Source organism: Hemitrygon akajei, chromosome 6 (assembly GCF_048418815.1).
Source record: "Hemitrygon akajei chromosome 6, sHemAka1.3, whole genome shotgun sequence".
In the NCBI taxonomy this organism is placed as follows: domain Eukaryota; kingdom Metazoa; phylum Chordata; class Chondrichthyes; order Myliobatiformes; family Dasyatidae; genus Hemitrygon; species Hemitrygon akajei.
Genome location: NC_133129.1, coordinates 121,755,749 through 121,884,597, shown reverse-complemented (window position 1 = coordinate 121,884,597; position 128,849 = coordinate 121,755,749). Strand labels below are relative to the sequence as shown.

General features: G+C 42.3%; 1 protein-coding gene across 1 annotated transcript; it reads right to left on the bottom strand.

The window, feature by feature from the left end:
* Positions 1-11,179: 11,179 nt before the first annotated feature.
* f2 (coagulation factor II (thrombin)) lies at positions 11,180-107,019 on the bottom strand. Its single transcript, XM_073049156.1, has 14 exons — positions 106,868-107,019; positions 92,092-92,252; positions 77,003-77,027; positions 76,300-76,359; positions 71,346-71,451; positions 65,894-66,030; positions 64,351-64,644; positions 62,733-62,864; positions 50,435-50,558; positions 35,039-35,206; positions 32,323-32,496; positions 26,689-26,867; positions 16,578-16,648; positions 11,180-11,491 (listed from the first exon to the last, which is right to left on the bottom strand). The coding sequence occupies exons 1-14, from the start codon at positions 106,941-106,943 to the stop codon at positions 11,342-11,344; spliced, it is 1,857 nt and encodes a 618-aa protein (XP_072905257.1). The 5' UTR covers positions 106,944-107,019; the 3' UTR covers positions 11,180-11,341.
* Between the last annotated feature and the right edge of the window lie 21,830 nt (positions 107,020-128,849).

Here is a 128,849-nt window from a genome sequence, read left to right as displayed (position 1 = left end):
GGGTTAGGTACCAGTGAAAACTCCCTTGTTCTTAAATATATTGAGTAACATTTAATATCAGACTTTGAAAAGTTAATGATTGTATGAAATTCATTGCATGATGAAATGCGGAGCTCCGTCTCTTGGGTCCCACAAATACTTCAAAAGCTGATTAAATGTCATTGTCAAAGATTCAGAAACTTAGTTAATATACTTGTTAAATTTAACACAAACTTGACAAGTTATTTGAAAACAGATTATTAAGGAAATGGCCATTTCCTTTCCATTGAAACAAATGAATTTATTAACTATGTACTAGCATTTGCTTAATGTTCAGAACTTCCATGTCTACTCATTTCGTGGCGGGTACCAATAGTTAGAGAGAAATGTTGGCAATTCCACATGGAAATACCTTATTTTGCTGGGGGGTGGAAATGACCTACTACTAACAATGGTAAACTGAAGTCAGGAAGTTGCGGTGCAATTCTCTAAAATGTTGACGAGGCCACACCTGGAATGTTGTGTACAGTTTTTGTCACACTTATTAAACTGGGAAGAGTCGAGAAATAATATACTGAGGTCTTGCCAGAATTTGGGGACGGAGTTAAAAGAACAGATTGCATAGACAGACTTCCTGTAATTTGGGAGTCTGAGACATAACCTGATGGTTATCTGAGATCAAGAGGGACATGAGGTAAAAGCTGTCTTTTTTTAATCCCCCGGGGAAGGGGTGCTTAAGAACAAAAGGGCTCTGTTTAAGGTCAGAGGTAAGATTTCAAATGGACATCAAGGGTAGTTTATTTGGACTGGGCTGCCAGAAGTGGTTGAAGTGGGCACAGTAGCAATGTATAAACACCATCTAGGTAAGTGCATAGTTAAGGCCTAGAGGGCAATGGACTAGCTTGCTGTGCAACAATCCTACCTGTCAATGCTGCATCCATTTTTAAAAAAAGAGTTCAAAAGGTAGTTAATTTTTAAATAAGTACCATGAAATTCAAAGGTAAAGAAGAAATTCTCATTTTGCTGCATTCAACTGTCACAAATGAGGCTACCTGGCCCTTTGCCATTGCACTTGTGTTAGAAACTGGTTGTCCTGTGAAGGTTTTGCCATGAAACTGTCAAGCAGATGTAATACTAATTGACCCTATGCATCTGCTGAAAGATGGCAGCACTGACCACACAATTTAGTACTGTCCTGGTATGTCTAGACATTTATGCTTGAATCTTGGAACTGAGCTCAAGATAGGCAAGATTGTATTCAACAACAGATTAAATTTCAAGTTTACATTTAAACTAAACAGATATATTCCACTACACAGCCACCAGTCTAGGTGCATATTCTAATGTGAAGGTAATTTAAATATGAGTAGTAAATAGGGAGTTGTAAGTACATTTTTTATCTGCAAAGAAAAATAGTGTCTCTGGAAGACTAAGATACAATGGACTGAAGTAATCCTTTTGTGGAAGTAGAGTAGAAAATAGCGAGTGTCGCTCCAATCTTTTTAAGAAGGAAGCGAGGCACAAGAAAGGAAATTATAGGCCAGTTAACCTGACTTCAGTGGTTGGGAAGAGACCGTTATTAAAGGGGGAGTTCAAAATTCAAAGTACATTTATTATCAAAGTACATGTGCCACATATACAACCCAAGATTCATTTTCTTGAAGGCATGCTTAAATAAATCCATTATAGAATTTAACCATAATGGAATTAATGAAAGATCACCTCTACCTGGGTTTTCAACCAGAGTGCAAGAGACAACAAACTGCAAATACAAAAAAAGTAATAATAATAAAGAATAGATATTGAGAACTTGTGATAAGGAGGCCTTGAAAGTGAGTCCATAAGTTGTGGAAATATTTCAATGATGGGGCAATGAAGTTTCCCCCTTTGGTTCAAGAGCCTGATGGTTGAGGCGTTCCTGAACCTGGTGGTGTGATTGCTGAGTCTCCTGTACCACCTTCCTGATAACAGCAGTGAGAAGAGAGCATATTCTGAATGATGATGCTGCTTTTCTGTGCCAATGCTTCGTGTGTGTGTATATACAATGGTAGGGAGGGCTTTACCTGTAATATACTGGGCTGTATCCACTACTTTTAGTAGGATTTTCCTTTCAAGGACATTGATGTTCATGGAAGAGGTGAAGGCACTTTAATAAAGTAGTAAAATTAATGGGATTTTAATCTCAATTCACTACAATCATTTATAGTCTACTTATTTTATTGCAATCTGTGATAATTTAATCATCTATTTCCTTAACATTGCTGTTGCCATACTAGGCTGTGATGCAGGCAATCAATATACTCTCTACTAAACATCTAGAGGTTTGTCAAACTTTTATGTCATACCAAATCTTCACAAACTTCTAAGAAAGCGGAGGTTCTTCGGAATTGCACTTGTGAAATATGAACACTGAGGAATTTACAGTTGCTGACCCTCTACATCTCTGAGGACTGGCTAATCAACTTCTGGTTTCTTCCCCGAAGTCAATAATCAGCTCCTTTGTCTTGCTGACCTTGAGTAAAAGGTTGTTAGATAGATAGATAGATAGATACTTTATTCATCCCCATGGGGAAATTCAACTTTTTTTTCCAATGTCCCATACACTTGTTGTAGCAAAACTAATTACATACAATACTTAACTCAGTAAAAAATATGATATGCATCTAGATCACTATCTCAAAAAGCATTAATAATAGCTTTTAAAAAGTTCTTAAGTCCTGGCGGTTGAATTGTAAAGCCTAATGGCATTGGGGAGTATTGACCTCTTCATCCTGTCTGAGGAGCATTGCATCGATAGTAACCTGTCGCTGAAACTGCTTCTCTGTCTCTGGATGGTGCTATGTAGAGGATGTTCAGAGTTTTCCATAATTGACCGTAGCCTACTCAGCGCCCTTCGCTCAGCTACCGATGTTAAACTCTCCAGCACTTTGCCCACGACAGAGTCCGCCTTCCTTACCAGCTTATTAAGACGTGAGGCGTCCCTCTTAATGCTTCCTCCCCAACACGCCACCACAAAGAAGAGGGTGCTCTCCACAACTGACCTATAGAACATCTTCAGCATCTCACTACAGACATTGAATGACGCCAACCTTCTAAGGAAGTACAGTCGACTCTGTGCCTTCCTGCACAAGGCATCTGTGTTGGCAGTCCAGTCTAGCTTCTCGTCTAACTGTACTCCCAGATACTTGTAGGTCTTAACCTGCTCCACACATTCTCCATTAATGATCACTGGCTCCATATGAGGCCTAGATCTCCTAAAGTCCACCACCATCTCCTTGGTCTTGGTGATATTGAGACGCAGGTAGTTTGAGTTGCACCATATCACAAAGTCCTGTATCAGTTTCCTATACTCCTCCTCCTGTCCATTCCTGACACTATGGCTGTGTCATCAGCGAACTTCTGCACATGGCAGGACTCCGAGTTATATTGGAAGTCTGATGTGTACAGGGTGAACAGGACCGGAGAGAGTACGGTTCCCTGCGGCGCTCCTGTGCTGCTGACCACCGTGTCAGACCTATGGCACTACTACTATGGCACTGCTCAGCCAGATTTTCAATCTCATTCCTATATGCTGATTAGTCACCACCTTTGATTTGGCCTACAACACTGATGTCTTGGAGTACGTGGAGGAATATGGTAAAGAAGGCCATAGTCAGCATAGCTTCCTTAAGTGCAACTCTGGCCTGAAGAGAACATCACAGCAACAGACCCTTTGCCCCATCTAGTCTGTGCCGAACCATTTAAACTGCCTACTACAATCAACTTGCACTGGTACCATTGTCCTCAATGCCCCTACATTTGTATACCTATCAAAACTTAAATGTTTAAGATAAGTCAAGCTGGCATGTGCCCCACACACATGATCCTGTAAGTGAAGAGGTTTCCCCTCATATTCACCTTAAGCTCTTCACCTTTCACCCTGAATACATGACTGCTAGTTGTAGTCTCACCCAACCTCAGTGGAAAAAGCCTGCTTGCATTTACCCTATCTATGCCCCTCATAATTTTTGTATATCTCTATCAAATATCTCAGTCTTCTATGTTCCAAGGAATAAAGTCCCAACCTATTCAATCTTATGAAACCCCCTGGTTTCCTTGGTTGTGTAAGCCTAGGGAAACCTCTGATCCTGTCACAGTCATGATACTGAAGCAGCTCTCCCACCCCAAACCCTGGTTTGTGTGGATGCGGTGTAATTTGCTACCCTGTTACAAATTAGTGCCATGAAACAAGACAGTGCACTGCATGTGATTAAAGGAATTATATTTATGAACCTTAACTAAAAAGTTAGTAAAGAAAAATAAAAAGAAAAGGACCCATTTTAATTAAACAGTCAAATGTGCACAGGTTGGAGCTCATCTTGAACTTCTCTGTCATTCACACGCTGGGCCCTTGGTCAGCGTAAAGGCACACACCACCTTCCAAATGTCGCTTGCGATCCATCTTGGACAAATGGGTCTCCCACCAGATCATACCCTGCAAGCGGTTCTCCCCAACATCTTCTCTCTTCATCTCTTGCCAAACCAAAAAATCACGTCAAGACCTACCTTGGTGTCCCTCACCAAGAAAACCTTCCCCTAACTGGATGGCACACATTCCACATCTTCAACAATAACCCAAACAGGCTGAAAGCAGAACAGACTGCTCTTACAGAACTGCTAAATGAAATGCCTAAAAATGTGAACTAGGGCATTACACTCCTAACTCAGATCCTTCAGTCTGAACAACAACATTGTAAAATTTCTCTGTACTCTTAACTTTATTTATATCTTTCCTGTAGGTACATGGCCAAAAGTGTGCACAATGCTCCAAATTAGGTCTCTCCAATGTCTTATACAATTCCAACATACTGTAACAGCTCATCTCCTCTACTCAATATTTTGATTTATAAAGGCCAATGTGCCAAAAGTTTTCTTTACAGCTGTCTGTGATATCTCTGCAAGCTCTGATCATCTTCCTCTCTGTCCGCTACACACTAATCTTGGTGTCATCTGCAAATTTGCTGATCCAGTTAACTACATTACCATGCAGATCACTGAAATTGATGACAAATGACAGCAGACCCAGCACTGATCTCTGCAGTACTCCACTAGTCTCAGGCTTCCAGTCAGAGAGGCAACCATCTACTGCCATTCTTTCCCCAAAAGCCAATGTCTAATTCAATTTACTACCTTTCCTTGAATGCCGAGTGACTGAACCTTCTTGCCTAACCTCCCATGTGGGACCTTGTCAAATGCCTTACCAAAATCCATGTAGACAACATCCACTGACGCCTTCAACTTTTCTGGTAACTTCCTCAAAGAATTCTATAAGATTGGTTAGACGTGACCTGCCATGCACGAAGCCATGTTGACTATCCCTAATCAGTCCATGCCTATCAAAATACTTATATGTCCAGTCCCCAAGAATACCTTACAATAATTTTCCCACTACTGATGTCCGGCTCACCAGCCAATAACTTCCTGCTTTATTTTTAGAGTCTTTTTTAAACAGCAAAACAACATTCACTATCCTCCAATCCTTTGGTACCTCACATATCACTAAGGATGATTTAAATATCTCTGCTAGGGCTACTACAATTTCTGAACTTACTGTCCACAGGGTCCGAGGGAACACATTGTCAGGCCCAGAGATTTATCTACCCTGATTTGCCTCAACACAGCAAACACCTCCTCCTCTGTAACCTGTATAGGGTCTATGAAGTCTCAATCCTTCTGAGGAAATTTAAGATGCAACCCATCTCTTCTGGCTCCACACATAGATTACCATTCTGATCATCCAGAGGACCAGTTTTTCCCCTTGCAATCCTTTTGCCCTTAACATATCTAGAATCCCTTAGAATTCTCCTTCACCTTGTCTGCTAGGGCAAACTCATGCCTTCTTTTAGCCCTCCTGCTTTCTTAGGTGTTCTCTTGCAAAATCACCTATTGTAGCAACCTTGCAACAGTCTGCGATCTCTCTACAAGTTTGTTCTTCTAAATCTGCCTGTAATATAGCTCCTTTAACATGTTTGCACCTTTCTCATTCCTCAGTTCCACCCATAACGAGTTCTCAAATCTGTCCTGTCTGAGCACTGTTGTGATATTTTCCCTGATTAGTAATGCCACCCCTCCTTTAATCCCTCCCTGTCTATTGTGTCTAAAACAACGGAACCATGGAATCTTGAGCTGCCAGTCCTGCTCCTCCTGCAACCTAGTCTCACTATATGGCTACAATATCATAATTCTATGTGTTGATCCATGCCCTGAGCTCATCTGCCTTTCCTACGATAATTGTATTGAGACGTATGCAGCTCAGGATATTAATCCTACCACGGTGTACCTTTTGATTCCTGACTTTGTCTGAGGTCTCAACAACATGTGTCTACAATATCTGTTTCCACAACCTTTCCACTATCTGTTCTGAGACTCTGGTTCCCATCTCCCTGCGACTCTAGTTTAAACCCCCTCGCCCCCGCTAGGATATTAGTCCTCCTCCAGTTTAGGTGCAAACTGTCTCATCGGTACAGGTCTCAGCTTCCCTGGAAGAGAGCCAAAAGGTCCAAAAGTCTAGAATATAGAAGAGTACAGTTTAGGAACAGGCCCTTCAGCCCACAGTGTTGTGCCGAACCAGCTAAAAAGTAAATAACCCCCAAAAATGAATCCCTCCAACCTACACTATGTCCATATCACTCCATCTTCCTGACATTCATCTACCTATCTAAATATCTCTTAAGAGCCTCTAACGTACTTGCCTCTACCACCATATGAGGCAACACATTCCAGGCTCTACCACTGAGTAAAAAACAACTTTCCCCCTCCAATCCCCTTTGAACCTTCAATGGATGCCCTTTGGTATTAATCATTTCTACTTGAAAAAAGATACTCACTGTCTACTCTATTCATGCCTCTTATAATCTTATAAGTCTCTATCAGATCTCCCCTCAGCCTCCACCACTCCAGAGAAAACAACCCAAGTTTGTCCAGCCTTTCATGATAGCCGATGCCCTCCGAACCAGGCAGCATCCTGGGAAACCTCTTCTGCACCCTCTCCAAAGCCTCAACATCCTTCCTATACTGGGGTGACCAGAACTGTACACAATACACCAGAGTTTTATAAAGTTGCAACATATTTCTTGGCATTTGAACTCAGTACATCCACTAATAAAAGCAAGCATCCCATAAAACTTTTTAAGCACCCTATCAACCCCTGTAGTCACTTCAATGGAGCTATAACTTTGGACCCCACAATCTCTCTGGTCAGCAACACTGTTAAGAATCTTGCCCTTAACAGTGATCTGTCTCCTTCCATTTGCCCTACCAAGATGCAACACCTCACAGTTGCCTGGTTTAAACTTCATCTGTCATTTATCTGCCCATATCTGCAACTGATCTATTTCACGCTGTGCAACACACACAAAATGCTGGTGGAACGCAGCAGGCCAGGCAGCATCTATAGGAAGAAGTACCATTGACGTTTTGGGCCGAGACCCTTTGTCAGGACTAACTGAAAGAAAAGATAGTAAGAGATTTGAAAGTGGGAAGGGGAAGGGAAAATCTGAAATGATAGGAGAAGGCACGAGGGGGAGGAGCTGGAAAGTTTATTGGCAAAAGGGATACACAGCTAGAGAAGGGAAAGGGTCATGGGACGGGAGTCCCAGGGAGAAAGAAAGGGGGAGGGGAGCACCAGAGGGAGATGGAGAACGGGCAGAGTGATTGTCAGAGGAGCAGAGAGAGAGGAAAAAAGGGAGGGGGGGAGGAGTGAGAATAATAAATTAATAAATAAAAGATGGGGTAAGAAGGTCAGGAGGGACATTAATGGAATTTAGAGAAATCAGTGCTCATGCTATCAGGTTGGAGGCTACCCAGACGGAATATCAGGTGTTGTTCCTCCAACCTGAGTGTGGCTTCATCTTGACAGTAGAGGAGGCCATGGATAGACATATCAGAATGGGAATGGGACGTGGAATTAAAATGTGTGGCCACTGGGAGATCCTGCTTTCTCTGGCAAACCGAGCGTAGGTGTTCAGCGAAATGGTCTCCCAGTCTGCGTCGGGTCTCACCAATATATAAAAGGCCACACTGGAAGCACCAGACACAGTATACCACACCAGCCGACTCACAGGTGAAGTGTCGCCTCACCTGGAAGGACTGTCTGGGGCCCTGAATGGTGGTGAGGGAGGAAGTGTAAGGGCAGGTGTAGCACTTGTTCCGCTTACAAGGATAAGTGCCAGGAGAGAGATCAGTGGGAAGGGATTGGGGGGGGGGGGGGCAAATGGACAAGGGAGTTGTGTAGGGAGCGATCCCTGTGGAAAGCAGAAGGGGGGGGGATGACTGGAAGCATTGGATCAGCCCATGATTGGATGGCAGAGCAGACTCGGTGTGCCGATTGGCCTGCTTCTGCTCCTATACCTAATGGTCTTATGGCATTGGTCAGAGCACATTTGAAGTATTATGAGCAGTTTTGTGCCCCTTATATAAGAAAGGATGTGCTGACATTGGAAAGGGTCCAGAGGAGGTTCATGAAAAATTTTTTGGGAACGAAAGGATCAGCATATGAGGACTGTAAGATGACTCTTGTCTTATACTTGCTGGAGTTTAGAAAAATAGGAGGGGTAAAGGAGGGGGAGAATCTCATTGAAACCTATTGAATATTGAAAAGTCTAGATAGAGTGGATGTGGGGAGGATACTTCCTATGGTGGGTGAGGCTAGAACCAGAGGGGACAGTCTTAGAATAGAGGGACACCATTTAGAACAGATGAGGAGGAATTGCTTTAGTCAGAGAGTGGTGAAAATGGGGTTCATTGCCACAGCTAACTAGAAGGCCAAGACATTGAGTATATTTAAGGCAAAGGTTGAAGGGTTCTTGATCAGTCAGAACATCAAAGGTTGTGGGGAGGAAGCAGGAGAATGGAGTTGAGAGGAATAATAAATCAGCCATGATGGAATGTCATTACAGAGTCAAGAGACTGAATGGTCTAATGCTGCTCCTATGTCTTGTGGTCTTGTATGTTTGGAAGGCAAAAAGGGATGCTGCTTTGGAGTGGCAACAGATAGTCTACTGAAATTTAAGCTAAAAATGTGAAGAATCCTATTATAGTTCAAAGCAGAAGAGAAGGATTGAGAGTCACTAGAAGTAATGGATATGATCAATGGCCTTGTCAACTGATGCAGGTGAATCCCTAATGGTGAGAAAGGAAGATGATAGGAAGTTTGTATCATTGAAGCATTGATAAACTGCGAGGATGAGGCACTGTCCTTGGTAGGAACAAAGGAATCTGAAGATGGCTATAAAACTATGTGGACATAATGTTCCATGCACAGTTATAAGAATACAGTCAAATCTAAGAATTTGAAAGGAACCCAAAATAAGGATAAGGTTTGCTATGGAAGCCGATACTTTGCAGGTCTTTAGGAATAGGAGCTGCGTTGATTTGAGTCTTTTATAAATACAAGCAATGGACGGGAGATTAAAATATGGTGTCACTGCAGGAATCCAATTATTCCTGGCTACGTCTGGTTAATTGAGATTCTAATAACCTTATTTAGTCAGGCATAGCCAGGACCTATTTGGGTTCCAGCAGCAACCCATTATTTAAAGGAATGAACGAGTTGGGGAAAGTTCTTTAATATAAGAACACAATCAGCCAATGAAAGAGGTGTGGGGTCCCGGTGGAAAATAGAGGTGGGATTGGATGTTCATGGTAAAATGCTAACAGCTAAGAACAGGAAGCAGTCACTTTTGTAAAAGATGAGCATTGAGGGAGTTATGGGTGTAGGAGAATGGAAACTGGAATACAAAATGCAAAAGAGTTGGTTTAGGAAGCAAAAGAGTGGGAAAGAAAGAACAGCCTGAAAAAAAAATTACTACTGTGGTAGAAATTAAACGTTTGTCTTAGAAATGAGGCAGACAGATGTTTAGGGATTGTGCGATTGGGGGTTGGGAGGGAAGGCCATCCTGAAAGGAGGAAATCTGTCTATTGGAATGTTCGGAATTCTCCACTAAATTGCTTCAATGTTACGGATGCTCATATGTTGAGTACCTTTACTGCTTAGACCACTGGACTTAAGGTGACAAGGTGGACAAGTAAACAGTTCAGCCGTATTCTTATTTTTTACATTGAGGAAATACTGAACTATTTCCCGCTATAAAACAGCAATGTTTTGGGAACATTACTTGTATCGTAATTCTGTCGCATGTCAAGTTGGAATTTTGGCCTCTTTCCTGTAATTCAATTTGTGTTATTTTGCTTGGCAAATACAGTGGATTCCAGTTAACTGGGACAGATCAGAATCACGACATTTTGGCCCAATTAAGTGGTTGCCACAATTAACTGAAGTTTCATGGAAATAGTTAAAAGGTATAAAAAAGACAAACTACTGTTTCACTGAGTAACAATTTTTGTATTTAAGTGAAATACAGACCAAATTAGAATACTACCAATAACTCTACAGTACTATAAAACTGTATTAGTTCCTAATAGTTAGGACTGACTGTAAATGAACAAAATCAGTGCTGACACCTGGTGCAGATAATGGACTGCCTTCATATAAACCTTTAGATGATTGTACCCTCTAAATCTTCATTTTCATTGTAACATTCAAGATAATTAACTTGAAGAAGTGAAATCATTTCATTTTCACTCCAGGGTGTTTCTGGCAAGCCTGAATGCTTGAGACCACGATGAGCAAACACAGTTCTGAATTGTCTCACTGCTTATTTCTCACCAACCATCAGTGAGACAAATCGTTACTTTTGAACACAAACACAGGCAACTGACACTATTAAAAAACAGTCGTTCTAAATGCAAAATAGTGTCTAGTGGCCGTGCAAGTGTATGTCACTGACACTAGTTAGAAACTGTTTGCCAGCGGTCTCCTGCCCCAATTTAGTGGCAGAGCGTCCCAACAAGTGAAGGGAATCCCGGCTATTTTCTCAATTTAGTTTTTGTTCTGTGAGTAGTACCAAATAAGTGGTTGCCCTGATTTACTGATGGCCCAATGAACTGGAATCCACTGTGTGAGAAAGGACAACAAGCCTGAAAAATGTGCAGAAGCTTCACCTTTGTGCCTATGTATTTGTTTAACTTTTATGACCCGCCATATCTATACTGAAAAAGATATCCTTGTTGAATGAGTTAATCATTAACTAAGTGAAGAAGCAGAAAATTGCATTACAAACAGACAAGGAAAAATAAATAAGAACTGTGACAGGAAGAAAACTTGATCTATTATGTTTATGGTTTTATTTCATACACATTGAAAACTAATTCAAGCTTGGCAATGTTTGATTCATTAGTTTAAAAACATCACACTTTGTTCCTAATTTTCTCAGTGAACATCAGAAAATAACCATAACCTCTTTACAGCAGAACACAATAACCTTTAACCGCTAGTCATGAAATTCCTTATACTCTTCCTCAACCATTTCTTTAACTTAAATACATGAGTATAAAATCCGTATTTTCCATCTCTGTCGCAGCCTTCTCCCCAAGAAACGATCCCAATCAGGTACCACCGGTTATCGTCAGGATTCTGTGTGACAGTCAAAAACAATTATCTTTAATACACATCAACTATGGGAACTACTCCTGCGTAAGTTAAAATACGTAAGATCCCTAATTCTGTCTTGGGGATTTATTTGGTGTTTTTAATTATCAGAACTATATAGTTCTATAAATTTGCTCGAACTTTATAGTCTTTGAAACAACTCTTGGGTGTTACAATGTAGAAAACACAGGAACTTGGTGGTGTGGTGGACCGACGAGAGCCAACATTTTCCACACAGAAGGTATTGGGTGTATGAAAGGAACTGCCAGAAGATGTGATAGAGGAGATTGCATTTTCATTGGAATGTTTTTGAGGATGTGACTAAACATGTTGATGAAGGTAGAGCCGTAGATGTAGTGTATATGGATTTCAGCAAGGCATTTGATAAGGTACCCCATGCAAGGCTTATTGAGAAAGTAAGGAGGCATGGGATCCAAGGGGACATTGGTTTGTGGATCCAGAACTGGCTTGCCCACAGAAAGCAAAGAGTGGTTGTAGACAGGTCATATTCTGCATGGAGGTCGGTCACCAGTGGTGTGCCTCAGGGATCTGTTCTGGGACCCCTTCTCTTTGTGATTTTTATAAATGACCTGGATGAGGAAGTGGGGGGATTGATTAGTAAACTTGCCAATAACACAAAGGTTGTGGGTGTTGTGGATCGTGTGGAGGGCTGTCAGAGGTTACAGTGGGTCATCAACAGGATGCAAATCTGGGCTGAGAAGTGGCAGATGGAGTTCAATCCAGTTAAGTGAGAGGTGGTTCATTTTGGTAGGTCAAATATGATGATTAATGGTAGGACTCTTGGCAGTATGGAGGATCAGAGGGATCTTGGGGTCCGAGTCCATAGGACATTCAAAGCTACTGCCCAAGTTAACTGCGTGGTTAAGAAGGCATATGGTGCATTGGCCTTCATCAACTGTGGGATTGATTTTAAGAGCTGAGAGGTAATGTCACAGCTATATAGGACCCTGGTCAGACCCCACTTGGAGTACTGTGCTCAGTTCTGGTTACCTCACTACAGGAAGGATGTGGAAACTATTGAAAGGTTGCAGAGGAGATTTACAAGGATGTTGCCTGGACTGGGGAGCATGCCTTATGAGGATAGGTTGAGAGAACTTGGCCTTTTCTCCTTGGAGAGGTGGAGGATGAGAGGTGACCTAATATATGCGTGTAAGATGATGAGAGGCATTTGACAGTGTAGATAGTCAAAGGCTTTTTCCCAGGGCTGAAATGGCTAAAATGAGAGTGCACAGTTTTAAGGTGCTTGGAAGAAGTTACAGGGGAGATCTCAGGGGTAAGTTTTTTACGCAGTGAGTGGTGAGTGCGTGGAATAGGTTTCTGGTGACAGTGGTGGAGGCAGATACAGTAGGGTCTTATAAGAGACTTCTGGACAGGTACATGGAGCTTAGAAAAACAGAGGGCTATGGGTAACCCTAGGTTATTTCTAAAGTAAGTACATGTTCAGCACAGCATGGTGGGCTGAAGGGCATGTATTGTACTGTAGGTTTTCTATGTTAATCAGCCACTGTAGTTAGCCCCTGGCAGTAGGATTTAGGTGAACTGTTGGGAATAAAATGGGCAAGTATGTGAATGAGAAAGGTTTTGAGGGATATGGAAGAAATGTAGGGTTATACAGGGACTAGCATGGACACGTTGGGCCAAAGGATTTGTTTCCAAGGTGTATAATTGCAGCACTATGACAATAGTTTTTCATTGCTTAGTAAACTCATAAAAAACAATCATTTAAGAATTCAGATAATCTGCTTTTCAGAGAAAATCTTGTCATTCTCTTGGTCATTTTAGAACTGTTTCATGAAACTCTACATTCATCTGCGTAGGCATATCATGTTCTGGTTGAACGTTGAAGAACTAAATATCTGATTATGCGGTATACCCCGAAATGTGGACCTGGATTTTATGCTGCACTCTTCAAAGTGGGGCTTAAACTCTCATTTTCCTTAAACTTCCATTTCTGAGTGCTATCAGGTAATGGCAAAGTGGTACAGCTTGTTGGGCTACTGCCTCACCGCTCCAGTGACTAGGTTCAATCCTCATCTCTAGTGCTAGAATGAGAGGAAGGTTAGCTTTATTTGTCACATGTACATTGTGTCGCTTGTGTCAAATTAGATTGGCGAGGATTGTGCAGGGCAGCCCACAAGTGTTGTTCCCCCTCCCCACCAATCATCTGGTACCACTGCTGTGGCCAGCAAGGACACAAAGATCATCGCCAAACGCACAGCAGTTTCTTCCCTCACTCCTCATAGTAACTTGGGTGTATCCCATCTGCCCCAGGGGCTTATCTATCTTAATGTTTTTCATGTAGGAGTCCTCTTGCAGGATTCCCTGAAGGTTAGTTTGCAGGTAGAGTTGGTGGTGAGGAAGGCAAATGCAATGTTAGCATTCATTTTCAGAGGACTAGAATCTAAAAGCAAGGATGTAATCCTGAGGCTTTATAAAGCACTGGCGAGGCCTCACTTGGAGTATTGTGAACCGTTTTGGGTCCCTTATTTTAAAAAGGATGTGCTAACGATGGAGAGGGTTCAGAGGAAGTTTATGAGAATGATTCCGGGCATGAAAGCCTTATCAAATGAGGAGTGTTTGATGACTCTTGGCCTTTACTCCCTGGAATTTAGAAAAATGAGGGTGATCTCATTGAAAGCTATTGAATTTTGAAAGGCCATGATAGAGTGAACATGACAAGGTTGTTTCCTATGGTGAGGGAGTTCAGCAACAGAGGGCACAGCCTCAGAATAGAGGGGAGTCCATTTAGAATGGAGATGAGGAGTAATTTCTTTAGCCAGAGGGTGGTGAATCTGTTGTCAAGTCATTGGGTGTATTTAAGGCGGAGGTTGATAAGTTCTTGATTAGTCAGGGCATGAAAGGTTATGGAGAGAAGGCAAGAGAATAGGGTTGAGAGGGAAATGGATTAGCCATGATGAAATAGCAGAGCAGACTCTATGGACCAAATGACCTAATTCTGTTCTTACGTCTTATTGTCTTATGGTATTAAGTGGAGGGTAAATTATTGAAGAAGGTTCTTAGAGACAGGATTTTCAAGGATTTGGAGAAGCATAGTCTAATTAGGGAAAGTCAGCATGGGGCTTCTCACAAGCCTGATTGAATTGTCTGAGGTTGTGACAAAGTACATTAAAAGAGGTACAGCAGTGGATGCGGTGTATGTGGCCTTTAATAAGATGTTTGATAAGGTTCCCCATGGTAGGCTCATTCATAAAGTCAGGACACATGGGATCCAGGGAATCCTATTGAATTTTGGCTGTGTGAATACTGAATAAGCTTGCCTATAGAAGGCAGAGAGAGGTTGTAAATGGAGCATATTCTACTTGGAAGTCGGTGGCCAGTGCTGTTCTGCAGGGATCTGCTCTAGAACCCTTGCTCTCTGTGATTTTCATAAGTTACTTGTATCAGGAACAGGAAGGGCAGGCTAGTAATTTTGCACATGACATGAAGATTGGTAGAGTTTTGGATAGTGTAGGAAATTATCATAGATTACAATGAGACATTGACAGGATGCAGAGCAGGGCTAAGAAGTGGCAGGTGGAGTTCCAGCCAGAAAAGAGTGAAGTAATTCTCTTTGGAAGGTCGAATTTGAAGGCAGAATATAGGGTTAATGGCAGGATTCTTAGCAGTGTGGAGGAACAGAGGCTTCTTAGGGTCAACATCCACAGATCCTTCTAAGTTGCAGCGCAAGTTGATCGGGTGTTTGGGAAAACATATAATGTGTAGGCCTCCATTAGTTGGGTGAATGAGTTCAAGGGCCATGAGCTAATGTCGCAAGTTTATTTAATTCTGGTTAGGCCAGACTAAGAGTATTGTATTCAGTTCTGTTCACTTCATTATAGGAAGGATGTGGAAGCTTTAGAGAGTGTGCAGAGGAGATTTACTGGGACGCTGCCTAGACTAGGGATCATACCTTATGAGGAAAGACTGAGTGAGTTAGGGCTTTTTTCTTTGAAGTGGAGGAGAATGAGAGGTGACTTGATAGGGGTGAACAAGATGATAAGAGGCATAGAGAGAGTGGATAGCCGGAAGTTTTTTTTCCCCCAGAGCGGAAATGGCTACTAGGAGGGAGCAAAACGTTAAAGTGTTTTGAGGAGAGTGTAGGAAGAATGTTATCAGTGGAAGTTTTTTCAGAGAAAATAGTCGGTGAGTGGAATGTGCTGTCAGAGGTGGTAGAAGCAGTTACATTGGTGATATTTAAGAAACTCTTAGATAAGCATGTGGATGATGGAAAAATGGAGAGCTATGTAGTAGAGAAGGGTTAGGTGGAGCTTCATGTATGTTTCAAGGTCGGCACAATATTGTGGGTCGAAGATCCTGTACTGAGATGTAATGTTCTATCAGTTCTGGAGAGGGAAGGGGACGGGTATTCTAAAGACCATGAAGTCAGGGCAGGGCAATGGTAACCTAGAAGTGTGATGATAAAGGGTAATATCAATCTTAGAAGGTAACACCAAATCAGAGTGAAGGGAAAGAATAACATCAACTAGGGGAGTGAGGAAAGGGGTAAATCCATGTCGGAAATTAAAAGGAAAAAGTAATGTTAAACGTTGACTGAAGGGAAAGACGTAATTTTACCACTGGAGAGTGAAGCTGGAGGGGTGATAGCTACTCGCGGCTGTGAAGGGAAAGAGAAATAACACACATATTTCAGGTGTTGCCTCAGCCAAGTCCCGTATAAATTTTGTAAAATGTCTTCACTCTTGTACTCTTGCAATAAAATTAATTGTATTGTTTTACAGTGAGGGTAACATTCAGCAATATTTTACAGGAACATTCAGGTCCCCCCGAACATCAAACACATTTTAATCTACTTTTCAAAAAAAACCTCTCACTGCTTCTACTAAATTGAATGACCTCAACATGTTTCCACGTAATCTCCATCTTCTGTTTCTTTGCCCATTCACTTAGCCTTAACACTTTTCTCACCTCCCACATTGGCAAGGATGTTCAACTAAAAGGCGTGAAACTAAGGAAACAAATAGCTGCGCTATTTTCAATAGCACCTTTATAAAACAGGAAAGGATGATCTTAAAAGATGTAAAACAGTAACCTTCATTACGAATGGGCCTCCGCTGTCACCTTCACAGGCATCTCCACGCCGATTAGATTCTGGACTGAAGCCTACAGAAGGCAATAAACAGAGTGTTTTATATTAAAAAAGATAATATTGTAGTGATTGTTGAGCTGTGCTTGCACGTGAAGCACCTCATTTCTATAGTATCCTGTTCATCACGCCATTTGTGGCGGCTCAGAGTTTCTGGCTCACTACACCCGTCTCAACCATTATGCTTATCGATTTCCATACTATTATTAATACAGGAAGCGTTGATTCCAATCTGTCATACTGCCTCCAAAAACAACTTCTAATGTCTTCTTCCCTCTCTCTTCTTTTGACACCCAGTTTTTTTGCTTCATTCAGTCTTCCATTCTTAAACCCCACCCCCTTTTCTTCATGATTAGAATGTACTTTTCTTCATGCTCCTTTACTGCTCCCATTAATTTCTTCCGTTCTCTCTACACCTTCCTTTCTATCTCCATCTCCCTTATTTTAATTCTCCCATCATCCTGCTCCAATCTTCGCTCTACCTCTCATCTATTTCCATCTTCATTCTTGACCAATTCTGCACCCTCCATCCATCCATTCTTCACTCTCCATCATTACTCCTTATCCACTCCTCTCTTTACTATCCTCCTAGTTCCATGTTCCTTCTGGGGATGCATTCACAAGCACTAATTCTTATGGCAGGAATGGGTGTATTTTTAGAACTACCTGAATAGTCACCTGCTTTAAGTGGAATTCCGATGAACTGATGACAGGTATGAAAATTTGTGTTAGGTTTTTAACATTTAAAAAGGTTAGTTTGTTTAACAGACACAATGTTGAAACCCTGCATTGGACTGAGAGTGGAGAGGCAAGATGGAGGGGAGATGGACAGGGAGGGACGAGGCAGGAGTCCGAGGTGATTGGGCGATTGAGGAAAGCTGCAAGATGTTAGGCAGGTTGTGCCAGGTGGGACGGGGGGAATAGGGTTGAGTTGGGAGACAGAGGCAAGTTAACGATAGAGGGAGAAAGACACAAAACTGGGAGGTAGCCAGAGCGGGGGGAGGTGACTGTGATCTTTGGAAAGTGCTCTACTCTAATAAGGAAACAAGGTAAGAACGGGAACCACTGAGGGAGAGGTGAATGTAAATGCAGCTTTCTCTGCAATAGCCGCATCTAGAGAAAAATCAAAACCAATTTCCTCTGCTCTGCAGGGGTTCAGAATCAGACTTATTTTACACAGGTAGATTGAAACATTCAGTGAAATGGATGGTTTGTGTTAACAATAAGCTCAACCTAAGGATGTGCTGGGGGCAGCCTGCGAGTATCACAAGGGAATTCATTCCTTGATAATAATCCTTGTTAGGCTCAAACACTGCCATCAGAGCTAACAATGGGTTCAGTTCAGATTTACGTCTTTAGAATATTCACTCAGGTAAGATTACATACAGACTGCACATAGGTAAACTGGGGGTCTATATGCATCCATGGTGGACAATGACAGTATACATAGGTAGAAAGTACATTACATAATCCTTTTTTAAAAAAATTCCAGACTTAATTCTTACTTAAATATCAATTTCCTAGAGCTATTAGTGGAACTTGGCCTTGTGTTTCTGGATCTCTGCCCCAGAACTCTGACTGCTTTCCAGTAAGTTTACATTTCCGTACCTTAAACACAAGTGATGCTGCAGATGGTGGAGATCTTCAGTAATACACACAAAATTCTGGGGGAGCTCAGTGAGTCAGGCAGCATCTACGGAAGGGAATAAACGGTCGCTGTTCTGGACTGAGACCCTTCATTGGGACTCTACTCATTGGAGTTCCAAAGAATGAGAGGTGATCTTATTGAAACATATAAGATTGTGAAGGGGCTTGATCAGGTGGATGCGGGGAGAATGTTCCCAATGATGGGTGAAGCTAGGACTAGGGGGCATAATCTTAAAATAAGGGGATGCTGTTCAAGGACTGAGATGCGGAGAAATTTCTTCACTCAGAGGGTAGTGGGGCTGTGGAATTTACTGCCCCAGAGAGCTGTGGAAGCTACTACACTCAATAAATTCAAAACAGAGATAGACATTTTCCTGGATAAAAATGGCATTAGGGGATACGGTGAGCGAGCAGGTAAGTGGACATGAGGCTAGGTTTAGATCAGCCATGTGATCTCCTGGACCAGTTTTCGATAGCCTGGATGGGTTGGAGAGGAATTTTCCAGATTTTTTCTCCTCAATTGGCAACTCGGTTTTTTTTCCCTGGGTGATCACATGGGTTTGGGCGGGATGAATAATAAAATAAAATGGGCGGCATGGTGCCCTGTTGGTTGGCACTGTTGCCTTGTGGGATTCGGTGAAAACTAGAGTTAAGATTGGATCAGCCATGATCTTGTTGAATGGCGGAGCAGGCTTGAGGGGCCGATTGGCCTACTCCTGCTCCTATCTCTTATGTTCTTATGTTCTTATTAAGACTGGAAAGAGAGGGGGCAGAATCCAGAATAAAAAAGTGGGGAGGGGAAGGAGTACAAGTTGGCAGGTGAGAGGTGAGACCAGGTGAGGCGAAGGTGGGTAGGTAGGGGGGCATGCAGTAAGAAGCTGGGTGGGGATAGTTGGATGAGGTAAAGGGCTGAAGAAGAAAGGACAGTGGACCATGGAAGAAAGGGAGGAAGCACATCTTTCACTTGCCGCCCCCCCGAACCTGCTTTCTATAAGACCATAAAATATAGGAGCAGCATTAGGCCATTTGGCCCATCAGGTCTGTTCTGCTGTTTCATCATGGCTGACCCATTTTCCCTCTCAGTCCCAGTCTCCTCTCCTCTCCCTTATCACTTAGTGCCCTGAATAATCAAGAATCTATCAACCTCTGCCTTAAATATACCCAATGACTTGGCCTCCACAGCCGCCTGTGGCAACAAATTCCCCAGATTCACCACCCACTGGCTAAAGAAACTCCTCCTCAACTCCATTCTAAAAGCATATCCCTCTATTCTGAGGCTGGCTCCTCTGGTCTTAAACTCTCCCACCATAGGAAACATCCTCTTCACATTCACTCTATTGAGGCCTTTCAACATTCGATAGGTTTCAATGAGGTCACCCCTCATTCTTCTGAATTCCACTGAGTAGAGGTTCAGAGCCAACAAATGCTCCTCATATGACAAGCCTTTCAATCCCGGAATCATTTTCATGAACCTTCTTTGAATCCTCTCCAGTGTTTGTCCATCCTTAATTAGATAAGGGGCCCAAAACTGTTGATAATACTCCAAGTCAGGATTCACCTGTGCCTTATAAAGCCTCAACATTACATCCTTGCTTTTATATTCTAGTCCTCTCGAAATGAATGCTAACATTGCATTTGCCTTTCTTACCACCGACTCAACCTGCAAATTAATCCTGCACAAGGATTAATTGCACAAATTAATTGCACACCTGCACAAATCCCTTTGCACCTCAGAGTTTTGTATTTTCTCTCCATTTAGAAAAGTGTTTACATTTTTATTTCTTCTACTGGAGAGCATGACCATACACTTCCCAATGCTATATTCCATCTGCCACTTCTTTACCCATTCTCCTAATTTGTCTAAGTCCTTCTGTAGCCTTTTTACTTTCTCAAAACCACCTGTCCCTCCACCTATCTTCATATCATCCACAAACTTTGCAACAAAGCCATCAATTCCATCATCCAAGTCATTGACATAACAGAAAAAGAATTGGTCCCAACACAGACCCTGAGCAACACCGCTAATTACTGGCAGCCAAACAGAAAAGGCTCCCTTTATTCCAACTCTTGATTCCTGCCAATCAGCCAATGCTCTATCCATGCTAGTATCCTTCCTATAATCCCATGAGCTCTTAACTTGCTAAGCAGCCTCATGTGTGGCACCTTGTCAAAGGCCTTCTGAACATCCAACTACACAACATCAACTAATTCTCCCTTGTCTATCAACTTGTTATTTCTTCAAAGAATTCCAACAGGTTTGTCAGGCAAGATTTCCCCTTAGGGAAACCATGCTGACTACAGCTTAATTCATCTTGTGTGTCCAAGTACTGTACCCCGAAACCACATCCTTAGCAATTGACTCCAACATCTTCCCAACCACTGAAGTCAGACCAACTGGCCTATAATTTCTTTTCTTCTGCCTCTCTCCCTTCTTGAAAAGTGGAGTGATATTTGCAATTTTCCAGTAATCTGGAACCATACCCAGACTCTACTGACTCTTGAAAGATCATTACTAATACTTCCAGTATCTCTTCAGCCACCTCTTTCAGAACCCTGGGGTGTAAACCATCTGGTTTGGGTGAGCATAGGCTGGTTGGCAGAAAACAGAGAGTGTGAATAAAGGGCTCCTATTCTGTTTGGCTGCCGGTTACCAGTGGAGTTCCACAGGGGTCGGTGCTGGGACTGCTGCTTTTTACGATGTATGTCAATGATTTCGGTTACAGTATTAACAGATTTGTGGCTAAATTTGCTGATGATACAAAGATAGGTGGAGGAGCGGGTAGTGTTGAGGAAACAGAGAGCTTACAGAGAGACTTAGATAGTTTAGGGGAATGGACAAAGAAGTGGCAAATGAAATACAATGTTGATATGGTAAATACAATGAGTATGGTCATGAACTTTGGTGGAAGAAATAAATGGGCAGATTATTATTTAGATGGGAGAGAATTCAAAATGCAGAGATGCAAAGGGACTTGGGAGTCCTTGTGCAAGATACCCTAAAGGTTAATCTCCAGGTTGAGTCGGTTATGAAGAAGGTGAATGCAATGTTGGCATTCATTTTTAGAGGCATAGAATATAAGAGCAGGGATGTGATGCTGAGGCTCCATAAGGCACTCGTGAGACCACACTTGGGAGTATTGTGTGCAGTTCTGGGCTCCTTATTTTAGAAAGGATATACCGACATTGGAGAGGGTTAAGAGAAGATTCACAAGAATGATTCCAGAAATGAAAGGGTTACCAAATGAGGAACATCTGGCAGCTCTTGAGTTGTATTCCCTGGAGTTCAGGAGAATGAGGGGAATCTTACAGAAACATTCCGAATGTGAAAAGGCCTGAACAGATTAGATATGGCAAAGTTATTTCCAATGTTAGGAGATTCTAGGACAAGAGGTCATATTCTAGGACAAGAGGTCATGACTTCAGGATTAAAGGTGTTCAGATATTTTAAAAGGAATAGGATGGGAGGTAGAAAAGGAGTGGCATTGCTGGTCAGGGATAGTATCACGGCTATAGAAAGGGAGGACGCTGCAGAGGGTGTGTCCACTGAGTTGGGCTGAGTGGAACTCAGAAATAGGAAGGGATCAATCACTGTGCTGGGAGTAGTCTATAGGCCCCCAAATAGCCCTCAGGACACCGAGGAGCAGATAAGTAGGCAGATTTTAGAATGATGCACAAAATACAGGGTAGTAGTTATGGGTGATTTCAACTTCCCTCATATTGACTGGCATCTCCTGAGTGCAAGGGGGATAGATGGGGCTGATTTTGTCAGGTGTGTTCAAGAAGGATTCCTGACACAGTATGTGGACTAGCCGACGAGAGGAGAGGCTATACTGGATCTAGTTCTGGGTAATGAACCTGGTCAGGTGATAGAACTCTTGGTGGGGGAACATTTTGATGAGAGTGACCACAACTCCCTTAGCTTCAGCATAGCTATGGAAAGGGATAAAATCAGATGAAATGGTAAAGTGCTTAACTGGGGAAGGGCTAACTTTGAAGGGATGAGGCAGTAACTAGCGAGAGTAAACTGGAAACAGATGTTCAAAGTGGAAAGCACAGAAGTAATGTGGGAGAAGTTTAGGGACCACTTGAGCTGGGTTCAGGATAGGTTTGTCCCACTGAGGCAAGGAAAAAATGGTAGGAAAAGGGAACTGTGGCTGATGAAACACGTGAGGCAACTCGTCAAGAGGAAAAAGGAAGCATATGTTAGATATAAGAAGCAGGAAGTAGGAGGGGCTCATGAGAAATATAGGGTAGCCAGGAAGGAGCTAAAGGAAGGACTTGGGAGAGCTCGAAGGGGGCATGAGAAGACCTTGGCATGTAGGATTAAGGAGAACCCCAAGGCGTTCTATGCATATGTGAAGAATAGGAGGATGACGAGAACGAAGGTGGGACCGCTAAAGGATAAACAGAGCAACACGGGCCTGGAGGCAGAGGAGGTTGGGGAGGTCCTAAATGAATACTTTGCTTCAGTATTCACAAGTGAAAAGGATCTTGATCAGGGTGAGGTCGAAGTAGAGCAGGCCTGTGTGCTGGACAACGTGGAGATTAAGGAAGAAGAAATGCTGGATCTTCTTAAAAACATCAAGATTGATAAATCCCCAGGGACGGATATGATACACCCCAGGTTGTTGCGGGAATTGAGAGAAGAGATTGCAGGAGCATTAGCTATGATCTTTGAATCCTCTTTGGCTGCAGGGGAAGTGCCGGAGGACTGGAGAATGGCAAGTGTAGTTCCCTTGTTTAAAAAGGTAATGGGGAGAAACCTGGGAACTGTAGACTGGTGAGTCTTACGTCGGTGGTCTGCAAACTACTGGAAAGGACTCTTAAGGATAGGATCTATGAGGATTTGGAGAAGTACAGTCTACTCATGGATAGTCAACATGGCTTTGTGAAGGGAAGATCCTGCCTCACGAGCCTGATTGAGTTTTTTGAAGAGGCAACAAAAGAAATTGATGAGAGTAGGGCAGTGGATGTGGTCTACATGGACTTTAGCAAAGCATTTGGCAAGGTCCCTCACAAGAGACTCATCCAGAAAGTCATGAGACATGGGTTAAGTGGAACCTTGGCTGTTTGGATACAAAATTGGCTTAAAGGAAGAAAGCAGAGGGTAGTTGTGGAAGGAAAGTATTCTGCCTGGAGGTCGGTGACTAGTGGAGTGTCGCAGGGATCTGTCCTGGGACCCCTGCTATTCATGATCTTTATAAATGACCTGGATGTAGAGGCGGAAGGATAGGTGAGTAAGTTTGCGGATGACACGAAGATTGGAGGAGTTGTGGATGGAGCTGCAGGTTGTCAAAGGTTACAAGAGGATATAGACAGGCTACAGAGTTGGGCAGAAAAATAGCAGATGAGTTCAATCCGGACAAATGCGAGGATAACAAGTGTTTGGAGAACAAGTCATATGAAGCAAGGTTAGCAGAGCTGGGACTTTTCTCTTTGGAGCATAGAAGAATGAGAGGGGATTTGATAGAGGTCTACAAGATTATGAGAGCCATAGATAGGGTGGATAGTCAGCACCTGTTTCCCAGGGCACCAATAGCAAACACCAGAGGGCATATGTACAAAATTAAGGGAGGGAAGTTTAGGGGAGACATCAGGGGTAAGTTTTTTACACAGAAGGTTGTCAGTGCCTGGAATGACTTGCCAGGGATGGTGGTGGAGGCTAAAACATTAGGGGTATTTAAGAGCCTCTTGGACAGGCACATGGATGAAAGAAAAATAGAGGGTTAGGGGGTAGTGTGGGTTTAGTGCTTTTTTTTTAAGGATTATATGGGTCAGCACTGTGCTGTAATGTTCTATGGTTCTAAAGGATGTCCTTTTAGAACTGAGATGCAGATGAATTACTTTAGTCAGAGGGTGATAAATCTGTGGAATTTGTTGCCATGAGCAGCTGTGGAGGCCAAGTCACTGGGCATATTTAGGCCGAGATAGCTAGGTTCTTGATTAGCCAGGGCATCAAAGGGTATGGGGTGAAAGCAAGGGAGTGGGGATGACTGGAGGAATTGGATCAGCCCATGATCGAATGGTGGAAGACTCAATGGGCCGAATGGCCCACTTCCGCTCCTATATCTTATGGTCTTATGGACTTACCTACCTTTAGTCCTTCAGTTTCCCAAGAACCTTCTCCCTAATAATTTCAACTTCACATGCTTCTGCCCCAAGACACACTTGAACTTCTGCATACTGCTGGTATCTCCCACAGTGAAGACTGATGCAAAATACTTATTCAGTTCATCTGACATTTCCTTTTCCCCCTTCATTATCTCTCCAGCATCATTTCCAGCAGTCTGATATCTACTCTTGCCTCTCTTTTACACTGTATATATATATAATATACATATATTGCACTTTGCCTGCGAGTCTCCTCTACATCAATGAGACCCAATGCTGATTGGGGGACTGCTTTGTTGAGCAGTTCTCCTAGTTTGCAGCAACATGCAGGAGCTCCTGGAACCTACCCATTTCAGTTTAACTTCCCATTCCCATTCTGATATGTCTGTTTATGTCTTCTTCCACTGCTATAATGCGGCCAGTCTCAGGGTGGAGAAGTAACTTCTCATATTTCCCCTCACTTTCTCCTCCTCTCTTTTTCCATTCCTCATTATAGTTACCACCTCACCCCTTCTCCTCATCTTCCCATCACCTCCCTCTGGTTTTCTTTCTTCCACGGTCCACTGTCCCCTCCAATTCATCTTCATCAGCCCTTTACCTCATCCACCCATCCCCTCCTCCACCCACCTACCTTGCTCCTCACCTAGTTTCACCTATCACCTGCTGGCTTGTACTCTTTCCCCTCCTCCGCCACTTTATTCTGGTTTCTGCACCCTTTCTTTCCAGTCCTGATAAAGGGTCTTGGCCCAAATCATTGACTGTTTATTACCTTCCATGGATGAACACAGAACACAGAAAACCTAGAGCACAATACAGGCCCTTTGGCCCACAACGCTCTGCCGAACGTGTACTTACTTTAGAAATCACCTAGGGTTACCCATTGCCCTCTATTTTTCTAAGCTCCATGTACCTATCCAGACCCTATCGTATCCGCCTCCACCACAGTCGCCGGCAGCCCATTCCACCACTCACAACTCTCTGTGTAAAAACCTTACCCCGACATCTGCTCTGTACCTACTTCCAAGCACCTCAAAACTGTGCCCTCTCGTGCTAGCCATTCCAGCCCTGGGAAAAAGCCTCTGGCTATCCACACGATCAATGTCTCTCATCATCTTATACAGGATGCTGCCTGATTTGCTGAGCTCTTCCAGCATGTTGTATGTACAGGTCCATACCTTCTGTATTGGCAATCTCTACAAGTCACGCATTGATCAAGAAGGGAAAGGATGGTAACTGAAGCTGTACATTGAGTTCCTGGTGACATCTTTTTGGATGTGGAACCTCCTGTTGCTTTTTGGGAAAGGTGGCTACCAAGTTAACTCTCTCTGGGGTTTTCCCATCAATGAGAAGCTTTGCAATATCTCTTGTAGGGTATGGAGTAGTCTGCCAATACACCTTGGTCTTCATGATATTCTGAGCCAATTCCGGGATTCATTAAACTCTATAAAGTGGTCTCGCACAGACCGTAGGGCAAGGATCCAATTGATGACATATCTTGGTTCTTTAATGTTTCTTGAGGTTGCCATGACATTGAGTAGCAAACTCAGCGATGATCATTGTTACCACTGATTTATGGTTCACTTTACCGGCCTTGCAAAGTAGTCGAATGAAAGTGAAGCCTAGGTTTTGCTAAGGCCCAACATAAGTTTGGGTAGGAGATGGGCTCTTTTTCATCATAGACATTCAATGTCCTTTCATATTTTAATGGAGCTTCTACCTCATTTGATCCATATTTGTCTCTGAGTTTAACTCACTAATATACAATAATACTCTTCCCCTTCAGACATTTGAAAGTACTGCTGATTGTTTCATATTGTTACTGAATTATTAAACTTTTACACTCAGTGAGAGTTCTGTAGAGTTTCACAACAATTTGTTGTCACTACCCTAATAATGAAAGGGCAAAGGGAAACATGAATCAGGCGGAGAGACGGTGCGCTAACCAACTCCACAACCTGTGAGATTGACTCAGAACAGCACAGTGCTGCATCAGGCAGAGTCACTGTCTCACAACTCCTGCGACCTCGGCTCAATCCTCAACTTGCAGACTTCTCATGTGGACTTTGCACGTTCTCCACAGGTGCTCCAGTTCACCCATCCCAAAGATATGCAGGTTGCTTGGGTAATTGTCCACTGTGAATTGCCCCTAGAGTACAGATGAATGATTGAATATGAGGGGGATCTGATGGGAATGTGGAGACTAAATGGGATTTGTTTCGGATAAGTGTAAATGAATGCTTGCTATTTGGATGTGATGGCTGGAGAGCCTGTTTGCGTGCTGCATGAGATTATGACTTACCTGCACAGAACATGTTACTTGTCACTTTAATGCTGGTGGAGCTCTTACATATTTCTTGCTCAACAATGGGGAGATGGATCTGCTGTAGCTCCTGAGCTTTTATGGAATTAGTGTTCACAAAGGATTCTGCCAGGTTTCCCCAGCCTGTGACCCTACCCATATGATGAGTGCGTAGCAACCTGGAAACAAAAGAGAACATGAGTACTCCTCTTTTACAGGGAAATGAACTAATACATATTCCAACTAATATAAATTAATATATATAACCAAGGCATTTTCACAGCCATGACCATCCCCCTACTTGCTTTGCTTTCACTTTAGGGTGCATTACTTGCAGCCTGAGCTGACAATCTGATCTATTCACACCACAGACAAGAATTTTCAGTTTGCTCCCCCTCTCTCTTACTCTTGATCAATGAAGTTGGCACCTCGATGCGGTTTCTGGAGTATTCTGGAATATTCAGAAATTAAAGATTACTCATCAACCTCGAGGAACAGCACTTCATCTTCTTTCCAGTCAGCTTGCAGTAGTCACAATTCAAGGTTCAGATGACCAGCTTTTCCTGTTGGTGTATTAATTAGCCAATTCACCCAAATAGACAGCTTTTTGTAATGGATGCTACTTGAACTGTTGAGTATTTCTAACATTCTCTTTAAGATTTCAATGCTCTGTATCTCACTGTTTCAGCTTGTGTGTGTGTTTCTATGTCCCTCTCCCTCTCCCCTCCCCCTCCTTCATTCACCTTCTGTGGTGAACTACATATACCTGTCTGGACACGCCCCCCCTGCTGACTGCTCCTGTGGCTCCTCCCACAGACCCCGGTATAAAGGCAATTGGAGCCTGGGCCCTGCCCTCAGTCTCCAGGATGCAGTGTGGTGGTCAATTGCTGCTTTTCTTTCTTCCAGCCAATAAAAGCCTATATCTCGCCTCACGTCTCGGAGAGTTATTGATGGTGCATCACCTTCTTCCATTTATACTTCTCCAGACTGATAATCATTCATATCACTCTTTTAGATAGCAATTATGGACAACCTTTACCTTGACAAATCACAGACATTCCCTTTATTCACCTAAGTCCTTATCCTCTTTGCAACTTTAAACATGCTTGTGTTCTCGACAACCATCTGACACAAACAGAACGAACACAATCTGAATTGGGTTTATTATCACTGTCATATGTAGTGGAATTTGGTGTTTTTGTGGCAGCAGGACAATTCAATACATTAAATTACAATAAGAAATGCACATCGAAAGTTAAGCAAGCAATGCAAAAATAATCAGATAGTATTCATGGGTTCACTGTCCGTTCAGAATTCTGGTGGTGGAAGGGAAGAAGCTTTTCCTAAAATGTAGTGTGTGTCCTTAATAGACAATAGACAACAGGTGCAGAAGTAGACCATTCGGCCCTTCGAGCCTGCACCGCCATTCTGAGATCATGGCTGATCATCTACTATCAATACCCGGTTCCTGCTTTGTCCCCATATCCCTTGATTCCCCTATCCATAAGATACCTATCTAGCTCCTTCTTGAAAGCATCCAGAGAATTGGCCTCCACTACCTTTCAAGGCAGTGCATTCCAGACCCCCACAACTCTCTGGGAGAAGAAGTTTTTCCTTAACTCTGTCCTAAATGACCTACCCCTTATTCTCAAACCATGCCCTCTGGTACTGGACTCTCCCAGCATCTGGAACATATTTCCTGCCTCTATCTTGTCCAATCCCTTAATAATCTTATATGTTTCAATCAGATCCCCTCTCAATCTCCTTAATTCCTACGTGTACAAGCCCAGTCTCTCTAACCTCTCTGCGTAAGACAGTCCAGACATCCCAGGAATTAACCTCGTGAATCTATGCTGCACTTCCTCTACAGCCAGTATGTCCTTCCTTAACCCTGGAGACCAAAACTGTACACAATACTACAGGTGTGGTCTCACCAGGGCTCTGTACAAATGCAAGAGGATTTCCTTGCTCTTGTACTCAATTCCCTTTGTAATAAAGGCCAACATTCCATTAGCCTTCTTCACTGCCTGCTGCACTTGCTCATTCACCTTCAGTGACTGATGAACAAGGACTCCTAGATCTCCCTTACCTAACTCTACACCATTCAGATAATAATCTGCCTTCCTGTTCTTACTCCCAAAGTGGATAACCTCACACTTATTCACATTAAATGTCATCTGCCAAGTATCTGCCCACTCACTCAGCCTATCCAAGTCACCCTGAATTTTCCTAACATCCTCATCACATGTCACACTGCCACCCAGCTTAGTATCATCAGCAAATTTGCTGATGTTATTCTCAATGCCTTCATCTAAATCGTTGACGTAAATTGTAAACAGCTGTGGTCCCAATACCGAGCCCTGTGGCACCCCACTAGTCACCACCTGCCATTCCGAGAAACACCCATTCACCGCTACCCTTTGCTTTCTATCTGCCAACCAGTTTTCTATCCATGTCAATGTCTTCCCCCGATGCCCTGAGCTTTGATTTTACCCACCAATCTCCTATGTGGGACCTTATCAAATGCCTTCTGGAAATCGAGGAGACTGCCTTCTGAAGATGTCCTTGATGCTGAGGAGGCTAGTGCCTGTGATGGAGCTGGCAGAGTTTACAACTCTCTGCAGCTTTTTCCAATACTGGTGCAGCGACCCCTCCATACCAGACAGTGATGCAACCAGTGAGCATGCTCTCCACAGTGTATCTGTAGAAATTTGTGACTGTCTTTGGTGACATTCCAAGTCTCCATGAACTCCTAATGAAATATAGCCACTGGCATGTCTTCTTTGTAATTGTATCAATGTGCTGGGCCCATGATAGACCTTCAGAGATGTTGACACCCAGAAAATTGAAACAGCTTACACTTTCCTTGAGCTGTCCTTCCTGAAGTCCACAATCAATTCCTTGGTGTTTCTGATGTTGACTGCAAGGTCATTGTTGCAACACCACTCACTCAGCTGATCTATCTCACACCTGTACGTCTCCTCATCACCATCTGAAATTCTGCCAACAATAGATGGTGTTTGAGCTGTGCCTAGCCACAAAGTCATGGGTATAGAGAAAGTAGAACAGCAAGCTATGCACGCACCCTTGAGGTGTGCCAGTGTTGATTGTCAGTGAGGAGGTGATAGTATTTCTGATCTGCATGGACTGTGGTCTTCTGATGAGGAAGTCAAGGATGTAGTTGCAGAGGGAGATACAGAGGCCCAGTACTTATTGATTAGTGCCGAGAAGTTGATGGCGTTGAACGCTGAGCTGCAATCAATAAACAACAGTATTGCTGTTGTCCAGGTGATCCAGAGCCAGGTGGAGGGCCAGTGAGATTATATCCACTATAGACCTATTGTGGCAGTAGTTAATTGTAGTGGATCCAGGTCCTTGCTCAGACAGGAATTAATTCTAACTATGATCAATCTCTCAAAACACTTCACCATAGTAGATGTGAGTGCTAATGGGTGATAGTATTTGAGGCCACTCACCCTGCTTTTCTTGGGCACTGGTATGATCAATGCCCTCCTGGAGCAGGTGGCAGCCTCTGACTGCAGCAGTGAGAGACTGAAGATGCCCTTGAACACTCCCGCCAGTTAATTGGCACAGGTTTACCAGGTCCACCATCAGGGTCTGACACCTTTCCCGGGTTCACTCTCTTGAAAGGTGTTCTGATGTCGGCCTCTGAGACAGAGATCACAGGGTCACCAGAATTTGTAGGGATTTGTACAGCTGTGGTTTTATTCTCCCTTTCAAAGTGAGCATACAAGGTGTTGAACTCATCTGGGAGTGAAGTATCACAGCCATTAATGATGTTAGGTTTCACCTTGTAGGAAGTAATGGCCTGTAAACCCTGTAATAGCTGATGTACAACTGATTCCACCTTTAATTTCACTCAGAATTGCCTTTTCACTCTTAAGGTAGCCTTTCGTAGGTCATACCTAGAATTTCTTGTAGAGCTCTGGATCACTGTCTTGAACACCACAGATCAGACTGCAGATCTCATGGTTTAAACATGGTTTCTGATATGTTCTAGAAGACACACACTCATCCACACAGGTCTTGATGAAGCTCGTGACAACGGTGGCTTATTTATTGAGATCTGAATGTTGTCCAGTCCACCGTTTCAAAACAGTCTTGTAAGCGCTTCTCCCTCTCCTTTGACCATGACTTTGTGGTGATGTGGTCCTTAGTCTCTGCCTGTATGCGGGGAGCAGAAGCACAGCCAAATGATTGTACTTGGCAAAGAGTGGGCATGGGATGCCACAATAAGCATTCTTGATGGTGGTATAACAGAAAGTGTGTTGGCTCCTCGAGTTCCTCAGGTGACGTATCAGTGGTAGTTAGTCAGAGAATTCTTCAAGATGGCCTGGTTCAAGTCTGCTGCAATGATCTAGAAGGCATCTGGGTGTGCAGTTTCATGACTGCTGTTCATGGTGCTCAGATCCCCCGGTGCCTGCCTGACATTGGACAAATTGGAATGTAAACTGTAACCATGACGATGGTGGGAAACTCCTTCAGCAGATAAAGTAGATGACAATTAACCATCAGGCGTTCCAGGTCAGGTGTGCAGGACTGAGACAGAACTGCTGTATCTGTGCACCACGATGGGTTAATCATGAAGCAAACACTGCCACTTCTGCCTTTACCTGTCACCACTGTCCAATCCATGCAGTGGAAGGTGAATCCCACGGTGCCCTGTCCAGAGTGCTGGGGTTGAGCCATGTCTCTCTAAAGCAAAGTACTGAGCACTGCCTGATATCCCTCTGGTACTGCAGTCTTGCTCTGAGGTCTTCAACTTTATCTTCCAAAGAATTATGTTCAAGACATTAACCAAGAGGATGGTAGGATTTGGGGAGCTCGGGGCCCTGAGTTTCAGTTTTACCTGCAGCCCAGCGTGTCTCTTGCACTTTCTTAAAGATAAATTACACTTACAACCATTCTCTTGGCTAATGTGATCCAGAATGAGCTCACTTTAAGGATCAATAGATAGTTAAAAACATTTTGAAACAACGTTCCTTACTGAAAACACCCATGGCTGTGATTGTAGATTTCAGCTGTAGTAGTCCTAAACGGGAATATTTAATGATTCCCTTCGGAACTGCACACAGTCGCCACTTTCCAGTGGCGTTGCTGCTGAAGCAATTGCTGCTTTATCGTGGCAGTAACCTGATAAGAAAACAGGGATGAGACGTTTCCTTCAAAACTGTTAGATGCCAGTCTGCTTGCCACGTAGGATGTGGCTATCATCCTGAACTTAACTGTCTCAAATCAGCATATGGAAAATATATTAACAGCTACAACATCCAGTTCTCAATGCTCAGATATTTGCTTGTATCCACAATTGGTCTGTGACCATAAAAAATATTAATCCACAATGAACAATGGTTCAGAAACCATGGATGGTCAAATATGCTAATTGACTTATGTTATTTAATTCTGTTTTTACAGCCCCTGATGAACTCTAATATGCTCACTCATTTTGACAAGGACCTTTGCAACCTTCCATCATCAGAAAATGTCCTGGAATTTTATGCCTCTCATTCTGAGGATGTAATGAGACATTGAAACCCTCTTATTTCAATCTGTGCATGCATATAAAAAACACAATTAAATTGGTAATCATATCAATTAACACTGAATACAAACCTAATGACAACTTCTTTTGATGGTAGACAGACGGGTGATATATAATCATTGAAAGGAATAGGGGTCGTCGTATGCAACAATGCAATGTCACGGTTAAGGTTTGATTGCCAATTGTAATAGGGGTGAACAATAATTTTGTCAAGCTTAACGATCTTCTCTCTGCTACGCTCATACCTGAAAGATGGAGGAAGCAGCAACAGCAAACATTAATAACATATTCGATTAAAAAGTGAAGAAGAGAAAACTTAATGTGACATCAGAGAAATAATATGGAAAAACAAAATTAAAATTAAGAGACAGCACTGTTAAAAATGATAGCCACAAGAAGCTCTGCAGATGCTGGAAATCTAAAGCAACACCTACAAAATGCTGCAGGAACTCAGCAGGTCAGGGAACATCCATGGAAATGAACAAATAGTTTACATTTTGGCCCTTCTTCAGGACTGAATAGGAAGAGACAAGACACCAGATTAAAAAGGTGGGGGTGGGTGGGAGGAGGGATAGCTAGTAGGTGATAGATGTAGCCAGGTAGGTGGAAAAGCTAAAGGGCTGGAGATGAAGGAATCTGTCAGAAGAGGAGAGTGGACCAGAGGAGAATTGGAAGGAGGAAGGGCACCAGGGAGTGGTGATGGGCAGGTGAGAAGAGATAAGAGGCCAGAATTGAGAATAGAAGAAGCACTGGGGGGGGGGGGGGGTATATTTTACCAGAAGGAGAAATCAATATTCATGCCCGGAGGCTACCCAGACAAAATATAAGGTGCTACTTCTCCACTCTGAGGGTGGCCACGTCATGGCATTACAGGAGGCCATGGACTGGCATGTCAAAATGGGATTGGGAATCAGAATTAAAATTTAGGGCCACTGGTGCAGAGGAGATTTACCAGGATGTTGCCTGGATTGGAGAACAAGTCATATGAAGCAAGGTTAGCAGAGCTGGGACTTTTCTCTTTGGAGCATAGAAGAATGAGAGGGGACTTGATAGAGGTCTACAAGATTATGAGAGGCATAGATAGGGTGGATAGTCAGTACCTGTTTCCCAGGGCACCAATAGCAAACACCAGAGGGCATATGTACAAAATTAAGGGAGGGAAGTTTAGGGGAGACATCAGGGGTAAGTTTTTTTACACATAGGGTTGTGAGTGCCTGGAATGACTTGCCAGGGATGGTGGTGGAGGCTAAAACATTAGGGGTATTTAAGAGCCTCTTGGACAGGCACATGAGTGAAAGAAAAATGGAGGGTTATGGGGTAGTGTGGGTTTAGTACTTTTTAAGGATTATATGGGTCGGCACAACATGGAGGGCTGAAGGGCCTGTACTGTGCTGTAGTGTTCTGTGGTTCTATGGGAAGTTTCGCTTTTGCTGGATGGAATGGAGGGCTTTACGAAGCAGTCCCGCAATTTATGATGAGTCTCACCAACGTAGAGGAGGCTGAATCAGGAGCACCAGATAAAATAGACGACCCCAGCCTCACCTGGAAGGACTGTATGGGGAAGGTCTGGCAGGAAGGACTATAACTATGGCTATAAAGATTCAATCTTGAAATCTTTGAATCTCTATGACTTGTGACCTTATTATATCTTATGGATGTGTCTATGTGTGCTAAATTCTGATGATAAAACATATAAACCTGCTCACCAGAAGTCTGATTATTTTAAAATTCAAAAATCAAGAATGTCATTCAATACTGAGACAACAAATTCAGAGTAATGTAAAGGATTACAATATGTCTCAATTGTGTGGTTCTTTATGGCTTGTCTCTTAATTGTGCAACTGTGACTGTAAAATAGACCGGATGCTTAAGGTGCCTTTGCTGGGGTCAGCATCCTGATTATGTTCACGAAGAAGCTAAGGCTCAATGAAAGGAAATTGGGTCAGTGAAGGGGCTATGATAGTTCCTGGATCAATGAGAATGCTGGAGAGGTGGGAAGCAAGTCTTGGAAGTAATCTGTTCTGGAACCAGCCCTGTTCAATCCTTTTCTATCTGTCTCTCTCCTCGTGATTGGCTCCCCACTTAGTATTTCCCCAGTTGCCCCCTTCACCCACCATCACCATCACCAGTAAACCCCTGCCTCTACTCCATTTACCTCAGCGTATTGCCGAGATCCATTTTAACCAACAATCAGTTCACAGTAAGGAGAAAGAAAGATTTGGCTTTATGTTGTAACTTTCATAACATCAGAAGGTTCCAAACCTTCTGCAGCCAATAGGAGTAATCGTTCAGTAGGAAGTACAATCAATCTTTGCTGTGTTAGATTAGCAAACTTTTCAGACTACTGGACTGTACTCCAACAAATAAGACACATTTTAATTTCACTTTGCTTACACATCAGACTGTAGTTTAATAAATTTTCCAGCAAACCCATTGATTTTAAGGGGAATGGGCGATGAACAGGTACTCAAGGCCCTGCTCCTGCTGCCAACCAGCCCACAGTCTAGATACCAGCTCTTATTCCAGAGCCTGGAATATCAGGATTCCTGAACAATCAGAGGCTAGGTTATCAGAGTTTTACTGTAATCTGCAATTATCTTTTTAACATGGCAATATTTTATAAACAGCAAGGTAATATTGAACCGATTAGCACCTGCATTATTGTATTCTTTAGTAAGTAAGCATTCAAACGAATCAGGACAACAAGAAGAAATTACTTTTTGCCGTGCAATGTTGTTAGTGCCCATAATTAAAGGTGATTTAGAACCCTGTTGATTTGGAACTTACTCTGCTCGAATATGTTTTCCAAGACGGGCAACAATATCTGTTGCTGAGAAGTTCTTGTTCCACGGGGGATAGAGAATACAGTGAGCTGCAGTAATAATCCACCGGTCACTTAATATGCTTCCACCACAGATCAGTTGCTGGGGATATACTTGGAATAGCATCACTTGCCTAAAAAAAGGATGAAGAAAAGATGAGACTGAAATACTTACTACAAACTGACTTGGAGAAAATTCTTTAACTTAGTTCAGAAATGTAGCGAAAGATAGCTTGGTGTTAAAATTTCTTTCAAAATATTTATCAGAAATTCACTTATTCACTGGGTCTTTGAGGTTGTAAGCTCACATCTCAGGAGCAATGGGAAGAGTTAGGAAGCACTTGTACTTGCACAATATTTGATTATATTTATCATATCTCATTAAGGATCTTGATGGTGAGGAGAACTATCAGTTGTTCTCACCTCTGAGTCTGACCTAGAGGTTGTCAGCTGGACGGAGTAGATAGGACAATGTGAGCCATGGACAGGTCTAGGTTTTCCTGACAGCATTCTGCCCCTGGGATTACAGGTACAGAACAGCCACAGGAGTATTTAGAAAGCCCACCTTCCCTTGCCAAGTACTGATATTCAACACAGACAGAGGAATTTACAAATTCAACTAATGGGCTTAACAAGTCCCGTCTTTTCACTCTGTGGGGAAGCAGTTGTAAAATAATAGAACACAGAAAAAATGAAGAATGGAAATGTGCTCTTCTGCAACCCCCCCACCCCCTCTCCATTCGTGCTGACCATCAAGCACCCACTAAAACTAATCTCATATTATTTACCCAACATCTTCAACAACTCCTCCCGAATTTCCCCACTCACCCGCAAGCTAGGGACATTTTACTGTGTTCAATTAACCCACCAACTCATTCATCTTTTTGGGATGTAGGGGGTAAACTGGAACATTTGCAGGAAAACCCTGCAGTCACGGGGAAAACATGCAAGTTCCATATAGACAACATCCAAGTTGTATCTCCCTTTATTTGTCATTTCTATCAGTTCTCCCCTTGTTCGCTTCCCCTACCTGTTTCAAAATAGCTATCATACCTCCCTTTACTGGTTCCACCTATCACCTACCAGCTTCTGTCTCTACCATCAACCTCCCTGTTTAACCTGCCTAATCTTCCTCCCCTCCTTTATCTACCATCTACCAGTCTCTTGTTCTCAGTACTCTCTGCTATCCTCCCCTATCTGGCTCCATCTGTTCATCACTCCACTCCCCACACCCAATCTGGTTCCACCAGTTTGCTAAAGAAATCTGACAAGCCTCAACCAACCCTTATCAACTTTTGGTACCAATGCACCATTGGTAAACAGCTCGGTGTGGCAACTACCTTGCACACGACCAGAAGAAACGGCAGAGAATTGTGAATGCCATTCCCCACATCATCAAATCTGTCTTTACTTATTGCCGCCTCAAACTCCAGACACACTTTCTTCACCCCTCTCCTACTGGGCACAAGATTCAAATGCATAAAAGCATACATCACCAGGCTCAAGGCCAGTTTCTATCCAGCTGTTATCAGACTCTTGAATGGACCTCTTGTTGAATAAGATGGACTCTTGACCTCACAGTCTACCTTATTATGATCTTTCACTTTATCATTTACACGCCCTGCCATTTCTCTGTAGCTTTTATACTTTATTCTGCATTTTAATTTTATTTACGTTATTTGATCTTAATGCACTGTGGAACATTTTGATCTGTATGAGCAGTGTGCAAGACATTTTTCACTGTATCCTGGTACATGTGACAATATTTGACCAGTTCCAAAACCAATACCAATACCTATCAATTAGGTGTTATCTCACCCCTCCCACTCACTTCTATACATTGGCTAGCTTCCCTCTACACCCTTAGTCCTGATAGAATAGTTGAATCTTGACTTGAAATGTCATCCATCCCTCTGCCTATGTACTTCCTCCACTGAGTTCTTTCAGCTGTTTATTTTCTGTGCCAGATTCTATAATCTGCCTCTCCTGTGTCTCCAATGTATTGATTAGGCTGTTCTCAATCTGACTTACCTAACATTGCAAACTACCACCTTTTGATACCACTTCAGGTAAGGTGTCAAATCTCTTGCTGGGTGAGTATTTCAGAGACAGTGACCACAACTCCCTATCCTTTGCCTTGGCCTTAGCCTTGGACAGGGGTAGGAGAAGTTGATATGGAAAAGTATTTAATTGGGAGAGGGGGCATTATGATGCTATTAGTCAGGAGCTTGGGAATATAAATTGGGAACATGTGCTCAGGAAGATGTGGAGATTATTTAGAAACATAGAAAACCTACAGCACGATACAGGCCCTTCAGCCCACAAAGTTGTGCTAAACATGTCCCTACCTCAGAAATTACTATGGTAACCCATAGCCCTCTATTTTTCTAAGCTCCATGTACCTATCCAAAAGTCTCTTAAAAGACCCTATTGTATCCGCCTCCACCACCGTTGCTGGCAGCTCATTCCACACGCTCACCACTCTCTGCGTAAAAAACTTACCCCTGACATCTCCACTGTTCCAACTCCCCAGCACCTTAAACCTGTGCCCTCTTGTGGCAGCCATTTCAGCCCTGGAAAAAAGCCTCTGACTATCCACACGATCAATACCTCTCATCATCTTGTACACCTCTATCAGGTCACCTCTCATCCTCTGTCACTCCAAGGAGAAAAGGCCGAGTTCACTCAACCTGTTTTCATAAGGCATGCTCCCCAATCCAGACAACATCCTTGTAAATCTCCTCTGCACCCTTTCTATGGCTTCCACATCCTTCCTGTAGTGAGGCGACCAGAACTGAGCACAGTACTCCAAGGGGGTTACCAGGGTCCTATAGAGCTGCAACATTACCTCTCGGCCCCTAAATTCAATTCCATGATTGATGAAGGCCAATGCACCGTATGCCTTCTTAACCACAGAGTCAACCTGCGCAGTTGCTTTGAGCGTCCTATGGACTCAGACCCCAAGATCCCTCTGATCCTCCACACTGCCAGGAGTCTTACCACTCTTCTGCTATCATATTTGACCTACCAAAATGAACCACCTCACACTTATCTGGGTTGAAATCCATCTGTCACTTCTCAGCCCAGTTTTGCATCCTATCAATGTCCCGATGCAACTTCTGACAGCCTTCCACATGATCCACAACACCCCCAACCTTTGTGTCCATCAGTAAACTTACTAACCCATCCCTCCACTTCCTCATCCAGGTCATTTATAAAAATCACGGAGTAGGGGTCCCAGAACAGATCCCTGAGGTACCCCACTGGTGACCAACCTCCATGCAGAATATGACCTGATTACAACCACTCTTTGCCTTCTGTGGGCAAGCCAGTTCTGGATCCACAAAGCAATGTCCCCTTGGATCCCATGCCTCCTTACTTTCTCAAAAAGCCTTGCATGGGGTACTTTATCAAATGCCTTGCTGAAATCCATATACACTACATCTACTGCTCTTCCTCCATCAATGTGTTTAGTCACATCCTCAAAAAATTTAATCAGGCTCATAAGGCATGACCTGCCCTTGACAAAGCCACGCTGACTATTCCAAAGCATACACCTCTCCAAATGTTCATAAATCCTGCCTCTCAGGATCTTCTCCATCAACTTACCAACCACTGAAGTAAGACTCACTGGTCTATAATTTCCTGGGCTATCCCTACTCCCTTTCTTGAATAAGGGAACAACATCCACAAACCTCCGATCCTCCAGAACCTCTCCTATCCCCATTGCTGATGCAAAGATTATTGCCAGAGGCTCAGCAATCTCCTCCCTTGTGTCCCACAGTAGCCTGGGGTACATCTCATCTGGTCCTGGCGACTTATCCAACTTGATGCTTTCCAAAAGCTCCAGCACATCTTCTTTCTTAAAATCTACATGCTCAAGCTTTTCAGTCCTCTGCAAGTTATCACTACAATCACCAAGATCCTTTTCCATAATGAATAACCTCTGCTATTTCCTCTGGTTCCATACACACTTTCCCACTGTCATACTTGATAGGTCCTGTTCTTTCACCTCTTATCCTCTTGCTTTTCACATACTTGTAGAATGCCTTGGGGTTTTGAGATGTGTCTATTTTAACACAAGGAGTATTGTGCACAAAGCAGATGCCTTGGGGTTTTCCTTAATCCTGCCCACCAAGGCCTTCTCATGGCACCTTCTGGCTCTCCTAATTTCCTTCTTAAGCTCCTTCCTGTTAGCCTTATAATCTTCCAGATCTGTAACATTACCTAGCTCTCCGAACCTTTTGTAAGCTTTTCTTTTCTTCTTGACTAGATTTACTACAGCCTTTGTACACCACAGTTCCTGTACCCTACCATAACTTCCCTGTCTTATTGGAACATACCCATGCAGAACTCCACACAAATATCCCCTGAACATTTTCCACATTTCTTCCGTACCTTTCCCTGAGAACATCTGTTCCCAATTTAAGCTTCCAAGTTCCTGCCTGATAGCCTCGTAATTCTCCTTACTCCAATTAAACACTTTTCTAACTTGTCTGTTCCTATCTCTCTCTGATGCTATTGTAAAGGAAGTAGAATTATGATCACTATCTCCAAAATGCTCTCCCACTGAGAGATCTGACACCTGACCAGGTTCATTTCCCAATACCAAATCAAGTACAGCCTCTCCTCTTGTAGGCTTATCTACATATTGTGTCAAGAAACTATACTGAACACACCTAACAAACTCCACTCCTTCTAAACCCCTTGCTCTAGGGAGATACCAATCAATATTTGGGAAATTAAGATCTCCCACCACGACAACCCTGTTATTATTACACCTTTCCAGGATCCCTTTCCCTATCTGCTCCTTGATATCCCTTTTACTATTGGGTGGCCTATAAAAAACCCAGTAGAGTTATTGACCCCTTCCTGTTCCTAACCGCCACCCACAGAGACCCCGTAGACAATCCGTCCATGACGTCTACCTTTTCTACAGCCGTGACACTATCTCTGATCAACAGTGCCACGCCCCCACCTCTTTTGCCTCCCTCCCTGTCCTTTCTGAAACATTTAAAACCCAGCACTTTAAGTAACCAGTCCTGTCCCTGAGCCATCCAAGTCTCTGTAATGGCCACCACATCATAGCTCCAAGTACTGATCCACGCTCTAAGCTCATCCGCTTTGTGTACAATATTCCTTGTGTTAAAATGGACACATCTCAAACGGTTAGTCTGAACACGTCCCTTCTCTATCACCTGCCTATCCTCCCTCACACACTGTCTCCAAGCTTTCTCTATTTGTGAGCCAACCGCCTCTTCCCCAGTCTCTTCAGTTGGGTTCCCACCCCTCAACAATTCTAGTTTAAACTCTCCCCAGTAGTCTTAGGAAACCTCCCCGCCAGGCTATTGATGTCCCTGGGATTCAAGTGCAACTTGTCCTTTTTGTACAGGTCACACCTGCCCCAAAAGAGGTCCCAATGATCCAGAAATCTGAATCCCTGCCCCCTGCTCCAATCCCTCAGCCACGCATTTATCCTCCATCTCATCCTATTTCTGTTCTCACTGTCACGTGGCACAGGCAGTAATCCCAAGATTACTACCTTTGCGGTCCTGCTTCTCAACTTCCTTCCTAACTCCCTGTAGTCTGCTTTCAGGACCTCTTCCCTTTTCCTACCTATGTCATTGGTACCAATATGTATTACAACCTCTGGCTGTTCTCCCTCCCACCGCAGGATATCTTGGACGTAATCTGAAACATCCTGGACCCTGGCACCTGGGAGGCAAACTACCATCCGAGTTTCTTTCCCACGTCCATAGAATTGCCTGTCTGATCCCCTAGCTATGGAGTCTCGATCACTGCTGCTTTTCTCTTCCTTTCCCTACCCTTCTGAGCCACAGGGCCAGACTCTGTGCCAGAGGCATGGCCACAGTTGCTTCCCCCAGGTAGGCTGTCCCCCCCCAACAGTACTCAAACAGGAGTACTTATTGTCAAGGGGTACAGCCACAGGGGTATTCTCTAGTACCTGACTCTTCCCCTTCCCCCTCCTGACTGTGACCCACTTGTCTGTCTCTCATGGTCCTGGTGTGACCACCTGCTTATAACTCCTTTCTATCACCTCCTCGCTCTCCCTGACCAGACGAAGGTCATCGAGCTATAACTCCAGTTCCCTAATGCGGTCCCTTAGGAGCTGCAGCTCGACACTCTGGATGCAGCTATGGCCGCCCTGGAGGCTGGGAGACTCCGGAGCGCTTGCATTGGGTTCCGGATTGTTTTGACACATTGAGGCAGGGAGAAGATGGTAAGGTGAAGGAGCCATGGTTGACAAGAGATGTGGAAGATCTAGTCAGGTAGAAGAAAGAAGCTTACATAAGGTTTAAGAAACAAGAATCAGACAGGGCTCTACAAAGTTAGCCAGGAAGGAGCTGAAAAATGGAGTTGGGGTAGCTAGAAGAGGACATGAGAAGGCCTTGGAGAGTAGGATTTAGGAAAACCCCAAGGTATTCTACACAGGAGGATATCTAGACTGAAGGTAGAACCAATCAGGAATAGACAAGGAAACACGTGCCTGGAGTCAAAGGAGGTAGTGGTGGGGGAGAGGTCCTTACTGAATACTTTGCTTCAGTATTCACCAGTGAAGGGACCTTAACAAATGTGAGGACAGGCTGATGTGCTTGAACATGTTGATGTTAAGAAACAGGATGTGCCAGAACTTCTGAAAAACATTAGGATAGATAATCCCGAGACTAGGCAAAGTATACCCCAGATTACTATAGGAATTAATTGAAGAGATTGCTGTGCATTTGGTGATGATCTTTCTGTTCTCACTGGCCACAGGAGTAGTGCCAGAGGATTGGAGAGTGAAAAAAGTTATTCCTTATTCAAGAAAGGGAGCAGGGATATTGACCAGTGAGTCTTACTTCAGTAATGGGCATTTTATTGGAGAAGATTCTTAGAGACAGGATTTACAAGTGTTTGGAGAAGTATAGTCTGATTAGGTGTAGTCAGCATGGCTTTGAATTACCTTGTGAGCCTGATTGAACTCTTTGAGAATGTGACAAAGCACATTGATGAAGGCAGGGGTGGTTCTAGATGGAGTTCAGTGACTGGTGTTAGTATGTTTTCAGACAACATGAAGGTTGGTGGAGTAGTGGATAGTTTAAATGGTTGTCTTTGGTTATAATGGATCATTGACAGGATGCCGAGCTGGGCAGAGAAGTGGCAGATGCAGTTCAACCTGGAAAAGTGAGAGCTACAGAGTCGAGGTCAGTGCTACAGATATAGTCAGTGTTGGCTTCCCCTTGGTAGGTTGATTCCCCAAACAGTATCCAAAGTGATATACTTCTTATTGAAGGGTATTAACATGGGGTGCTCTGCACTGGCTGCCTATTCCCTTTCCCTCTCCTGACAGTCACCCAGCTACCTGCCTCCTGCAACTTAGGGGTGACTACCTCTCTGTAGCTCCTATTAATCATCTCATCATTCTCCCATAGAAGCCAAAGGTCATCCAGCTGCAGATTTAATATCTTAACACTGTCTCTGAAGTGCTGTAGATCTATACAGCTTGTGTAGATGTAGTTGTCAGGAAGACCTGGAGGTCACCCAGAGTTTTCATCTCTCACGTGAAGAACACGCCAACAACACTGGAACTATTCTCTCTGCTCTAGGAATGTACTAATAAACAAAGAACGACAAATAATTACCAGAAGCTTACTTAGAGCCTTCGACCCCTCTTGTCTAAGCCTGTTCTCTCTAACTCAGGCCCACTCACACTATGGCCGCTCTGCTACACTTTGCCAAGTGCCTAATAAACCATGATGATTGTAGCTCAGTAAAGAGTCATGAAAGCCCCGAGCTCTTTCATAAACCCTGCACTGCCTCTCCCACAAGTGAACGCTTTCAATGACTGAAGCCCATGGAAAAGTGCCAAGAGGTCCTGAGCCTCTCTCAGAAGCGAGAGCTCGCGATGATTGCAGCCTGGCAAAACTTTCCAATAGTTGTGGGACTGAGCTCAAGAACCTTGAGGTAATGTTGCAGCTCTATAAAACCCTGGTCAGACCACACTTGGAATATTGTGTTTTGTTCTGATTACCTTATTATAAGAAGGATGTGAAAGCTTTAGAGAGAGATTTACCAGGATGCTGCCTGGAATAGACAGCACGTCTTCTGAAGGTAGACTAAGTGAGCTAAGGCTTTTCTCTTGGGAGCGAAGGAGCCTGAAGGATAACTTGATAGAAGTACAAGATAGTAAGAAGCAAATATCAAATTGATAGCCAGAGACATTTTCCGGGGCTGGAAATGGCTAATACTAGTAAGTAGTAGTTGGAGGAAAGTACAGGAGGGTTGTACTTAAACCTTTTTCCACAGAGTGTAATGAGTGCATGGATTGTTCTACCAGGTTGGAGGTAGCGGCAGGTACACCAGGAACATTTAAGAAACTCATAGATACTGTTACAAACCTGTGGTCGTTTGCTGAGACTGTTTCTTTAAGATCGCCGGAGTGAGGCGGGACTATGACGTCAGTCACAGGCTGACACTGCTGATAGTGGAGTGAGAGTGAGAGACTGAGAGTGAGAGAGAGTGAGAGTGAGAGGGAGAGAGAGAGACTGAAAGTGAGTGAGAGAGTGAGAGTGAGAGGGAGAGAGAGAGTGAGAGTGAGAGGGGGAGAGAGAGTGAGAGTGAGAGGGAGAGAGAGAGAGTGAGAGTGAGAGTGAGTGAGAGAGTGAGAGTGAGAGGGAGAGAGAGAGTGAGAGTGAGAGGGGGAGAGAGAGTGAGAGTGAGAGGGAGAGAGAGAGAGACTGAGAGAGACTGTAGCTTCAGCTTGTCACAGCTGAGGCTTGGAACTCTCCATAGCCCACAAGGGTGGATTGATCATCGGCATGCAGAGCATAACGGAAAAGTGACTGTTGTTATGTAGGATGAACAGCTCTGATGGGCAGAAGGCTGCGGAGTTGCCCATGTTCACCCCCCCCCCCCCGGGAGAATCACAAACCATTATTGTTGCTATTATCGATGAGCAAGTGGGAGATACAGAGGGCCATAGCCCAGCATTATGTATCCCAGGATGTGTTCACGTCTGGGGTATTGGAACTGTTCCCTGAGAGGAAATCAGTCTATGGGGCGGTTCAGTTAGAGATGGAAAAATTAAGGTTGGATGCAGAAAAGATGAAAATGGAGTATGAAATCCAGCTAAAGAAGTTGGAGGTGAGAAGGGAGAAGGAAAATGCTGAAAGGGAGGAAAGGGAGAAAGAGAGGCAGCATGCGCTGGAATTGGAAAGGTTAAAGGTACAGCAGGGAAGAGACCGGGCGGCAGACCCAAGTGAGGGGTTCAGGATTGGTCAGGAGATCCAGTTGGTACCTCCATTCGAGGAGATGGATGTCGATAAGTTCTTCCTCCATTTTGAGAAAGTGGCTGTGAACCAGAACTGGCCTAAGGGGAAATGGGCTGTTCTGTTACAGAGCGTACTTAGGGGGAAGGCTCAGCAAGCGTATTCGGCATTGTCCATGGATGAGTCTAGGGATTATGAGGAAGTAAAAAGGGCTGTATTGAGGAGTTACGAGTTGGTGCCAGAGGCATACCGGCAGAAGTTCCGGAACTTGAGAAAGCCCTGGAACCACACGTATTTAGAGTTTGCCCGTGAGATGCGGATGTGTCTGTCATGAGCGTTTGTGCGCTTCAAAAGGGGTTGTTGGAGATTATGATAAACTGGTGGAGTTAATGTTGATGGAGCAATTTAAAAGTTGTATCCCAGAAAATATGAAGATGTACTTGAATGAGGAGACGGAGACTCTGTCTGTGACTGCCAAATTAGCAGACGAGTACGCCCTAACCCACAAGACAAAGTTTTCCTCAATTAAGAGTTACCAGAAAGGCGGTAGGGATGGTAGAGAAAGTCCACCGGCTAAGGTAGAGAATAAGCTGGGAGCTAGTGGTAAAGGTAAAGAGGAGGAAAAGCAGGCTGGCAGGAAGGTTCCTAGCTTTACCTGTTATAATTGTGGAAAAGCTGGTCATAACGCATCCGAAGAAGGAGACAGGAAAAGGGAAAACAGCAATCCCTACAGGTTGCATTGAGTCGGTCAGCAGATCGATGGGGAAGGCAAAGGTAGATAGAGTACGAGAGGGGCGTGAGAAATTTATTTCGGAAGGGACGGTGTCTGTGAAAGAAGGAGAAACCCCAGTTCCAGTGAGGATCTGGAGGGATACTGGGGCTGATCAGTCACTGATCCTAAGTAAGGTGCTAGATTTCGGTCCTGAAACTGGAGAGGTGGTATTAAGAGGCATAGGAAAAGGGACAGAAGCTGTACCTTTGCACAGGATCATTTTAAAATGTGACCTGGTATCTGGACCAGTCGAAATAGGGGTGCGGTCAGAATTACCGAGAGACGGCGTGGACGTCCTTCTTGGTAATGATTTAGCAGGTGGCGACATGTGTGCAGCAGTGAAATTAACAAGCAAGCCTGTGAGTGTTGAGGACCCGCCCATAGAGTCTAAGATCTATCCCGCATGCGCGATCACTCGCAGCGTGACGAGAAAGGCGGCTGGGAAAGAGGACAGTTTAAATGAGTCCAGTGTTGATTTGGCTGAGACGTTTTTACCGACCCTGTACCAGGAGGGGTTAGGGGATGGTAAAGCGGAGAATAGGGAGGTGAAAGAGGATAAAGGAGAGGAGGTAGACCTACCCTTAGCAAGGATAGAATTTATAAAGGAGCAGGGACGTGACGAGGAGCTTGTGGCATTGAGAGAGTCAGTTCTTTCTGAGACAGAAATGGATAAAGAACCAGAGGGCTACTACCTGAAGGAGGGAGTGTTGATGAGGAAGTGGAGGCCGACCACGGTGCCAGTCGATGAGGACTGGGTGATGGTACATCAGGTGATAATTCCGAAGGTGTATCGGGATGAAATTTTGAACTTAGCTCACAAGGGACCTCTAGGTGAACATTTGGGAGTAAGGAAGACAGTGGATAGGGTTATGAAAGATTTATATTGGCCAGATATGAGGAAGGATATTGCTGACTATTGTAAAAGGTGCCATACGTGTCAGGTGGTAGGAAAGCCAAACCAGGTTATCCCCAAGGCACCTCTCAGACCGATACCCGCCTATGAGGAGCCTTTTTCCCGAATCATCGTGGATTTTGTGGGTCCTTTGCCTAGAACTACGAGTGGGCGGCAGTATGTCATGACCATGATGTGTGCTGCTACACGATTTCCAGAGGCTGTGTCCCTGGGGAACATTAGGACCCCTGCGGTGGTAAAGGCACTCATTAAATTTTTCACCACAGTAGGGTTACCTAGAGAGATACAGTCAGATCAGGGGAGTACCTTCACATCCCGTGCATTTCAGCAAATGTTATTTGCAGTGAGGGATACGGTTCAGGAATCTCTGGGGTTCAGTCCATTTGAGCTCGTTTTTGGTCACAGGCCCAGGGGACCTTTAACCTTGCTTAAAGAGAAATGGTCTAGCCCGAACATTCAAGTCAATGTGATTGACTATGTTTTGAAATTCCAGGAAAGACTCCATAAGGTATGCGATCTGGCAAAGCAAAGTCTTAAAGACTCCCAGACTAAAATGAAACAATGGTATGATAAACAAACCCGAGAGCAAGAATTTCACATGGGCGACAAGGTTTTGGTCCTGTTCCCTGTAGTTACCAACCCCCTACAGGCAAGGTTTCAAGGACCGTACAAAGTGATTAATAGACTCGCTGAATTACGTGATCGAAACACCTGTGGTGGTCAGGGCGGTCACGAAAACCGATGAGGCAGAAAGGATTGTTAAGGAGGAAGCTGAGCGTTTTGAAAAGTTAAGCATAGTACCCACCAGACTAGAGAACTCTGTTATTTTAGCCAACCTTGCTGAAAAGTCAGTCATTTAGAACCTGAACAAAGAGAGCAGCTGACACAGCTAATTCACCGGCATGCAGATTTATGCCCAGATGTTCCAAGGAGGTGTAAAGGAACAGAGCATGATGTTATTGTTACCTCAACCCAGCCTATTAAACAATCCTCTTATCGGATGAATTTGGAAAAGAGCAAGCTAGTGGAAAAAGAAATTGAGCATATGTTAGCTGCTGGTATTATTCGTGAATCTGCTTCTGCATGGGCATCTCCCTGCGTGGCCGTACCAAAGCCGGACGGTACCATAAGATTCTGTACGAATTACAGAAAGGTGAATGCTGTCACACAGACAGATGCTTAACCTATCCCTATGGTGGACGATTGTATTGATAAAATGGGTAAAGCGAGATACATCACTAAGATTGACTTGCTAAAGGGATACTGGTGTGTTCCTTTGACAGACAGGGCTTGAGAAATTTCAGCATTTGTCACCCCATCCAGGTTCTATGAATATAATGTGTTGCCGTTCGGAATGAAAAATGCCCCAGGGACATTTCAGAGGATGATTGACGCCGTGATTAAAGAGTTAACAAACACAAAGGCTTATATTGACGATGTAGTAGTTTGGAGTGACACCTGGGATGAGCACCTTGAGGCTGTAGAAAACCTGTTTAAAAGAATGTCTGCAGCCCATCTCACAGTGAACCTCGCAAAGAGTGAATTTGGCCATGCCACGATCACGTACTTGGGGTATGTGGTAGGACAGGGGCAGTTGGCTCCTGTGCAGGCTAAAGTACAGGCTATTTCCGAGGTTCCTGTCCCAACAGATAAAAGAGCATTGAGAAGGTTTTTGGGCATGGTGGGGTACTATCGAAAATTTTGTAAGAACTTTGCGGATATCGCCCTCCCGCTTACAAAACTCCTACGGAAGGACAAAAAGTTTGTGTGGAGCAATTCTTGTCAGGAAGCTTTTGAAAAGTTGAAAACCATACTGTGCCATCACCCTGTGTTAAAAGCACCTGACTTATTGAAACCTTTCTCCCTGGTGACTGATGCAAGTGATGAGGCTGCAGGGGCAGTCCTATTGCAGAAAGCAGGGGATGGAGTGGAACACCCAGTAGCGTATTTCTCTCGAAAGTTCAATGTGCATCAGAGAAATTACTCTACTGTGGAAAAAGAATTGTTGGCAATTATCCTGGTGATACAGCATTTTGAAGTCTACATTTGTTCAGCACAGAGACCCTTAATTGTTTATACTGATCACAACCCTTTGGTATTTTTGGCTAACATGAAAAATAAAAATAGGAGGTTACTAAGTTGGAGTCTGATGCTACAAGAACTTGATATTAAAATACAACATATTAAAGGGAGTGACAATGTAATTGCTGACTGTTTATCTAGATGCTAAGTTGAATGTATATCTGTATTATTTTTGTAGTTAAGACCACTTCTGTATTTTGTTAGATTCTGTATTAGTTAATTTTCACCTTGGTGAAAATTCCCAAAAGGATGGGGGTGTTATGTAGGATGAACAGCTCTGATGGGCAGAAGGGTGCAGAGTTGCCCATGTTCCCCCCCCCTCCCCCCCGGGAGAATCACATACCATTATTGTTGCTATGCTGCTCATGAGAGAGAGAGATGAAATGAAAACATGCTGGAACATCTGCTACAGATAAGAGAGAGATAAGGGAGGGGAGAGAGACTTGTTGATTCACCGTATTATGACTTCTGAGAGACTTATGGCTTCTGAGAGGGTTATTTATCTTATACCATTCTGTTCATTAAAATTCCTCAGTGGACAACCGGAGCGGGCTGGTTTGATGGACACAGCCATTCAAAACTGATTGACACCTGAGACCCTGTGAGTAGGGATAAAAGTGAGGTCTGGAGAGACACCCTTCAGACACACCAGGAGACACACTATTGAGCACTGATTGAACCCACGGGAAGGTGTGGGGCATCGGAGACCGAACCAGGAGATTGGTCAGTAAAGCTCTCAGTGTAACAGCAGGGCCGGTGGGGACTTGTGTGTGTGTCCACTCATGCCAGAGTGACGAGTCCACCACAGAAGAACGGTCTGGCTGAAGGACGGAGGGGTCATAACTGAACGGACACAACAACGACACGACGGATCAAGAACACAAAGGAAGGTTTGCCTGACTGTAGCTGTTACTGCTTGCTCGTTCTCTCTCTCTCTCTCTCTCCAATGATTACAACACAACAACCAATATCTACCTCAGCACGTATGAATTTAACTGAACTTGATACTTTTATACGACAATTCATTATCCCCTAGACATCAATAGAGCTTATTTATTAGTGCTTATTATTATTCCCACACTTTTAGGTTTATTATTGCTAACCTGTGTTATATGTATATTTGCATTATTGATATTGATTTGCTTATTTTACTAATAAACACTTTTGAATATAGTACCACCAGACTCCAACGGATTCTTCTTTCTCTGCTGGTCAGACACCCAGTTACGGGGTACGTAACACTGTCACTTCGTATAATCCATAGGAGTGGGTTTTGGAATATCCTGTGGGATCACTTGGAACGACATGACGGACAAGATCTACGATGACTGTTATCTCATTTTACCAGTGTGGATTCGACATGTATCGCCCTTTCTCTACATTCCACTCTGAATTACAAAATCTCTCTTCAATCATCATTTATTCTGTGGATTACTGAACCATACTAATTTGCCATCTTAAGACTTTAATAACTATTCCTAAGCTTGATATTTACACACATACATACACATAACACTGTTAACTTTTGTTTATCTTGGTTAAGTTTCTATATTATAAGTAGGTACTAATAAAGATAGTGGTTTTAACATTAAAACCAGACTCAGTGTGAAATCTCTTGCTGCTGGTTTGTTTCTAAAACATTACAGTTCATAACAATACACGCAGGGATGATAGAGGGCTATGTGGGAGGGAAAGGTTAAACTGATCTTAGAGCAGGTTAAAGGATCAGCACAGCACTGTGGGCTGAAGGGCCTATTCTGTGCTATGCTGTTCTATGTACAAGCACTCATTTTAATCAGAAGAGGCAAATATGAGAAAATACTGCTGACTCTCATCTGAATATAAAAGAGTGGCAGTTTTACTTGTAGAGCTGAATTGCCTGATCATCAATGCAACCCAGCACACGACAGGAAGAGCAGCTTGTCAGTACTCACTCAATAGTTGTTCTTCATTTATTATGACATAGAAAGCCATTTGGCCCTCTGAGTCTAAACTAGCTCACTGAGCAACCCTATTCTCCACTCATTTCCCATAACCTATCCTCCTCAGTTCTGTCATTCAGCTGCCTGTGGGGTCAACCTAACCTACAATCCCAACTTGGGTGGAATCCTCAGGAGGTGGGAGAAACCTACCCTGTTACAGGAAGAACATGTAAACTTCACACGGACAGCACTGGAGCCTGGGATGGAATTCAGCTGGCATTGAAGCCACGAGGCAGCGTTTCTCCCATCCAATCTAACGTGCTACTTCTGCAGACAATGCCTCCAAAAGAAAGTGTGTAAGTGACCACTTGTAAATGATGCCAATAATGAAAGACTTCGCTTACCATGGAGCGCTTCCTATCTCAGCTTCTTCTCCTTTCACAATCCGACCTGTCAGGGATTGCACCAATTCCATTTCAGTAGCATCTCTTTTATTTTGGAGCTCAAACAATCGTCTCAGTCCACATTCTGTAGGCAATGAAAATGGGTTTGAGTTCATCTGCATTTACAAGGCCAAAATGTAGCTAGCCCTTATACCAAATCTCAAGGCATGCCGGGGATATGGCAATTTCTGCCTAAACAATGCTAAGTCTTTGAAACGTCTCATTAGGTCAGGTGGCCTCTGTGGAGGCCAAGTAAAAGTCCATGTCACTCCTGAAGCAGGGCCCGACCCGAAACATCTTCCATTGCTTTGTCTTCACAGAGGCTCCCTGACCCACTGGGTCCCTCCAGCAGTCTCTTCTACGCTCCAGACCCCAGACTGTGTAGTCTCTTGTGTCAATGCCAAGTTCTTCCTTGCCTTTTTCTTAGCTCTCTTTGTGCTGACTTGATCAGAGTGAGAGGTAGAGATCCCTGTGAGGGAAAGGAAGGCGAGGAGTGGGAGTTAACACACTGGGCCAAGAATAGATTTCCTGTAATTAGTGGAAGTTTAAGTAGACTGAGCAGTAGGAGGAAGCTACTTTATTGTCTCAGAGTAGATATAGAGAGTGAACACATCAGTCATGGCAGATTAAGCTTAAACACAGTTTAAGAAATAGATTTAGCAAAGGGTGTGCAACTGTAAGATTATAAGGCATAGGAGAAGAATGAGACCACTTGGCTAATTGAGTCTGAGTCACCATGTGATTATGACTGATTTCTTTCTCCTTCTCAATCTCATTTTCCTGCCTTCTCTCCTCTAAGGATAGATTAAATAGAGATTAGAGAAATAAGACACCAATTTTCAGTTGTCTTAAACTGACACCAGAAGTTAGATATAGATTCATCAGAGAGTGTGTTGTGGTGTGTTAAATTTTGTAAAAACATTAAATGGAAGTCTCAACAATTCCAAGTGACATTTTAACCTTTCGTGAACTCACGGCATGTAAGCTGTCTGTACAAGTTAAACACTGGCGGCCAAATGTTTTCTGGCCTCACGCACCAGTGGCATCAGGATGTCTGTCGATGATCTCAAGTTGTTTGAATAAAAGAAACAATGTTGAGTTAGTGGCATGAGAACAAAAGATCAAATGCTTGTCAATCTCTGTGTGCCTCACAATGCCTGTGGATTTGTCCCCAATTTACTGAGGCACTTTTTGCTTGATTCTTGGGACCATGTAGATAGAGGAATAGAAACATGGAAACATAGAAAACCTACAGCACAATACAGGCCCTTTGGCCCACAAAGCTGTGCCAAACATGTCCTTAACTTAGAACTACTTAGGCTTTACCCATAGCCCTCTATTTTTCAAAGCTCCATGTACCTATCCAGGAGTCTCTTAAAAGACCCTATCGTATCCGCCTCCACCACCATCACTGGCAGCCCATTCCACGCACTCACCACTTTCTGCGTAAAAAAACTTACCCCTGGCATCTCCTCTGTACCTACTTCCAAGCATCTTAAAATTGTGCCTTCTTGTGCTAGCCATTTCAGCCCTGGGTAAAAACCTCTGACTATCCAATGATCAATGACTCTCATTATCTCGTACACCTCTATCAGGTCACCTCTCATCCTCCGTCGCTTCAAGGAGAAAAGGCCTAGTTCACTCAACCTATTCTCATAAGGCATGCTCCCCAATCCAGGTAACATCCTTGTAAATCTCCTCCGCACCCTTTCTATGGCTTCCACATCCTTCCTGTAGTGAGGCGACCAGAACTGAACACAGTACTCCAAGTGGGGTCTGACCAGGGTCCCATATAGCTGCAACATTACCTCTTGGCTCTTAAACTCAAACCTATTGTTGATGAAGGCCAATGCACTGTATGCCTTCTTAATCAGAATCAACCTTCACAGCAGCTTTGAGTGTCCTATGGACTTGGACCCCAAGATCCCTCTGATCCTCTACACTGCCAAGAGTCTTACCATTAATGCTATATTTCTATCATCATATTTGACCTACCAAAATGAACCACCTCACACTTATCTGGGTTGAACTCCATCTGTCACTTCTCAGCCCAGTCTTGCATCCTGTCAATGTCCCGCTGTAACCTCTGACAGCCCTCAACACTATCCACAGCACCCCCAACCTTTGTGTCATCAGCAAACTTGCTAACCCATCCCTCCACTTCCTCATCCAGGTCATTTATAAAAATCACAAAGAGTAAGGGTCCCAGAACAGATCCCTGAGGCACTCCTCTGGTCACCGACCTCCATGCAGAATATGACCTGTCTACAACCACTCTGCCTTCTGTCGGCAAGCCAGTTCTGGATCCACAAAGCAATGTCCCCTTGGATCCCATGCCTCCTTACTTTCTCAAAAAGCCTTGCATGGGGTACCTTATCAAATGCCTTGCTGAAATCCATATGCACTACAGCTCTACTTCATCAATGTGTTTAGTCACATCCTCAAAAAATTCAATCAAGTTTGTAAGGCATGACCTGCCTTTCACAAAGTCATGCTGACTATTCCTAATCATATTATGCCTCTCCATATGTTCATAAATCCTGCCTCTCAGGATCTTCTCCATCAACTTACCAATCACTGAAATAAGACTCACTGGTCTATAATTTCCTGGACTATCTCTACTCCCTTTCTTGAATAAGGGAACAACATCCGGAATCCTCCAGAACCTCTCCTGTCCTCATTGATGATGCAAAGATCATCGCCAGAGGCTCAGCAATCCCCTCCCTTACTTCCCACAGTAGCCTGGGGTACATCTCATCCGGTCCCAGTGTCTTAACCAACTTGATGCTTTCCAAAAGCTCCAGCACATCCTCTTCCTTAATATCTATTGCTCAAGCTTTTCTGTCCACTGCAAGTCATCACTACAATCACCAAGATCCTGCTCCACAGTGAATACTGAAGCAAAGTATTCATTAAGTACCTCTGCTGTCTCCTCCGGTTCCATACATGCTTTTCCACTGTCACACTTGATTGGTCCTAATATCTCACGTCTTATCCTCTTGCTCTTCACATACTTGTATAATGCTTTGGGGTTTTCCTTAATCCTGTCCGCCAGGACCTTCTCATGGCCCCTTCTGTCTCTCATAATTTCATTCTTAAGCTCCTTCCTGCTAGCCTTATAATCTTCTAGATCTCTATCATTACCTAGTTTTTTGAACCTTTCATAAGCTTTTCTTTTCTTCTTGACTAGATTTTCAACAGTCTTTGTACACCATGGTTCCTGTACCCTACCATCCTTTCCCTGTCTCATTGGAATGTACCTACACAGACCACCACGCAAATATCCCCTGAACATTTGCCCCATTTCTTCCGTACATTTCCCTGAGAACATCGGTTCCCAATTTATGCTACTAATAGCCTCATATTCCCTCTTACTCCAATTAAACGTTTCCCTAACTGGTCTGTTCCTATCTCTCTCTAATGCTATGGTAAAGGAGATAGAATTGTGATCACTATCTCCAAAATGCTCTCCCACTGAGAAACCTGACACCTGACCAGATTCATTTCCCAATACCAGATCAAGTACAGCCTCTCCTCTTGTAGGCTTATCTACATATTGTGTCAAGAAACCTTCTTGAACACACCAAACAAACTCCAGTCCATCTGAACCCCTCACTCTAGGGAGATGCCAATCAATATTTGGGAATTTAAAATCTCCCACCACAACAACCCTGTTATTATTACACCTTTGCAGAAATTGTCTTCCTATCTGCTCCTCGATGACCCTGATACTGTAGGGTTGTCTATAAAAAGCACCTAGTAGAGTTATTGACCCTTATTGAATCACGGTCATTGCTGCTTAAGATGGATCCAGAGTGATTTCATGATTTGGAATTCGGAGTTCTCCCGATGACAGCGATGATCAAGTCTTCGGACAACAGCAACAATCAAGTGGAGATTACAAACCGTGAGCCCAGAAATCTTTGTGGAAGATACATAGTATTTTGTGTGGTTTATGTGTGCTTTCTATTTTTTGATAATAAATTAGGCCTAAGTTACTTGGTGCTTGTGTGCTCATTATGACATCTCCTGGACACCCTGATTGTTTGGGACTTCAGGGGCTGATTAACTCTGCCCATTACAGAGAGTTAACCTATTAGCCTTAAGGTCGATAAAGTAAAGGGGTTTATTCACTGGAATAAAGGCAGATTAAGCACAAAGAGGATATTATTTTATCTGTCTAAGGGTAGATTTTGCAGAAGGTGGGATAAAATACAGTGTTCTATGATAATTTAAGTAGAGAGTTGGGGGGTTAACCTAGGATAGATCAAGCGATGAGTGACCGATACACCACTAGTTTTAGAGTCAGGGATGTCAGAGATGGGATTGAACCCACCAGGCTAAAAATAGATTATCCAGAGGATTGGCATTGAGTGGACATTACTGCCACAATTTAAGAACAGCTTTAGCAAGAAATGGGTAATGACGTATTTATTTAAATATAAATTGAGAGTTTGCGTTAACCCATTTGTATGAGGATTGTTTAAGAGGTTGGAGTTAGCCAACAAGCAGAAGTGCAGATTAAGTAACAATGGAAAATTCACTCACCAGTCTAAATGACAACTATTTAGAGTATGGAAGTTGACTCATCAACATAAACACAGATTAGCGTGTGGGTCGGAGTTAAGCCACTAGTCTAAAGGGAGATTAAGTACCGGTAGTAGAGTTCGATCTAAAACAACCATCTATGTATAGATAAAGCTGAGAGCAGGAGTTAGCCTGTCAGTCAAGGGGCAGACTAAGCATCTCCAGCAATGAATTAATCTCGTGTGAAGATAGATTAAATCGTGAATTAGATTTATTTCACTCACATAAAAACTGATTAAACTGGGAATAGAGGTAACCCAAAGGTATATGGGAGAATTGTGGCAGTTTAGAGTAAACAATAAAGGGAGTTGGAGTTAACCCATTGGTTTAAGTGTAGATAAAGAAGAAAGTTGGTGCTAACCCAGTAATCAATGGGTAGATTAATGTCAATAGTGGGAGTTAATCTAGCAGTCTCAGAAACATTAAGCAAAGGACACTGTTGATCTAGCTGTAGATAAAGTGGGAATTAACCCAGTAGAATGAGGGTATATTAGATGGATTCTGGTACCAATTCATGAGACAAAGGCGAGATTAAATAGCTGAGAGAACGCAGTGCACACTCTAATATGCAAAGCAGTCTGGTGGCTTCTCTAACTGGTTGATCATGAGTTGTATAGGAGGTGCCAAACACTTCCTATAATGATCTTTCCAGTTTGCTTCCTATTACACGTTTACTGTATAGTTCTCATATGCTTACACTTCTACAGTCTATCTACACTCCCTTTTGCCCTGGGAAAGATGCCAGCAAAATCAAGGTTCCCTCCCATCCCAGCAATTTTCTCTTCTTCCCCCACCAACTAAGAAGAAGATACAAAAAGCCTAAGAACGTATACACTACCAGGCTCAAGGGCAGCTTCTATTCCACTGTAAAATGAGTCTTGAATGGACCTCTTATACAGTAGAGCTCTTGACCTTTCCATAAAGCCATAAGACAGAGGAGCAGAATTAGACCATTTGGCCCATCAAATATGCTCCGCCCTTTGATCATGGCAGATTTATTTTCCCTCAACCCCATTCTGCTGCCTTCTCTCTATAACCTTTGACATCCTCACTAATCAGGAACTTAACAACCTCCATTTTAAACTATCGAATAACCTGGCTTTCACAGCCATCTGTGGTAATGAATTCCACAGATTCATCACAATCTCGCTAAAGAAATCTCTCCTCATCTCTGTCCTACAGGGACATCCTTCTTTCTGAGGCTGCACACCATGGTTCCTCATGTCTCCTACTATTGGAGACGTCCTCTCCATGTCCACTCTGTCTAGGCCTTTCAATAATCAGTAGGCTTCAATGAGATGCCCCCTCATTTTTCTAAATTCCAGCGAATGCAAGTGCCGAGCCATCAAACACTCCTCATAAATTAACCCTTTTATTCCTGGAATTATTCTTGAAAACCTTTTCTGGACCCTCTCCAGTGCCAGCACGTTTTTAGATACGGGGCCCAAACTGTTCACAGTACTCTTAAGTGTGGTCTGACTAATATCTTATTAAACCTTAGCATTACATCCTTGCTTTTATATTCTAGTCTTCTAGAAATGAATGCTAATATTGCATTTGCCTTCCTTACCACTGACTCATCCTGAAAGTTAACCTTTAGGGAATCCTGCACAATGGTTCCCAAGTCCCTTTGCACCTCTGATTTCTGAATTTGATCCCTGTTTAGAAAATAGTCGATGCTTTTAATTCTTCTACCAAAGAGCATGACCGTACATTTATCTACACTGTATTCAATTTGTCACTTCTTTGCCCATTCTCCTAATCAGTCTAAATCCATCTGTAGTCTCCCCAAGACTGACTCTCCACCAATCTTAGCATCATCCACAAACTTGGCCAAAAAGTTATCAATCCTGTCATCCAGATCATTAATATGTAACATGAAAAGTAGTGGACTCAACTCCAACCCCTGTGGAACGTCACTAGCCACTGAGAGCCAAGCAGAAAAGGCCCCCTTTATTCCCTCTCCTTGCCTCCTGCCAGTCAGCCAATCTTCTTTCCATGCTTGGATCTTTCTTGTAATACCATGAGCTCTTATTTTGTTATGCAGCCTCAAGTGCAGTATCTTGTCAGGGGCCTTCTGAAAATCCAAGTAAAAAACATCCATTAACTTTCCTTTGTCTATTCTGTCTGTTATTTCCTCAAAGAATCCCAGCAGATTTGTCAGGCAAGATTTTCTTTTAAGGAAACCATGCTAATTACGGGCTATTTTATCATGTGCCTCCAGGTACCCTGAAACCTCGTCCTTAATAATGGACTCCAACATGTTCCCAGCCACTGAAGTCAGGCTAACTAGCCTATAATTTCCTGTCTTTTGCCTCCCTCCCTCCTTAAAGAGTGGACTAATAGTTGCAATTTTCCCATCCTCTGGAATCATTCCAGAATCCCGTGATTCTTGAAAGATCACTATTAATACCTCCACACACTCTTCAGCTACCTCTTTCAGAACACTGGGATGTAGGCAATCTGGTACTGGTGACTTATCTACCTTCAGACCTTTCAACTTCCCAAGCACCTTTTCCCTAGCAACTGCACTCACTTCTGCCCAGTACTTGAATGTATGACATCCTGCTGGTATCTTCCACATTGGAGTCTGAGGCAAAATATTTGTTGAGTCAGTCCACCATTTTTTGTTCACATTATTATCTTTTCACCGTAATTTTCCAGTGGTCCGATAACCAACTCCTGCTTTTCTTTTACTCTTTATATATTTGAAAACACTTTTGGTATTCTCTTTTATATTTTTGGCTAGCTTAGCTTCATATTTCCTCTTTTCCTCTTTATTGCTTCTTTAGCTGCCTCCTGTTGCTATTGAAAGCTCCCAATCCTCTAGCTTCCCACTATTTTTTGCTATATTGCATGCCCTCTCTTGTATGTTTATTGTGTCTTTGTTTTCCCTTGTCAGCCACAGTTCCCTCATCCTCCCTCTAGAATGTTTCTTCTTCTTTGGGATGAACTGATCCTGAATCTTCCGAATTACTCCCTGAAACACCAGATATAGCTGTTCCACTATCATCCCTACTAATATGCCCTTCCAAACAATTTTGGCCAGCTCCTCTCTCATACCTCTGTAGTTACCTTTACTTCATCGTAATACTAATTAATCATATTTTAATTCCTGTCTCTCAAACTGAGGGATAAATTCTATCATATTATGATTACTGTCTCCTAAGGGTTCCTTTTCCTTAAGCTCACTCATCAAATCTGGTTCATATAAGGAGATGAAAAAAGAGCCGAAGTTTCAGGCCGAGACCCTTCCTCAGGACTGGAAAGAAGGGGGTAGGAAGCCAGAATAAAAAGTTGGGTGGAGGGGAAGGCATACAAGCTAGAAGATGATTGGTGAAACCAGGTGAAGGGGAAGGTAGATTGGTGGGGAAGGGGGGTGAAGTGAGAAGCTGGGAGCTAATAGTCAGTAAAGATAAAAGACTGAAGAAGAAGGAATGTGATAGGAGAGGAGAGTGGACCATGGTAGAAAGAGAAGGAGGAGAGGTACCAGAGGAAGAAGATAAGTAGGGGAGAAGAAGAGAAAGGGTAAAAAGGAAGCCAGAATAAGGAATGGAAAAGAGGGAAGGGGGAGGAATAGAAATTACTATGTTAGAAAAATCCATGTTCATGCCATCACGTTGGGGCTACGCAGACGGAATATGAGGTGTTCCTTCTTCTACCTGAGAGTACCCTCAACTTGGTAATGGAGGACTCCATGGACTGACATATTGGAATGGGAATGAACTGAGGAATTAAAGTAGTTGGCCATTGGAAAATCCTGCTTGTTATGGATAGAGCAAGGTGCTCAACAAAATAGTCCGTCAATCTACTTCAAGTCTCACCAATGTAGAGAAGGCTGCACCAGGAGCAGCAGGCACAAGCAGATTACCCTGAGAGACCAGCAGTCACCTGGAGGAACTATTTGGGGTTCCCCGAGTAGTGGGGAGGTGTAGCATTCCTGCTACTTGCTAGCATAAGTGCTGGGAAGGAGATCAGTGTGGAGAGATGATGGACAAGGGAATCATGGAGGTAGTGATCCCTGTGGAAATTGGAAAGTGTAGGTAAGTGAAGATAAGTTTTCCTTAGTGGTCTTGACCACAAGCTGCTCTAAAAGCCATCTAGTAGGCATTCTACAAATTCCTTCTCTTGGGATCCAGCACCAACCTGATTTTCCCAATCTACCTGCATATTGAAATTCCCCATGACCACTGTAACATTACCCTTTTTACATGCCCTTTCTGTCTCCTGTTGTAATTTGTATCCTACGTTCTGGCTACTGTTTGGAGGCCTGTATACAACCCTTTAGGTTTTTTGTATCCTTGCAGTTTCTTAACAACACACACAAGGTTTCTACATCTTCTGATCCTGTGTTGCTTTTTTCTAAGAATATAATTCCATATTTTACCAACAAAGCCATTCCACCCTCTTTGTCCATTTGCCTATCCTTTTGATGTGAATTGCATCTTTGGATGTTAAGCTCCCAGCTGTGATCTTCTATCATCTATGACTCTGATGTCCTCAACATCATACCTGCTAAGTTCTAACCTGGCTACAAGATCATTTACCTTATGAAGTATGCATTCAAATATAAGACCTTCCTTCAGTCCTGTATTCACCACCCTTTTCAATTTTGTCTCAATGTTGCTAGAGGTTAAGTTCTTATCCCTTTCTAAACATTTTGTCTTATTCTTTATTCTGGAGAATTCCATAGCCTTTCCTTCACTCTCCATCCCATTTACTTAATCCATACTTTCCAACTGTAGAACTAACACCCTAATTTATAGCCCTATCCACAGCCCTAATTATGCAATTCACCAGGACCGTGGTCCCAGGATGATTCAGTTGGAGCCCATCCCATTGTAACAATCTTTGAGCCACACATTTTGCTGATATTATTAATCCTGTGCCAATTTGCATGTGACTCAGATGACAATCAAGAGATTATTCCCCTTTTGGTTCTTCATTTTAACTTAGTCTTTATCTGTTCAAAGTCCCTCAGCTGAACCTCTTTCCTTGTTCTTCCTACATTATTGGTACCCACATGGGCCACAATAACTGGATCTATCCCTTCCCACTGCAAATTTCTCTCCAAGTCAAATGAGATGTCCTGAACCCAGGCATCAGACAGACAACACAGTCTTTGGTTCTCTTAATCCTTGTGACAGAGAGATGAGTCTATTCCTCTGACTATACTATTGCCAATTACAACTACAGTTTCTTTCTCTACTCCCTCTTGAATGGCTCCCAGAACAACACCAATGTTGCTCATCCTTCCTACAGCCCTGTACTCTCATGTTCACAGGGAGCGAGAATCTCAGACCTGTTGGGCAAGTTCAAGGGCTGGCACTCTTCCATCACTACCTCTTGGATCTTTCTACCTGCCTCACTCACAGTCACACCTCTTGTCCCTGGCTACAGGCCAAAATTAAACCAGTTAAACTAATGGGTGTGACTGCCTCCTGAAGCATATCGCTCAGGTAATTCTCCCCTTCCCTGATGCATCATAATGTTTCAAGCTCAGATTCCAGGTCATCAACTTTTTTCACTAAGTACTATATATATATATATATATATATAAAACAAACCTTTGCCTGTGCTTACCTGCTGTTTGGGCCTCCTTGCCAAAGCCTCATGAGCCAAATCCTCAGATCTTAGACTTCTACCTTGTTCCACTCTTACAATGGCTGATCCAAAATGGCCTCCAGGACCTTAGCTTCAGCCTCTTTTCGTTGAAGCCTCTTGAGACGAAGCCTCAGTTCCCCTCTCTAACTCTGCCCACTCCAACAATGGCTGCTCCTACAATGACTACTCTGCTTAAAGCTCACTTATTTTTTTATTGGCCTAAGTGAAATCCACACAGAATGAGACTTGCTCTTTTGAATGGTCCTGCTCTCACACAGATCACACTCTTGTTACTCCAAGGTGAGCTAATCTCACAGCACTTGCACTTTATTTGTCTTCTTGCAACGCACTTCTTCTACAACTGTAAACTATAGTTTGCAATCTGGTTTTCTGCCCCCTTTTTTTGTAATACCTCAATGTACTTATGTATGGAAATGTTCTGCCTGGAGGCATGCAAATGAAATCTTTTTACTATATCATGATAAATGGGACAACAATAAACCAATGACTAATCATCACTCTTTTTAAAATACATCCTGAACATCAGGCTTTCTATACTGCAGCAGTTTCAGAGAACATAGAACATAGAATAGTACAGCGCATTACAGACCCTTCAGCCCACAATGTTGTGCTGACCCTCAAACCCTGCCTCCCACATAACCCCCCACCTTAAATTCCTCCATATACCTGTCTAGTAGTCTCTTAAATTTCACTAGTGTATCTGCCTCCACCACTGACTCAGGCAGTACATTCCACACACCAACCACTCTCTGAGTGAAAAACCTTCCTCTAATATCCCCCTTGAACTTCCCTCCCCTTACCTTAAAGCCATGTCCTCTTGTACTGAGCAGTGGTGCCCTGGGGAAGAGGCACTGGCTGTCCACTCTGTTTATTCCTCTTAATATCTTGTACACCTCTATCATGTCTCCTCTCATCCTCCTTCTCTCCAAAGAGTAAAGCCCTAGCTCCCTTAATCTCTGATCATAATGCATACTCTCTAAACCAGGCAGCATCCTGGTAAATCTCCTCTGTACCTTTTCCAATGCTTCCACATCCCTCCTATAGTGAGGCAACCAGAACTGACCAGAAGCCAATGGTAATTCCAGTGCTTTATAAACAATTCAGCCACCACGCAGTCAACCTCAGAAAGACCTACAGTGGCCTGGGGAGATTGACTGAAGCAATTATATAAATTATATTCCGAAGTATATTAATTATACAGATTCTAATCTGTTGGACAGGAAGAGCTACAGTCTACAGATCAGTGATTTTGGATGACTCAAGGACAATGGAAGCAGAGAGATCAATTGCCTTTGTTCTTGCCATGGGGGGGGGGGGGGGAATGGAGACTGCCATTTTATGGAGAGACTTCGTTCTCCGTTTTGTGAGCTAAACTCACTCAGAATTTTAAAGTAGTCACAATCATGCCTCAGGTAATCAGCTGCACAAGGGATCATTTCCAAATAAAAAGTTATTTGTAAGGTATTCTTTGGTTGGATACTGTTGTGGTCTGTAGCTGTTCTGCATGATTCAAGCTGATTGAGAACAAAGACCCATAAATTACTGATAGTCACTTGCTGGGAAGAGGGCAATAAATGGATGCTGGCCTGGAGCAGAGCCAATAAAAAGGTGTTAAAGGTCAGACACATGACCAATAGCCAATGACACTGGAATGCAATATTTGAATTGGTAAGAAATTCAAGCTTATCAAAGCTAAGCTTTTCACATAGAAGACAGTGATGACTTGGTAGGAGGTTCACCATCACGGACGTGAGCTGCCGCATGGACACGTGGAGATTCAAAATGGGACTGTGAGTAACATATGGCCAGCAACAGGAACTCCTTTTTAACTGGTATTATATTTTTTATTCTTTGACTGTTCATGGAAGATCGGGGAAAACCTAGTACATGTGCACTCAGGTATTTGATTGTGTAAGTTCACGTGTTCTTCCTATGAGACAATAAAGGTACTTGCTGGTAATTACAGATTCTCTCTGTGCCTCCCTGGTCATTATTACATTAGGTGATTCTTGTAACAAATCAGTGATAAAAAGCGATCTGAACTTACCACTTTCTCCGTTACCAAAATGTGCTGGATTGAATGAGGTCACGTACTCAGTCTTAGTTGTTCGACCAGCGAATGTACTCTGGGCCTCTAGTTCTTCCAATGTTGGCGGTTCAAATGGATTCTCATGATCGTCTAATGGTCAGAAAGAAACGTGGGGTCAGAGCTGGGGTGGGGGGGAGGGCTGTGAATCTTTGAAACTTAGAAAGGAGTTATCCTTGTAGTATAACTATAGCCAAAAGTTTTTTTTTTAAATGATATGGGTAAGGGGCAGGCCTGAAAGTTAGCAAAGACAATTTGGCCAGATGTTGTGAATACCTGGGAAAAGACATTTGGGATCAGAGTTGGGGGTGGGGGGAGGGGGGCCTATGAATGTTTGGAATTCTTCATAGTTGGACAAACAGAACAAAAACTGAATAAATGGTAACTATTTTAATTGAAAAAGAGGGGAGTAAAATACCACAGATTATGAAGAAATTATTGACATGTGTAATCAGCTCAAGAGTCACAAAAGAATTAAAAAGGGCTCCCAATAATAAATTCACTCCTCCTCCTCTCTGCTTTATGGACAGACTATCTGCTGTTGAGATATCATTGCTTATTCCACCTTAAGGAAAAACTGCAGACTTAGAGCTTGTGAGACCCTACTCAATTACGTGTAGATCTGTCGCTACAGATTTAGCTGATTGCCAATAAAATGACCAATCACTGGCAGCCATCTTGGGTAGAGAATTCCAAAGAATTCTTTGTTATCTCCTCCAATAATATCAGGTAGGAAGGTGGACTTGGGATGGACAATCGGCTGCTACAATAAACAACAGAGAAGGCTCAAGAATGATTTTAGTAATCGGGCTCTTTTCATTCTCCACATGACTGGTTCTGAGCTCAATCATTAATATGTCTGTTGCAGTGCACATGCCCATTGAAATGTTGTGTGTTTCCAACATTTTCCTTTGATTTACCCTTAGGTTCATATGAACTTAGTTGTCAATAAACCTTTGACTTCTCTTTGTTTACCTTATAAATATTCAATGGCATGATTTGTAGGTTCTTGCAGAGAGCACAGTGCTCAGATAAGAACATGGGAAAACAGGAGCAGGAGCAGAAGGCCACTTGGCCCCTCAAGCTTGCCCCTCCATTCAATATGATCTTGGCTGATCTACCCAGAGCTTCATCTCCTCTCTGTGCCAGTTCCTCAAAACCCTCAATAACCTGATCCTTCAAAATGTAGTACCTTCCTCTTTAAATGCACTCAATGATCTAGTCTCTACCATCCTCCAGAGCAGAAAATTCCTGAGATTCATTGCATTTACAAACATTTCAAACACTTTTTGATCATTTGATGACTGACTCTCAACAACCCTGTTATTGTTAAATACCAGTCGTCTCTCAAGGAGGTCAATGAAATAGACCTCAAATCCCTTTCTACACAATTCTCTTGATCTCAAAAGCATAATGTAGTATTTCCTCTGACACTACACAATCTTTAACTTGTCACCGATTATCATCGACTTATAATGTAACTCCCTGTATTCCTACAAGTAGTATGCATTATTACACAAAACTGACAGGGCATTGTTGTCAATGCTAGGTTCCCAAACTGAACCACCAACCAACTTACCACAGTAGTTAAGTTCACAGTACTCCGTTTCTGCGTTCCGGTCAGTGGTATAACACCATACACCTTCGTCGTCATCATCTGGATTCCTGCAATAGTTCGCTTCCAAACCTGCTGTGGGATAGTTTTGTTTGGTATAATTGTGCTTGTGAGGAGATTGTGAGCTCCAAGCCTGGCAATATCTTCCACTTATGGTTTTGTTCAACGTTCCTGTGTAGCCTCTTCCTTGATTTGGAACACAATCAGTAGCTGGCTTTTCTTCTGGGAGCAGAGTTGGCAACGGTTTGAATGGTTCACCTAAAGTTTAAAGCAAAAATCTGTAAGATCCAACTGAACATTCCTAGCCTTGAGACGGACAGCACAGTAACCTATTAGCAAAGCTGCTGTCTCCACGGTGCTGTCTGTGTGGAGTTTGCATGTTCCCAGTGTGGCCACATACAGCAGTGCAAAAATGGGTGCTCAGTGGTTATCGTGTACTGCATGGGTATAACCGCCTGCTTCCATAATGTTTCTATGACCCTGCAGAAAATGGAATCTCATTGTAAACCAAATCTATTGTGAGACTGCTCACTGTTGTCCTCACCAAGGCTTTGATTTGTCTAAATGGCCAGCGCATGAAAATCTTCAGCTGGTTGAATCCATCTTAAAATGTAGCTAGAGATCAAGAAACTTGGTGAGAAGGAACACGGGCAAGCCAGTCACCTTCACTGCCTACCCTGTTTAATGCAGTATAATAACACCTACTGGGGATTCAATGCGCACGGGAAAATGCTGATTCCATTCCCTTATATCAATAGCTTAACAGCACGATTTCTAAAGGAGGTACGAGAAGGTCGCAGGTCAGTCCTCTGCAAAATGCTCTGAGTCAGAAGAGCAAAAGGCAGGACTCAGCATCTCTGGGATAAATGTCAGAGTGGCAGGGCAGAAGTTATATAGGATGTGTAAACCTAATTATGTTCCAGCAGCCTCTCTCAAACCAGTTGTGTCTGAATGTTGGGTGGGAACAGTATTGAGCCTGACTGGGACCCAATTCTATAATCCCAATGGAATCTAATCCAATAGGTTTTCCGTCTCCACATGGTGAACTCAGACAAGGAATGGATGACTGCTTGTAATGGAGTGACTCATGCCTTCCTTCGTTTTGGAATGGCTAAGGGAAAAAATAGATTTACTTAAATTAAATGAAATAAGCATGTCGAGTAAGGAAGTATTTCAACAACCAGCAGAAACATCATTCTCTTATGTAAGGCAATATTTGTTGTATATGGAATTAACTGGTCTGTTCTGGACAGCAATTTCTGCTAATCATTCTAGGTATGTGCCTGCACTCCCAAAGGACCGAAACTTTACTAACCACAGTCAAAAATTACCTTGTTTATGACTACAAGTGTAGTGATATAACTCTACTCTGCTTCAGAATTTTACCTATCTATGTTAAGATATCTCTGTAATAACATAAGTTAAGGTACATACAATGGTCACAAAAATGCACATTTTACAGACTGGGATATATCTAAGGAAACAAAATAAAAAAAGTGAAACCCACCACAGCGAGGAATATAGCACAGTTCCATTTTCACTTTTGGGTCCTTAGTGTAGCACCATGGTCCACTCTGGCTGTTATTTGGATTCCGGCAGTAGTTACTAATAAGGTCCGAGGTGTTGTATGTCACTGGGTTATATCTGAATGTACAGACATAAATTACTGATCAGTTGTGAGAAAACTAAAGACATTGGATGCTTACAATTTAGCTTTAATTCCAGATTGGGAGGTTTATCCAGTACCATGCCAACTACATGCATTTACTTACTACTGCTCCCTTCCTGTCCAATGCATCCTTTTTGAATTGTGCAATCCAAGATGGCGGCGCGACACAGCTTGCAGCGGCCACTCCAGAGCTGATTATCTGTTATTTGTGAAGCGGGGTGCCGTGCGTAATCATAATCGGATGAAAAATGGACGTGGGAGCACGGAGGAACATCTGAAAATCTCCAGGAAGAACTTCTTTGTTGCTGCTGCTGCTGTGAGGTCTGGGTCTCTGCTGGGAAGAACAGGCCCCCAGTCCTCGGGGTCGCGTTGCCAATGGCCGTTGGCGGGGGCGTCTTAATACGCTCAGCAGAGGATGGTGCTCGGAGAAGCTGTGCCGGAGGGGATGGTCGGAGGCTCGGAGGTTCGACGGACTCGGAGTTCGCTGCGGTCAGGTCGCTTTCAGTGTGTGCTGCGTCTGCGAGGCTGAGTTGGGTGGCGCCGTGGAAGTCCATAGCGGGGGTATTCCCTTCTGCCGCCAGCATGAGATGACAAGTCAATCGGGACCCTGAGGACTTGTGGAAACTGTGTGGTGGTTTCTTTCAAACTTATAGTCCTTTAACATCTTTGGACTATTTTTACTGTGCCCATGGTCTGTTTTTTATCAATTATGCTATTGTTTGCATTGTTGTAACTATATGTTATATATATGTGGTTTTGTGCATGTCTTGTAGCTTTAGGTTTTGGTCTTGTTTTGTCTGGTGGATTTGGAGCTCCTTTCCGGGGAACGCGTTAGACGGTAGCGCGATATTAATACGCAGCAGCCTCTCCAGACTCTGGATTGGGGATTGCCAAACATTACGTGGATTTTCTGGTGTAGTCTGTTTTGTCATGTGTTTTTGTGATATCATTCTGGAGGGATGTTGTCTCATTTTTTAACTGCATTACTTTTGTGGTTTCTAAATGACAATAAACTGAATCTGAAGTTCTTGTAGGCAGTCGTTGGCCTCACTGGAGGTTAATGAAGCTCTAAGAACATGATTGCACTGTATTTAAGAATTTGATTCATTCACCTTGTTTGAAAACTTCCGAAGTAATTTACATACATTCTTTTTAAATTTATTTTTGTTAGCTTTAGGGACTTTTTTTCTGCCTGTCCAACTTTTCCAATTAAAAGCTCAGTCATGCCCAATATCCTGGGAATCCAGCACTCACTCTTGTGAACTATTTGTTCTACCCATACTGGCTGATCTCTTTCTGCACAGTCAGTCCGGTGTGTTGTACAGAGTAACCTTGGGACTACTGTCCTCAAGCCATTTTCCATCCTACAAAATTCCTTTGTAAGAAATCTCTTTCCATTGATATTGCTTCACACCCCAGGTTCAATTCCCACTGCTGATTGTAAGGAGTTTGTATGTACTCCCCATGACTGTGTGGGCTTCCTCTGGGTGCTCCAGTTTTCTCCCACAGTCCAAAGACATATCGGTTGCTAGGTCGATCAGTCATTGCAAATTGTCCCATGATTAGGCTAGGGTTAAAACTGGGGGATTGTTGGGTGGCAGAGTTTGAGAGGCCGGAAGGGCCTATTCTGTGATGGATCTCAATAAGCAAATAAATAAGTAAAATACCATTGAGATGCCTGACTAGTGTTCCTCCCAACATGGAGGCTTTATACTCTTTCATACTCCTAAACTTGATACCTTAGCAAGAGCACCACTTGGGATGCCTTGTCCATTTGCAAAGCAATTGCATATTCTTTACAAATAATGTTCGTTCTTTTTCATAGAAAGTACAGCTTTTTTTTCCAGTGGATAATTCTTTGTTCCACAGTATTGTGAACATGATTTATCCCCCAGCTTTACTCTTACTCCTCCTCATTGTAGCAGCCAAGACTCCAAGACTTCCATCCTGAAATTGGGCCCGCTAATCAGATACGGTCAGGACGATATAGTTGACGCAATTCAGTTTAGTGACATGTACTACTTCCTCAGGGATATCAAGAAAGACTACACGAGAGACAGCAGCCTGAGACTCAGTTGCCATGAAGCAAGGTCTTTTATACTAAATCCACAGCCAACCACACAAAGCAAGCCCCAAAAGTAAACAGTCACCTGGACATGCATGCCCAGGGACCCAGGTATAAAAGGGTAACACACACACAAAATGCTGGAGGAACTCAGCAGGTCGGGCAGCATCTATAGTGGGAAATGAACAGTTGGCACTTTGGGTCGAAACCCTCATCGGGATTGGTGAAGGATCTCAGCCCATTCACGCTGCCGCGTTCTGCCAGTATATTGTTTGTGTTGCCTCAAATTCATAGCATCTGCGGTCTCGCTAGTGTCTCAATGACTAGATAAGAAAGACAAACTGGAAAGGAAAGTATCAGGAAAGCAGAGAGAAAGGATCTCACAGCTCCAGTGACTCGGGTTTGACCCTGACCTCAGGTGTATTTGTAGTGGTGTATACACTTTCTCCCACATCCCAATGGTATGATTGTTAGTGGGCTTCTCAGCTGACGAATTAAACCCTCGTTTAATTGGGAAAAGAATTGGTATTGCATTGTTATTGTCATGTGTATCAAGAAAGGGTGAAAAGCTTGCCTCGCATACGGGATATACAGATCAAATTATTACACGGTGCATTGAGCTGGAATAACGTAAAATTGATGGGGATGTGAGGTGCAGGTAGATACAGATTATAAAGAGAGGGTTAAGGGGCCTGACTGCTGGGATCAGATGTGGGCTGAGTGGATTCCTTCTGTGTTCTAACAGGTAGCCTGTTACATAGAACATCGAACAGTACAGCCCAGGAACAGCCTCTTCCGACCACAATGTTGTGCCAAACTGGCTAAAAAGTAAATCAAAAAAACCCCAGAAACTAATTCCTCCTACCTGCACAATGTCCATATCCCTCTATCTTCCTCAAATTCATGTGACTATCTAAATATCTCTAATGTATTTGCCTCTATCACCATACCAGGTGGAGCATTCCAGGTATCCACCACTCTGAGTAAAAAAACTTACCCCTCACATCCCCTTTGAACCTACCCCCTCTCACCTTCAATGAATGCCCTCTGGTATTAGACATTTCAACCCTGGGAAACAGATACTTCCTGTCTACGCAAACACCAGGAAATCTGCAGATGCTGGAAATTCAAGCAATACACACAAAAAAGCTGGTGGAACACAGCAGGCCAGGCAGCATCTATAGGGAGAAGCGCTGTCGACGTTTCCGGCCGAGACCCTTTGTCAGGACTAACTGAAAGGAAAGATAGTAAGAGATTTGAAAGTGGGAGTGGGAGGGGGAGATCCGAAATGATAGGAGAAGACCGGAGGGGGAGGGATGAAGCTAAGAGCTGGAAAGCTGATTAGCAAAAGGGATACAGAGCTGGAGAAGGGAAAGGATCATGGGACAGGAGGCCTAGGGAGAAAGAAAGGGGGAGGGGAGCACCAGAGGGAGATGGAGAACAGGTAAGGAGAGATTGTGAGAGGGGCAGAGAGAGAAAAAAGAGAGAAAAGGAAAAAAGGGGGAATAATTGATTAATTACTTAATCAATCAATAAACGAATAAATAAATAAATAGATAGATAGATAGATAAATAGATAAATAAACAAATAAATAAATAGATAGATAAATAAATAAATATGGTTTGGGATAAGAAGGGGAGGGGGGCATTACGGAAGTTAGAGAAATTAATGTTCACTCCCTGTCTACTCTATCAATGCCTTTCATAATCTCTATCAGATCTCCCCTCAGTCTCTGATGCTTCAGAGAGAACAACCCCAAGTTTATCCAGCCTCTCCTGATAGCACGTGCCCTCTAAACCAGATGGCTCCCTGGTAGACCTCTTTTGCACCGTCTCCAAAGCCGCCACAGTGCGGCGACCAGAACTGTATGCAATACTCCAGGTGTAGTCCAACCAGAGTCGATCAGCAATAAATGAAAGGTTGTATTCTGAATTGACATTCTTGCTTCTTGAGCTAATTCACGTCATCTTGGATGTTTTAACAAGATCGCCTTTAGGATTGGAGGTTCCCAGTGTTAGTCTAGCAGCAACCTGCATTTGTTGCATTTGATTGATAAAAACTTCAAGGCTCCTTACAGAATAAAAATCAAACAAAAAAAAATAAAACAGCCAAAAAATGTGGATATTCCTATAAATGAGTAAAAGCTTAGTTAAGGAAGGACACTTTAAGGACTATAGAAGGTGAAAGAGTGGAGACACAAAGAAGTTTAAAAACAGAATTCCAGGATTGAGGTATGAATATCTGCTGGGAGGCTTGTTCTATGGTGATTGTGAACTAATTTGCAGTTATGTTTTTCAATAAATTTATGTTTCTGAGAAATGCTTTTACTGGAAGTGCATATGGCAAAATAATAACTAGAATCTGCCAAGATGGAAGGGTACCTGTTATCATTCCAATCAGAGAATGGAAAAACAGTTAAAAGGCCAAACTGAAAACCCTTTTATAATTCATAACTATAAAGATGAATTAAAGACATAAATAGAAATAAATGGATATGATTAATTAGAGTCGTGGTTGAAAAGTGCCAACCGTTGGGAATGAAATCTCCCATTTTTGGAAGAGATATCAATACAGAAAAGAACTGGGATAGTTCTGGTGTTAAAGGAAGTAGAGAGAATGCAGCATGAGCTCAGAAAATCAAATACGGTTTTGGTGGAGCAAAGAAATAGTTAGGTGCAGGAGACATTGTAAGCTCCAGAGTAGCAGTAATACAGGGAAAAGTATAAATTAAGAAATTGGAATGCATGTAGTATGGATAGTATAATAATCGTACTGCACTTCAAAAAACATAAAGACCAGACTAACTAAATTAACGCCGATAGTAGGCAAGATGAATTCACGAACTGGAAATGAGATATTTTCTAGATCAGCATATTGTGAAGCAGTGGGAAACAGACTGTTTTAGCCAGTGTTGTACAATCAAAAATAGTTGATGAGCTTTGGAGCAAAAAATAATGAAGATGCCAGAAATCTGAAACGAAAGGAAATGGCAGAAGCACTCAGAAGGTGAGAAAGCTGCAGTCCAGTAAGGATCCTAAAAGAAGCATTGTCAATAGCCAGTACAGTCTATGACATTCCGCCAGTTTCAAAGCCATTGATATCAACTGCTTATACAATTACCTGTGATAAACGGGAATTAACACACTCAAGCTGTCATAACAAAATAAAGCACGCAAGGACTTTCAATTACTTCATAATCGATGGAAGCTGTCTCAGTCACTCACTCTGCTTTGTGTGGGAAGTTCCTTGACCAGCTCTGACACTGCCTCCCAGAAACTGTCATTGAAATATTGCCCTTGTAACTTGGGCCACCTTCTTCATAGCACTGTCCTGAAAAAGGAACAAATAAATTCAATTACATTGCATTTTGTTTCTTTTTCATTTGGATACATATCTGCTGTCCAGGGGTTTCAGATGATCAAAGAGTCTAGTTCAGCTGTCGGGAGATGGGTCCATGAACCAGGAACTGTGCTATCTATGTACATATAGTAATAATTATTAAGGCATCCAGTACTGTTTGCAATGATCAGCAACTGCTAAATTACTAAAAGGAAACAGCAGATAAAACCAGAACAAAGGGTAAATTTAAGATGTTGGAAATGAACAACTTAACTGTTTTAGGTGGGTCAATATACCACCTAACCCCAAAAATATTGCAGAAAAAAGGTTTTATGATCGTTTATTGTACTATTCGATGTGGAGAGCAACATATCAAAAGTTGGATGATTTTGACACACGAGAAAGTTTCGAAATATGACATCAAAAAACAAGATGGCCACCAGCAGAAAAACATCAGAAATCTGACTGATAACCACCAAATTGCAAGTTTTTTTAAACCTAATGTTTTAATGAATTAATTCTCTTTTCACCAATGTTTTTCAAATAGTAGTAGTTCCTAGAATGAAAGTTGCATTTGTACTGACGTCATGATGTCATCAATGACGTAATCAAGGGACAACTCTGGTATAAAGTACTGATGTCATGGCATATAAAATGCAACTTTATGGCTTCTCAGATGCAGTCTTGTTCGTTATCCTCTTCTTTCACTGTCTCATTTGCCATATTGTCACAGTTGCCATCTTGGCAATGCCCACATGCACTGGTGCATTCCAGCCCATGCATTCTGCAGGTACACTTTAGCATATTGCACCCTCCCAAACCCTCCCAAAGCAGTGAATCATCTGAATAAGTACCTCTGGAGCAGGCCTTTTGTTTGTCATCACTAGAATGAGTTTTTTTCCCTTTCTACCCTCCATCCCCACTCAGACAGCTCCATTTCATCACGACAGCCCATCCACTCCACAACCTGGTAGTAAGTCTGCAGGGAGTGAAATTTACAGGCCGAGGTGGTTGGTGGCAGTCTTTCAGGTGCGACAGAAGTCTTAGCTCTCGCAACTTTCTTGCAGAGTGTATTGTATCTGATAGATGCCAAGGAGTTGTTCTGATTTCCATTGAACAACACCACCATTTCCCTACAGTTACTGTTTTCCACAACATCCTGACTTTGCTTTGGTGAACAGAATGCTCTCGAACAGTCTCTGATTCCCTTTTCTTTCTTAATAATTCTTTTCCGATCCCAAATACTCTGGACATTGAGTAGCATCCAGTAAAGGCATGGAGAAACTATAGATCATTACAAGCTGCTCTCCGAGTGTTTGCTTAAGGACTTTGATATTATAGGCATTTGATTTTGCTTTGTCCGAGCGGAAAAACAGTTCAGTGCAGTTGGTTACCTATACATGGTAGAGCAAGAGTGCGAGGAGATCTGTGTCTTCTCCATCGAGGCTGGTCGATTTGAAAGCAGACATTGTGACGGCTGCTTTTGCGATCTCAATGTCGGCATCTCCTTCAGCTGGAATCACTTTGCAGCGTCTTCATCGCAAACGTTCCATGATGAGCTGGATAATTACCTGCTTGTTTGCCTCATTTGACAAGAAGTCCTCCTTTTTCCCAACAAATTTTGTCGCCCCTGTAATATTCACCTTGTTTGCATTCTAATTTCTACATCAATGCTGATGAGTATAGTCCTTTCTGCTGGGCCCAACCCCATAACCATCAAACACTACAGTGGCTCTGGCATAGTGTTTGACAGTGAATGAAGTGTAGTCATCTACAATTGAACTGTAGGTGCACCCCTCTGCCCATTTTAAGCAGAGCAGAAGTGATCCCCCATCTAGTACATAGTGATCTATCACTGGAACCGTCTGTGTGACAGCATTGTCCGATTTGGAGGTGACATAGTTCTTTATCACATCTGCCAGCTGTGGCTTATCCGGCTGGTGCAAGATGTTCTTTGCTTCAAACAAAAACATCGGATTTGGACAGAGATCATAGTTCATCACTTTGTCTAGCCAAAGATCACCTGTCTGTGACACAACTAGGAACCGCTGGAATAACAACGCTTGATCTATGGTACGGTCTTCAGCAACTTTGACTGCCCTGCTCGATGCTAGTGTTTTGAGCTTCGAACTCCTTTTGTGCGAATACGAGAAAACAGAGTGTCCGTCCATCTTCCTACCTATGTCATTTCCTATTGCGAACAGGTCACGTACAATGACATCCTCATTTACATAAACCCCTGTGATGATGTTCTGCAATGATTTATCGTCCGAAAATGGCTTGGAACAGTCCAGTTTTGCTGCGACTTTTTCAAGGTCAGCCTCATCTCCACTCACTCTGGAGGTGGACAACTCCTTATGTTGTTCACCTATTGTGTAACTATTCGCGGTCAGTTCTTGCACGGCAAGGTTGTAAGAGGATAACACAGTGGAAGACATAGTCCAAACTGCTCTCTGGTGCTCTGACATCCCACTTCCTCGCACTAGGCCCCCTTGGCTTTTTAGTGAGCGCATTAGTGTCTGTTCTATCACAAGATCAGAGCCAAGGCCAGCCCAGTACTGACTGCTGCGTCTGATTGCATGGAGCCCAGGCTGGAGCTTCTGATGAACCTCAGGGTTGTCATCCTCCAATGCTTCATCTTCTAGAGATAGAGACGAGCCAACTTCAGATAATTCGGATGGCCAGCGACCACGAATATCGGCAAGCAAGCTGAGACTGGACTGAGATGCATCCCCCATGACCCCATTCGATCAGCCGCAGCAAGTGCCCTAGCAATCCCTACCACGTGCTGGTAGTTGACCCACAGAATGCTGGTTTTGGAGGCTCTTGCCAGTTCATGCGTTTTGAGAGTTACAGTTTTGTCAATCCTGCAAATGCAATCTGATTTCAACAACGTCTCTAAGTCACTTGCGTCAGTCTCCATCAGTGTGTACAGTCTCTCAAGTTCCTCCACTGGGTCTTGAAAACCAGGGTCATCATCTATGATTTTATTAAACAATCTGACGTGTAAGACTGATGCACCATCAATAACTCTCGGAGACGTGAGGTGAGATATAGGCTTTTATTGGCTGGAAGAAAGAACAAGCAGCAATTGATCACCACACTGCATCCTGGAGACTGTGGGAGGAGCAGTGCCTCCAATTGCCTTTATACCGGGGTCAGTGGGAGGAGCCACAGGAGCAGTTAGCGGGGGGGGGGGGGGGGGCGTGTCCAGGCAGGTATATGTAGTTCACCACAAAGACACTGACCCACCAGTACGTGCCCACGAAACGCTCGTTGCATTGCCTTTCCGCTCATCGTGTGTACAACGGCATTTTCATCGTACACTGTCTCCAGGATCTCCTTAAGTCCACTGCCATCCATCAAAGTTCTGATGGCACCCAACAAATTCGTGAAGGTATGGAAGCTCCCGAGCAATCATACCTCATTCCTGATCGGGCTACCATCTGGAACAGCATTCGCTGTCTCAGAAGCCTTCCAAAACAGCGGTTGATCGGAGGTAATGATAGCCGGCATGTTGTGTCTTGACTCAAGTTTGCATAGCTAATCTACAGTGCACAAGATACAGGTTTTGTCCCCTGGATTCATGCCGACCATTGGGAGAAACAATACCGAGGATTGCCCTGGACGCTCACACTCCTTGTGCAGTAAATGCATCATGCCTTGCCCGCCAGGTGTACTCTGGTGGAAACGAGAGGACATTTCCCAGAAAACGTCAACTGCGCAGTCACCGGCGGACGAGAATGGGAAGGGACGTCATGAAATAATAGTTCATAGTTCTGGCGATAAAACACACCCTGCGAGTATTCCCATTCACATTTTATACCACAATTGTGGCACTACCACTGTTAAAAACAGTGAAATATAGCAAAATAAGACAAATATGGGTCCACACATGGGGAAATCTGCAGATGCTGGAAATTCAAACAACAACACACACAAAATGCTGGTGGAACACAGCAGGCCAGGCAGCATCTATAGGGAGAAGCACTGTCGACGTTTCGGGCCGAGACTCTTCGTCAGGACTCAGGGTCTCGGCCTGAAACGTCGACAGTGCTTCTCCCTATAGATGCTGCCTAGCCTGCTGTGTTCCACCAGCATTTTGCAAATATGGGTCCGATTCTTTTCATTTGCGGCCATTTCTTTAATGCCAGATTTTTTTTTACTTTCCTGTGCTCCTTTTCTGTCCAACTTTTGATATGTTGTTCAGTATGTCTGAAAGTACAAGAAATGACCATAAAATGGTTTTTTTTGCAATTTTTTTTGGGTAGTGGTATTTTGGTGCATTATTTTGCCTTTAGTGTTCTACATTTGGTTAAATGTGGCTCATCTCCAGCATCCTTCAATTCAAATGGAAGATCATCACTTGAAACATTAGCCTTGCTTCTCTCCCTACATATGGTGCTTAATATTTCCTGCTTGTATTTACAGATTTCCACTACTCAATTTGCACCTCAATTAACATAAACCAAAGGTGGAGCACACGTGCCTCAGAATAAAAGAAAATCCGCTGATGCTGGAATTCCAACCCTTCATCAGGACATTTTCTGATGTTTGTAATACTACTACTATGAAGTCTCTTCGAAGGATGCCTACCCTAAGAAGTTTAAATCTTCCAGTCCTGATGGAGGGTCTCGGCCAAAAAAATCCACTTCCATAGCTGCTGAGTTCCTCCAGCATTTTGTACGTGGTGCCTCAGAATAGACGTGGAGAGAATTATAGCAACAGGAGATTTACAACTACTTTAGGATTAATGTTTTTTTATCACGATGTGAAAAGTCCGAAGCTCTGTGTTAAGCAAGCAAATGAGTGGGGTGGGTGGGGAGTTTGGATGCTTACCATTCAGACAATCTCTCAGGTACGGTGGAGGGGTATTGTCTGCTTTCTCTTTAGTACAAGCTGAAAGCAAAGCATACAATAATATTACAATCAAATTGAGAGTACTGGAAATGGGGGAATATGACTCAGTCCATTTGGATGAATAACCCAAAAATTACTTAAATAACACACTATGGCTAGCGGCAAATTTTAACTTATTTTTCAAAATCTAGTAGTGGTAGAAAATGTCATGAAACTGTTGGATTGACATGAAAACAAACAGGTTCACTCATTTGCATTAGTGAAGGAAACCTGGTGTCTGCTTCATGTGCAGGCACCGACATGATTTAATCTTTCCATAAGAGGTTACTGAGTAAATGACTTGTTTATATTCAATTGTGAAGTGAAAAGATGCCTCTCATCCCACCACCTACAATAGCTTAGGAAGGCCAGCTCTTCTGAACAATAAACATTCACTTTTCCACCAATGGCTACATTTGAGACTTGTTTTTAAGTTACGTATATCGAAGTCCACAATCCCCTATCAAAGACTTCCCAAAGTCAAAACTGCTCTTTCTATGTATTTTCATCATAGCAACCGAGAGGGGTGGATGTATCAGATTGACATGCAGGGAGCAGGGGGCAGGGGGAGGGAGAGGGCAATCTGTGAGGCACGATCAGAAAACTATGCACAGTTTGTAAGAGACAGAAAAAAGTTTCTTACCATTATAACGTCCCCAAAACTCAACCTGAAGAAGAAAAGAAAATTGTTAGAACACTGCTTGCTGCGAAAGACAACAGAATTATGTATCTTTTCTTCTCCTTACTTCTTGATTGGAGGGAAGGACCCTGTTATTCCCAATCTAGCCATAATTCACCATCGGGAATGTTCAAACTATAAGACCATAAGACATAGGAGCAGAATTCGGCCATTCAGCCCATCGAGTCTGCTCCACCATTCCATCATGGCTGGTTCATTATAGTCCATTCTCCTGGCTTCTCGCCGTAACCATTGATGCCCTGACTAATCAAGGACCTAATAACCTCTGCTTTACAAATACCCAGTTAACCCATGCCTTCCTGTTGATGGTACTCAATGCTTCCAGCGTCAATGTATTGTGTGAAAGCAGATACAATACGCTTTTGCCATTCAGTGTACCAAAGTAGCGAACAATAACCGAAGCAGTCAAATCATTGATCCACCGTAACTCAGGTTAAGATGAGAAAGCTTCACATCCAATGATGCCTCATGTAATGAGGTTTTAATCTTGGCTTTAGTGCCCACGGAGCCTTTACAGTAGCGAGTCACTCTGAGCCATGTCTGCACCACTCTTGATAGTCTTGCCAGCACCCAAGGAGTTAATTACCAACCCTTTCCAACTAAGTTCAGGAAAGCAAAGAAAACCTGCATAATTGAAAAAATGCAGGGGCCAAACTGAGCAGCTCTGATCAACAGGTGCAGATAATTGCTTCTCGCTGCAGGCAAAATACCGGCTGGGCGCAAAAATTCTAATGAAGATGATTACTCCGTGCAGTCACCACTAACTGAAGTGCAGTCTAACTTCACCAGACTGATATCAGGAATGAGGGGTTCATTTTGAGGGGAGAACTTGTGTAAGGCTTTAACAATGAAGTTTGGAAGAATGAGAGATTAACTCAATGGACGTACAGGATTTTGAGATAAATTAAGAAGGTAGATACCAATAGGCTGCTTAAGGGAGGAGCCTAGAACCCAGGCTCACTGTGTCAGGATAACGACTCAGACTTTTATGAGTAAGATAGCTAAATCACTGGAGTGATCATCCATAATCTAGACTAACAATCTCAATTCCCAGGTTCAAATCCCACTATGGCAGCTCAGGATAAGATGAAAATAAATGGAAAAAATAGATAGTAAAGTAGCATTAGTAAATAATCATCAGTTTTATTAATGTCCTTCAAATGATGAAATATGTGCGCTTACTTTGCCTGGCCTATATGTGTCTTGTAACCTGAGACTTACCGATCATTAGATGCTCCCTGAATTGCCCAAGTAAGACATGGTCATGTTGGTGTGGAGCAGTGATTCTCAACCTTTTTTTGGTCACAGCCCCTTAGGAGCTCTTCTCAGGTTCCAGGGCCCCCCTTTCAATTTCTTGGATTGTAATGAACTGACCAGTCCCTCTTCAATGTCCCATTTTCAGTCAGTGGCTCCCTTCAAATGTGCCAGGTCCCCCAAGGGGGCCATATGCCCCCTCCCCCCCATTGAGAATGGCTGGTGTAGAGTATAAGAATAAGATTGGACAGATCATGCTATATCCTAGAGACAGGTGTACTTACCAGAATCATACCTTATAAGTAATGTGTCATATTCCTCCGTCACAGTACCTGGGACTGACCTGACACACTGGTGGAGGAATGGGGGACAGAATGGAGATGGAGCAAGTAACCCTGTATATAGGCATCCGTCAGTCTCGTTAGACCATGGATTTGTGCCTTGGAAGGTTTCCAGGGTGCAGGCCTGGGCAGAGTTGTATGGGAGACCGGCAGTTGCCCAAGCTGCAAGCCTTCCCCTCTCCATGTCACCGATGTTGTCCAAGGGAAGGGCACTTGGCACCGGTGCCGTCGCAGAGCAATGTGTGGTTAAGTGTCTTGCTCAAGGACACAACGCGCTGCCTCAGCTGAGGCTCCCACCAGTGACCTTCAGATCACTAGACCGATGCCTTATCCACTAGGCCACGTGCAAACATAAGTAACCCTGTAAGTTCTTAATATTAACTCCTGATTGTATGAGGTGTCATGTCATCAGGTTCCTACCCACAGTCTGTCGCTCCCCCTCAGCTGAGTGATCAGTACTGCTCCATGTTGTAAATAGCAAGGACACGGGTTGTGAGGATATCAATATCCATCGCCAAGAATCATGGCCTGTAGCATCATTGCTAACTGAATCCTAGGTCTGTGTTAGGAAATAAACCGAGAAGAGGGATAAAACTGTTCAACGATTTCTTCACCCAATATTTATATTTAGCAGAGGTGACCACCGCACAGTCTTTATGGAAAGAATGTTCTGTCCTCGTATTGAGGACGGCTTCCATTGCTGTGTGGTATTACAAATACACTAAATTAGATGGATTCAGACTGCCCTGGCAGACAAAACGGGATATTCAACCAGAATGCTGAGCCTGCAGTCACAATTAGGCCAGCTTTGATAAGGGAAGCAAGTTTTCTTCCCTGAAGGAAAATACTAAAGAAGAATTTTGACAGCAACCCAGTGGTGTTCTAATTACTGTTAAAGGCTTTTTATTATTTTTGTACTAAATAATGATTTAATTGCTCAAATTTAAATTCTCCAGATATCATGGTGTTTTTCAAACTATCATCGTCCCGGAGTTCTGTCTGCTAATTTAATAGTTTACCCTCATTACTACTGTTCCCAGGAGATCAAGAGAAATTTGTTTTTGGTAGAGTATTGTAAATCTTTGAAATTCTTTGCTTCACAAAGCTGTGACATTGAGCATAATCAGAGTTGAAATCAATTAGTTTTTGAACATGAAGAAAATTACAGATTTTAAGATTGGTCAGAAAAGTAAATGAAGTAATGGATCAAATATGATTTTATTGAATGGTTCAAGGCCAATATGACCTACTGCTTTTAACTCTTAAATTATTAACTATGTTGTTTATTAGCCTATCATCTTAGAATCATGTCAATATCGTGAGAGGCACACATTAATTAAAGCTGGTCTGTATTAGTTAAAACCTGCCAGCCAACACCTCAAATGGGAGAATGCACAATCACTGTAACAAGTGGAGACACACTTTTAGAGTAGAGGCTGATTCTGGAGGTATTCAAAAATAGCATAACAAGGGAGATCAAGGTTCTCAGTATTTTCTGATGCAACATCAGAGGTTCTCATGAAACAGCTGCAAAGTAAGAGGGTTATTCTTAATCCCTAGGGAGCAGGAACTATTCAGAAGTGCATTCCAGTGGTGCGAAGGACACAGGCAACAGATCAGCTTTGCACGCTGATGTCACAAACTGGCCACGCTGTCTTCTCCATCGGGGCGAGCTGTGTAAGTCCTGTGTGCACTATATCTCTCACTCATGCAGCCACACCTGTGACTTGTGTGCAATGGCTCTGATTTAGTGCATGTAATCATGCCGAAATATCTGTGGTAGATGTGTATCATGAAAATAGGCCTCTCCTACACATGTTTTATAGGCTCCTCTTGATCTGGTGTTGCCATAATTTGATTCCATGGGAGATAGGTACTCTTGTTCCATCTCACCAACTGAACTTTTACCTATGAGAGATGAGAGTTAGAAAGGTTCCATCTGACGGCTCATCAAAGCCAAGGTCTCCTCGTCATCCTCAACACTTCCATCAGCAGTTACAATATAATCGTTTCTCCCCTCCTTAAAACCTAAGACAACATATGAAGGCAGAGCACCTCCATCACTCCAGAAGACTCCTCTGAGGAGATGATGTGGCTAAACTGCTGATACGACAGATAGAAGTCACAGTTGATATTTAATTTTTTCTTCTGCAAATTTTACTTTCACCAGGTCACCAGCCATCATTCTACTGCTGAGTGGATGACGGAGCCAGTGATAAGTTTCATTTTGCTTTGTGGCCTTAATGAGGTAGAATGGTAGTCATTTCCAATTGGCTTGGTGTTGCTTTGGAAACTGAGCGGGGCATTTCTGGGCTTTGTCAGAGACACAAAACAAATGAGGAAACTGGATCAAATTGTCCCAGGAGTAACCATTGTTTGGCATTCCTGGAAAATGAGTCTTTGCACATGGCACCAAGCTTAGACCATGCCATGGCAGGCCCCACACTTATTTTTAATCCTTTAGGTGTTGTACAAGAGTACTGACTTTCTATCCACCAATCACCCTCCCACTCCAGCTGATTCAAGACTCCTAACCCCCATACGACTACAAATCCTTTCACTATCTGATCTCATCATTCCTCTCATTTGACTGGTTCTCCGCCCTTCAATCTTCATCTTAATCCGGAGAATTGTAGTTCTGCAAATCCCACATAACAGGTATGGTTTGCAGTATTGAGCATGGAGCGTTGGTGAAATGATAGAAAACTGAGTAGGGATAAATGGTCTTCATTTTCAGGTTTAAGCTGTAACAGGTAGGATCACTCCAAGAATTAATTTGTTTTTAAGACTTAGCCATTTATATTAGTGATTTAGTAAATTGGATTTTAACTGTTGACTACTGTAATACAAAGATAAGTTGGAAAGTAAACAGTGAGGAGAACACCGAGAGACTGCAGAGACAAATGGGTTAAGTCAATGGGTTAAAAGTGGGAGATAAGTTTAATTAGAGAAACATGGCACTAGGGCCTCAGCTATTTATCATTTACATTCAATATTACATGAGATGGGGAAAGGATTAAAATTTGCTGGTAACACAGTGTGACTATAAATTGTGAGGCTATGAAGGGAAAACATAGGGAGAGCAGTATTAGTTCAAGGAGCAATCCCAGCTGTGACGAGCACACACAAAATGCAGTTGGTCAGGATCTTACGTCACAAGCTTTATCCGATGTTGTCATATGGACTGAACAGAAGAACTGCAAAGGGGCAACTGCACGATTTGTATGCATTACAGGCCTCTCTACAACGCAAGGAAAATTGAAGAGCAAATTGAGGGCAGCACAATACATCTGCTGTGTCACAACCCCACTAAACTTGAGTTTGACCTCTGAATCCGTCGATTGGAAGCTCAGTTGCCTTTCCACATTTGGAAGATGTGTAGGTTGGGTAAATTAGGGGCAATTTACAATGGCCAATTAATATGTAAGCAAAGGGTAAAATCTTGGGGACTGGTGGGTGTGGGGGGGGGAGTTTATGGGAATGTGGAAAGGATAAACTGGGATTCATGTAAGCAGTTGCTTGATGGCCAGTGTAGACTCAGTTTGCAGAAAGGCCAGTTTTGGTGTGTAAACCTGTATGCAAATCTCTGTTCACTCTCATAAACAAGGGCGGAGAGAGTACAGACTGTCAATGAGTCTAATATTAACTGAGATGCATACAGTGAACAATATATATGTAAGGCACAGACTTTCTAAACAAGTCAAGAATAGATTTTTAGCTACTAGGCAACAAGGCCTGAAATAAGGTGGGGTCGAGTTAGAAGTTGCAATTCTGGATTCATTTTTGGGGATGTGGCTAAGCAGGTGAAGAGGTACAAAAGGGAGAATACATTTGTGGTAGCTGTTATATTTTGCAACTCTAGAAACTAAATGGGAAAAAACCACAGGAGCCGGGGATAACTTCAGTGCGCAATTTAGTGAGACGTGCACGTATGACGTAGTGACATAATACTGTACGCTATTCACATATTTTTACGTATAACCCATAATGAATTATGTAAACAACAAAGAATGCTTAATCAAACAATGTAGATTATTTACAATATTATTGAAACATTAAATACACAACACTCCTCTCTGCGTTGCTGTAAACTCCAACTCAATATTGAATGCATCTCAACTTACATACAGTATATAAAATTAAACCATATAATTATGGGGGTGGGGTGGAGATGTGTCTCTACCAAAGGAGGTGTAAGGTACTCCTTCCTTCTGCTATCCTGCAGGTCACCTTTGGGCAACGTGTAGTACCTGCTTAGCTCCCCGATCAGTGTCACGTAAAGCCATGGGAGCAGATGGAGGACAGTCGTATGAGCAGCTGGTGCATATAACCATATAACAATTACAGCACAGAAACAGGCCATCTCGGCCCTTCTAGTCCATTTTGAACGCTTACTCTCACCTAGATCCACTGACCGGCACTCAGCCCATAACCCTCCATTCCTTTCCTGTCCATATACCTATCCAATTTTGCTTTAAATGACCATACCGAACCTGCCTCTACCACTTCTACTGGAAGCTCATTCCACACAGCTACCACTCTCTGAGTAAAGAAATTCCCCCTCATGTTACCCTTAAACATTTCCCCCTATGTCTCAACTCATATGCTCTTGTTTGAATCTCCCCTACTCTCAATGGAAAAAGCCTATCCATGTCAACTCTATCCATCCCCCTCATAATTTTAAATACCTCTATCAAGTCCCCCCTCAACCTTCTACGCTCCAAAGAATAAAGACCTAACTTGTTCAATCTTTCCCTGTAACTTAGGTGCTGAAACCCAGGTAACATTCTAGTAAATCTTCCCTGTACTCTCTCTATTTTGTTGACATCTTCTATAATTCAGTGACCAGAACTGTACACAATACTCCAAATTTGGCCTCACCAATGCCTTGTACAATTTTAACATTACATCCCAACTCCTATACTCAATGCTCTGATTTATAAAGGCCAACATACCAAAAGCTTTCTTCACCATCCTATCCACATGAGATTCTGCCTTCAGGGAACTATGCACCATTATTCCTAGATCACTCTGTTCTACTGCATTCTTCAATGCCCTACCATTTACCATGTATGTCCTATTTGGATTATTCCTACCAAAATGTAGCACTTCACACTTATCAGCATGAAAATCCATCTGCCATCACTCAGCCCACTCTTCTAACTGGCCTAAATCTCACTGCAAACTTTGAAAACCTACTTCATTATCCACAATGCCACCTACCTTAGGTATCATCTGCATACTTAATTTTTAAAAATATTTTTAATTCAATTTTTAAGATAATTACATGGAATGAATAGAATAATAGAAAAATATGATATATCAGCCCTCCCCCTCCCCTTAACCCTTCCCCCCTTAACATCCCTATCTAGATAGAGATAGATCTGCATGCTTACTAATCCAATTTACCACCCCATCATCCAGATCACTAATGTATATGACAAACAACATTGGACCCAGTACAGATCCCTGAGGCACACCACTAGTCACCATCCTCTAATCTGACAAATAGTTATCCACCACTACTCTCTTGCATCTCCCATCCAGCCACTGTTGAATCCATTTTACTACTTCAATATTAATACCAAACGATTGAACCTTCCTAACTAACCTTCCGTGCAGAACCTTGTCAAAGGCCTTACTGAAGTCCATATAGACAACATCCACTGCTTTACCCTCGTCAACTTTCCTCATAACCTCTTCAAAAAATTCAATAAGATTTGTCAAACATGACCTTCCATGCACAAATCCATGTTGACTGTTCCTAATCAGACCCTGTCTATCCAGATAATTATATATACCATCTCTAAGAATATTTTCCATTAATTTACCCACCACTGACGTCAAACTGACAGGCCTATAATTGCTAGGTTTACTCTTAGAACCCTTTTTAAACAATGGAACCACATGAGCAATACGCTAATCCTCCGGCACCATCCCCGTTTCTAATGACATTTGAAATATTTCTGTCAGAGCCCCTGCTATTTCTACACTAACCTCCCTCAAGGTCCTAGGGAATATCCTGTCAGAACCCGAGATAGTTTCCATAACTTCCCTACTTGTTTCCCTTACCTTACACAATTCAATATCTTTCTCCTTAGTGAATACCGAAGAAAAGAAATTGTTCAAAATCTCCTCCATCTCTTTTGGCTCCACACAGCCGACTTGCATATCACAAGTCCTGGTTATGTGACCACTGACACCAGGCAGACAATCTCTGAAGAGTATTGATAATGGCTGGGATTACCCGTCTTGTAAAGATAATGCCCAGAAGAAAGCAATGGCAAACTGCTTATGTAGAGACATTTGCCAAGAACAGTTGTGGTCACAGAAAGACCACGATCATCTACATCATATGACGCTGCTCACAAAACTCAACGCGTTTGTCTTTAAGTGCTGGGTGCTTGGACTCAAGGTACCGAAGCAGTTTTGAGGGCTTCATTGCCTCGTTAGACAGCCTCTGGGCCCGAACTCCATCCTCCTGCCCGCCCGCTGCCAGACGCCTTGGCCAGTTGCGGTTGGTCGTGGGTTGGGTGAGAGGACAAGGTCAGGGCCGGTGGTCCCTGTACCGGGGGGGGGCAGCGGCCGCAGTCGCAACCCAGAAACAATCTCTCAACAAGTATTTGTGTTTTTCTTTTTCTTCTTTTTTTGGGATCTACTGGGAAAGTCTCAAAGATCGACGGGTTGGCGACCACTTCTGTGGAGGATGCTTTACTCTTGTGGGATAACGTCCTTCCTGACAAGGGGAGTCACACTACAGGAGAGTTTTGTGGCTGTGAAACGATCTGGGGTTCTGGCACCTCCTCTGTGGTGGTTGTAGGAGTTGAGTCTGGAACTGCAGGACACCTTTGTTCTTTAACAACAGAGTCTGCTTTCCCCAACTGATCAATGTACCATCTCCAGTTGACATCAGACATAATCCATATTGTTTAGGAGAGCAGTCCAGTTCTATCCTTAATCTTTCCAAGTGTTCACTTTTGATCACCTTTGTAGTTCCTCGCTAGGACTGCTTGTCCAGGAGTGAAACATCCAACCACCTTGTTTGTCCTGTACAATCCTTCTGAGATTGGGTTTGAGGAGATTCAAGCACAAGCACAAGGGATGGCCCAGGAGCAGCATAGCTGGTGAGTTGTTGGTTAAGGAGTGTGCTACACTGTGATATGTTAAGATCAGATCGGTGGGCTTCTGATTCTGTGTCAATGTAGTGTATTCTGCTGACATTGCCCACAGTGTGTACTTTAGACTCTGGACAAACTTTTCTGCCAAGCCATTTGTAGCTGGGTGGTACGGTGCAGATGTAATATGGCTTATTCCATTCACTTTCAGGAGTGACTGGAACTGTGATTCAGTGTCACTGACAAAGTGTTCTGGAACACCAGTCGCTGGGAAAGGGCTGCTCAATAGAGTAACAGCGGAGAATATTGCAAACTGCTCTGGCCACTTTGTAGCTGCATCCACTACTTCCAAGAAATTTGTGCCCATGAATGGTCTGGCAAAATCCACCTGCATCCTCTGCCAGGGCAATGCGGGGTAAACCCAGGGGTGGAGATGCACTGTGCTTAGCATCTTGTGAGTGTGTTGGCATCCCGAGCAGTGCAAGGCAAGCTGCTCGATCTGTTTATCTATCCCAGTCCACCAGACAAAGCTTTGAGCCAGTGCTTTCACTTTGACCACACCCAGCATGTAGTTCATCTAACACTTCAGCTCTCAGCTTGGTTGGTACAACTCCTAATCCCCGCAGAAGGTTACCTCCATCAAGGGCAAGTTCATCCCAGTGCTGGTAAAAATGGGGGAACTGAAATTCCTACACCACATGTTTGGTTGACAGGTGGAACTGAGACAGTGTGGGGTCTTTTCTGGTTTCCCTTTAGATTACCTCTGCTATAATAGGGTGACTTTAGATTAGGGAAAATAATTCACAAAGAGTGGCCTCTTTCATAAATTTTTCAGGTATTTCATTTTCCAAAGGTAAATAGGGCAATCTATCAGCATTTCCATGAATAGTTGTCCTCTTGAATTCAATCTCATAATTGTGTCCTCCAAGAAGCAGAGGCCATCACTGGAATATCCTTCTGTAGATTGAAAATGGACACCAGGGCTTGATGATCAGTAAATGAGGGTAAATTCTTTCCCATTCAAGTACTGATTGAAACATACTAGTTTCACCCCAAACCAGACTCAAGGAACCAGACTCTCTGTCAATCTGTGCGTAACTTTTCTCTGCAGCAGTAGAGGAACGTGATGCAATGTTAGCAATCACTTCCTGCACATGTGACAAGACTGTACCTACGCCATAAGGTGAGGTGTCAGAGGCAAGCTTCATTGTAGAAATGGATCATAATGTGTGAGTACAGTGTCTGATGTCACCATTTCCTTTACCTTTTGGACAGTCACCTCAAACTGCTTTGTCCATGGCCATTTCTTCTCAATCCATAGTAACAAGTTCAAGGGGTGGAGCCCAGTAGCCAAGTTTGGCAGCAATCTGTAGTTGTAATTGACAAATCCTACAAAGGACCATAACTGTGACGTGTCCTTTGCTCTTGGGGCTTTCACCACTGCTTGAACTTTCTCAGTACTCTTGTGTAATGCTTGTGTGTCAATGGTGTGAGCTCAATAAGTGATGCTTGCTTTTAAAAAACTGACACTTGTTGCATTGTGCTCTGAGCCCATACACTTCTAATTATTTGAACACTGTCTTGAGACTTTGGAGCTGTTTCTTGTCATTGTTACTGGTAACAACGATGTCATCCAGGTAACACTGAGTGCCTGGGCAGCCTTGCAGCAACTGGTCCATAAATTTTTGCCAGAGTGCAGGTGTCATGGTTCCGATTGGCTGTTCCCCTTTAACGCTCCTTTCTCCCTGATTATGCCCTAATTTCAGTCATTAGATCTCCAGTTGCTGCTAGTTTACTCAAGGCCACTATCACAGACTACCAGTTTGTTGGTCTATTCCCATGTGATAACTTTGTTTCTTGACTGCTTATAACCGCTTGTTCTAAGTTCAGCTCCAGTTTCAAGATATTCCATGAAAACCCTGTCTCCATGTTAAGACTCCATATCAGAGCTCCGTGTCAAGATTCCTCCAGTTTGCTGTTCAATGTTCATGTCTACGCCAGCATCCCCAACTCAATCTCCGTGCCTGTGTCCTGCACTTGGGTTCTGCTCAGTCGCTCCGTGCAACAGCAGGCACAGGTGCTACGGCAAAAATAAGCCTTTTATAGCAATAAAGTCTTCTGTGAGCACATATGGTGAGAAACACTTTGGACTCTTCTTCCATCTCCATCTGCAGGTATGCATTATCTAACTCCACTTTGGGGAGTGTTTCCCTCCAGAAATGTTTGAAAGATGTCCTGTATCCTGGGCAGAGGATATTGATCTACTTTCAGTACAGGGTTGAAAGTGACCTTAAAATCACCACAGATCCTGACAGACCCATTCTTCTTGGCTACTGGGACCATTGTTGTTTCCCATGGGCTCCACTCAACCTTGGAAAGAACTCCTTCATCACTGGCTACTTTATCAAGATGGTATAAGGAACTGGACAGACCTTGTAAAATTTGGGTGTGACATTTCATTTAACATTATTTTACGCTAGATGTGTTTGAGTTGTCCAGTGCCTTTCTTAATTTGTTTTCAGTTGACTCTATTGCAGGGGACGTGGCATGAAAATGGTGGATGGACCTCCAATCAAATTGTAGTTATCTCAGACAATCACAGCCCTACAGTGCTAGCCCTCCTGTTTTTTTTTATATAACATTCAAGCCCAGCTTGGCTTGTTGGTTGTTGTATTTCACTGTTATGAATGTCAGTCCCACAGGAGTTATCTTTCCTCCAGTATATGTCTTAGTTGGATATCTGCAGGCTTCAGTTCAGTGTCTTGGAAATGCTGCTCAGTTTCATTTTGTGGAATGACTGAAACAGCCACTTCCATTTTAATTAATTTGCCATTTACTTCTGGTGTAAGCAACATTGCTTGTCCATTGCTAGCTTTCACATCGTATATCTCAAGGCTACACAGTGCTTTGTCATTCTCATCGTAATCAGATTTTTCATTAACAAATCGCAGGTTGGTGCTCTTGGTGAATTTGTAACTCGATTTTTAAAAATCTTTTTCTTTCCCTGTGCAGTCCATTTATTTTTGTTTGCCGGGATGCTGTTTGTATGTGTCCTACTTTGTGTAGTTCCTGCAACTATCACCTTTAAATCTTCATTGGTTTGTAAGCCCCTACCACAATGGTAACAACAGTTTGTTCAGTCAAGCATGTTTTTATTTAGATGTTGCAATTTTGTTCACGCTCACTTTCATTACTGACTGCAACTCAATTGCATCTCTGTCTGTTGTTTCTATTGACACAGCAATTTCAATTGCTCTTTTAAACATGAGTTGTACTTCAGTTAGGAGCTGTTTTTGAAGCTTTTGTCTAAAATTCCACAAATGAAGCGATCTCTCGGTGGATCATTAAGCCTATTACTGAACTGGCAATGCTCAGACTATTTCTTCAATTCAGCCATATAAGCTAAAATGGACTCCACTGCCTTTTGATTCTGCTTATGAAACCTAGAGCAATCTGCAGTCAACAATGGTTTTGGTTCTAAATGTTTCTGCATTCCTTTCACGAGATCAGCAAAGCTCATTTCAGCTGGTTTGGTTGGAGCAGTCAAGTTTCTAAGCAAAATGTATGTTTTTTCATCAACTGCACTGAGCAAAACTGGTGCTCATTTCTCATTGGCTATTTAATTTGCTTTAAAATACTGCTCAATTTGTTCAGTATACAGGATCCAGTTATCTGTTGTAAAATTGAATGCATCTATCTTTCCGATGTAGCCAGCCATTTCTCCTATTTTTTATTTGTCATTATTAGACTCACCTCACTGTTTATGAACCCATGAATTTTGTCAATTTTTTGCCTTTTTTTTTAACTTGAACGTCTCTGTCCCTTCCCAAAGAACCACATGCTGTGCTTCAACAGGTAGGCAGTCATCTTGGGTTCATTTTAAAACTTAATCATCTCCACTATTATGCATTATAACTCCAGAAACTGATTCGGAAAAAAAACATGGAAGCCAGCAATAGCACCTGTACATTAGGTTTTCCTTCAGTGAGGTGTACACATATGACACAGCCGCATAATGACATACGACATTCACATACTTTTATATATAACCCATAATGAATTATTACTGAAATATTGAATACACAACAATAGTGATCATAATTCAATTAGATTTTGCATAGTTTTAGAAGACAAAGATAAAATAGAGTCCAAATTCTAAATTGCCAATTTTTCTGGGCTCAGAAAGTTGTATAGTTGGAGTGGAAACTGATCATTGGTCAGTCTTAGAACGATTAGGGGCATTCTGGGAGAAGATTCAAGATGTTCGCATAATGAGCACGGCTAGAGCCACCAGATATCAAGCTCCATAGATGGTAGACTGGGACAAAAATAGGAAATTGATTTAATACTCAGTCAGGGATATAACGGACAGTGTAATTTAAAAAATTCCTGTACCTTGAAGACCAAACCTTCCTATGATATACTCAATGGCCACTTTAATAGGCATCATTAATGCAAATACATAATCAGCTGATCATTTGGCAGCAACTCAATGCAAACAAAGTATGCAGATATAGTCAAGAGGGTCAGTTGTTCTTCAGACCAAACATCAGAATGGGGAAGAAGTGATCTAAGTGATTTTGACCGTGGAATGGTTGTTGGTGCCAGAGGGGGTGGTTTGAGGATTTCAGAAACTGCTGGGAGTTTTATGTACAAGTCTCTAGAGTTTACAGAAACTGGTGTTAAAAACAAAATAAAATTGTGAGCAGCAGCTTTGTGGGCAAAAACACCTTGTAATGAGAGAGCTTGGAGAAGAATGACCAGAATGGTTCAAGCTGACACATAACTCAAATAATCGTGTGTTACAAAAACAGTGTGCAGAAGAATATTTCTGAACACATAACACATCAAACCTTGAGTGCATGGTCTACAGCAGCAGAAGACCACGAACATACACTCAGTGGCCACTTTGTATACTAAGTATATAATAAAGTGGGCACTGTGTGTAAGTTACTGGGCACTTGCCCTGCAGACATGGCAGGAAAGTGACTAATGTGGATTCCTGTTCACCAAATAGTGCACTCAGACTTCTTTGCTGATGATTTCACTGTGTATGCTGTTTGTCTTTTCATTCTATGATCTTATAGTGTTTAAGCTAGATAGCAGAGGCTAGAGTTGGTTCTGATGAAGGACGTGCATTCTTTCATGATCAACACTTCCACGTTTCTCCTGTACATATATCAGGCAAGGCATCTATTTACCTAAAATCTGAAACTGAAAATTGATGTTGCATCTAACACTTAAAACATTTTGACAAGGTGTAATCTGAATTATGATTATGAAAGCAAATATCAGCACCTGTCTCTGCAAAGATCCAAAGTGCTACACCTGCTCATTTACTTCCTCCCTCGCCTCCATTCTGGGCCCCAAACAGTCTTTCCAGGTGAGGCAACAATTCACCTGTGAACCTGCTCGGGTTGTGTATCGTGTCTTCTGCTCCTGATGCGGCCACCTCGGCATTGATGAAACCTGTCGTAAGTTGGCGGACTGCTTCATCAAGCACCTCAGCTCCAGCTGACAAGAAACAGAACTTCCTAGGGTTCTCAATCCTGTTCTAACACATCGGTGTATGGCCTCCTCTTATGCCATATTGAGGCTACACTCAGGGTGGAGGAGCAACAACTTTATATTCCACCTGGGTAGCGTCCAACCTGATGGCATGGATATCAATTTCTCCTGGTAAAAAAAGATACCCTCCCCCTCCCATCTTCTATTTCCCACTCTGCCTCACCTGCCTATAGCCTCTCCCTGGGTCCCCTCCTCCTTCCCTTTTCTTCCCCCTCTGCTCTAGTATCAGACTCCTTCCTCTCCAGCCCTTTATCTTTCCCACCCACCTGGCTTCACCTATCATCTTCTAACTACCCTCCTTCTCTTCACCTCATCTTTTTATTCTGGCATCTTCCTCCTCCCTTTCCAGTCCTTGTCTGGGCCCAAAACGTCAACTGTTTATTCATTTCCATACATACTGCCTGACCTGAGTTCCTCCAGCATTTTGTGTGTGTTGCTTTGGATCTCCAGCATCTGCAGAGCTTTTCGTCTTTAAACTACAGACAAGAGCTAGTAAATTTCTTAATCTCTCAATTCTGCAGAGCTCCAATCCACAAGAGGTGTAATGAATGCTTATTAACATTTTGTCATCAGAATTTAAAGCTAATAGCTTTTGTAAATTAATATTTGCTCTTATCCCAGCTTCAAGAATCATCTCAAAACTTACGTTAAACGCTGGCATTTAAAAGCCCATCCAAAAAAAGATATAGAGGGTGTATTCACAGTATACTTAAAATACATTCTAAGTAAGAATAATTTCTGTTTTGTTGCTTACTGTTTGCTGATCATCCTCAAACACTTCACGAGCTTCCTCATAGTCACAATATTCAAAAATACATTCTCTTTCCAAATTTCCTGACCTTGTCTCTTCAAAAAAACTGTTGGCTCGTCGAGTTCTTTTCAACATGGAGAATGCATCCTCTTCTGCAAGGAACACTGCAAAGGGAAGGTTAATAATACACAAGGAGTCAGGTGAATGATGTGTAGGACATAGCATTGGTTACAGGTGACAATATATTCACTTGTCACTTGTTGCTCAAACATATCTCAGAATCAGTCCCCATTGCCCACACCAACTTTGCTGAGGGCTGGAATACTGTCTGTGTGATCCCCCCAGCCGTTCTCAACTCACTCGGTTTTCCAGTGAATAACTGAGGCCCAAATCACTGAGGTCAATGTAGTTAGAAACAGATGTCTTATTTAAGGATAAAACTGGATTTACCTTAACATTTCCTTCATTTCCATAGTGATTGTACTTGAGAAATATTTTATTGGTTCAAAACCCACCAGCCTCTGCCTCCAGCACGTAATGCTCTGGAACTTCCGCCATTTATTTTCAGAAGGCATTTGATAAGGTCCCACATAGGAGATTGGTGGGTAAAATCAGAGCTCATGGCATTGGGGGAAAGATATTGACATGGATAGAAAACTGGTTGGCAGATAGAAAGCAAAGGGTAGCGGTGAATGGGTGTTTCTCGGAATGGCAGGTGGTGACTAGTGGGGTGCCACAGGGCTCGGTATTGGGACCACAGCTGTTTACCATTTACGTCAATGATTTAGATGAAGGCATTGAGAATAACATCAGCAAGTTTGCTGATGATACAAAGCTGGGTGGCAGTGTGACATGTGATGAGGATGTTAGGAGAATTCAGGGTGACTTGGATAGGCTGGGTGAGTGGGCAGATACTTGGCAGATGGCGTTTAATGTGAATAAGTGTGAGGTTATCCACTTTGGGAGTAAGAACAGGAAGGCAAATTATTATCTGAACGGTGTAGAGTTAGGTAAGGGAGAAATACAAAGAGATCTAGGAGTCCTTGTTCATCAGTCACTGAAGGTGAATGAGCAAGTGCAGCAGGCAGTGAAGAAGGCTAATGGAACGTTGGCCTTTATTACAAAGGGAATTGAGTACAAGAGCAAGGAAATCCTTTTGCATTTGTACAGGGCCCTGGTGAGACCACACCTGGAGTATTGTGTACAGTTTTGGTCTCCAGGGTTAAGGAAGGACATCCTGGCTGTAGAGGAAGTGCAGCGTAGATTCACGAGGTTAATTCCTGGGATGTCTGGACTGTCTTACGCAGAGAGGTTAGAGAGATTGGGCTTGTACACGTAGGAATTAAGGAGATTGAGAGGGGATCTGGTTGCAACATATAAGATTATTAAGGGTTTGGACAAGATAGAGGCAGGAAATATGTTCCAGATGCTGGGAGAGTCCAGTACCAGAGGGCATGGTTTGAGAATAAGGGGTAGGTCATTTAGGACAGAGTTAAGGAAAAACTTCTTCTCCCAGAGAGTTGTGGGGGTCTGGAATGCACTGCCTCAGAAGGCAGTGGAGGCCAATTCTCTGGATGCTTTCAAGAAGGAGCTAGATAGGTATCTTATGGATAGGGGAATCAAGGGATATGGGGACAAGGCAGGAACCGGGTATTGATAGTAGATGATCAGCCATGATCTCAGAATGGCGGTGCAGGCTCAAAGGGCCGAATGGTCTACTTCTGCACCTATTGTCTATTGTCTATTTCCAATGGGATCCCACACCAAGCACATCCTTCCTCACCTCGCCCCCCCCCCCCTCACCTCCACTTTCTGCTTTCCGCAGGGATCGCTCCCTGTGCAACTCCCTTGTCCATTTGTCCCTCCCCACTGATCTCCCTCCTGGCACTTATCCTTGCAAGCGGAACAAGTGCTACACCTCTTCCCTCACCACCATTCAGGGCCCTGAACAGTTCTTCCAGGTGAGGCGACACTTCACCTGTGAGCCTGTCGGCATCATCTACTGTGTCCGGTGATCCCAGTGTGGCCTCTTGTATGTCGGTGAGACCCAACGTAGGTTCAGAGACCGCTTCACCAAGCACCTATGCTCTGTCCACCAGCAGAAGCAGGATCTCCCAGTGTCCACCCCTTCTTTTTCCACTTCCCATTCCCATTCTGACATGTCGGTCCATTGCCTCCTCTACTGTTGCAATGAGGCCACACTCAGGTTGAACTAACAACACATTATATTCCATTTGGGTAGCCTCCAACCTGACGGCATGAGTATCAATTACTCAAACCTCTGGTAATGGCACCCTCACCCTTCACGTTCCCCATCCCCTTTTCCCTCTCTCACCTTATCTCCTGGCCTGTCCATCACCTCCTTCTGGTGCTCCTCCCCCCTTTTCTTTCTTCCATAAACTTCCCCTTCTCCAGCCCTGTAGTTCTTTCACCAATTAACCCCAGCTCTTTACTTCATCCTCCCACTCCCGGTTTCACCTGTCACCTTGTATTTCTCCCTCCCCTCCCCCACCTTCTAAATCTACTCTTCATCTTTTTTGCTCCAGTCCTGCCAAAAAGGTCTCGGCCTGAAATATTGACTGTACTTTTTTCCCACAGATGCTGCCTGGCCCGCTGAGTTCCTCCAGTATTTTGTGTGTGTTGCTTGGATTTCCAGCAACTGCAGATTTTCTCTTCTTTACTATTTATACTTCGCTGCTCCAGTATTAGTTTATAGAAAAGTATTGTGAAGTGTGTGTATTATATTTTACATGTAAGCTTAATAAAGAAGCTTCCTAAGTGAAATTCATCATTAGAGGTTGACCAGGACGCTGCCTGGATTGGAGGGGATATGCTATAAAGGATGGCTCGATGAACTAGCGCTGTTTTCTCTAGAGTGATGGAGGCTGAAAGGTAGCATTTACAGTGCCTTGTAAAAGAATTCAGTCCCTCCCCCCCCCCCCCCCACCCCGCGTCGCATGCCGGTGATATTAAACCTGATAACCTGATTCTGATTCTGAGAAGCCTCTATTAGCTTTGCACAATGTGACGAGCAAGATTTGCCCCTTCCTCCCTGTAAAATTGTTCAAGCTGTGCCAGGTTAGTTGGGGAGTGGCAGTGGACAGCAATCTTGAGGTCTTGCCAGAGATAACCACTTGGGTTATCAGGCAGAGTGCTTTGGCTCATTGTCCTGCTGATAAACTGCCCAGTTTAAGCTTTTGGACAGAGGCTACCAGGATCTCTCTGTATTTAGCAACATTCATCTCCCCATCAACCCTGACCAGATTTCCAGACCTGCTGCTGAAAATCTAGGGATGCTTTTGTTGTGTGCCATACTCGGCCAGAGCCTCGGCAGCCACTTTTTATTTCAAGTGGTTGTCTTGGAGGAAGGATTCTGTGAGTGGTTCCCCCACGTCCTTCTCACAGTGCAGTGGTTTTCTTTTACGAGGCCGAGTTGCGAGCTCGACACTCAACCTGGCACGGATGGAAAGCGTGACTGGGTTCTAACTCGGGAACCTTCGCTCCGGAGTCTGGCGCTGATGTCACTGCGCCACCAGGGATGGTGTTAACTGACTGAATTAGATTTACACCACTTAGACTTGAGGCCAAGAAGTTCCACTTTAGGCTCACCTGCCCACAAGATCTTCTTCCACATCTTTATAGTATATTCTAAGTGACGCTTTGCAAAGTCTTTGAATACAAGGACAGGGATATGCTTTTTTTTTAAAAGCCAGAGCTTCTTCCTTGCCAATCTTCCATAAATAACCTTTTTGTGCAAGGCCTTAGAGACTGGAGAGCCATGAACTTCATCTCCAGTTGCACTCACTGACTTCTGCTGCTCACTCACAGTGACCGTTGGGGTCACAGTAGCCTCTCTTACAAGTGTCATTCTTCTCTGGCAAAGATGTTTAGAGGGGCAGCCTGACCTAGCCTGTGTGGCTGTTGCATCATATTTTTTCCACTTTTTCATGATGGACTTGCACTGAGCTCCGAGGTATGTTTAGTGCCTTTGAGGTGATCTTGTACCCTTCCCCAGATTTGTGCTTCTCTATAATCATTTCCCTGACTTGCCTTGAATGCTCTTCTGGCTTATTTTGGTTTAGCCTGTTGAAAATCTACCATACAGTTAGACCTTACAAAGAGAGAGTATTTATTCAGGTGATCCTCCAATTTTCTACATCAACAGATTGGGTGAATACAGTATATTGCACCTGAGGAAAGTTAGCGTAGTAACTACAAAAGGGGTGAATTAATTTTGGCTAAAATTAATTAAAAGACTCCTAATTTTGGTTTTTAATTTTTATAAATTGTTGACAGTTTTTGGAATTTTTCTTTTGATTTGAGATAATCCACAATGTTTTGTAGATTAGCTCAAAAAATCTTATTTCAACTTATTTTAAATTTAGAAAATGAGACAGTAAATGTGAACAACACACACGAAATGCCGGAGGAACTCAGCAGGTCAGGGAGCATCTAGGAAGAGTGCAGTCTTCGGCAGTGAAATGTGAAAATAGTTGTGGGGACTGAATACTTTTTCAAGGCACTGTGAGAGGCGTAGACAGGGTAGACAAGCGGTACCTTTTTCACAGGCTTGAACCGTCTACAGCTGGAGGGTATATATTTAAGATGGGAGATGGTAAATTCAAATGAGTTGTGTGGGGCAGTTGTTTTACACAGAGAGTGATAGATGCCTGGAATGAGCCGCTTAGCAAATATGATGGAGGTATTTAAGAAGCTTTTGGATAAGTACTTGAATATGCAGAGAATGGAGGAACATGGATCTTCTCTAAGCAGAAGGATAAATTTCAATAGGCATTTAATTGCTAGTTTATTAGTTCAGCACAACATGGAAAAAAACTGAAGAACCTGTCCCTGTGCTGTACTGTTTGTTCTATAACAATGAGATTCTTCAATTGATCCAAAGATTCACAGAAAGAACACAAAGCCTCAATTATGGATAACAACAACATGTGTGAACCGTAAGAGCCCGTCTTTTATTGAATAGTCCTCCACATATTAGATGATGCCTCTGCTTATTGATTGCCAGCACACAGAGTTTCAGTGCCCCAAGGTTCCATATTTCTTTTTTTATTTTGAAAAATGCATACAATAGTGAAAAAGGTTAAAAGTCAATTTCACACAAAAAAATTGACCAAGCTGACAACCATTTATTGGGAATGGATTCTCTTTTAATCATCATCATCCAAAAGAGATTATTTTGCTCTTAAGAATTATGCTTTACCAGTTTGATTTCTTGCTTGTTGAGAATGATGCAACTTCAGTTGCAGTGGGACATTATGTCAAGGTTTGCCCTTATCTGTTCCAACCTAGCTCCAACACACATTTATCTGCGCATCACTGTCCATTACTCAACCAAAGTCTTATTACGGCCTGAATGATCTTCAGACATGATGATTATCATCCAGGAAAATCATAAATCAGACTGGTTCAGTGCCAGCAATGATGTACCACAGTAACCAGGTTCATCATGCGGTGCCTTGCAATAACAATGAATTGGTAAATTAGTTTAGAATTGTCAATTGTAGCAAGGTACAGTGAAAAATTTTTTTTACACGTCATCCATAGAGACAATTTCATCACATTAGTGCACTGGGGTAGTATAAAGGAAAAACAATAACAGAATGCAGAATGAAGTGTTACACAGAGTGCAGTGCAGGTGGACAATAAGGTGCAAGGCCATAAAGATGTGGATTTTGTGGTCAAGAGTCCATCTTATCATACTATGGACTGTTCAGTAGTCTTATAACAGCAAAACAGAAGCAGACCTTGATCCTGGAAGTCTCCGCTTTCTGCTTGATGGGCGGGGCAGAGGTCGATGGGGTCTTTGATTATGCTGTCTGCTTTACTGAAGCAACGAGTAGAAGAGAGGGTGGTTTCCATGAGGCACTGAACTGTGTCCACAACTTTCTGGAATTCTTATCAGTCTCGAGCAGAGTAGTTGCCATATCGAGACATGATCTATCTGGATGGGATGCTTCCTGTGATGCATCTATAAAAAATTGAGGATCGAAGGGAACAAGCCAAAATTCTTTAGCCTCCTGAGAAAGAAGAGGAGCTGGATCATCAACTTCACAAGCTCTGGCATGATGTCTTTCCTTCTATTTCACCCATATTAAACACACAGAGTAGATGGCCCACTTCACCAAGTGCAAATTCTGACACATATGCCCATTAGTAATGTCCAAGGGATATGGATGCAAAACCATTTGGTCACTTATTCCTATTTTTCACTTATTCCTGTTATTCCTCTGATGTAACCAAACTACACAGATCCTACAAGATGATGCATCAGTGGCCAGCAACAAAGGCTTTGCTGGATCATAATGAACGAAAAGATTCAAACTCAGAAGAAGATGTATCCATTCTTGGGTGTTTCTTGATTTCTTGCCCACCCATTCTGTCTTGTGATTTAACAAAGTCCAAACATGATGCAGAATGTTTTCAGGAGCTATCTATTGTAACTAAAGAATTCAAAGTAGGCATTTAACTCTGTCAAATTGATTGGATTGGATTCATTCAATACTGTTGAGACTTTGTACTCAACAGAGTGGAGTCCTTCAGCATCCATCTGAAAGCTACGAGAGACTGCTTCTGAGACAGCAGAGGTAGGCTTGTCTTTTTCCAACTGTATCTCGTTTAACAGATCATCAATGCAAACCTTCTTGATCCACCTTGTGTTCTCACTCTATCCTTCCTGCCACACCCACCTTTGCTGAAACTATCCATTATTCTCTGAAATATGTACAAACCTGATGCTATCCCAAATGAATGCTTGCACATTGAAAAATTCCAACATGAGCATTCAAAACTTCTTTAAGCCTTTGTGCAACTTGATTTGCCGGTAAGTGTATAACATGTCATGGGTTGTGAAGGTCTGCCCTCCACCTGATTGAGCCAATGACTCATTAGTGTGAGCTAGAAGATGCATATCTGTCTTTATTTCTCTATTGATTATTTTCTAACTATCTACATAGCTCTTCATGGTGTCATTACAAAAATGATTGGTAGAGCAGAATCAGAAAACTCAACCAATGTCTGCTTCTTGTTATCTCTTCAGCTTTTCCCCAATTTTTTTCCCTCACTGCAAGATAAAGGTTACGTGTTGAAGAATGAAGGTGTGCCATCTTCCTTCAGATTCATCTTGGCTTCCATCCCTAGAATTCCTTCAAGTTCAATATGAAATTCTTGCTGGAACTTGTCAATTATAGCTAATGCATAAGGTACATTCAATGCAGGGTTCCACAACCTGGGGTCCATTTACCCCTCTGTGAATGGCAAGAGTCCATAGCATTAAACAAAGGTTGGGAACCCCTGGTTTAATGAAAGGTTGATGAAAGAAGAAAAACCTTGCTTCACTCTCACTGTTTCTCACAGTCAGTTGGATTCTTTCCCAGGTGTAAGTATGAAGGTCTATGATTGATTCCTTGAGCTTCATCGCAACATTTGTCTAAAACTGCTGAAATTCCAGTTCACACATCACCAATAATGCAGCAATAGTGCCATTTGAATTGGCAATTTCTTTCCTTCTGACATACAGAAAGATTGACTACATTTCTAACAAGATGAATAGCTCAAACAGTCCACCCAGGTCACCACTTTCTTCCCTTTAATGCTAACATTATTCTTTCTCTTTCTTTGCAACAGGCTTAATTACTTCAGTTTTCAAGATGGTTTGCTTTGCTTTCACATAAGGAATTGAGAAATGTCCTTTGACATGTCAATCATGGCAGACCTTTATTCCTGTACTCATTAGCCCAACTTTGTTTGCTGTCTCAGGGTAACTTCTCCCTTCCAGATATTCTTCCTTTTCCACAAAATTCATTGAAGCCCAACTCACATACACTGGGTGTTCAATCGATGATGCAGCAATTCCCATGCTTTTGGCCGTTGCCCGCTTGAAGTGGAATCTCTTCACACTCTTTGAGTACAAAATTTCTTGGATTCCACAATAAGACGGTAGCACAGTAACAGAGCTAGTAGAGCTCCTACAGCCTTAGTTCAATCCATACCTCCAGTACTGTCCGGGTGGAGTTTGCATGTTATCCTTGTGACTGTGTGGGTTTTCTCCAGGTGTTCCAGTTTCCTCTCAGGTGCAAAAGATAAATATGCTGGCACTTGAAATGGCCATTGTAAATTGCTCAAAGCAGAAGGAATCTGGGGGAGGTGAGATGAATTAAAAAAGGATTGATGTAATTGGATGCCTTATGATCAGTACAAATTTGGCACCATGACTCTATCTCCACAAAATCTATACTACGGTCTGCGTTCACCAATGTATCTCAAATCTGCAACAAATCCGTTAAACTTGAATACTGAGACTCAGGGTGGGCACTCACACACTTTAACCAACTCTACAAAGGCAGAAAACATCAAAAATATTCAAACATTGAAGATTAATTTTTGTGTCACATATACATTGAAACATCAGAACATCAGCATTGTTTGCATCAAACGAGTAAGGGCTATGCTGAGGGTGCACCACAATTTCTGTCACACTTCCAGCGCCAACATAGCATGCCCACAACTTAACCTGAACCCGTACATCTTTGGAATGTGGGAGGAAACCGGAGCACCCGGAGGAAGCTGGCATGGTCGTGGGAAAATGTAAAACTCCCCACAGCAGGAATCAAACCCTCAGCAGTGGTTTGCTGGTGCTGTAAAATGATCAATCAGACACTAATCAGTGTGTCTGCTAACATTTATGGAGGGAGAAACAGCGCTGATCTGTTGGGTTGATAATCCTTCACCTCACTCTGGCAGGATTTAGCAAATTTTCACCATCTAGTGCGCCTTTGCAAAATGGACTCCTGTTACTTCAGAATGTTACTTAGAGACAAAATGTTTTTTCTTTCTACATATCTAGCCCAAAACTCAATCACACTATAACAAAAGGTTATGATTAAAGTTTGGCCAACATACCTTGCACTGGAAGAGCAATTGAGGCCTACTTTGGGTTCTGTTTGGGGCTAAAATCTTCACTTGTACACTGCGACAATTCAACTCGGGGCCACCTTCATTGGCAAATGAGACAAGGTCACAAACCAATCCTCTCCCTCCCTCCTAAAATCTCACTGGAGACAAGGTAAGCGAAACAAAACATCCTGCTCAGCTACTGGTTATCTCAACAGCTCAATTCATTTGATCCAAGCACAAAATGAAATAATGTAAAGTCTTGGTTTGTATTCAGATAGAACATGTGCAAATTATGAATTGCCAACTGTTTATTCTGAAACTACTTAGTAGTTCAGACAGCAGTTTTGCAGGGAAATACTGTAACGTTTTTAGAAAATGAAAAAATGTACATCACCAGAACATTACTTCTCTTTCCACAAATGCTCTTTGACTTGCTGCTCTCCTTTAGAATTCTCTGCATTTATTTCAGATTTCCAACATCTGCACTATTTTGTATTTGGATTTTTCCTACTATAATTATTGAGTGGTCCCCAAATACAATTAGCGGTATACAATTGTGAAATTGGATCTGGAATTATCTGCTACAAAAAGCTCTGGACGTTTGGGAGATAAAGGAACATGGAAACGAGAGTTGAAATTTTTTATTCACTATGAGATTGTGGTTGATCTGTAACCCAACTTCTACCTATTTTTCCAGTTTCCTTTTGCTTATCAAAGAACATGGTAAATTGAATTATAAATTAAGTGCAGTGTGTAATGCCCCGGTTAATTTCTACTACTTTGCTGTGAGGTGTTTTTATTTTAGCAGTTTCCTACAAAAGCAGTGTTTCCTGCTAGTAAGAGTGTTTTGGTTTCGGCTGAAGATAAGGAACCATGTTGTCCAACTTAGGAATGTTGTGCCAACCAGTCAGGGTTATCTTGGTATGTGTTGTAGCTTTCTGCCCAGTGGGACGACATGGAACATTATTGAGAGCTAGGCGGGATGAGATTTTTGAAGGACAGTAGTTCGGTTTCAGTGGGAGCAGTGGAGCAAAGCACGTGAAGATGTCACTGAATGCCATTGGAAGGAGAGCCCTTTGTAAGAAGTGCTTTGTGCAGATGAATGGCTCAAAGGAGGGAAGGCCAATACTCCAGAGTTAGCCAGTTCATTTGAAATGGTCTTCGAGGGAAGCTCGAACTGTGACTGGTGTCTTTCATGCAGAACATAAGTGAAGTGATACACAATTACTTCAGAAATGAGCTCCAAAGTTTATATGCACATTGGACTGGTTTAACCATAATGGGCCCTTTTATCTTTCTTTTCTTTTCCTGTTAGCATTTTGATAAAGTTGGTAAATTGGTAAACATACTTCCTTTATTATTTTATGCCAATGTACCATCTGTCATTTCTTGACACCAATGATTTTGTCTGTGGCTATATTTATACAGCATTCACTACAGTCAATGTTCCTCCCCAGAACATTCCAACTTTCCTGTTTGGTTGAATCCCAAATCATACCGACCTAAGATGTATATTGCTTATGAAAGGAGGCCTTCTCACCATTGAATCACCTAGTTGCTACAAGGCAAGTTTGTATACAAGCCCAGTGAATGACCTATCAGCAAAAGAGAGTTCTGAATGTCTTGCAATGCACCTGCTGGCAAGAGTTTCAACTTCTATCTTCTTTCACTTCTGGAAAATTCCAGTTGGATTATGTCTTTGATTCCTTTATCAGTGGAAGCAGCACCTACTGTTATGTTTTGTAAATTGAAAGCATTAACTAATTCAAAGGAAGATACAGTAGTCTGGGAATACGGGTCTAACTATGTTTTTAATTTAAGCAAGGCATCACATGTTAGTGTGATGACATGCATTTCATATAGTTATACATATAACTCATAATGAATTATTTAAATGAACAAGAATGCTTCATCAATCAATATATATACAAGATTACTCAAATATTATTGTAATATTAAATACACAACACTCTCCCCAGCTTGGATATAAACAACTCAATAGAGTATGCATCTCAACTATAAACAAAGTATATTAAATAATATAACTGCCGTATATGGACATCTAGACCTAAAGATTTAATCGCTGTGGAGGATTTCTTACTCTTGTGGGATAACATTTTTCCTGACAAGGGGATCACTCTGCTTGTCAGATGAGACTTATGGCTGTGAAACAATCTCAGGATCTGGGGCTTCCTTCGTGGTGGTTGTAGGAGTTGACTCTGAATCTGCAGGAAGTTTTTCTGACAATGATAGCCATCTTTCTTCTTCCTCCTTCTAGTTTGTGCATCTTGATCTTGGGAAGGTGCATTTAGTTCACTGGAGTTTTCTCTTATTAATCCTTATATTGCGCCCTTTGTGATCTGGTCTCTCCTCTTGATCTCCTCACCCACAACATTATCTTCTATTTTCTTATCTCTGTTGACCGTTCATCCAGCTGGGCTTCGGTCTTTGCATCTACTTTTACAAGCTGCTTTTTATCTCCCCCTTGAAGTTCATGAAATCACCTTAATGCACACAGAGTAGATTCTGGTTCTTTATATTCACAAAAGCCCAAATGTTTGCAACATTTTCTGAAGCTCCCTGAAATCTCTTCTAGCTTAAAATCAAGCCACATTTCACAAGTAACTACCTGATTAACATATCAGAAGCTTTCTCAGATATGTTCCCTACAATAACTGTTGTAGTTGGACCACTGCTTTCATCACTTTCACAATTTATCTGAGTAGCATGGTCCTTCCTTGATCCAATATGCTTTCCAACTAGAGGCATAGAAGTTGGCACCAAAACCTACTTGTCCTCCATTAGGTAACAGTTCATGGTGTCTGGTATGGAGACAGCTGGGGCATCATCCAGTACCTTTCTTAATTTGTTACCTTTCTTAATTTGTTTTCAGTTGACTTTATTGTAGGGGACGTGGCAGGCAAATTGTGACTGAATCTCTAATAAAATTGTAGTTGTCTCAGCCAATCACAGCTCCACAAAGCTGCCCTTCTGCTGTTACCACATACAAGCTCAATGCAGCCTTTTGGTTGTTGTATTTCACTGTTTCAAATGTCTTTTTTCCAGTATAAGTTCTGAGTTGAATATCTGCAGTTGACAGTTCGTTATCTTTAAAATGCCATTCAAATTCATTTTGTGAGATGACTGAATTCCATTTTAATTAATTTGCAGTTCACTTCTGGTGTAAGCCATATTGCTTGTCTATTGCCAGTTTTCACATTGTAAATCATAAGGCTACCCAGTCCTGTGTCACTCTCATCATTATCAGATTTTTCATCAATAGCATGCAGAGTAGTACTCTTTTTGATACTACAACTTGTGTTTTTAGCTTTTTCTCTTCCTGGGCGGTCTAATTATTTTTGTCTGCCCAACATGTGTTCTATTTTGTTGTATTTTCTGCAAGTTTGATCCTTAAACCTGCATTGGTGTGGTGTATGTCAGCCTCTGCCACATCAGTAACACAATTCGTTTGGCCAGGCAGGCCTCCCTCTAGATGCTACAGTTTTGTTCACACTAACTTTCATTCATCTCTGCCACTCAATTGCATCTCTGTCTACAGTTTCCACTGAACCAGCGATTTCAACTACTCTTAAACGTAAACTGTGCTTCAGTTAGGAGCCACTTCTGAATGCTTTCTTGTCAGATTCCACAGACTAAACTATCTCTCAGTGCATCATTAGGACCATTACCGAATTGATAATACTCAGAGAATCTCTCCAATTCAGCCACGGACATTGAATTGGATTCCCCTTCCCTTTGATTCAGTTTATGAAACTTAAAGTGTTCTTTAATCAACAATGGCTTTGGTTCTAAATGTTCCTGCATTACTTTCATAATATCAGCAAAGCTCATTTGGCTGGACCAGTTGAACTTCAAAGGAAACTGTGTGCCTTTAAACACAATGCACTCAGCAAAATTGGTACTCACTTGTCATTGGATATTTCATTAGCTTCAAAATATTGTTGAATTAGCTCAGTCTATATATTCCAGTTATCTTTTGTGTAATCAAATACATCAATTTTTCTGATGTAGCCAGCTATTTCTATTCTTTTTTTAATGATTTATTATGACCCGGTACTCACTCTTCATGAACTTGTGAATTGTTCTGTTCTCAGCCTTTTTTAAAAAACAACTCAATCTTGTCTCTGCTTGGGCGGGGCTGCCTTTTTTTTAGCTCACTGTTCCTTGCTGTGTTTTTTTTGTTTTTGAACATCTTGCTGTGCTTCAACAGGCCAATGATGGGTTTGTTTTAAAAAAAAACTCATCACCAATGTTATGTTTTGTAGCTTCAAAATATTAACCTATTTCAAAGGAAGACATGGGAACCTGAAACGTGTTCCTAACTATATGTTTATTTTAAGCAAGGTACGCACTTATCACATGATAGAGTGAGGGCATATGTAATTCATGTATAAATACATATAATGAATTACTTAAATGAATAAGAATGTTTCATCTACCTATATATAATTACACAAATATTACTGAAATATTAAATACTCAATGGCTATTTACCTCATCAGTTCCCCTTAATATTTTGCACTAAAATCATCTTTTTAAATTCCTGGGAATAAGATCCTAATTTTCCTAATCACTATTCATAATTTAACCCTTTGCTGTTCCATACACCATCATAGTACTCCCTCTAGAGCCAATGAAGTACAGAGCTCACAACTGTTCAAAATGTTCCAAGGGTATCACCTAGCTGGGCCTATTATAGCTGTGGAAAAGCTTCAGACTACATATTTCAATGCTTTAGTAGCCCCCACATACAAATTGGAGTATTTAGTAGCCCCCATCCTCCAATTCTACCACTAGGAACAACTTACAGTGGTCAATTAATCTCTCAACCCACATGTCTCTTGGAAGTGAGAAGAAACTGGAGCACCCAGAAAACCCACTTAGTGTCAAAGAATACACATAAGCTCCACACAGTCAGCTCCTGAGGTCAGGACTGAGCCCAGGTCACTGGAATTGTGAAGTAGCAACTCTACTAGTTTGCCACCTTAGCAGAGACAACTTGAAAAAACTATAACTATTAATTTCAACCATCAACAGCTCTTACGTGGACAAATAAAATGAATAATCATCAACAAAATAGGCATACGACAAAACTAAATGTCTCTGGACTTCTCAAATAAACAGAAAGGAAACACCAGTAATCAGGAGAAATAAATGAACACACGAGGGACAATGCTGGTTTTCCATTCTGCCTAGTCCTTTTCTGAAGTACTCAAAGGAACAGACCCTTTAAGGGTATTCCTCCATTCAGGCAAGTTGTCAAGATCTGCACCTCATCTCCATTAAGCAATCCATATCCCACGATATCCTTATCTAATGTCAACTGTTTCTGCCTCCTCTGTCTTCGGGGGACACTGGGTAAAACTGTAGTTTGATTTCTTTCCTAAAAGACCGCATGTTCTGGACTCCCAATCCCTCTCTATATCTTCCATCAGCATCCTTAACCATCATGCTGAACTTAATCGAATGATTATTTAACCTTCCAAATGTAGTGAAATACAAGCAATCCCAATCTTTTTGCATCATTTAGCTCTTTAAGCCCTCGTACATTTTGATAAAGTTGCACTGTACTCTTTCAATTTCAGCATTTCCTTTCTGATGTACAATTCATAGATCTAAATCCAATGTTCCTGATAGGATTCCACTAAAGCTCTTATCTAACCGAAGCACAACTTTTCCCTCTTTTATTCCACTTTTCCTTTGTATTCTTTCTCTTTCCTCTCTTATATTAAGTCATGTGAAATTAACCTTTGTTGTTTGGACCCTCAACGCCTAAGTCACTGACAGTAGTCCCATTTAACACCTCTTATAACTATAAACTTGTACGAGCAAACAGCATACATACCATTCTCAGACCGGCAAAATTGGACAATGGTGAGGATTAAAATCTGCAAAACCAGAGAATCTCTGATTTGCCGCATTGTTATCAACTGCTGGTGGAAGACTAAAGCTAACAGTGAGGCTACAGAAATGTCTTAGTTAATAATACACCACATGAGTACAGGGCGGCTTGCAAAACAGGGGGGTCAAATTGCATAAGCACAGAAGCTGCTTTTTTCTCTGAACTCTAGTCCAGGCACCAGAATGTTCTGTTTAGCAATTAGCCAGTGAGGAGGAGGAAAGGAAGATGTGAATTTGTCACACTGATGCAGCTGACATAACCACTGCCTTGCAGTGTCAGAGAACCAGGCTCAATCCCGGCCTCGGGTACAGTTTTCACATTCTCCATGCTTGGGTTTCCTCCAGGTGCTTAGGTTGTTAAGTTAATTGGCCCCTGGTGCCTAGGCGAATAGTAGAGTCTAGAGGTAGTTGATGAGAAGGTAGGGAGAATAAAATTTGGATTAATATAGGACTAATGTAAATAGGCAGATGATAATTGGTGGAGGTTCAGTAGGCCAAAGGGAGGGTATATGAGACATATCTCATATGACTTTCATGACTTCAGAACATCATAAGCAATACACTAAAGGTATAGGAATACTTCCAAAATATAGTCAATGCTGTAATGTGGCATAAATGGCAGATGATTTATGCACAAGGCTTCCATAAATAGTAGTCAGTTCAAGTTTATTTTCACCTGACGTACATGTACAGTATACAACCAAACGAATCAACGTTCTTCCAGACAATGGTGGATCCACATTACATCGCTCATACAAATATTACCACAAGTAGGTTAATAAAATACAAGTCAAAATGCATGTGAAGTGCACAGCACAGATAAACAGTACACAGTTCAATAAACAGTAAACAGCTCGCTGCTGTAGTGATAAGACCTCGGTAGTGGCAGGGTATTCATTAGTCTCATAGTCTGAGGGAAGAAGATGCTACCCAGTCTGACGGTCCCAGGCCTGATGCTCCTGTACTTCCTGCCTGACGGTAGTGGGTCGAAGAGGTTGTAGGATGGGTGGTAGGGATACACATCAATGATTCAAGCCCTTTATATACAACACTCCCAGTAAATGAGGGGGAGGGCAGAGAGACCCCAGTGATACTCTCAGCAATCCTCTCAGTAAATAAATAACTATATCATCCATTTTATTTAAGTTGTTTGAGAGATAAATTTTAGCAAACTTGCCAGGGAGAATTGTTCTCCTAATTGTTGGAAGAGATTACTGAATCTTTTATTTTCACCCAAGAAAGGTAGAGGGGACATTACAATGTCCTCCTAAAATGAACAGCTCACACAGTACAGGTCCATGAGGTATGAATGCTGCCAACTAAGGCGTAAAGGACTCTGGGAGACTGTGATGCAAGTCAAAAGTGGAGAAAAGTCAATCTGTCTCACTGTCAATAATTGTCTGTGGGAGTATCAACTCCAAAGAAAGAAAAGGTTGAACTAACCCTAACCAAACCCAATACCCACATTCAATGCAACTGTTTTAATAGTTCCTATCATCAAATTGTAAATTACTAACTCATAGAAATAAACATGTTTTGGGAGAGTTCAAGTTTAATTGTCATTCAATCATACATATGAAAATAGCCAAACAAAACTATATCAATTTTATTCAATAGCCCTTCATCCAATCCAGTCTTAATAATGCACTTGCCACATTGCACCTCTAAGTCCTGACCAGTTAATAGAATTAAGCTGGTTGTAAAACTGTCTCACCTGATTCTATAATGGCTTTTTTAAATTTCTGCTGCAACAGTATGAGAAGGCAGCAAGAAAGATTCCAGAGAGGATTCAGACTATGTTCCCAATAAAAGGGGCCCCCCCACCCCATATACAGTGCCTATAAAATATATTCACCTCCCCTTGGAAGTTTTCATGTTTTATTGTTTTACAGCAGTGGATTTAATTTGGCTTTTTTGACACTGATCAACAGTAAAGACTCTTTCGAGCCAAGTTGAAAACAACTTTCTACAAATTGGTTTAAATTTATAACAATGATTAAACACAAAATAATTGATTGCATAAGTATTCACACCCTTCAAGTCAGTATTTAGTAGATGTACCTTTGGCAACAATTACAGCCTTGAGTCTGTGTGGATAGGTCTCTATCACCTTTGCAAATCTGGACACTGCAATGTTTCCCCATTCTTCTTTACAAAACTGCCTAAGCTCTGTCAGATGGCATGAGGATCGTGAGTGAACGGCCTTTTCAAGTTCAGCCACAAATTCTTAATTGGCTTGAGGTCTGGGCTCTGACTTGGCCACTCCAGAACATTAATTTTCTTGTTTTTAAACAATTCCTGTGCAGCTTTGCTTTATGTTTGAGGCCACTGTCTTGCTGGAAAACAAATCTTCTCCCAAGTCACAGTTCTCTTGCAGACTGCATCAGGTTTTCTTCCAGGATTTCCCTGTATTTTGCTGCATTCATTTTACCCTCTATCTTCACAAGCCTTCCAGAACCTGCTGCAGTGAAACATCCCCACAGCATGATGCAGCCACCACCGTGCTTCACAGTAGGGATGGTGTGTTTTTGATGATATGTGGTGTTTGGCTTACACCAAACATAGTGTTTAGTCTGATGGCCAGAAAGCTCAATTTTGGTTTCATCAGAGCATAGAACCTTCCTCCAGCTGACTTCAGAGTCTCCCACATGCATTCTGGCAAGCTCTAGTCAAGACTTCATGTGAGTTTTGTTTTCAACAGTGGCTTTCTCTTTGCTACTCTCCCATAAAGCTGACTGGTGAAGCAACCAGGCAACAGTTGTTGTATGCACAGTCTCTCCCATCTCAGCTACTGAAGCTTGTAACTCCTCCAAAGTTGTCATAGGTCTCTTGGTGGCTTCCCTCACTAGACCCTTTCTTGCACGGTCACTGAGTCTTTGAGGACTGCCTGCTCTAGGCAGATTTACAGCTGTGCCATATTCTTCCCACTTCTTGACAATTGACAACTGTACTCCAAGGGATATTCAGTGACTTGGAAATTTTCTTGTATCCATCTCCTGACTTGTGCTTTTCAATAACCTTTTTGCACAATCGCGTGAAGTGTTCTTTTGTCTTCATGGTGTAGTTTTTACAAGGATACTGACTCACCAGCAGTTGGACCTTCCAGATACAGGTGTATTTTTACTATGATCAATTGAAACACCTTGATTACACACAAGTCTTCAAAAAAAAAATCAGATTTCCATTTAACTAATTATCAGGATCCAAGATGGCGGTGCGACGCAGCGCGCAGCGGCTACTCCAGGAATGAATATCTGTTATCTGTAAGTAGGGGCCGTTTACAATCCTGATTTGATGGAGACGGACGTGTGAAGCACGGAGGAACATCTGGTGGAACTTTTGAAATGCCTGTTTCGCTGCCGCTGCTACTGTGCAATCGGAAAAATCTCCGGGAGGAAGGCCCCGAATCCTCGGCTTTGCCTGTTGCTTGGCGGCCGGTGCCGGGGTCGAAGCGCTCGGCAGAGATGGTGCTTGGTGCTCGGTGTTGGAGGGCTGTTGGAGGCTCGAAGTTTTCGGACGGACTCGGAGTTGGCTGTGGTCGGGTGCTTCCAGAGTGCTGTATCGGCAAACTGCGGCGCTGGAGGTTCATGGCAGGAAGAATTTTTCTTCCTTCTACCGTCTGCGTGAGATGATGGGCTGTCGGGACTTTGAGACTTCCTTTTAAACCGTGCCATGGACTGCTCTTTATCAGATTATGGCATTGCTTTGCACTGTTGAAACTATGTGTTATAACTATGTGGGCTTTGTCAGTTAGTCTTTTATCAATTATGGTATTGTCTGCACTGTTGAAACTACATGTTAACTATAACTATATGTAACTATGTGGTTTTGTGTAGGTCTTGTAGCTTTAGGTTTGTCTGATGGGTTTGTAGTTCCTTTCTGGGGAACGTGCTAAGACGGTAGCGCGATATCGATACGCAGCAGCCTCTCTGGACTCTGGATTGGGGATTACCAAACGTTATGTGGTTTTTCTTGTGTGGTCTGTATTGTGCTTTTTCGTGATATCATTCCAGAGAACGTTGTCTCATTTTTAAACTGCTTTGTATTTGTGGTTTATAAATGACAATAAACTGAATCTGAATCTGAATGTAACTTCTAAAACCAATTGGCTGCACCAGTGATGATTTGGCGTGTCATATTAAAAGGCATGAATACTTACGTAATCAATGATCTTGTGTTTTATATTTGTAATTAATTTAGATCACTTTGTACAGATCTGTTTTCACTTAGACACAAAAAAAGTCCTTTTCTGTTGATCAGTGTCAAAAAAGCCAAATTAAATCCACTGTGATTCAATGTTGTAAAACAATAAAACATGAAAAATTCCAAAGGGGATGAATACTTTTTACAGGCACTGTATGTCAAGAAATAGGTGAAGTTTTGACAAATATCAAGGGCTCAACACTACAGAAAACCTAGAGGAACATAAAGGATGCAGGAGTGAAATTAAAAAGGAAATTTCAAAGGTGACGTCCCTGCATTAAAACAATAGTGGTAAATAAATCCATATTAGACTGGGATCTCAATCAACCTGGAGTTCGTCATAATTTAGCTGCGCCTCTGGTGGGTGCAGCCTCATCTTGTGGGTTCAAGTCTCACTCTTATAAACAAGTGTATGTGTAGTTTTAAATAGGAATCTACATTGGCCTTTACAGAAGTTGAGCAGAATGCAGGCATTGGGAAGCACTTGAATTACTGGAAATGATGGAGTAGTAGGATGACATAACTGTCTATTCTGTTTATATATCCTTCTGTCAAACAATTAGTCCACCTTCCAGTCCACCAACACAATATCAGTAGCCAAGGAGGATAGGACGATTGTGTTTGGTTAGGGTTAGTTCAACTTTGCTCGATGTATTAAGACATCATACATAGTTAAAGCAACATACACAAATGCTAGAGTTCTCAGCAGGCCAGGCAGCATCCATGCAAATAAATAAATAGTCGATGCTTCAGGATGGTACCTTCTTCAGGACTAGAAAGGAAGGGGAAAAGAACAGAATAAAAAGATGAGGGGAGAGGGAGGGAGAGGAGGAAGAGGATGGCTAGAAGGTGATAGGTGAAGCCAGGTGGGTAGGAAAGATAAAGGGCTGGTGAGGAAGGAATCTGATAGAAGAGGAGAGTGGACCAAAGGAGAAAGGGAAAGAGGAGGCGACTTAAGGGGAGGACAGAGTGGGGAATAGAAAAAAAGAGGAAGGGGAGGGAATTTTTTTATGGAAAGGAATTTTTTGTGGAAAGAGAAGTTGATATTCATGCCAGCAGGTTGGAGGCTACCTAGGCGAAATAAAAAGTGTTGCTCCTCCACCCTGAGGCTGGCCTCAACTTGGCACACGAGGAGGCCATGGGCCAAGCATAGTTAAAAACATAGCAAGGGAAGGATAATGTGAATCACAGGTTCTTACAAAAGAAGTATGGGAGAGAATAGTGAAATATCTGTAATCTTTCTAACCTCCCTGGCTACTTACATGGTGTTAGTGGACTGGAAGATGGACTAATTGTTTTGAAAAAGAAAACGTATATATAGACTATAGAGAGTATTTGCCTAATACTCTTAGCAGGCAAATTATTGGGGAAAAATTCTAAGGCACTATAAATCAACATTTAGAGGGGCACAAACAATTTGCATGGATTTATTATGGGAAGGATATATCTGAATATCTGAATGGAATTTCTTGGGTAGTAACAAAGAAATCAATTAGGCTAGTGCATTTGTTGTGCTCTATATAGATTTTAGCAGGAATTTTGAAAATGTCCCAGATTGTTGGTTGATTAAGAATGTAAAAGCCTTTGGGGCCCAAGGAAAAGTGATGTTGTGCTAAATGTTAATTCAGTTGTAAAAAGCAAAGGCCAGTGATCAGCAGAGGAGGCCATTTGGCCCATCAATTCCATTCGGGATAATCTTTCCAGTCCCGTTCCCTCTTGTGAGACAGACCAAGTTGCAGGGTCATGTGCCCATCACTTATCTTTGATTCTTTTCAACAATTATCTGCATCAATGAGCAATTAACAGTAGCAAATTAACCTCACAATTAGTCATTGGGATGTGGGAGAAAATTGGAGCACCTGTGGAAAACTTAATGAAAATAAGTGATATTGGGGTGTTATAATGGGTGTTCCAGTGGAAATTTTGATAGAAAAGGATAAATCTCATTTTTTGGGAGGCAAAGTTAAGGAGGTAAAGAGATTGCAAGTAGTCAGAAATGGGGAAAGGATGGTTAGTTTATCTATACTGATATGTTTTGATGAAGTGAAGCTCCCTGATAAAATTACTTTGGGGTATGTTAGTTATAATGTTTGAGTTTATATTCCACCCCTGCTTAGATGTTACAAACGTTAGAGGTTTGGGCATGTAGCAGCAGTATGTCGTGGGAAACGAAGATATAACAAATCTGGTGGGGAGCACAGTATGAAGATTGTGAAGATGTAAAGTTTAATCGTAATTGTGGAGGAGAACATAGTGCAGCTTAAAGAGGATGTAAAGTGCTTAAGAAGGCAGCAGAATTTCCACAAGGTAAATTACAGTTTGGTGTGCCTTATGCAGAGCTGTGCAAAAAGTTAAACTGAATGTTGATAAAGTATTACCAATCAGAGAATAGAATGTGAAATCAGAGGCTATATGTTGGCATCATAGTTATCTTACTAAAGATACTTTACTAGTAGAAAAAGTGAAGTTTGTGATGTTTATAATGGATGTGGTGAATTGTACTGCTCAGACATCTAGTCGTACTGAGAAAATTAAAATTGTGAAAGCGGCTGAAAAGTATTTTGGTGTGATTGGTGTTAAGTGGGAATCTGTGAGTGAAGCTCTGATGGGTGGGGTATTTGTACTTCAGTCTCCTTTTAAAGGTACATAATGAGATTAAGAATATTGCAGCGGAATGCAAGAAACTTGATTTCTAATGGTCAAGACTTTAAGAAGTTTATTTCTGATTTATCAAATCCACCCGACGTTATATGTATTCAGGAAACCTGGTTGTTTCCTCATTTAAGTTTTTCTTTGCAGGATTATATTATAATTAGACATGATAGATTAGTTGGTTGGTGTTGCAAGTTTTATGAGGAAAGGAATAGGTCGTTGAGATGTGGATGTAAATGAAGTACATGAGGCACTTGTAGTAGAAGCATTTGATTCAACAGGTAGGGGTATTAAAATGGTACATTTTTATAACCCTGGTGGAAAGCTTATTATTCATTTGTTGGAAAGCACATGTAGCTTTAGCTCAATAAGGGTCGTATGGTGTGGGGATTTTTACGTACATAGTTCACTGTGGGGTTGTTCACAGAATGATGGTAATGGTTTGATTGTAGAAGAATTTTAAAATATTTCACATCTTGTGTGCCTTAATGATGGGAGGGGCATGAGATTAATATTCATAATAGTTCTGAAGCTGCCATAGATTTAACCTTAGTTTCAAACCTTCTGGCTGGAGTGAGTAAGTGGGGTGTCATAGGAGATGAAATACTCGGGCGTGATCATTTTCTATATATTTATAAGTCTGGGTTTGGATTTATATGGGGACAGGAGGCTACTTTTAGGAGGTGGAATTTTGGTAAAGCCAATTGGGAGAGGTTTAAGGTTTTATGTGATGACAGTCTGTCAGGGCTGAATGTGGAGACTGATGAGGATTATTATAATGAAAAGTTATGTCACGTTAATCATCAAACTGTATTGGAAATGATTCCTATTTAAAAAGGGCATTAATAGGAGCAGGGAGGACTGAGGAGTGCGCAGAGGTAATTAGGGAGAGAATTAAGGCATTTAGGAAAGTTAAGAATTATCACTCTCTGAGTGACCTTATTGAGTATAAAAGGGCACAGGCCGTGGTGAGGAAAGTGGTGAAGATTGTGAAAAAGATTTATTGGGGGTTATATTGTGATAGTATTGGAAGGGATATTAAACTGGGAGATGTTTGGGGAATGATTAAGAAAAGGAAGGATTCATAAGGCTAATAACATTCCAGTATTGATTAAAGAAGGTGATATGATTGTTACTGAAACAGAGAAGGCTGATTTACTGGCTCAGTCATTTGCTACAATTCATAATCAAGCCGATTTAAGTGAAGAGGCTAAATAATAAGTACAAGACTCTTAGTGAATACCCTGATGTGTCTGAAGCCAGCTGTAACAACGTCAGTATTAGTGATGTAGAGTTTTCATCAGGTGTATTTAAGAAAACTTTTTACAATACAGGTCAGATGGCTCCAGAAAAGGATGATATTGTATGTTTAAACATATGGCAGACAACCCTCTTGAAAATTCTGAAGCATATTTGGAGCTTAGGCCATCTTTCCTCCTCATGGAAAATGGCAGTGGTAGTGCCTATTCTAAAACTCGGGAAACCCCCGTCGGATCCTTCCTAGTTGCAGACCAATATCATTAACGTCACACTTGTATATGGGAATAGAGCAGCTGAGAGGGGTGATATAGCATTTTATGAGTGCAGATTCCGGAAGGGTAGAATGATGTTGGGTTCAGTTTTATGTCTGGAAGGTGATATTATGAAAGCACAGGTAAATGAAGAAGTTGTAATAGCAGTAATGGGACAAATACTAGGTTGAAATGGGACAATTACCCTTACAGTTGCAGAGGTTGAAGTTGATGTTAACATACTGGATTAATTTGAGGGGACAGAGGAACAATCACCCTGTTAAAAGTGTGTTGGAAGACTGTTGGGAACATCACAAGAAGAGTGCTTTTAGTTTTGGGTGGCTTGGTTCTTATCACACTAGGGATATGAGTTTGCTGGATTACGCAGTATGTCCCACTGTAGCTTTTTCGGTAACACCACCTTGGTTTTTTCCAATAACTTTAATTGATTTTAGGTTGCATGATTTAATGAAGTCCAATGATCCTGATATGCCTGAGAATCTGTGATTCATCAATATGTTAAGGAAAATTAACCATTTTTACTGGTGGATCAAAAGATAAGTTAACTGGGAATGTTGGTGTGACTGTTTTTTGCCTGAATTACAGCTAACAATAAAGATATGTCCTTCTAACCACTTATCAGTATTTACAGCAGAATCAGTTTTCAATAAGTTGGGCTTACAGTGGATGGAGGAAATTTGTCCTTGCAAAGTTGTAATTGGTTCCGATTCTTTTAGTTTTGACTAGTCTCAAAGCTGGCAGAAGGTCAGCTTTGCTGCTGAAAGCACTTCAGACTTTATTTCATGTTTGAAGTTTTGGTTTATAGTCTACACCTGCACGTAGAGGTGTTGAGGGGCATGAGCGAGATGATTAAGTTCAATGGAGGATATTGACATTGCACTTTGCAAATGAGAAGCTAAGAGTTTGGTGGGGCTAAGAATTAAAAGATAATGGCAAGACTTGTGGATTAATGGGCAGAATGGGAGACACCTTTACAGAATACATAAAACTGTTGGATCGATGGGAGAAGGGGGTAAAACAAGACGGGAATGAATTATATTCAGGTGTGATGTTGTGGCAATCACTGAATCGTGACTGATGGATGGTTGTAGTTGGGAGCTGAATGTCCAAGGTTACACATCCTATTGGATGGGTAGGAAGGTAGGCAGAGGGGGAGGCATGGCTCTGCTGGTAATGAATGGCATCAAATCAGTAGAAAGATGTGACACAGGATCGGAAGATGTTGAATCCTTGAGGGTTGAGTTGAGAAGCTGCAAGGATAAAAGGTCTATGATAGCAGCTATATACAGGCTTCCCAACAGTAGCTGGAATGTGGAACTCAGATTACAATGGGAAATAGAAAAGGTTATCTAAAGGGCAATATTATGATAATTATGGGAGATTTCAATATGTAGTTCAATTAAGAAAATCAGGTTGGTATGAATCTCAAGATAGTGAGTTTGTTGAATGCCGACAAGATGGCTTTTTAGAACAGTTTGTCATTGAGCCTACTAGGGGATTAGCTATACTAGATTGGGTAGTATGTAAAGAACCTGAGGTAATTAGAGATCTTAAGGGAAAAGAACCCTTAGGAGACAGTGATCACAATATTATTGAGTTCAACTTGAAATTTGACAGGGAGAAAGTAAAGTCTGACGTAGCAGTATTTCAGTGGAGTAAAGGATATTACAATGATATGAGAGAGGAGATGGCTAAAGTAAATTGGAAGGAGCTGCTGGCAGGGATGACAGCAGAGCAGCAATGTGAAAAATAAGGAAGATACAGGATAGATGTATTCCAAAAACAAAGAAATACTCAAACGGCAAAATAGTACAACCACGGCTGACAAGGGAAGTCAAAGCTACTGTGAAAGCAAAAGAGAGGGCAGACAACAAAGCAAAAATTAATGGTAAGACAGAGGATTTGGAAGCTTTTTTAAAAACCTTCAGAGAGAAACTAAAAGAATTATGAGAAGGGAAAAGATGAAATGTGAAAGCAAGCTAGCAAACATTATCAAAGTGGATAGTAAAAGCTTTTTCAAGTATGTAAAAAAAAAAAATGAAAGGGAGATGAGAGTGGATATATGACCGCTAGAAAATGAGGCTGGAGAAATAGTAACGGAGGCCAGGCAGATGGACTAAATGAGTATTTGTATCAGTCTTCACTGTGGAAGACACCTGATTTTGAAGGGTGCAAGGGAAGAGAAGTGAGTGCAATTACTATTACAAGACAGAAGGTGCTCAAAAAGCTGCAAGACCAGAGGGTACATAAGTCACCCGGACCAGATTAACTGCACCCTAGGGTTCTGAAAAACGTAGCGTTAGAGATTGTGGAAGCATTAGAAATGATCTTTCAAAAATCATTGGACTCTTGCATGGTACCAGAGGACTGAAAAATTGCAAAGGTCACTCCACTGTTTAAGTAAGGAGAAAGGCAGCAGAAAGGAAATTATAGACCAGTTAGCCTGAACTCAATAATTGGGAAGATGTTGGAATCAATTGTTAAGGATGAGGTTATGGAGTACTTGGTGACACAGGACAAGTCAGCACAAAGTTAGCATGGTTTCCTTAAGGAAAAATCTTGCCTAACAAACCTGTTGGAATTCTTTGAGGAGTTTACAAGTAGGATAGATAAAATGGATGCGGTGGATGTTGTATATTTGGACTTTTAGAAAGCCTTTGACAAGGTGCCACACACAATGCTACTTACTAAGTTAAGAGCCCATGGTACTACAGGTAAGTTAGAGCTTTAGCTGAGTGGTAGGAGGCAGTGAGTGGGAATAGAAGGATCCTTTTCTGGCTGGCTATCAGTGATGAGTGGTGTTCCACAGGGGTTGGTGTTGGGACCGCTTCTTCTTATGCTATATATCAATGATTTAGATGATGGAATAAATTACTTTGTTGCTAAGTTTGCAGATGACATGAAGACTGGTGAAGGGACAGGTAGTGTTGAAGAAACAGGTAGGCTGCAGAGTGACTTAGACAAATGAGGAGAATGGGCAAGAGAATGGCATATGAAATGCAATGTTGGAAAATGCATGGTCATGCACTTTGGTAAAATAAATGTGCAGACTATTTTCTAAATGGGGGGAAAATCCAAAAACCTGAGATGCAAAGAGACCTGAGAGTCCTTTGTTAACTTGCAGGTAGAGTTGGTGGTGAGGAAGCCAAATGCAATGTTAGCATTCATTTCAAGAGTTCTAGAATACAACAGCAAGGATGTGATGCTGAGGCCTCACCTTGAGTATTGTGAACAGTTCTGGGCTCCTCATCTAAGAAAGGATGTGCTGGCATTGGAGAGGGTTCAGAGGAGGTTCACAAGGACGATTCCAGGATTGAAATGGTTATCATACGAGGAATGTTTGATGGCTCTGGGTCTGTACTTGCTAGAATTTAGAAGGATGAGGGGGGGGGATCTCATTGAAACCTTTCAAATGTTGAAAGGAATAGGCAGAATAGATGTGGAAAGGATGTTTCTCATGGTGGCGGGTGGGGGGGGGGGGGATCTAGGAGAAGAGGGCAGAGCCTCAGCACAGAGGGCATCCATTTAAAACAGAGATGCAGAGAAATATCTTTAGCCAGAGGGTGGTGAATTTGTGGAATTTATAACCACAGGCAGCTGTGGAGACCAGGTCGTTGGGTGCATTTAAGGCAGAGCTTAATCGGTTCTTGATTGGACATGACATCAAAGGTTACGGGGAGAAGGCCAGGGAGTGGGCTGAGGAGGGAACAAATGGATCAATCATGATTGAATGGTGGAACAGATCTGATGGGCCAAATGGCCTAATTCTACTCCTATGTCTTATGGTCTATACTGATTCGACTTAGAATTGTGCCTACTATGCTAAATTATTCCTTGTATCTTGTTAGAAAACATCACTTTGGGGTGTGTAGGTTTTGTCATCATTATGAAACAGTTGAACACATTCTTTTTCAATGTGAAACGTACAAGGCTGAAGGAATGCAAATGCCTGCTGCACTACTAGCTTTGGGGGGAGGGTTGTTAACAGTTTTCACTTTAAGACGTTATTAAGTTATGGAAGTGACTTTAATTTAATTCACAATATTGTTTTTCATTATTTACAATCTATAGAGCTTTTTTGGAGTAATTATTTTTCATTTGATAAAGAACTAGTAAGGGTTTTATTTCCCAACTCTCTAAACCACACTCCAGTCCATTTAGAGTTGGACTGCCAATTTTCCTTAAAAGTCAGAAGAAAGATGAAGATGAAGGTCGTGCACTTGGACAGGTCGAATAAGACAAGAGAGTGTATGATAATTTGCAGCGTACAAGAAAGAGTCAGGGAACTGAGCTATTTTAGAACATACCTTGTTTGATCCCAGGATTGGCAGATAAGTAGGGATGTTAGCTTTAAACAGTTGAACTTAAAGAAATACAGAGTGCATGCTTGTACGTATAAAGCACTGATTTGGTAACAGCGTAAGTGTTTTATGCTGTTCTGGTCACCACGGGAACGTGAGAAGATGAAATCAGAATCAGGTTGTTTATTACTGGCATGCAGTATGTTGTGAAACGTTGTTTTGTGGCAGCAGTGTAGTGTGACACATAATGAATACTATAAGTTACAAAATAAATTGTGCAAAAGACAAATAATGAGGGAGTGTTCATGTGTTTATGGACTATTCAGGAATTTGTTAGCGGAGGTGAAGAAGCTGTGTGGTCTTCAGGAAAAGGAAGTATTTATAAGTATGTTGCCAAAAGCTGAGGATTTATAGATATGGAGAGAGTTCAAAGTACATTTAGTTATGAAAACATGTATACTATAAACAACCTTGAGATTTGTCTCCTTACAGGCAGCCATAAAACAAAGAAACCCAATAGAAACCATTAAAAAGACCATCAAGCATCCAAAGTTCAGAAAAAAAACAAATCATGCAAATAATATTCAGAACTGAAATTCATGGAAGTGAGTTCACAGCCACGAAGCTGGTCATCACTGCAGCCAATTCAGGAGCCCGTTAGTTGAAACCCAGAACCTCAGTTTAGTGTAGAGTTGAGTAAACCGCATGAGCCAGCAAGCTGAACGCTGGCCCATCCTGCTCCTCTTGGCCCCAACACCCTGACATATTCAATCTAGCCCAGTGCTTAAACTGGCCAAACAGCAGGTTGTTCCTCACTCTTTGACCCTGGCCCTGCCACTTCAATACACTCTCAGGTCCGGGACCTGCCACCTCGATTCGGCCCCGCACTCAAGACTCCGCTTGTTCACCGCTCTTGGCCCAAGACACTGGCACCCCGATTCTGCCTCGTCTCAGTTCTGCCGCTTTGAATTGCCTCCAAGTCAGCTCCAGCAGCCAAACATTGGCTCATTCCCCAGCCTTGGGCCCGGACCCCACCGCCTCCATTTGGCCCATACACACCACACAGCAACTGTCCGGCAGCTTCGAGACTTCACACCACAAAAACATGCAGGCAGTTCTAAAGCTCGACTCCAAAGTCACAGGATATTAATTGCAGTGATCATTTTCAAGAAAAATTGCGATTAGTAAAGTTAATAATAGTTGTTATTGCTGCCAGCAGTGCTTCAGCAGCACCATCTTAAACCAGAAGGGTTTTGTTTAGAAAAAGCCTCAGAGAAAATGTAAATGAAATCAATAGCATTGTGAGAGACCTACCAGAGTTCTGTAATATGAACACAAGAAATAAAAGCAGGTGTAGATCATTCGTACATGCTCAGCCATTCTAAAAGATTATGCTTCTCCCCTACACCAGTACCCTCGTATCACTTGATTGTTTAATATTCAAGAGTATCTATACTTCCCCAGTGTATTCAACTAATAAACTCTTCTTGGCCTTCCGACCAGGTACATGTATTGATTTTAATCGACGTTTCAATGACAAATTCTGCCATCTTCATCAGGGTGATGCCTCAGCACGTGCAGTCCAGTGGTACCCCGGTGTTCATCCCTCCTGATTGGCTAGTCCTCAACCAATCAGGTTTCCATTGTCCTACCTTGCTTACAATCAAACCCCTGCTCTTACTTACTGCAGAGCAAGAATTTTAACAAAGATGAAGGTCTCACTCTAAGCATGAACTGGAATTCTATTGTAAACAAGGTGGGACAAAGAAAACCTGATTGTTTGAGGATACCACTCATTCTTCTGAACTTCAACAAGCACAGCCTAAAGCTATCATCAAACACTCCCGTACGATAGCTCTTCCTTTCATAGAAAACTCTTGCAAACCTTCTCTAGACCCTCTCCAATACCAGCTTATCTTTTCTTAGAAATGAGGCCCAAAACTGCACAGAGTGTTCCAAATGTGGTCTGACTGATGCTTCAGCAGTACTTCTTCACTTTTATGTTCTGGTCCTCTTGAAATAAATGCTAACGTTGCATTTGCCTTCCTTACCACTGACGCAACCTGCAAGTTATTCCTTGGGGAATCCTGCTTGAGTACTCCCAACTCCTCTTGCACCTCTGGTTTCTGAATTTGCTTCCTGTTTAGAAAATAGGCAACACTTTTATTCCTTCTACCAAAGTGTATGACCATACGTTTCTCTACACTGTATTCCATCTGCCACTTCTTTGCCCAATCACCTGATCTCTCCAAGTCCTTTTACAGATTACCTGCTTCCTCAACACTACCTGTTCTTCCACCAATCTTTGTATCCTCCACAAACTTGGCCACATAGCAATCAATTAACATCATCCAGTCATTGACATATAATGTGAAAAGCAGCAGATGCAACACTATAGAAACGTGAATACCCTGTAGAAATGTAAATTCACTTTTTCGCTGTGCACAGAATGTCTTTGCGTTGTTTAAATATTTGTACCAGGAACAAACACTGAATCACACACTGAACAGTGGTGTAATGGAAAATACCGTCACTGACGCAGCAGTTCAAGGCACTGTGGGGTCATTTAGTTTTGGGCCTACCCTGGGACTGAGCTTAGTCACTAGTTCACTGTAAACTGATTCATAGTTCATGCACTGTATATTTCACAAAGCAGAAGGTCTGTGTTCAAAGCTCACTTGTTATTTGCTTCACACTATTTTAAAAGAAGGAAAAAGTTTGGAAGCTCGACATAACACAAAATTTCGGTCCCAATACGTAACAATTTAAAAAGCTATCATGTCCTTTGTGAGTGACATCAATGCAACAAGAATATTGCAAGATCGTTAGATCCTCAAACAAAAGCAGATGTAAACAGTTGTCCTCTAAGTATATTGCTGTTAGATCCCATTGATACAAGTTTGTTTTGCAGACAAATGCTTGATGCTCTACTGGATTGAATGTAACCATATAACAATTACAGCACAGAAACAGGCCGTCTCAGCCCTTCTAGTCCGTGCCGAACGCTTACTCTCACCTAGTCCCACTGGCCCGCACTCAGCCCATAACCCTCCATTCCTTTCCTGTCCATATGACTATCCAATTTTTTTTAAACGACAAAATCGAACCTACCTCTACCACTTCTACTGGAAGCTCGTTCCACACAGCTACCACTTTCTGAGTAAAGAAGTTCCCCCTCGTGTTACCCCTAAACTTTTGCCCCTTAACTCTCAACTCATGTCCTCTTGTTTGAATCTCCCCTACTCTCAATGGAAAAGCCTATCCACGTCAACTCTATCTATCCCCCTCATAATTTTAAATACCTCTATCAAGTCCCCCCTCAACCTTCTACACTCCAAAGAATAAAGTCCTAACTTGTTCAACCTTTCTCTGTAACTTAGATGCTGAAACCTAGGTAACATTCTAGTAAATCTCCTCTGTACTCTCTCTATTTTGTTGACATCTTTCCCATAATTTGGTGACAGAACTGTACACAATACTCTAAATTTGACCTCACCAATGCCTTGTACAATTTTAACATCACATCCCACCTCCTATACTCAATGCTCTGATTTATAAAGGCCAGCATACCAAAAGCTTTCTTCACCGCATGAGATTCCACCTTCAGGGAACTATGCACCATTATTCCTAGATCACTCTGTTCTACTGCATTCCTCAACGCCCTACCATTTACCATGTATGTCCTGTTTTGATTAGTCCTACCAAAATGTAGCACCTCACACTTATCAGCATTAAACTCCATCTGCCATCTTTCAGCCCACTCTTCTAACTGGCCTAAATCTCTCTGCAGGCTTTGAAAACCTACTTCATTATCCACAATGCCACCTATCTTAGTATCATCTGCTTATTTACTAATCCAATTTACCACCCCATCCCCCAGATCATTAATGTATATGACAAACATATACATTGACTGTCAGGATCAGGAATTGCATTGGAATACCAGCCCTCTTTAACTCACACACTATCCTGACCAGGATTGCTAATACCTAACTGCACATGAGCAGGAAGTCAGAAACATCTTGATCACATAGACCATTTGCGGTTCAAGAGGGCATCAGATCACTTGTTCCAGGGCAATAAAAACAACATGACTGCAATTGCAGCATCCACAACTCCAGAATGAATTTAAAAAAGATCATCAGGCCAATGTGGTCAAAGGAATTATGTCATTTTCCTAGAGGCCACTCTAATCTCTTGCAGTAATGCAAAGTACAAAGTAAATTTCATTATCAAATACATATATGTTACCATATATAACCGAGATTCATTTTGTCTGGATGTACTCAACAAATCTATAGAATAATAACTATAATAGAATCAACGAAAGACCGCCATACTAAGGCTTTCAACCAGAGTGCAAATGCAAACTGAAGAAACAATAATATAATTAAATAAGCAATAAATATCGAGAGCATGAGATGAAAAGTCATGAAAGTGAGTCCATTTGTAGTGAGAATATTTCAATGATGGGGCAAGTGAAGTCATCTCCTTGGTTCAATTTATCATGGAAAAAAGAACATCTATTCTCAGAATGTCACAGAGAAATAAGGAACTGAAATCACTGAAAAGATCATTGTTAAATGTAAGGTGGGATCTTTGAGAGATTATGGTTTTGAGGAGAATGTGGGTACTTATTTGGTACTATGGAAGACAAAAATATTGTGCAAGAGATAAACCTGAAATGATTGAGAGTTTGTGATAAATGAAAGGTGACTTGGTAGATTAGTTTGAGAAAATTGGCTTGGCCATAGAGGACAGAGGGTAGTGGTGGAGATTATTGTTTTGACTGGAGATCTGCTACCTGTGGTGTTCCACAGGAATCAGTATTGAGGCCTCTGTTGTTTGTAAGATATGCAAGAAGACACTTGGATGAAAATGTAGATAGACTGATTCATAAGTTTGTGGATGATACAAAAATTGCTAGAACTGTGGATAGTGAAGAGCTTGTCAAAGGATACATCAGAATATAGGTCAATAGTAGACATGGGTAGAAAAATGGCAAGGGTTTAATCGGGGCAAGTATGAAGTGTTGCACTTCGGGAGGTCAAATGTAAGAGAAAAGTGTACAATAAATGAGCTTTATGAGCATTGATGCACAGAAGGATTTTGGATTCAAGTCCACAGTTCTCTGAAAGTAACAAGTAAATAGGGTGGTAATGATGGCATATGGCATGCTTGCCTTTATAAGTTGGGGCACTGAGTCTAATTATCAGCGAGTCATACTGCAGCAGTATAAACGTTGGTTAGGCTGTATTTGGAGCTTTGTGTGCAGTCCTGGTTGTCCATTGCAGGAAGGATGTGGGGGCTTTGGAGAAGGTTCAGAGGCCATTCATCAGAGTGCTCCCTGGATTAGAGAGGGTTAGCTGTACAGAAAGGTTGGACAAACTTGCATTGTTTTTGCTGCAGCATCAGAGGCTGTGGGGAGACTAGACAGAAATTTATAAAATAATGTGTGATACAGTATAAATAGGGCAGATAATCAGAGTCATTTTCCCAAGATAGAACCATCAGACATAGAGGACATAGCTTAAAGGCCAGGGTTCCCGACCTTTGTTATGACGTGGACCAATACCATTAAGCAAGAGGTCTGTGGACCCCAGGCTGGGAACTGCTGCTTTAAGGTGAGGTTGGTGGGAAGGGGGGATTTAAAAGAGTTGCACAGGATAAATTTTCTATCACACAGAGTAATTGGTACCTGTAACACCTGCCAGGTGTAATAGTAGAGGCAGACACAATGGTAGAATCTAAGAGGTATTTAGACAAGCACGTGAACATGCATGAACAGGATGGATATGGACTGTGTATAGACAGGTTTAGTCTAACTTAGCATCGCTGTGACCCAGACATAGAGGGCCTGTTCCAGAACTGTTCTACGCTTCTGTTGGTTAGTTAATATGAAAGAAAACTAGAGAAATGCAGTGAAAAACTGAAAAAAATTAAGGCAGCTGTAAAGGGCTGAGTAATTATGTTTCCAGGATTTTCTGCAAATGGTTGTACAAACGAGATACGTACCTGTTTTCAAAACAGGAGTCAGAGGTTTATTTCTTTGGCCTGTTGGTTCAATGGCTGTGGGTAGGATTTATGTGGAAACTTTAACTAAAGGCTACTAATCTGTAAAATAAAGAGAGATAAACTAGACATGGCCAGTATATTTTCTAGAAAGAAATAGAAATCAATGGAGATTATTAAGGTTTCTTGAGGAGGTGACATAAACATTTCCGATGATCTCACCTGGTCCCTGAACTCCTCCATCCTGATCAAAAAGGCGCAACAGCACCTTTATTTCCTGTAGAGCATCAAGAAAGCTCACCTCTATCCCAGGATACTGACGGACTTTTACCGCCGTACCATTGAGAGCATACTCACCAACTACATCTCAGTGTGGTATGGCAATTGTCCCGTATCGGACTGCAAAGCACTCCAGTGGGTGGTGAAAACTGCCTAGCGGATTATCAGCACCCAGTTGCTCACCATTGAGAACATCTACCATAAACGCTGCCTGGGCAGGGCAAAAAGCATTATCCAGGTTGCATCTCACCCTAACCATGGACTTTTTACTCTCCTCCCATCCGGTAGGTGCTACAGGAGCCTCCACTCCCGCACCAGCAGGCTCAGGAAGAGCTTCTTCCCTGAGGCTGTGACCCTGCTGAACATCACAGTATTGCACCCATATTGTACTGTCTCAGTACTTTTATATTTGTGTGTGGTAGCACTTACTTTGTATTCGCAGTTATTTTATAAATAACACTATTCTTTGCATTTCTGGTTCGATGCTAACTGCATTTCATTGGCTTTGTATCTGTACTTGGCACAATGACAATAAAGTTGAATCTAATCTAAATACTATGAAGAGGGAAATGCGGCAAATTTGGTAAACATGTAATTTTTAAATCCTTTACAGGTGCTACAGAGGAAACAATGCAAAGAGATTAGGGACAAGAAATTCTGCAGATGCTGGAAAACTTGAGCAATGCACAAAAAATGCAGGAGGAACTCAGCACCCAGGCATTGAGGGGAATAAGGAGGGGACCTTTCATCAGGACTGGAAAGGAAGGGGGCGGAACCCAGAATAAGAAGGTGGGGAGAGGAAGGAGTACAAGTTGGCAGGTGATAGGTGAGACTAGCTGATGGGGGAATGTGGGTGGGATGAAGTAGAAAGCTTGGAGGTGATAGGTGGAGGAGGTAAAAGGCTGAAGAAGGAGAAATCTAATAGGAGAGGACAATGGACCATAGAATAAAGGGAAGGAAGAGGGGCTCCAGAGGGAGATGATGGACAGTTAATAAGGTCAGGAGAGGGGAAGAGAAGAATGGGAAATGGGAAAAGGGAGAAGAGGGGAAGGGGAAGCAGGAACAGAGGGGATTTGTTACCGGAAGGAGAAATCGATATACACCCAGACAGAATATACAGTACTGCTCCTCTATCCTGAGTTTGCCCCCATCATAACAGTAGTGGGGGCCAAGGACAGAAATGTCAGAATGGGAACGGGTCGAACTGAAATGGATGGCCACCAGGCATTCCTACCTCTTGGTAGGTGCTTGATGACGTGGTCCTCCAATCTGTGCCAGGTTTCACCAACGTGGAGGAGGCTGTACCAGGACCACTGGGTACAATAGATAACCCCGAAAGACTCACAGGTGAAGGACTGTTTGGGGAAGAAAGTGTAGGGGCACTTGTCATGATTGCAGGGATAAGTGCCAGGAAGGAGATTAGTAGAGAGGGACAAGTGGACAATGGAGTCACAGAGAGAGCGATCCCTACAGAAGGCAGAGGGTTTGAGGAGGGTAATATGTGCCTCATGGTAGGATCCCACTGGAGAAGGCAAAAGTTGTGGAGAATGATGTGCTGGACATGGAGGCTCAAGGGGTGCGAGGTAAGGACAAGGGGAACCATATCACTGTTACAACCGTGGGGCAATGAGGTGAGGGTAGGAGTGCGGGAAATGGAGCTGAGTTAACATGAAGTTGAATTAAAATCGGGGATTAATGTTAAACATTGTTTCTCAGATTAAGGGGCAATGGTTAGGAGTTTGAAGAATTTCACTGTCCATTTTGTACAATAATACTTCAGATATGGAGCTAGAGGAAGTAATGTCTGAATTTACAGATGATACAAAATCTGGAGGCATAATTTAATCATGGGGATTAAATTAAAAGTTTAAACATGAAGAGAAATGGGAAAAGAGAATTTCAATTTAGGTAGCAAAGATGGAAACATTAAGATATAAAAGGACATTAATGGCAGCAGCAAGCAGTTACGAACTGTGATAAATAGATTTTAACAGAAGCAAATGTCAGGTTATCTGTTTTGGAACTATAAGGGATAGACTACATTCAAAAGGGTGGAATGGCAAAAGCAAAGAGATTGGTATTCATGTTAATGAATAATTAAATTATCATGAACAATCACAAAGGCTAATGTTGGACGTGAGTGTTGGAGTTATGCTGCCTTGTTGGACCACCCCCGGAGAAGAGTATGGAAGCAGAGAATCTAACTCCAGGCAAAGCTGCGTGGCGTGAAAGAGGGCCTGACAGTGAAGCTGGCAGCCCACATTCTAGATGGATGAGGAGAATTATGCATTCAGACAAGGCTTGATCCTGTTAGTCGTGATAAACACTGGTGATTCAATCAACAACTAATTTTAGCTGCAGAGGAGTCATCTTATTAACTTTGCTTACATTTCCGAAACATTTGTCTAGTACAGTGTTAATTGCTCCCATTTAGACTGGAATGGGAAACTAAAACAGAAAACTGCTTAATCCAAAAGGTGGTGAGAATGGGGAATTCACCCTACTGAATGCGCATCCTATCGGCCTATATCCTTGTTGAATACGGATTTTAAGATTTTTAGTAAAATTTTGGCTATTAGATTAGAAAATATATTACCTCGAATTACTTCTGAAGATCAGACTGGATTTATTAAAAACCGCTATTCATCTTTTAACATTAGAAAATTAATTAATATTATTTATACCTCTTCATCTAAAATACCAGAATGTGTCATTTCTTTAGATGCCGAAAAAGCATTTGATAGAGTTGAATGGCCATATTTATTTAATACAATGCAACATTTTAATTTTAGTTCAAAATTTATATTATGGATTAAATTAATATACCATAAACCCCTAGCTTCGGTTTTTACCAATAATCAAAGATCACCTTTTTTTCAGCTATTTCGTGGTACAAGGCAAGGTTGTCCTTTAAGTCCTTTATTATTTGACATTGCTTTAGAACCCT

Coding starts and splice junctions, on each gene's coding strand:
- f2 (XM_073049156.1), bottom strand. CDS start 106,943: ATGCGGCAAATCAGAGATTCTCTGGTTTTGCAGATTTTAATCCTCACC. Junction 76,360..77,002: donor GTTTTGGGGACGTTATAATG/GTAAGAAACTTT, acceptor CTTTGCTTTCAG/CTTGTACTAAAGAGAAAGCA. Junction 66,031..71,345: donor AACTTCCCACACAAAGCAGA/GTGAGTGACTGA, acceptor CTGTACATTCAG/ATATAACCCAGTGACATACA.